The 136,539-nt window shown below is 32.9% G+C and overlaps 1 protein-coding gene and 1 pseudogene across 4 annotated transcripts; both read right to left on the bottom strand.

The window, feature by feature from the left end:
• Nucleotides 1–17,614: 17,614 nt before the first annotated feature.
• LOC145247391 (uncharacterized) lies at nt 17,615–107,951 on the bottom strand. Of its 4 annotated transcripts, XM_080109094.1 has the most exons (3): nt 107,545–107,836; nt 87,996–88,029; nt 17,615–18,832 (listed from the first exon to the last, which is right to left on the bottom strand). In XM_080109094.1, exon 3 carries the CDS (start codon nt 18,794–18,796, stop codon nt 18,407–18,409), a length of 390 nt encoding a protein of 129 aa, XP_079965220.1. In that variant the 5' UTR covers nt 18,797–18,832; nt 87,996–88,029; nt 107,545–107,836; the 3' UTR covers nt 17,615–18,406. The 4 variants fall into 4 exon arrangements, with proteins under 4 accessions (XP_079965220.1, XP_079965219.1, XP_079965221.1 ...); XM_080109093.1 differs by lacking the exon at nt 87,996–88,029 and having other exon boundaries at nt 107,545–107,951; XM_080109095.1 differs by lacking the exons at nt 87,996–88,029; nt 107,545–107,836 and adding an exon at nt 106,482–106,606.
• Nucleotides 50,245–50,362, bottom strand: LOC145247729 (5S ribosomal RNA; annotated as a pseudogene).
• Nucleotides 107,952–136,539: the final 28,588 nt, after the last annotated feature.

Below are 136,539 nucleotides of genomic sequence, written 5' to 3'. Positions count from 1 at the left end.
ATTTCTCAGATTTTAGTACACTAAAAATAAAAAAATAATTCAAATAAATGAATAAAAATAAAAAAAGAAGCCATTTGTTTCTAAAGAACAAATATATTCTGCAATAATTTCATCAACCTTCATAATAACACAAATTGATCTACAATAGTCCTCATACAGGGTTTAATATTCCAGATATACATAAAATGTTCTATCAAGAATGTTTATAACATGTCATTGCTGTTATTGTTTCTTTCTTCTTCACATTGAGAATTTGCCCGGAGATAAATTGATTACTATAAACAATGTAGAATATTTAAAATACTAATTTATTTCATGATAATCACGTGTATGCTCATGCAGTTTATAATTACTACTTTAAACTATTTTAAAAGTTACTTTTTAGTTAAAACACATTAATTTATTGGTAAAATGTTCTTATAGTTTGATTAGACTGTTTTAGGGCATATCAATCCTTTGAGTTATTTAATGTTAAAAACAATATTGGTTGAAAATGATTAACTATTTGAGCAAAAGTAGCCATTTTTTTTTTTAATCAATAAGATGTGGGCAAATTACGGTTTCAAACTTTTGCTCTCAATAGATTGAAGAGGATTTGATGTTAATGTGACCGATTCATTAGTCTCAATTAATTGAAGAGAATTTGATGTTAATGCGACCGCTTCATTAGTCTCAATCGATTGAAGAGAATTTGATGTTAATGTGACCGATTCATTAGTCTCAATCGATTGAAGAGAATTTGATGTTAATGTGACCGATTCATTAGTCTCAATCGATTGAAGAGAATTTGATGTTAATATGACCGATTAATTAGTCTCAATCGATTGAAGAGAATTTGATGTTAATGCGACCGCTTCATTAGTCTCAATCGATTGAAGAGAATTTTATGTTAATGCGACCGATTCATTAGTCTCAATCGATTGAAGAGAATTTGATGTTAATGCGACCGATTCATTAGTCTCAATCGATTGAAGAGAATTTGATGTTAACGTGACCGATTCATTAGTCTCAATCGATTGAAGAGAATTTGATGTTAACGTGACCGATTCATTAGTCTCAATCGATTGAAGAGAATTTGATGTTAATGTGACCGATTCATTAGTCTCAATAGATTGAAGAGAATTTGATGTTAATGTGACCGCTTCATTAGTCTCAATCGATTGAAGAGAATTTGATGTTAATGCGACCGATTCATTAGTCTCAATCGATTGAAGAGAATTTGATGTTAATGTGACCGCTTCATTAGTCTCAATCGATTGAAGAGAATTTGATGTTAATGTGACCGATTCATTAGTCTCAATTAATTGAAGAGAATTTGATGTTAATGTGACCGATTCATTAGTCTCAATCGATTGAAGAGAATTTGATGTTAATGTGACCGATTCATTAGTCTCAATCGATTGAAGAGAATTTGATGTTAATGTGACCGATTCATTAGTCTCAATCGATTGAAGAGAATTTGATGTTAACGTGACCGATTCATTAGTCTCAATCGATTGAAGAGAATTTGATGTTAATGCGACCGATTCATTAGTCTCAATCGATTGAAGAGAATTTGATGTTAACGTGACCGATTCATTAGTCTCAATCGATTGAAGAGAATTTGATGTTAATGTGACCGATTCATTAGTCTCAATCGATTGAAGAGAATTTGATGTTAATGTGACCGATTCATTAGTCTCAATCGATTGAAGAGAATTTGATGTTAACGTGACCGATTCATTAGTCTCAATCGATTGAAGAGAATTTGATGTTAATGCGACCGATTCATTAGTCTCAATCGATTGAAGAGAATTTGATGTTAATGTGACCGCTTCATTAGTCTCAATCGATTGAAGAGAATTTGATGTTAATGTGACCGATTCATTAGTCTCAATAGATTGAAGAGAATTTGATGTTAATGTGACCGCTTCATTAGTCTCAATCGATTGAAGAGAATTTGATGTTAATGTGACCGCTTCATTAGTCTCAATCGATTGAAGAGAATTTGATGTTAATGTGACCGATTCATTAGTCTCAATCGATTGAAGAGAATTTGATGTTAATGTGACCGATTCATTAGTCTCAATCGATTGAAGAGAATTTGATGTTAATGTGACCGATTCATTAGTCTCAATCGATTGAAGAGAATTTGATGTTAACGTGACCGATTCATTAGTCTCAATCGATTGAAGAGAATTTGATGTTAATGCGACCGATTCATTAGTCTCAATCGATTGAAGAGAATTTGATGTTAATGTGACCGCTTCATTAGTCTCAATCGATTGAAGAGAATTTGATGTTAATGTGACCGATTCATTAGTCTCAATCGATTGAAGAGAATTTGATGTTAATGTGACCGCTTCATTAGTCTCAATCGATTGAAGAGAATTTGATGTTAATGCGACCGATTCATTAGTCTCAATCGATTGAAGAGAATTTGATGTTAACGTGACCGATTCATTAGTCTCAATCGATTGAAGAGAATTTGATGTTAACGTGACCGATTCATTAGTCTCAATCGATTGAAGAGAATTTGATGTTAATGTGACCGATTCATTAGTCTCAATCGATTGAAGAGAATTTGATGTTAACGTGACCGATTCATTAGTCTCAATCGATTGAAGAGAATTTGATGTTAACGTGACCGATTCATTAGTCTCAATCGATTGAAGAGAATTTGATGTTAATGCGACCGCTTCATTAGTCTCAATCGATTGAAGAGAATTTGATGTTAATGTGACCGCTTCATTAGTCTCAATCGATTGAAGAGAATTTGATGTTAATGCGACCGATTCATTAGTCTCAATCGATTGAAGAGAATTTGATGTTAATGTGACCGATTCATTAGTCTCAATAGATTGAAGAGAATTTGATGTTAATGTGACCGATTCATTAGTCTCAATAGATTGAAGAGAATTTGATGTTAATGTGACCGATTAATTAGTCTCAATCGATTGAAGAGAATTTGATGTTAATGTGACCGATTCATTAGTCTCAATCGATTGAAGAGAATTTGATGTTAACGTGACCGCTTCATTAGTCTCAATCGATTGAAGAGAATTTGATGCTAATGTGACCGCTTCATTAGTCTCAATCGATTGAAGAGAATTTGATGTTAATGTGACCGCTTCATTAGTCTCAATCGATTGAAGAGAATTTGATGTTAATGTCACCGATTCATTAGTCTCAATCGATTGAAGAGAATTTGATGTTAATGTGACCGCTTCATTAGTCTCAATCGATTGAAGAGAATTTGATGTTAATGTCACCGATTCATTAGTCTCAATCGATTGAAGAGAATTTGATGTTAATGTGACCGCTTCATTAGTCTCAATCGATTGAAGAGAATTTGATGTTAATGTGACCGATTCATTAGTCTCAATCGATTGAAGAGAATTTGATGTTAATGTGACCGCTTCATTAGTCTCAATCGATTGAAGAGAATTTGATGTTAATGTGACCGATTCATTAGTCTCAATCGATTGAAGAGAATTTGATGTTAATGTGACCGCTTCATTAGTCTCAATCGATTGAAGAGAATTTGATGTTAATGTGACCGCTTCATTAGTCTCAATCGATTGAAGAGAATTTGATGTTAATGTGACCGATTCATTAGTCTCAATCGATTGAAGAGAATTTGATGTTAATGTGACCGCTTCATTAGTCTCAATCGATTGAAGAGAATTTGATGTTAATGTGACCGCTTCATTAGTCTCAATCGATTGAAGAGAATTTGATGTTAATGTGACCGATTCATTAGTCTCAATCGATTGAAGAGAATTTGATGTTAATATGACCGATTAATTAGTCTCAATCGATTGAAGAGAATTTGATGTTAATATGACCGATTAATTAGTCTCAATCGATTGAAGAGAATTTGATGTTAATGTCACCGATTCATTAGTCTCAATCGATTGAAGAGAATTTGATGTTAATGTGACCGCTTCATTAGTCTCAATCGATTGAAGAGAATTTGATGTTAATGTGACCGATTCATTAGTCTCAATCGATTGAAGAGAATTTGATGTTAATATGACCGATTAATTAGTCTCAATCGATTGAAGAGAATTTGATGTTAATGTCACCGATTCATTAGTCTCAATCGATTGAAGAGAATTTGATGTTAATGTGACCGCTTCATTAGTCTCAATCGATTGAAGAGAATTTGATGTTAATGTGACCGATTCATTAGTCTCAATCGATTGAAGAGAATTTGATGTTAATATGACCGATTAATTAGTCTCAATCGATTGAAGAGAATTTGATGTTAATGTCACCGATTCATTAGTCTCAATCGATTGAAGAGAATTTGATGTTAATGTGACCGCTTCATTAGTCTCAATCGATTGAAGAGAATTTGATGTTAATGTGACCGATTCATTAGTCTCAATCGATTGAAGAGAATTTGATGTTAATATGACCGATTAATTAGTCTCAATCGATTGAAGAGAATTTGATGTTAATGTCACCGATTCATTAGTCTCAATCGATTGAAGAGAATTTGATGTTAATGTGACCGCTTCATTAGTCTCAATCGATTGAAGAGAATTTGATGTTAATGTGACCGATTCATTAGTCTCAATCGATTGAAGAGAATTTGATGTTAATATGACCGATTAATTAGTCTCAATCGATTGAAGAGAATTTGATGTTAATGTCACCGATTCATTAGTCTCAATCGATTGAAGAGAATTTGATGTTAATGTGACCGCTTCATTAGTCTCAATCGATTGAAGAGAATTTGATGTTAATGTGACCGATTCATTAGTCTCAATCGATTGAAGAGAATTTGATGTTAATGTGACCGCTTCATTAGTCTCAATCGATTGAAGAGAATTTCATGTTAATGTGACCGATTCATTAGTCTCAATCGATTGAAGAGAATTTGATGTTAATGTGACCGCTTCATTAGTCTCAATCGATTGAAGAGAATTTGATGTTAATGTGACCGCTTCATTAGTCTCAATCGATTGAAGAGAATTTGATGTTAATGTGACCGATTCATTAGTCTCAATCGATTGAAGAGAATTTGATGTTAATGTGACCGCTTCATTAGTCTCAATCGATTGAAGAGAATTTGATGTTAATGTGACCGATTCATTAGTCTCAATCGATTGAAGAGAATTTGATGTTAATGTGACCGATTCATTAGTCTCAATCGATTGAAGAGAATTTGATGTTAATGTCACCGATTCATTAGTCTCAATCGATTGAAGAGAATTTGATGTTAATGTGACCGATTCATTAGTCTCAATCGATTGAAGAGAATTTGATGTTAATATGACCGATTAATTAGTCTCAATCGATTGAAGAGAATTTGATGTTAATGTCACCGATTCATTAGTCTCAATCGATTGAAGAGAATTTGATGTTAATGTGACCGATTCATTAGTCTCAATCGATTGAAGAGAATTTGATGTTAATGTCACCGATTCATTAGTCTCAATCGATTGAAGAGAATTTGATGTTAATGTGACCGCTTCATTAGTCTCAATCGATTGAAGAGAATTTGATGTTAATGTGACCGATTCATTAGTCTCAATCGATTGAAGAGAATTTGATGTTAATGTGACCGCTTCATTAGTCTCAATCGATTGAAGAGAATTTGATGCTAATGGGACCGATTCATTAGTCTCAATCGATTGAAGAGAATTTGATGTTAATGTGACCGATTCATTAGTCTCAATCGATTGAAGAGAATTTGATGTTAATGTGACCGCTTCATTAGTCTCAATCGATTTAAGAGAATTTGATGTTAATGCGACCGCTTCATTAGTCTCAATCGATTGAAGAGAATTTGATGTTAATGTGACCGCTTCATTAGTCTCAATCGATTGAAGAGAATTTGATGTTAATGTGACCGATTCATTAGTCTCAATAGATTGAAGAGAATTTGATGTTAATGTGACCGATTAATTAGTCTCAATCGATTGAAGAGAATTTGATGTTAATGTGACCGATTCATTAGTCTCAATCGATTGAAGAGAATTTGATGTTAACGTGACCGATTCATTAGTCTCAATCGATTGAAGAGAATTTGATGTTAATGCGACCGCTTCATTAGTCTCAATCGATTGAAGAGAATTTGATGTTAATGTGACCGCTTCATTAGTCTCAATCGATTGAAGAGAATTTGATGTTAATATGACCGATTAATTAGTCTCAATCGATTGAAGAGAATTTGATGTTAATGTCACCGATTCATTAGTCTCAATCGATTGAAGAGAATTTGATGTTAATGTCACCGATTCATTAGTCTCAATCGATTGAAGAGAATTTGATGTTAATGTGACCGCTTCATTAGTCTCAATCGATTGAAGAGAATTTGATGTTAATGTGACCGATTCATTAGTCTCAATCGATTGAAGAGAATTTGATGTTAATGTGACCGCTTCATTAGTCTCAATCGATTGAAGAGAATTTGATGTTAATGTGACCGCTTCATTAGTCTCAATCGATTGAAGAGAATTTGATGTTAATGTGACCGATTCATTAGTCTCAATCGATTGAAGAGAATTTGATGTTAATGTGACCGCTTCATTAGTCTCAATCGATTGAAGAGAATTTGATGTTAATGTGACCGATTCATTAGTCTCAATCGATTGAAGAGAATTTGATGTTAATGTGACCGATTCATTAGTCTCAATCGATTGAAGAGAATTTGATGTTAATGTGACCGATTCATTAGTCTCAATCGATTGAAGAGAATTTGATGTTAATGTGACCGATTCATTAGTCTCAATCGATTGAAGAGAATTTGATGTTAATATGACCGATTAATTAGTCTCAATCGATTGAAGAGAATTTGATGTTAATGTGACCGATTCATTAGTCTCAATCGATTGAAGAGAATTTGATGTTAATGCGACCGCTTCATTAGTCTCAATCGATTGAAGAGAATTTGATGTTAATGTGACCGATTCATTAGTCTCAATCGATTGAAGAGAATTTGATGTTAATGTGACCGATTAATTAGTCTCAATCGATTGAAGAGAATTTGATGTTAATGTGACCGATTCATTAGTCTCAATCGATTGAAGAGAATTTGATGTTAATGCGACCGCTTCATTAGTCTCAATCGATTGAAGAGAATTTGATGTTAATGTGACCGATTCATTAGTCTCAATCTATTGAAGAGAATTTGATGTTAATGTGACCGATTCATTAGTCTCAATCTATTGAAGAGAATTTGATGTTAATGTGACCGATTCATTAGTCTCAATAGATTGAAGAGAATTTGATGTTAATGCGACCGCTTCATTAGTCTCAATAGATTGAAGAGAATTTGATGTTAATGTGACCGATTCATTAGTCTCAATCTATTGAAGAGAATTTGATGTTAATGTGACCGATTCATTAGTCTCAATCGATTGAAGAGAATTTGATGTTAATGCGACCGCTTCATTAGTCTCAATCGATTGAAGAGAATTTGATGTTAATGTGACCGATTCATTAGTCTCAATCTATTGAAGAGAATTTGATGTTAATGTGACCGATTCATTAGTCTCAATAGATTGAAGAGAATTTGATGTTAATGCGACCGCTTCATTAGTCTCAATAGATTGAAGAGAATTTGATGTTAATGTGACCGATTCATTAGTCTCAATCTATTGAAGAGAATTTGATGTTAATGTGACCGATTCATTAGTCTCAATCGATTGAAGAGAATTTGATGTTAATGCGACCGCTTCATTAGTCTCAATAGATTGAAGAGAATTTGATGTTAATGTGACCGATTCATTAGTCTCAATAGATTGAAGAGAATTTGATGTTAATGTGACCGATTCATTAGTCTCAATCTATTGAAGAGAATTTGATGTTAATGTGACCGATTCATTAGTCTCAATCGATTGAAGAGAATTTGATGTTAATGCGACCGCTTCATTAGTCTCAATAGATTGAAGAGAATTTGATGTTAATGTGACGGATTCATTAGTCTCAATAGATTGAAGAGAATTTGATGTTAATGTGACGGATTCATTAGTCTCAATAGATTGAAGAGAATTTGATGTTAATGTGACCGATTAATTAGTCTCAATAGATTGAAGAGGATTTGATGTTAATGTGACCGATTCATTAGTCTCAATAGATTGAAGAGAATTTGATGTTAATGTGACCGATTCATTAGTCTCAATCGATTGAAGAGAATTTGATGTTAATGTGACGGATTCATTAGTCTCAATAGATTGAAGAGAATTTGATGTTAATGTGACCGATTAATTAGTCTCAATAGATTGAAGAGAATTTGATGTTAATGTGACCGCTTCATTAGTCTCAATCGATTGAAGAGAATTTGATGTTAATGTGACGGATTCATTAGTCTCAATAGATTGAAGAGGATTTGATGTTAATGTGACCGATTCATTAGTCTCAATAGATTGAAGAGGATTTGATGTTAATGTGACCGATTCATTAGTCTCAATAGATTGAAGAGAATTTGATGTTAATGTGACCGATTCATTAGTCTCAATAGATTGAAGAGGATTTGATGTTAATGTGACCGATTCATTAGTCTCAATAGATTGAAGAGAATTTGATGTTAATGTGACCGATTAATTAGTCTCAATAGATTGAAGAGGATTTGATGTTAATGTGACCGATTCATTAGTCTCAATAGATTGAAGAGAATTTGATGTTAATGTGACCGATTCATTAGTCTCAATCGATTGAAGAGAATTTGATGTTAATGTGACCGATTCATTAGTCTCAATCGATTGAAGAGAATTTGATGTTAATGTGACCGATTAATTCGTCTCAATAGATTGAAGAGGATTTGATGTTAATGTGACCGATTCATTAGTCTCAATCGATTGAAGAGGATTTGATGTTAATGTGACCGATTCATTAGTCTCAATAGATTGAAGAGAATTTGATGTTAATGTGACCGATTAATTCGTCTCAATAGATTGAAGAGGATTTGATGTTAATGTGACCGATTAATTCGTCTCAATAGATTGAAGAGAATTTGATGTTAATGTGACCGATTCATTAGTCTCAATCGATTGAAGAGAATTTGATGTTAATGTGACCGATTAATTCGTCTCAATAGATTGAAGAGGATTTGATGTTAATGTGACCGATTCATTAGTCTCAATCGATTGAAGAGGATTTGATGTTAATGTGACCGATTCATTAGTCTCAATAGATTGAAGAGAATTTGATGTTAATGTGACCGATTCATTAGTCTCAATCGATTGAAGAGAATTTGATGTTAATGTGACCGATTCATTAGTCTCAATCGATTGAAGAGAATTTGATGTTAATGTGACCGATTAATTCGTCTCAATAGATTGAAGAGGATTTGATGTTAATGTGACCGATTCATTAGTCTCAATCGATTGAAGAGAATTTGATGTTAATGTGACCGCTTCATTAGTCTCAATCGATTGAAGAGAATTTGATGTTAATGCGACCGCTTCATTAGTCTCAATCGATTGAAGAGAATTTGATGTTAATGTGACCGATTCATTAGTCTCAATCGATTGAAGAGAATTTGATGTTAATGTGACCGATTCATTAGTCTCAATCGATTGAAGAGAATTTGATGTTAATGCGACCGCTTCATTAGTCTCAATCGATTGAAGAGAATTTGATGTTAATGTGACCGATTCATTAGTCTCAATCGATTGAAGAGAATTTGATGTTAATGTGACCGATTCATTAGTCTCAATCGATTGAAGAGAATTTGATGTTAATGCGACCGCTTCATTAGTCTCAATAGATTGAAGAGAATTTGATGTTAATGTGACGGATTCATTAGTCTCAATCGATTGAAGAGAATTTTATGTTAATGTGACCGCTTCATTAGTCTCAATCGATTGAAGAGAATTTTATGTTAATGCGACCGATTCATTAGTCTCAATCGATTGAAGAGAATTTGATGTTAATGTGACCGATTCATTAGTCTCAATAGATTGAAGAGAATTTGATGTTAATGTGACCGATTCATTAGTCTCAATCGATTGAAGAGAATTTGATGTTAATGTGACCGATTCATTAGTCTCAATCGATTGAAGAGAATTTGATGTTAATGTGACCGATTAATTAGTCTCAATAGATTGAAGAGAATTTGATGTTAATGTGACCGATTCATTAGTCTCAATCGATTGAAGAGAATTTGATGTTAATGTGACCGATTAATTAGTCTCAATAGATTGAAGAGAATTTGATGTTAATGTGACCGATTCATTAGTCTCAATCGATTGAAGAGAATTTGATGTTAATGTGACCGATTCATTAGTCTCAATCGATTGAAGAGAATTTGATGTTAATGTGACCGATTCATTAGTCTCAATCGATTGAAGAGAATTTGATGTTAATGCGACCGCTTCATTAGTCTCAATAGATTGAAGAGAATTTGATGTTAATGTGACCGATTCATTAGTCTCAATCGATTGAAGAGAATTTTATGTTAATGCGACCGATTCATTAGTCTCAATCGATTGAAGAGAATTTGATGTTAATGTGACCGATTCATTAGTCTCAATCGATTGAAGAGAATTTGATGTTAATGCGACCGCTTCATTAGTCTCAATCGATTGAAGAGAATTTGATGTTAATGTGACCGATTCATTAGTCTCAATCGATTGAAGAGAATTTGATGTTAATGTGACCGATTCATTAGTCTCAATCGATTGAAGAGAATTTGATGTTAATGCGACCGCTTCATTAGTCTCAATCGATTGAAGAGAATTTGATGTTAATGTGACCGATTCATTAGTCTCAATCGATTGAAGAGAATTTGATGTTAATGTGACCGATTCATTAGTCTCAATCGATTGAAGAGAATTTGATGTTAATGCGACCGCTTCATTAGTCTCAATAGATTGAAGAGAATTTGATGTTAATGTGACGGATTCATTAGTCTCAATCGATTGAAGAGAATTTGATGTTAATGTGACCGATTAATTAGTCTCAATAGATTGAAGAGAATTTTATGTTAATGTGACCGCTTCATTAGTCTCAATAGATTGAAGAGAATTTTATGTTAATGCGACCGATTCATTAGTCTCAATCGATTGAAGAGAATTTGATGTTAATGTGACCGATTCATTAGTCTCAATCGATTGAAGAGAATTTGATGTTAATGCGACCGCTTCATTAGTCTCAATCGATTGAAGAGAATTTGATGTTAATGTGACCGATTCATTAGTCTCAATCGATTGAAGAGAATTTGATGTTAATGTGACCGATTCATTAGTCTCAATCGATTGAAGAGAATTTGATGTTAATGCGACCGCTTCATTAGTCTCAATCGATTGAAGAGAATTTGATGTTAATGTGACCGATTCATTAGTCTCAATCGATTGAAGAGAATTTGATGTTAATGTGACCGATTCATTAGTCTCAATCGATTGAAGAGAATTTGATGTTAATGCGACCGCTTCATTAGTCTCAATAGATTGAAGAGAATTTGATGTTAATGTGACGGATTCATTAGTCTCAATCGATTGAAGAGAATTTGATGTTAATGTGACCGATTAATTAGTCTCAATAGATTGAAGAGGATTTGATGTTAATGTGACCGATTAATTAGTCTCAATAGATTGAAGAGAATTTGATGTTAATGTGACCGATTAATTAGTCTCAATAGATTGAAGAGAATTTGATGTTAATGTGACCGATTAATTAGTCTCAATAGATTGAAGAGAATTTGATGTTAATGTGACCGATTAATTAGTCTCAATAGATTGAAGAGGATTTGCTGTTAATGTGACCGATTCATTAGTCTCAATGGTATCCATTATGTTAATTATGCAAATCCAATTATAACGTGAATTTATCAACAAGCAAACAAATTCTGATAAAAAAATTAACCTTCTTGATTGGTTTGTATTATTTCTATTATTTGAAACGTGATTATGTAAAGTATAATCCTGCTGACACACCGATTCCCACTGGATCACCGAAGTTAAGCAACACTGAACCTATTGAGTAATAAATGGGTGACCATTTAAGACTACCAGGTGCTGTATGTGCTCTCCACTTATCTCGGCATTGTTTCCAATCGTCCTGGACTCCCCCTTGCCACTGAACTCAAACGGTGCCGATTCAGATGTGTGATTGGTGCAACCCTTGCCTCACAGTTACACGCACAACTGCCCCTACATTGGGTATCCTTTGTCTTTCGAGACTGAACGGAGGCATCGATACATCGATTATTTGAACAAGTGTTCTCATCTTGAATGTTATTCTCACAATGTTTCAACTGATGTAACCTTTAACAGGTGCATCTTGTTGAACTTGGGAATTTATACAGAATTTTTAAAGTGAACTTTTTATTTGAATCACAGGGATAAATTATTCTCATTCTGTTAGTCGTGACCAGATAGATGTCTTAAGCAAGTAATATTTATTTTATTCTTAGTATTGACTGCAGTGATGATCTTCAACCTCCAGAAGACTGTCACTTAAAACTGTTAGTGACTTAACACTTGCCATTGTACCATGTTCTTAATTCTATTATAAATTTTGGGAGCTTTAAATCTAATAAAGATTCCTAAGTTTGATAAGATGCATCTGAAGAAGGTCAGAGATTACTTTGAACAAAACGTGAAAATAATAACCAAGATGAGAACAGTAGTCTGAATAATCCAAATGATACAAATTATCAACCCTCATCTAAAAAATTCTGAAACTTTTTGATTAAGTTAAAAATAAGACAAAAACAACAAAATAAAAGAACGAGGCAATGAAAATCAAGAGAAAAAATATTTATTAGCAAAGTTATTTTAAGAGTGAAGGACAGATTTTGGGTCCATTTTTATTTATTTATTTATTTATTTTTTTTTTGTGCTGTGAAAACAAGGGAAGCATTTTTAGACTTTTTTTTTACATTTTCATTATTTTTGTAGAAGCAGACAAATCTGGGCACTTTTGACGGACGATCAAGTTATTATGTCAATGTTACATAGAGAAGGAGATCTATTTTTCATGTGTTTTGCATGTGTCTTGTGTGTGTGTGATCTGTTCATGTTGTCCCGAGATGCATTTTGTAGATACTGTTTTGAAGAAAAAGATTTTCCTTCTTTTTGTTAATGTCAATTATGTAGTAAAAATGAAAAAAATATTAATTGAAATGATAATCAACCAAAAATGATACAAAAAAATTCTATGGTGAAAAAAATTGCACACAAAACAATGCTGAAGTGAAGGAAAAACTGCTTCCCATTTTCATAGAATACAGTTTGGAAAGCTTTTGCGCGAGTTGGAGTTAAAAGTCAGACCAGTTCCAATTAGGAAAAATAAAGATTATTAGCCATCCATTTACAGATAACGATATTTAGAAAATCAGTTTCTTTTTGCTTTATTTATTTATTTTAATTTAATTTTTTAATGATGGTTTTAGGTTTTGATGCTTTTTTTAAAATCACTGTGGCATAAAAAGTGCTTTGATTTTTATGATTGTATTTAATTCCTGATAACATAACGAGTTTCAGCCATGTTTATGTTTTGATGTTTAATGATTTTAATTTCTTGGGTTTCTATAATTTTATAAAATCGAAAATGAATAAAATGGTCATAAAAACAAATTCCAAAAGTTAAAATAAATTATTTAAAAATCATTATAAATTTCAGAAGTTTGTAAATAATTGAATTTTAACAAACAAATGCAAAAAATAAGTTTATGGAGGTCCAAAAATCAAAATAATGAACATTTTTGTGAGGTGTAGTTTAATGCAGAGGCTAACAACATGGTTGACTCACATAATTTTACTTAATACATGATAGTATTAAATAAAACTTTAAATTAAAATAAATTAAAGAAAAAACATGCATAAGCGTATGTTTTGTTTTTTCTGATAGGAATACACTGAAATTCAAAGAGTTCATGAAAAAAAAAATAATGAACTTTTTAAAAAATAAAGTCTTTTTTTCATATCCATGTGATTTTAAAGAAACACTTAGGTCTTTTATATTTACTTTTTTATCCTCATAATTGATAAATTTTTAGTCATGATCCATAATGTAGTATGGTAATTTCATATTTGTCTACTTTTTCTTGGATTCCTACCAAATTCTACTGATCATAAATATTTTTATATTTTCCCTCTGAAATAATGTTAGAAGAAAGATTTTCATAAAATAAATTATAAAAATTTGTTTTTTTCATAAATTTTCATAAATGACATTTTTTAAAAAAATCTATAATTTTCAGCATGTAAACACACACTCGTTAGAATGAAAATGAACCTATGAAGTTAAATAAAAAGGTATAAAAGTTATAGTTTATGTTTATACTAATCTAAAAAGAATCTATTACACTTTTTATTGAAAAAAAAATTAAAACAATTCTTTCTTTTAATTTAAGTAACATTTCTTATCTATTTTTTCATTTGATTAAAAAAATAACATCTCTTATCTTCTAGTTCATTTTTCTCCACAGGAGCCATGACATTTTTTTCAGGGGCCACAAGACCAAATTTAAAAAATGGGGAAAGGGTCACAAAGGGCCACAGAAAATTTAGAATGTACAAAATATAGATATTGGTGTATTTTGCAATTAAATTATTTATTTCAAACTGAAATATTGAATTTATTATTAACTCAAATATTAAATTAAATGAATAACCCATTTTGTTGTCATATTTTTCGCCTGATCATGCAAAAGTTGTTGTTTTGAGTTTAAAATTAAAAAAAAATTTTGTTTTAATTTTTTTATTAATTTAAAACTCTTTTCTTTAACTTGAAGTATGTTTTCACCAACTTGTCTTTCAATTTTTCTTTTCGTTTTGCAATTGTTAATTTTCTGTTATCCATCACATTTGCATTGACCTGATTTTGCTAATAAATCTTTTATTGGATAGATTTGATAAATAAATGAATTTATTCAAATAAAATATTTATCCAAATAATATTATTCTTTGATTTACAATTGGAGTTAGCATTTGGATGCCACAATCTACTTTTCTAGATGTATAATGTTTAGGGATGGGGGGGGGGGAGTGGGTGGATAAGAACTGAAGTTGACATGAAGAAGGCCATAAAGAATTTATATTAAATTAAGGGGGGGGGCACATACAGAATAAGGTTGGGAGACACTGCTCTAATCAAATTAACATTTAATTTGAAAATAGAGGGAAACTAATTTTTATCAAACTTGTTTTTTAATTTCATGAGAAATAAATTATTAAAAGTCTCTTTTATATATATATGCGGTTTTTATAATGGTGTCCAAGATGGCTGCCAAGGCATGATCATTACCTCTTTAATATCTATTGTAAATTATATTATTCAAATTTTTAGTATTATTAGATAAGATTTATAATATATTCACAGTTTATAAGAACTTCATTACTAGAAAGGTAAGATTTTCAAAATTAATTCGAAAGCTTAATTAGGATTATTAAATGAATAAGTAAAAAACATAAGGATTTAACTATCAGTCATCTTCAATGTTATATTGAAAATCATTAAGCATTAAGAAAAATTGCTGAGAAAAATGTTATATTGAAAATCATTAAGCATTAAGAAAAATTGCTGAGAAAAATGTTATATTGAAAATCATTAAGCATTAAGAAAAATTGCTGAGAAAAAATGATGGGCTAATTAATAAATGAGCAGTTAGCATTCATTAATGTTCTTCGGCAGCCATATTGAAAAAAAAACATGCACAGTTGAATGATGATTTTTATATAATTTTTTAAAATCTGAAATTTTTCGATTACATTATTATTTACATTGTTTTTCTTCAGAATATTTGTCCTCTGCGATATTGAAATTTCTGTTTCTATTATGCATCAGCTGATAAGTTCTTCAGTTTCTTTCACTTCTTGTGATGTCCATTCCATATTTATGTTTGTTCATTATTTGTGTACATTGATGTTTCTCTTATTTTTACTTGCTTATTTATTTTTTTTACTATTGGGTCACCACTTATCAAGGCCAAGAGTCACTCAAGGATAAATGTTAATGAGATGGAACGATTGTCAGCCAAATGATGAAGAACACTATCAGAGTATTAAGATTAATCAACAAAATGAACTAAGTTTGGTTACTTATGGGGTGGTTTATCACAAGTATTTTCTGATATTGGATTTGAACATGTCCTTGTTGCAATCTGCAGGGAAGCAGTCTATCGGTAATGTGTTCCACAGACGGGAAGCCATTACAAAGAAAGGGCTTCCCGTCACATACTTGTCATAAACAAGCCTGATAAGTAATCAATCTTTTGTCAATTTCATTTGTGATTTTCAATCCTCCCATAATATTCTTTATCATTCAACTGACAATTCATTCAGTTTGTTAATCTAAGTGGCTTTTGGCCTTGATAAATAGTGACTTATTTGTAAAAAAAAATTTTCTTTTTTTTTTTTAGATACTTAAACTGATGAACTATTTATGCTTAGTATTAAATTAATAAACATTACTGCATAAATAATCCTGTGGAGTGTGACATGATCAGTTGTTGCATTTAGAGTATTTTTTTTTCTGTTATGTTTTTTTTAGTTTTATTCATGTGAAATAAAACATGAATATCTGATACTAACCTTAACACTGTTGTGTTTGAAAGGCTCTTCCTATGCACGAGGTTGTTCCATTATTATTTAACCTAGTATCGATATGAATTCTCAAAGTCAACTGTTAATTTAAAAAAAAATAACACAAATAATAAATCACTTAACTATGTTCATATCACACTGCACATGATTGCTTACGTCAAGCCTTGAGTGATAAAAATACAGAATAGTTAACACTCAATAACTTGCAGACAAAAAAAAACAACATATAATTTATATTAAACTCACCAGCAGGAATTTCTATACCTAACCAGACCAGTTTTAACATTTATAACACTTTTTATTTCATATTTTTTCTTCTGTAAAATCAGTCTTTTTGACAATTGATTTTAATGGCAACCAACAAACGTAGAAAATGCAGCATGTTGTATGTCATAAAAAATAGATTTGTTTGTTTTTTCAATTACAAAATTGTAAAAGAATTTTCTTTAGATACTTCAGTTTGAAAGTTCTATGAAAATATATTTTCAAAGAAAAGATGTAGATGAAAAGAATTTCAACAAATATTACAATCTTGCAATACATGCCTCAAAGACCTGACTATAGTTGACGTATAATTAAGGAAAGGAATTTCAACAAATATAATGAATCATTAAAGTTGATATTTGATAAGACAAACTGTAGATTTTATCAAAGAAAAAATACAAAATAAAATGTGTTATAAACGTTAAAACTTTAATGTCATTCTGATGACTTTGCTATAAATTATGTGTTGCTGTTATTTTGATCTATGAGATATTGTGCATTAACTATTTTGAACTTTTACCAACTTAACATAATTCATTTCAAAAGAAGCATCAAAATTCATCGGAGGTTACATCGGCTGAAACATAGAAACATACAAATCAATGTCAATAGTCCAAAGAAAAACAAAATAAATAAATACTTTTAATATAGTATTTCCATATTTCTTCTATATTTCTTGACTAAATAAATACTTAAAGATTTGACCCCCTCCCCCAGTCATTTGGTTGAAAAGTTCTTGGACTGCTCCTAGATTGTTGATCAGGTGTTAAAATTACATTTTTTAAGTTTTAAGTCAGAAATGATGATAGTGGTGGGAAGACAGGGAAACGTGTGTGTATAGAAAAGCAAGAACGAAATGAAACGCATCAGTTTTATTTGGATATTTATTTTTTAACATTTTTGTCATTTATTTTTCGGCTACGTTTTGGATGATGTGCTCTCCAACCTTCGAAATAATTAACAACATTGAATATGGAAAAAATACAGTGGATAACTGAAGAAGACCAGATGGCATATCGTCCAAAATGTTGTAGAAATATAAATATCAATGAGGACAAAAGTTTAAAAAGAAAAAAAAAACAATGCAAATAATGTTTCAGAAATTTTGAGATGAGGATTGATCATTTGTTATTTGAATTATTCGAACTACTATTCTCATCTTAAGTGTTATTATGTAAGACTTCTACCTGGTCATGGCTGATGGAACAAGAATAAGCTATTCTGAAGGGTTCTGTTTGAAATCCTGTACAAATTCCTGAATTCAACAAGACATACCTAAAGATCATGAAATTCGATCGTCAGAAATGTTGCCAAAATTACATTCAAGATGAGAACAAAATTTCAAATAATCCAAAATGTCAATTATGATGAAACGCCACACCTCAAAAGAATTCAGACAAAAATTTGGGAAGTGTTTTGTTTTTATTGTTATGATGTATGAGTATGTGTGTTTGTGTGTGTGTATGTGTGTTCATTTATAAGCTCATTTTACACAGTCTTGTACATACTGGTCTCCCTGCAGACATCTCTCCATGGTGTTAAGAAGCAAAGAAAGCAATTATCTCGGGAGGGAGGAAGAGGCACTGCAATTCCGGTAATTCCAGCCCGTTTTTGTTTCAGATGAAATCTGTGAACATACGTGCAGTCATTCTTGTCTGTTAGGTTGGCTCCCACGTAATAGGATTTCTATAGCTCGGGGGTGGGGCACTTCGGCATCGACGTCCTGGCCATGTACCAGAACGACTCTTCTTCTCCCGGGCCACCTTGACATGGGTAGGGCTACTTTCAGATACCCATTCTGGATGGATCACAAAGCAATCTCTTCTTGGGGACGAGGGTGTTGTAAAGAGACCTCCATCATAGATGTAATTTGCAGAATCAGGGCGTGGTATTTGTCTTTCAGCTGAGCGTTCAATATAACGCCTGCTAGGACGTCCAGCTCGGCCTAGAGAAGCACTGGAACCAGGAGAGCCATACCAGCCGTAAGTGGTCTGCAAATTGCGTCGGTAATAGGCTGAATCATGAGAGTCAACCTTCTTCTTCTCCATCGAAAAGATTGCAAGTTAATTGGTCATTGATAAGTTCTGCAAATAAACAAAACGAGAAACAAATGGAGAATTAGAAATTGCATCAAATCTGACAGATTGTACACAAACATGACAAAAATAAATAAACGGTTCACAAAAATAATTCATACATGTTGAAATTTATACATATTTTTATCCATGTCCAATAGTTTTCTTTGTGTTTCTATAACCAGCATTCAGAGCTATATAAAGCAGCAGCAGCAGTATGACTATTTGACCTTAAGATTTTACAAACACATTTTATCAGACAAAATACCGACCAAGTATATTTTCATATTCTTTTCCTTATTTCAGTTTGTGAGCAGGGAAGCTGATAGATGATTTTTTAGGCGAGCAAGTATTTTCTGTATGCTCCACCTGACCCAATGTCCTGTCAATTTCATATTGTAGCTGATCACAAGTTGCTTTCTCATCCTACTGATTAAAGGCCAATGCACTTAGAAACCTTGGTCTAACGACATTCAACCTTTTCACCAGAATTGGCTGTCAGATAATACACCCATGCAAATGTACCTATGTTCTCAATCATATGACCAACAGCTATATAAGTCTTTAAAGGTGTGAAATTAGACACAGTTTTTCAGTTTCTTACTAAACATTTCTGATATAACATGTCTACCAGAATGAAATGAACATATATATGGCACCACCTTCATCTTTCCTCTCTGGTTGCATTATTCATTTAAATTCTTTTATGATTCAAAGTTTCCTCTTCTACATATAAAATCAATACAACCAAATATGGTTTTACTTTAAATTGTACCGAAACAATTAAATCTGATTCTTTTTTTTCAAACTTATAGCAGCTGGTATTTTCAAGATAGTCACCTATATGAATATTGTCTCAAATGAATGTTGCTTAATTTGAGTGCTTCTATAAAAACAGTACAAATAAATTTGTCACCCTAAAGAAAACAACACTGCATCTTTATTCTAAAACTTTTATTGAAAAAAATCAATTCAAGTAACTTGATTATGTAGTCGCGCTGACATCTATTCAACGTAACCACCTTCAGCCTCAATCACCACCTCAATATGGGTCCGGAACTGGGAACATACCTTTTCCACAAGCACTGACGGGAGCTTGGTGAATACTTGGCAGATGGTGGCTATTAGGTTGGCTTTGGTGTTGTGGGAGGTCATGTTGGTGATGTTCTTGACATATGACCAAACGAAGGTTCAGATCGGGGAGGAGGAGTGAGCCAGTGAGAGAAGGGTACAAAGTTGTAACACTTCTGAAGCCAGACCTGGGTCTCTTTGGATTTGTGGACTGGCGCCAAGTCCTGCTGCCACACCCAGGGTTTGCCAATGGCCACCTGATTGCAAAAGGGGATCACCACACTGTTCAGCAGTCAACTTCGAAGATGAGATGTGGCAGGATGTGACCCTCACTTGAAAGCACACCAAAGACCATAATTATGGCCGGAAACTTTGTTTTCATCACCTTGGGCATACCCTCAAGTGTTGAACCGTCAGGATGTGCATTTTGAGGGTGCTGGCAATGATCCTGTTGTCATAACTTGGATCAGTAGAGAGCATGAGTTGTACAGCGGTGCATCTCCGATCTCGCTCGTTGAACATTGTGTCACTTTCAGACATGATAGAAAGCTACTGCTGTTCTTGGGATTTGTATACAACTGGCCAACTAGTAGATGGCCTGCAACAAAAAAAGAAAACTGGTTTTCATCAAACGGAAATGGAATCATGTAGTCTTTTTTGGGGCAATAATTTTATCATTCCACCCTGTAATAATTCATTTTTAATTCAAATATCATTATGTATCAATAATTCATTGCTGTAAGAGAATGCATGTCGTGTTCATTCCATGCTTTTATTAACTGTATGTTTTTATGTTTGAACTTCATGCTGTCTGTGATAAGAAATAGTGTGAAGTCTTATTTCTATTTCTAGTATGACGTCAGTGAAGAATTATAATACAGGGAGATAACTTATAACTGACTACGATAATTACTAATTCTAAATATGATTGTCTGATAGGAATGAGTCAAAAACTGGAAGCAATTATTCTTGAAGTTATCTTATGCCTATAATTTGACAAATATCTAAACAGAAAAAAATAAAATAAACAAAATAAAATAAAGATGGAATCCCATAAAGATATGCGAGAAATTGCCATACAAATAGAAATATTCGTAAATCCGGAAGAGAATTATGTAAACAGTCACCAGTGACAGCAGATAGCGAGAAGGGTGCAGGAAGTAACAGTGCGTCGCCTCAAACAGATAACGCATCACATGCTGAGATTCATTGGAAAAAGTAATCATTGTCGCAATCATTTTTCTCTTTTTCCGCATTCATCTCTCTCTCTTTTCTTCTTCTCTTTCTATTTTGATTTCTTCCTTTCTCACGTTGTTTCAATCCATTTCTTTCTCTCCCTATCTATTTCTGTGTGACTCTCTCCATCTTAGTTTTACTCCTTCTCCTTTTAGTTAATCTATCTCTCTTTCTCCCTCTTAAACAGATATCAAGATTACAGCAAGATTGCAACACGATGCACATCTGTAACCTTCTATGAAATAAATTTATTTCTAAATTTAATCAGTTTTTTAACAGCGCACATTTTAATGCAATCTAAACACACTATGATCGGTGTATATATATATGTTGAACCAATAAAATAATCGCAGAGTTCCAGATATGACTAAATGAATCTTAAAATATTCAGTTGATAATGGTGAAAAGTTTTCTATTTTTTTCTTAGTTCGAATCCTATTCATCTAACTTTTCTTTTAAAAATACCTGCCTAGACCAAGTGACATGTAATCTTTTCATAATGGAGGTTTGTAAATCACATTTCTCAAGGCCATTAAGATTTAAGATTTTTTTCCTTTAAACTTTGATGATTCTTGTGCTGATTAATGGTCAAGTTGCGGATATTAATTGCTTTAATCTTAGGAATTTATTTACTTATCTTCCAGCACAATTAAATTTGACAAAAGGTGAATTTAGTGCAAAGTATTAGATGTCAGATGTCTTAAGGCGTTAGAGATTCGGCACTCAAAGATTTAAGAGTTCAAACTTGGAACATTTAATCAATATGATTTAAATTTCATTCAAATAGGATATATTTGATGCTTTGAGGGGAGTTCCACCTTCATAACTCCTTTAAAGTAAAACTTAAAAATTTAGGTCAACTTCCATTGTTTTCTCCAGAAAAATTTACAAATGAATACACTTTTAGAATAAGGTAAAAATAATTTTAACTATATGCACGTACATGAGTAATGTACTTGAACCAACTTTAAACATTTCAGAGCCTCCAGAGCTTCATCTGAATTTTATTTACATGTTAGATATGTCCATATCTGGGCATAGACCACTTTTTCCTGTTTTAAGAGGATATAAATCGACTTTGAAATCTAGTGAGAGGGGTGATATCTTCTCCCTATAACCTCTTACTCAAAGAAGAAACATGGAAAGCCTGTCTCTACTTTATGGTAATTTCTATGAAAGGTACTTGACTGAGCTCTAATCTTTGGTTTCTCATTGTAGGATATTCACAACAAGAACTTGTGTTTCTAACACAAATAAAAAAAGACTTTCCTTTCTTCCTCCATGTTCTGACCATCAAGCATAATTTTCATGGACAGAGTTTCTTTGCAAGGGCTTCCCATTAGGATGGTTTATCATAAGTATTTAAAAGCTTTCCATTGGGACAGTTTATGACGAGTGTTGGGACAGTTTATGACGAGTGAGTAAGAGCTTTCCATTGGGACAGTTTATGACGAGTGTGTAAGAGTTTTCCATTGGGACAGTTTATGACAAGTGTGTAAGAGTTTTCCATTGGGACAGTTTATGATGAGTGTGTAAGAGTTTTCCATTGGGACAGTTTATGATGAGTGTGTAAGAGTTTTCCATTGGGACAGTTTATGACGAGTGTGTAAGAGTTTTCCATTGGGACAGTTTATGACGAGTGTGTAAGAGTTTTCCAATGGGATAGTTTATGACAAGCATGTAAGGAGCTTCCTGTCTGTGAAATGCATTACAATAGGACTGCTTCACACCTGATTACAACTCGGCCATCTTCAAATCCAATGTTAACAAATTCTTGTCATAAATTGCTCCATAAATAATAATCAGTTCACATCATTAATTAATGTTAATACTCCTCTAATGTTCCTCATCTCTTGGCTGGCAACCATTTGTCTCATTAGCCATTTCTATTGAGTGGCTCTTGCTTTAATACTCAATAGAAAAAAAAAGAAGTATAAGAAAAACTAATAAAAAATCGCTTGCAAACAAATGGTAAAGACCAGGTTTGGTTTATTTTTCTTTTTTATAGCATATAATTATATCGAGGTCATTTAATAAAAAAAAATTACCTATTGTATATTATTCATTGAACACAAGATGTTATTTTACATATAGCTGGAGAGGAATGTTCATACCTTTTATTTTTCAGTGTAAATGAATGCAATAACATTTTGATAGTCTGCATTACATTATTTGTGCCTGATCCCTCCTGGCAATAGCAGAATTGGACTTTCATAAAAAATGAAAGAGAGATCAAAACAGGAGTAGGAGAAGGAGGAGGATAAAAATAATGCAGTCATTAAGCTGCATCATTCATGCTACTATCCTCCCTTCCTCTAAGTTGTGCCAAAATCTATAGTCATTCAAGCCAAATATGTGAAAAAGATGGCAGAAACTAGAAAAACAGGCAATTGTTTTCTCTGATGGTTTCTTGAGTCACTGGAGTCAGAGGCAGTCAGTAAAAATGTACTGATCCCAACTCTGATCTCTTAATAAAATTAAAATTGTAAATATGTAACAGAATAATGTTAACATTGTATAATATGGTGGTGGTGGTGAGGGGTCTACCTCAGCTAAGATATAACACCGGGAAGACCGTGGTGTCCACCAGTTACATGTGTAGTTCTAGGTGGTTTGATTCGAACATCCACAGAAGTCCAATGGCATAGTCTGAGCCGCCTCTATGATGACAGGGTTGATATGACGCTGTGGGCCAGATGCTGGATATGGTAGGTCGGCAATCCTCTCTCTTGCTGGCTGTTTGCTGACAAAAGATCACTTCAATATGGTTTTATGCCTCTGTAGTTAATTCACTAGTTAATAAACGATAAATAATCGACTATGACGCAAGTTTTGGTTTTTCTCAGGCCCTATGTACTGTTCATAACTTTATGTGCATATGTATATATATATATATATATTAAAAAGTTTGACTCATATCCAGGTAACCTACATCGAAAATTTCAAGTGTTTAGACCCAAAATTGGCGGAGGAATTTGGTAGAGTCCGAAAAGGTCAACTCTTTCAATTTTGACCTCTTGGCAGCAAAATCCCCCCCAAATGTTTGCTGCATGTCTGAATACCCTTTTTGTAAAATTTCAAATGTTTAGACCAAAAAATTTTTTTTAACTTTAACCCCAATTTTGATCCTTTAACATTTATTGTTTTGGGTTAAAATCAAATTAAAAAGTTTGATTCATTTCCAAGAAACCTACATCTAAAATTTCAAGTGTTTAGACCCAAAATTCGTGGAGGAGTTTGGTAGAGTTTTCAAAGGTCAAATCGTTGAACTGTGACCCCTTGACAACTGATTCAAAAGTTTTGCCCAAATCTGAATACCCCTTATGTCAAATCTCGAGTCTGTAGACTGAAAATTGACAAAGTAGTTTGGTAGGGAAATGTAGACACACAGATAATTTCACTTTTATAGATTTTAGTGATGGGACGATTTCAATATTTTTCCTAGATTCCGATTCTTTATAAATCTCTAAATATTTAACTATATAGTTATATTTTTTTTCTCTGATTATCGTAAAATCACACATGTAAAATTGATTAAAAAGATTTTCCCAAATGTCAAATCTCGAGTCTGTAGACTGAAAATTAACAAAGTAGTTTGGTAGGGAAATGTACACACACAGACAATTTCACTTTTATAGATTAACAAGTCTGAGTACAAAGAAGATAATGATAATTATGTACAGTTCTCAACAGGAAAAAATAAAATAAAAATAATTTTTTTTTGTTCTGTCAGTCTCTTGATAGTCATTCAAGTAGGTCTTCTTTTGTTTCAATTACCGATTCTTTCTTGCTTATCAGCTGGTCAGAGAATGGGTGTTTTTATGCGGGGACGCTGAACAGTAATGTGGGTGACAACGGTGACCAATAAAAAAGAACTCCTAACTCAACTTTGCAACTGATTTTTCTTTGCTCTACAGTCCCCTTAAAATGGAGGTCTTAGTAAAGTCTGGCTAAAATAGGGTTTCCCATCCAACCAATCCTTAATGATTACATCATACTCTGATTCACCCTGATTGGATAATCAGCCACATCACCTATGCATATGAATTAGGTTGTTTTCTATCAGCAATAAATAATTCCATCAACTAGTTTGTAGGTGTGTGTGTTTTGGGGTAAATCGTTGGCCGGGTATCCCGGGTGTTTGTTTAAAAAAAAAAAAACGAAGCCTTGATGCGCAGTTGGAAAATAATAAAGTGTGAAAAAAAAAAACGTGTCACGTTTAACGGCAGGTGCCCGTTTTTTTATACGAAAAAGCTTAATGTGCATGCAGCGATCGAAAATTGTTGAATATTTATCTTTTCAAAGTCGGGCAAATTAAATAGACAGGCGATCCTGGTTAACTTGTAGATATTATCATTTAGACGCGATATAAAAAGTTTTAAGAAGTTGTGAGGCGACTGATCGGTTCTCGGAAAAAAGCCTTTTTTGGACATACACGAAAATGCACACACACACACACACATTTTCGCTTTTATATTTATAGACTATAGATTCCATTAACAAAGCAAATAACTTCTTCGGGTTAAAGTAAGAAGTTAGAATAAACATGTAGAAAGGAACACATTTTATTCTTGTAAATTGGAACTCAAGCTGTTCAAAGATCAGCTGAGAAAACTAAATGTCTCCAGTTTTTATTTTACGATTACCAAAGTAAAAAAAAAAAAAAAGGTAAAATGTAGGGGACATTTTATTTAGATTAATTTGTTCATGTTTTTGTGAACTTGAGTTTTTTTTATTGTTTTTTTATTTTACCTCGGAGCAGGTTCTAAATTCTTGTGAAGAAATTTTTTCAGCATGTGAAGGAGTGTAACACATATGCAAATGGATGCGAAATGACGTCACTGGCAGGGAAAACTAAAAGCTTTAAAAGGGAGGTCACATTAGAGATGCGAAGAACGTTCGAGATCAGGTGCGAAGTGTGAATGACGCTCGAGAAGACAATCATGTGATGGACGTCACAGCAGTAACGAAAGAATGATGAAAAAATGTTATTGTACAACAAAAAAAGAAGTTGGATGAAGTTCTTTTATATTCTTTGTCTGCTTCGCGACTGAAAACTACAACATGTTGGTTCCCAAACAACATTACAAAAGGACTTAAAGATTTTTCATATTGCACAAAATTTGTCTTAACCTTATCAAAATCAGAATTTCTGAAAATATCTATTTTGGTTATCCTAGCAGGTTGTCTTCAAATCCAATCTCAAAAAATACTTGTCAAGCCATTGTCCTAATCAAATTTTGTCCTTTCCTTTTTTTCCAATCCTCTCATAGCATAATTCATCATTCAACTGACAATCCTCATTCATCCTTATACTCGAGTGGCTTGGCCTTGGTAACTCATAAATCATTAGTAAATATATTCAAAAAGTGAAAGTGCCTGAAGCTGCTCTGAAAACTCAGCATTCCAGGTAGCAGAAGCGTATGTAATGCCGAGACTATTTTTAATGCAAGATTTGGATAGCAACTAAAATGGCACTCGTTTTTGGCCACACTAGTTTGGATATAAAATTAATGGATTAAATCTTGAAATAAAATTGCAAAAAAAAAAATCTATTTTCTTAGATGTGTATCCAACTTTTAAAATCTAAACTTGATTCAAGTTATCAAGTTGTGTTAGATTTTTTTATTTTTCCGACATGCATTTTCAGAGTTTCAATTTTTTTTTTTTTTTTTTTGCTTGATATAAAAATTCTATAACTCAGAATAAGAAAGACTGCCAGAGAATACATACTCATTATAGCCGTGATTTTATATATTTTAATTATTCTGGAAGAATTTGGATGCAAATAGAAGCTCGTAGTTATTGATTTCTAAAGTTTTCATAGATAAGAGTGTGTGGAAGAAAGAGAAAAAATGGAGAGAGAGAGAGAGAGAGAGAGAGAGAGAGAGATTGATTTGGTTGAGGTAATAGAAAATGAAGTTTCCAAGAACTAATGAATTAGTAACAATAAAACTGTGGTTATTGGTTAATTAACAAAAACGATGATTTGGCTCATCCACCAGCAAATATAATTATAGTGTGTAAATAAAAAAAAACAAAAAACTCTTATCCAATTAATATCTTATTGGTTTCATAAGAGTTTTCAAATCAAAACACAACCATTTTATGATTTGGGTTGAATATTTAAGTGGAACCATGCTAGGAAGTGGTGAGGCCCAAACTTGGGGGCTTTGGGGAGTGTGGAGTTACCCCATAGTTGCCATTACTCTCTAGTCCAATCTGACCTAGAATAGCTGTGAGGAACTCATCTATAGGTTAAGTAGAATTTGTCTCAGACACAAAACTAAACTGCCTCAGACACCTTTGAGCAAGGTGTTCGTTTTTTACTCCATCAGTTTGAAATTCATCTTTCTCAGCCCTTCATACTTATTCGTACTTACCCTATATCCGAACTCTATCAACTACTCAAATAAAAATAAAAAGCTAAATAACTCGCTACAAATTTTTAATTAATTATTTAATATTAAATATTTAATTCTAAAAAAACATCGTTAACAGACTGAATTTTTAATTTTAACATTGAAATCTTCTATATATATAAAAGCCAAACGTCTGTGTGTATGTATGTTTGTTTGTAACGCTAAAACTTTTGAAAGACGGAACCAGAGTTGACAAATTTGGTATCATATCGAAGCCCCATATCTCGGATGACAAATATCGAAATTTCACGTCAAACGGACCAGTAGAAAGGGGTGAACTTATCGTTTTTCTCCCAGGGGGGCCCCCCAAAAACCTGTCATTTTAATGCTTTTTTATTACGTAATTCTTGAATGATCCAATGTAATTCATACGTAAAAAAAAAAAAACGCTTAGTCATGTCACGTGACGTGACGTCAACGTCCACTAATGGCGAACAATTGTAAATAACAAGTTCTTTCTACGATACTTTTGCAATTTCTCTTCTCCTTCGTTCTATATATTATTAAACTTCATGACAATGTCTCCAACGTAATTAACTGGTTAAAAATAGTATTTATACAAGATTTTTAACGAAAAATGTCAGGAAAAAATGTACAGGAATAAAAAAATTCAGCTTTCAAAATATTCGTCGATAATAAAACCGATCTTTATATTTACGCTAGCCATTTTGTTTTTTACCACGTGACCTCCTACCTCTTAAACTGGAGGGGGGGATCCACTTGAATCCAACAAAACCAGTAAATTTTTTTTTCTATTATATATACATTATTTTCTATAAAATTAAGTGTAGACTTTATAATTAAAACAAAAAATGTTATTCATACGTAAAAAAAAAAACGCTTAGTCATGTCACGTGACGTGACGTCAACATCCACTAATGGCGACCAATTGTAAATAACAACTTTTTTCACAAAACCAACACCGTCTTTCTCTTTTCTCTCTCTCTCTCTCTCTCTCACCCACTTACTCTTCCCTCTCTCTCACCCTCTTTCTCTTGACGTCACACCACTGTTAAACTGTGGGGGGGGGGGGAAGAGGCAGCTTCAAAACCAACAAAAACAGTGCACCCATTCCCAGGCATTATCTCCTATAGATGCACATTTTATTAGAACCGCTTGTGTCCTCTTTCCTAACTCTCTCTCTATCACCATATTTCTCTCTCTCTCTCTCACTCTTTTCTCTCTCTCTCTCACCCTGTTTCTCTTCTCTCTATATTAGCACTTATCAAGGCCAATAGGCAAATCGAGGATAGACTCGACGATGAGAGTTCAAACGTGCACAGTATTACAATTTGGAAAAGAGGATGGAACAACTTTCTCTTCTGCCTCTCTCTAACACTCTTTATCTTCTCTCTCTCTCTCTCACCCTGTTTCTCTTCTCTCTATATTAGCACTTATCAAGGCAAATAGGCAACTCGAGGATCAACTCGACTCACCATATTTCTCTCTCTCTCTCACTCTTCTCTCTCTCTCTCTCTCTAGACCTCTTTCTCTTCTCTTTCTCTCTCTCACCCTCTTTATCTACTCTCTCTCTCACCCTCTTTCCCTTCTATCTATATTAGCACTTATCAAGGCCAATAGGCAACTCGAGATTGAGAGTTCAAACGTGCACAGTAGTGAAATTTGGGAAAGAGGATGGAACAACTTTCTCTTCTGCCTCCCTCTCTCAGACTATTTATCTTCTCTCCCTCTCGCTCTCTCTCTCTCACCCTGTTTCTCTTCTCTCTATATTAGCACTTATCAAGGCCAATAGGCAAATCGAGGATAGACTCGACGATGAGAGTTCAAACGTGCACAGTATTACAATTTGGAAAAGAGGATGGAACAACTTTCTCTTCTGCCTCTCTCTAACACTCTTTATCTTCTCTCTCTCTCTCACCCTGTTTCTCTTCTCTCTATATTAGCACTTATCAAGGCAAATAGGCAACTCGAGGATCAACTCGACTCACCATATTTCTCTCTCTCTCACTCTCTTCTCTCTCTCTCCCTCTCTAGACCTCTTTCTCTTCTCTTTCTCTCTCTAACCCTCTATATCTACTCTCTCTCTCACCCTCTTTCCCTTCTATCTATATTAGCACTTATCAAGGCCAATAGGCAACTCGAGATTGAGAGTTCAAACGTGCACAGTAGTGAAATTTGGGAAAGAGGATGGAACAACTTTCTCTTTTGCCTCTCTCTTACACTATTTATCTTCTCTCTCTCTCTCGCTCTCTCTCTCTCTCACCCTGTTTCTCTTCTCTCTATATTAGCACTTATCAAGGCCAATAGGCAAATCGAGGATAGACTCGACGATGAGAGTTCAAACGTGCACAGTATTACAATTTGGAAAAGAGGATGGAACAACTTTCTCTTCTGCCTCTCTCTAACACTCTTTATCTTCTCTCTCTCTCTCACCCTGTTTCTCTTCTCTCCATATTAGCACTTATCAAGGCAAATAGGCAACTCGAGGATCAACTCGACTCACCATATTTCTCTCTCTCTCACTCTTTTCTCTCTCTCTTTCTAGACCTCTTTCTCTTCTCTTTCTCTCTCTCACCCTCTTTATCTACTTTCTCTCTCTCACCCTCTTTCCCTTCTATCTATATTAGTCTTATCAAGGCCAATAGGCAACTCGAGATTGAGAGTTCAAACGTGCACAGTAGTGAAATTTGGGAAAGAGGATGGAACAACTTTCTCTTCTGCCTCTCTCTCACACTATTTATCTTCTCTCTCTCTCTCGCTCTCTCTCTCTCACCCTGTTTCTCTTCTCTCTATATTAGCACTTATCAAGGCCAATAGGCAAATCGAGGATAGACTCGACGATGAGAGTTCAAACGTGCACAGTATTACAATTTGGAAAAGAGGATGGAACAACTTTCTCTTCTGCCTCTCTCTAACACTCTTTATCTTCTCTCTCTCTCTCTCACCCTGTTTCTCTTCTCTCTATATTAGCACTTATCAAGGCCAATAGGCAACTCGAGGATCAACTCGACTCACCATATTTCTCTCTCTCTCACTCTCTTCTCTCTCTCTCTCTCTAGACCTCTTTCTCTCTCTCACCCTCTTTATCTACTCTCTCTCTCACCCTCTTTCCCTTCTATCTATATTAGCACTTATCAAGGCCAAAAGGCAACGAGGATGAGCGTTCAAACGTGCACAGTAGTGAAATTTGGGAAAGAGGATGGAACAACTTTCTCTTCTGCCTCTCTCTCACGAAAGAGGATGGAACAACTTTCTCTTCTGCCTCTCTCTCACACTCTTTATCTTCTCTCTCTCTCTACCCCTGTTTCTCTTCTCTCTATATTAGCACTTATCAAGGCCAATAGGCAAATCGAGGATAGACTCGACGATGAGAGTTCAAACGTGCACAGTATTACAATTTGGAAAAGAGGATGGAACAACTTTCTCTTCTGCCTCTCTCTAACACTCTTTATCTTCTCTCTCTCTCACCCTGTTTCTCTTCTCTCTATATTAGCACTTATCAAGGCAAATAGGCAACTCGAGGATCAACTCGACTCACCATATTTCTCTCTCTCTCTTCTCTCTCTCTCTCTCTAGACCTCTTTCTCTTCTCTTTCTCTCTCTCACCCTCTTTATCTACTCTCTCTCTCTCACCCTGTTTCCCTTCTATCTATATTAGCACTTATCAAGGCCAATAGGCAACTCGAGATTGAGAGTTCAAACGTGCACAGTAGTGAAATTTGGGAAAGAGGATGGAACAACTTTCTCTTCTGCCTCTCTCTCAGACTATTTATCTTCTCTCTCTCTCTCGCTCTCTCTCACCCTGTTTCTCTTCTCTCTATATTAGCACTTATCAAGGCCAATAGGCAAATCGAGGATAGACTCGACGATGAGAGTTCAAACGTGCACAGTATTACCATTTGGAAAAGAGGATGGAAAACCTTTCTCTTCTGCCTCTCTCTAACACTTTATCTTCTCTCTCTCTCACACCCTGTTTCTCTTCTCGCTATATTAGCACTTATCAAGGCAAATAGGCAACTCGAGGATCAACTCGACTCACCATATTTCTCTCTCTCTCTCTCACTCCCTTCTCTCTCTCTCTCTCTCTCTCTCTAGACCTCTTTCTCTTCTCTTTCTCTCTCTCACCCTCTTTATCTACTCTCTCTCTCTCACCCTCTTTCCCTTCTATCTATATTAGCACTTATCAAGGCCAAAAGGCAACGAGGATGAGAGTTCAAACGTGCACAGTAGTGAAATTTGGGAAAGAGGATGGAACAACTTTCTCTTCTGCCTCTCTCTCACGAAAGAGGATGGAACAATTTTCTCTTCTGCCTCTCTCTCACACTCTTTATCTTCTCTCTCTCTCTCACCCTGTTTCTCTTCTCTCTATATTAGCACTTATCAAGGCCAATAGGCAACTCGAGGATCAACTCGACGATGAGAGTTCAAACGTGCACAGTATTCAAATTTGGGAAAGAGGATGGAACAACTTTCTCTTCGGCCTCTCTCTCACACTCTTTATCTTCTCTCTCTCTCACCCTGTTTCTCTTCTCTATATATTAGCACTTTTCAAGGCACATTAGGCAACTCGAGATTGAGAGTTCAAACGTGCACAGTAGTGAAATTTGGGAAAGAGGATGGAACAACTTTCTCTTCTGCCTCTCTCTTACACTATTTATCTTCTCTCTCTCTCTCGCTCTCTCTCTCTCTCACCCTGTTTCTCTTCTCTCTATATTAGCACTTATCAAGGCCAATAGGCAAATCGAGGATAGACTCGACGATGAGAGTTCAAACGTGCACAGTATTACAATTTGGAAAAGAGGATGGAACAACTTTCTCTTCTGCCTCTCTCTAACACTCTTTATCTTCTCTCTCTCTCACCCTGTTTCTCTTCTCTCTATATTAGCACTTATCAAGGCAAATAGGCAACTCGAGGATCAACTCGACTCACCATATTTCTCTCTCTCTCTTCTCTCTCTCTCTCTCTAGACCTCTTTCTCTTCTCTTTCTCTCTCTCACCCTCTTTATCTACTCTCTCTCTCACCCTGTTTCCCTTCTATCTATATTAGCACTTATCAAGGCCAATAGGCAACTCGAGATTGAGAGTTCAAACGTGCACAGTAGTGAAATTTGGGAAAGAGGATGGAACAACTTTCTCTTCTGCCTCTCTCTCAGACTATTTATCTTCTCTCTCTCTCTCGCTCTCTCTCTCTCTCACCCTGTTTCTCTTCTCTCTATATTAGCACTTATCAAGGCCAATAGGCAAATCGAGGATAGACTCGACGATGAGAGTTCAAACGTGCACAGTATTACCATTTGGAAAAGAGGATGGAAAACCTTTCTCTTCTGCCTCTCTCTAACACTTTATCTTCTCTCTCTCTCACACCCTGTTTCTCTTCTCGCTATATTAGCACTTATCAAGGCAAATAGGCAACTCGAGGATCAACTCGACTCACCATATTTCTCTCTCTCTCTCTCTCACTCCCTTCTCTCTCTCTCTCTCTAGACCTCTTTCTCTTCTCTTTCTCTCTCTCACCCTCTTTATCTACTCTCTCTCTCTCACCCTCTTTCCCTTCTATCTATATTAGCACTTATCAAGGCCAAAAGGCAACGAGGATGAGAGTTCAAACGTGCACAGTAGTGAAATTTGGGAAAGAGGATGGAACAACTTTCTCTTCTGCCTCTCTCTCACGAAAGAGGATGGAACAATTTTCTCTTCTGCCTCTCTCTCACACTCTTTATCTTCTCTCTCTCTCTCACCCTGTTTCTCTTCTCTCTATATTAGCACTTATCAAGGCCAATAGGCAACTCGAGGATCAACTCGACGATGAGAGTTCAAACGTGCACAGTATTCAAATTTGGGAAAGAGGATGGAACAACTTTCTCTACTGCCTCTCTCTCACACTCTTTATCTTCTCTCTCTCTCACCCTGTTTGTCTTCTCTCTATATTAGCACTTATCAAGGCCAACAGGCAACTCGAGGATCAACTCGACGATGAGAGTTCAAACGTGAACAGTAGTCAAATTTGGGAAAGAGGATGGAACAACTTTCTCTTCTGCCTCTCTCTCACACTCTTTATCTTCTCTCTCTCTCTCTTACCCTGAAAGATTCCTCTCCCCTAAGAATAAAACATATGTTCAATATCTGCTTTTGTTTTTACATTGTTGGTACGGTCCCGGGCAACGCCGGGTAGCCCTGCTAGTCTATATATATAAAAGCGAAAATGTGTGTATGTTTGTGTGTATGTATGTATGTTTGTGTGTCTGCTAAAAACTTTCGACAGACACAACAAAAATTCACAAACTTGGTCTCATATGAAAGCCCCACCTTCCGGACGACAAATATCGAAAAATTGGCCCAAAGTGACTATTAGAAGTGCGTCAACTGATCGATTTTCTGCAGAGGGGGCCCCCCAAAAAAGTGACATTTTAATGTTAAACATTACATATATTTAAATCGATTTATAACTGCCCCAAAAAATACGGCCGCCAACTCTTCTACATAAAGTATACACACGGCCTTTTATTTTGGGTCAACTTGTATTTAAAACCCGCTGAGTCATGTCACGTGATTTTTACGTCAGCAACCTCTAATGGCGGTCTGAATTTACAATTTAAAAATGTTGTTATCGGTAAAAAAAAATATAATTAAAGCTAAACTATGAACTTCTACGCTATGGCAATGTTACCAAAGTTATTACCACATTCAAAATAGGTAGATACGATAGTTAAACGAAAAATAAAGCCAAGCCAAACATGTGAAGTAAAAAAAAATTCGCTTACAAAAAATATTAACGATCGAAGTTTTTTTTTTAAATAAAAACAGCCAGACGCCATTTTCCAGTCTTTAGAGTAAGGCAGACGAAGTGAGAGAGAGAGAGAGTGAGAGTGAGAGAGAGAGTGAGAGTGAGAGAGAGAGAGAAAGATGTCTAGACAGAAAACGAAAAAAACGTTAACTTTTTCACCTCGAAATTGACAATTTTCGACAGGGGGGAGGGTCAACAACGCATGCGTCAGATGACGTCATGACGTCGTGACCTGATTTACTTTAAATAGTTGATAAACCAAACAAACTTTAAAGACGTCGCTTTAGCTCAGGTAGTTAAGGCCTTGGTTCATTATCTAAACGTTTTGGGTTCGAATCGTGGTATGAGATGTTTTTTTGTTTTTTTTTTCGATTTTTTTAATTTAAGTATTGAACCCCGTATTATTTAAGCCATTTTTCACGTAACATTCGTTCATTTTTCTTTTTTAATCGTTCGTTTGCCTTACGTTATTTTTTTTTTACCCCCCCCCCTCGCTTAATCAAAACGTTTTCTTTTCTTACTTCGCTTATAACAATGCTTAAATCGTCATCGTCGTAACGCTCGACGACTTTCAAACATCTTTCACTTCTGGCTGGCCGATTTTATTTTCAAACTTCGCCTCAGGGGTTCGGCTTCGATCCTACCCCCCCCCCCCGGCTTCTTTTTTATTTAACACCACACACCTCTACAAACACCCGGGCAACGCCAGGTACCCCTCGCTAGTGAATTAATAAAATAGCAATTTACAAACAATTTACTAGAAAAAATATTTTTAAAATGATGAAATAAAATGATTAACAATTACAAATAAATTTAATGAGAATCGTTTCATTTATTAATTTAAAAAAATTTCATTTGTTGTAGGTTACATTGATATAAACAACATTACCAGTTCATACTAGTTTTAAGAGATTTATAAACTCACCATTTGATAATTTTTTTTTTTTTTTACACAGTGATCACCACTTATCAAGGCCCGGAAGCCATTCAGGAATAAGGGTTATTGCAAGTACATTGCGTTAGTGTGGAGATTTGATGAAGTGTTTACTTAAGGGGTGGTTCATTAGGAATTTGTTAACGTTGGACTTGAAGACATCCAAATTGTAGTCCGGTGGGAAGCAGGCAGACGGAACAGAGTTCCACAGGCGTGCAGTTCTAAGAAGGAAGCTTTGTTCATGGAATCCACATTTTGATTTAGGCACAGATAAAGAGTGGGGGAAATTTTTCACAGTAGATTCAGCTAGATGGGTGTTTTTCGTGAAAGATTGGCGAGGGAGGATGACGAGCACCTGCCATGGAAATAACGATAAAACAAGGATAGGCTCGCAACATCTCTTCTGTGGGAGAGAGGTTGCAGGGTAGAGAAAAGGGCATCCCCCACTAAGCCACAAAGTCTATTTTGTACTCTGTCAAGGCAGGATAGGCTGTTTTTAGCAGCTCCTGCCCAGATATGGCAACAGTATTCCATCCTTGGACGTACTTGGCTTTTATATAGATAGAGAATTGCATCAGTAGTGAGATATCTTCTGGAGCGGTAGTAGGATCCCACCATCTTTCCAGCGACCTTGGCAACAGACTTGATGTACATGTTCCATTTCAGATCAGTCAAACCCAGAAGCTTGTCAAAACACGGGGCCTCACTCAGACGAGAGCCATCCATCACAATTGATGCCAGATGGGGATCAGAGCGTTGATGATGTAAGGATAGGAGTTTGGTTTTAGATGCATTAAAGGTAACCAGCCACGTCTTCCCCCACTGAACTACGCGCTCGAGATCAGAAGAGAGAGAATCAGAGAGAACTTTGTCATTTACAGCCTTTGATGTGTTGCCGTAGATGGTCGTGTCATCAGCATAGATGTCAACGAATGATTTAAGTATGTGTTTAGGGAGGTCATTGATGTAGATCAGGAAGAGAGTTGGGCCCAGGATTGACCCCTGAGGGACTCCAGCATTTATATTGCAGGCCTCCGATTTTTGTCCATCTACCACTACTCTTATGAGCCTATCGGAGAGAAATGATTTAATGATTGAGAAAACATTTCCAGTTATACCGTAGCTGGAAATCTTGTGAAGTAGACCCTTATGCCATACCTTGTCGAAGGCCTTTGATATGTCAAGAGCAATTGCCCTAGAAACGAAGCCTTTGTCAAGAGATTCACTAATCCTGTGGAATATAACCGTCAGCACATCTGCGGTAGATCTTGCAGAGCGGAAACCATATTGACTTATCACCTGAATTCTTAAGTACAGAGCAAACTGATGAGGTCTTCCAGGGAGTCTGAAAGCACTTCTCCTTAAGGCAGCGCTTAAATAGTTTCGTAAGTATGGGAGCGAGTTCTGGTTGAAGCTTTTTTAACACTATAATTGGGATGCCATATATGGTGGTAAACGTAACACACATTAGATGACTGTGTAGAAGTTTTGATTAAATAAGATTTATGTATATTATTGGGATTCTTCAGACTATTGTTCCCATTTTGAGTGCCATTTTCACGTTTTGCCAGTACTCGTGGCGCAGTGGTTAGAGTACTTGGAAAAATAAGTAACATTCTCCTGAAGGTTGAAGATTCAATTTTCAGTGTGGGCAACCAAAAAATACAATTGCTTAGAACCACTATCTAGTCATGGCTGATGGAACGAGAGCATGCTACCTCTGTGAAGGGAAATTCCATCCAAATTTCCGAATTCAACAGAAATATACTCAAGTTCAACACGATACCCTTAAAGAAGGTTGGAGGTTAGATCCATTGAAATGTTTGGAAAATGACATTCAAGATGAGAACTGTAGTCCAAAGAATCCAAATAATATGAATAACTAATCATCATCTCAAAAATTAATAAGATTTGTAATTTTTTTAATCACTTTTTTTGCTCTTCTTTTCAAAACTGCCAGATTTACATTTCTTGCATTATAATAGTCTTCTTAGATTCCTTTATATACACTTTATATGTTCCCATGTGAAAATATTGTCACATAAAAGACTAACATATACTTGTACTGTAAAGAAAATAGTTTTTTGCAACATAACAGAGACATTTCTATGAAAGTATATTAAAATGAAAAAAGAATAGATAGATTTCTATGAGTCGTTCTGTTTATAATTGTTTATTTTTGGAAAAAAAACTTACAGCTATTGAATTATAAGTGGTTTATCATACTTATAGGTAAATGCGCACTGAACAGATATCATAATACTTAAAGTTAAATTCAAATTGGATAGATCTTTTAATTTAAACATGAAAAAAAACAAAAACAATTGCGATGCTGAAAATGTACACAGTAAAACAATGTTTTATTGTCGCGTTGATTATTTATTCGTAATGCAAATAAAAAAATATATTTTCGAGGTTATTTATGTTGGTAGTGTAGAAGAAAATGTATGAATGTTTTTTAAGAAAGGTGTATTAAAAAATCAGAATAAAAAAAAAAATGAAGACGGTGAGTAAATCGCCGTTGTAAAATGCTCTTATGGTTGTCAACGGGTTAAAGTAGATTTATATGTAAGAAAATTGTGTTAAAATAACTTAAACGTAATACAGAAATGAATGATGTAAAAAAATGCGGAAAGTATTAACAATTGTTTATTTGGATAATATAAATGCAAAATAAAATAATTGGAACGCTGAAAATGTACACAGTAAAACAATATGTTTTATCGTCGCGTTGACTATTTGTTTATGTACGCATACGCCACCGGAAGGCATAAACCGGATGTTGGGTTACAACACCCGTTACAAGGTCATTTGAGTTTTATAATTATATTGATTTATTTTTCAATAGATTTGACAATCAGAAGAAAGAAATAATTCAGTTGTTGAAATTATTCGAAGACTAGGGTAATTCCAATCATTATTGGATTAGCTGATAACCAAATAAGAATATGTTGTATATTCCTTTATGTATCTCAGTGAGAGTTTATTTGGATTTCCACATGTGGAATGTGTTTATGTCTTGATTTCATCATCGATGTTGATATCTTCAATAGAATGGACAGATGACTACAAACAATCTAGAATATTTTGAATACTAATTCATGAAAACAATTCAACAAATGGCCGCTTGTTGTGTACATGTCTATAAACTTTCGCTGTTCATTTGCTTTTCCAGGTGGCCATGAATATAGCATAATATGGGCTGTTTCTTTGACCACTCTAAAAAGTGAATCAAGACAGAGTTTCAAAAAACATCTAAACACAGTCTGCATGCAGGTTTTTCTTCTCTAATGTCTCATTTTGAACTTATACATGTATTTCTAACCTCCTAACTGGACTTCTAATGGAATTTTCCACTCTCTGCTTAAGTTTAGCCTTACATGGAAAATACTATTTTTAATATTATTTCAACAAAACCATATATAATCTTGTTACATGAAGAAGGACGTCCTATGTGACTACCTGAAAATTTACATTATTTAAACTACTTAATTGATTTACTATTTCAAAATTCCTTTTCATTATCCTATAATATGATTTGCTCAGCCAATCATGCTGATTCTACAATTGGCCAAAGCAGATAGCCCTAGTAAATAATTGTCAAATAAAAATATGAACATGATTGAAAAAAAAATATTATTTTGATAATTACATTACAGATCAATAAATAAAAGTCAGAAAGATAAAATAAAAAAACTTTGACAAACATTAACCCTTATCCTCGAGTAGCCTCCGGGCCTTGATAAGTGGTGACTTTTTTATACAAAAAAAAAAAAGAAAAGTAAAAAAGAATATTGACAACAGAAGAAAGTCAGTAGTGTTTTTATGGAAGGCGAGAGCATAATGGATAGCTTAGAGAATGAATTTCACGCTCTTTCTTCACTTGTAAGATGGGTAAGCAAAGCCAGTTATAATGTGTTCATAGTTAATTATATATTGTCATTATTACAAGTGAACGAAACAAAGATAAATATGCGCCCCCCCCCCCCTTATGACAATTTGCATAAGGAGGATATAATTGCTACAAAAGTTCGGTGTTATAGTTATATGTTAGTAAAAAGAATATCAAGTTGAACAGTATATTCATGGTTAAACGTCGTACATCAATAACCCAGTGACGAGATAACTTTCTCTCGCCTTTCTCTGGGTCAGTCACTTGTAACTTCCCCTATTCTCTCTCCGAGTTGATAGCTGTATTAATTAGGTGTGGACGAGTTCATTTGTAGGTAGGTATATCTCCTCAACATAAAAGTAGTTAGCAGATAGACATTCACATTTGAAAATATTTAATATAATGTCCTGAATATTTAAAAATTGATTTTTTCTTCATGTTTCTTTTAATCTTCCAATTCTTGTAAGACTGCTGAACAGATTTACATAACAATGTCAAGCAAACAAGCCAAGGAAATCAAAATGAAGAATCAATTTCCTATTCTTACCTTGCACGATTCCTTCAGAAACTATTGAAAATCTAAACAAGGAAATGTTTCCAATATTGGCTAAAATTTCAAAGTAAGTATTTTTTTTTTTATCTATTTAAAACAATGAAAGGCGCTTTTAGAAAGAGAAATACACCTAATTGATTTTCGTTGTGTTGACGTGCTGGAAGTTTGGCATCTTTCCAAACTGTAACAAGCACTCAATTAACATTATTGACGTCTTCCCTTCAAAAATCTTTATAGCAAGAATACCTCACGTTGGGAAATTATACGTTAGAATAATCTTCAACAATTCCTCCTTCTCCTTTATTAACGTGAAACTGAATTCATACTGTCATTTATCAAATGATGTTCCATCAAATCCAACCTAATAAAGAACAAAAATAGTTGTTGATTTTAAAAAAAAACAAATTTAAACACAGAAACCCTCCCATATAATTGTAGCATTACCATAATCTTTTTCACACATTTACGTATACATTCACGAGAGGGCATTTCAGATTTGAATTATCTCCCTTTTCGTGATGGTAGGTGGCGCCCCAATTAACACATAAAAAGGGTCACATAAGAAGTTTCTTGCTCTTTCATCTGATGAACAATGAACACACTCATCAGCATACGTGTACTACACACATACATTTCAAGATATGTAAGATATTTCCATCAATTTATACACACGCACTTTCTTGTATAGATTTTATGGGAAAAAATCTCAATGAAAACCATATTGAATTTTCAAGGAATAAAAGTTTTATGCATATATTATCGTTTCTATGTTGTTTTGTTTCAAATGTTTGTATCAAAACATGAATAAAGGAGAGACATTGATCAAGTGTCGGATAACTTCCTCAGAATTACTTGCTCTTTCACATAATGACTGAATAGTTTCATACAATTTTTTAGGTGCATCCAAGCATCTCTATAAGAGGTTCTGTCTGTCAGTCAGTTGACCTATCACACTTAAATTTAAACTCAGAATAACATGTAGAAAGGAATAAGATTTGACACCAACTCTGACTTCTAGGATTCCCAAAAATCAATCTCCAATTCGTAGAATTTGAAAATACTTTGTTGATGCTTCTGAGATTTTAAAATTCAACTTTAACTTTTAATATTCTTACAAGTCTGACTCCGACTCCTAAAACCTTCGGTTCACTTTGATTCTGTATTTTCTTTGTTCAATATCATATTAGTTTGAAATAGAATATTCATCACTAAATGTGTTGAACAACCTTAGAATAGTAATATTTTTCTGCAGTTAGAAATAAACGCATCTCTTCACCCCCTACTTTGGCAATATAGACTAGTCCACATTTTGTTTTTGTTCTAAGCTATATTAAATGAGTATACACCTTTCATAAAAAAATGATCGAAAAACATAATGCTCCACCAGTGTTCACATCAATATTCATATACAATAATGTCTCAATCAACGAAGTTAATAAAAAGGAAATAAGGAGGAAAGAAAGTGTCTTAAACTGGAAAGTTAAAAAAAAAAAAAAAAAAAAAAAAAAAAAAAACGCATCAATCAGTATAGGAATAAATGAAGAAAAAAAGAAAAAGAAAATTTAATATGGAAATAAAGTAAAGGATTTCTTTCCGAAGTCAGACAAGGTGGGAGTATCGAAGATGTTATTTGCTAGCTTCCTTTTTCTAAAGACTTGAATTGATTTTGTTGGGCAATATTTTATTGACTAGCACACAAACTACCACCCTTTCTTCAATGTAGAGATGCCCAGATATCAGAAAACATTATATTCTATTAGCTTCTTTTATTCGTACAGTGTTCCTTTGAAATTCCTTCCCTGTATCCTGTTTATCTGACTACACCAATATGTTGGAATTTAAATGTAATGTGAACAAATATCTTGCTTCATAACTCCCAACCTAAACTATCCCCATATATCTGGCTATGTCTCAGTAGCAATATGCCTTGTCTAGAGTGAATCAAAGGTTAGAGATAGATTAATGACAGGCATTTTTTTTATTTGTACAATTGAAGTGGGAGGGGGTTGTCTCACTTTCAGGTAGCTTCACATATTGATGATTAACTCATTTTATGTGTGCACAAATAGAGATAATCTTTTTATTCTCCTACTTCGACCTTTGACCTTTTTGTCTTAAGACACCTGAATGAAATCTCTTATGCCCTTGTGGATGTCTTGTCTAGTTTCTTTATTTTAGACATTTGTATATTGTGTTTCATTAAATGTAAATTAAAAAGAAGCGGTCAGAATATCTAATTATAAGGCACACAAGGGGTTGGGGGAGGGGGGCTTATGGACCAAAAGTATATCTTACAAGAAGTCACAACATTCGGGGGGGGGGGGCGAAAGATCTAATAGATGTGGAAAAAATTTTTTCATTCATCACACCGTTACTACCATCCATTGCACCATTTGCACTTCTAGAGAAAGAGAAAGAGAAAGAGAGAGACACACACACACACAAATTGTCATTAAAATATTCATCCTTCTTTACTCACTGGTAATGAAAATGATTAAATAACCCGGACAAAACTTGAACACTGCCTACCAAGATCACAGTTCACACGTGTAACCATTACATCACGTTTTATTTGTACTAATAAGTCATCGCTTATCATGACCAAAATGCCACTCAAGGATAATGATTACTGAGTTTGTCAGATGAATTTGTAATGAATCAGTAATTTATTATTTAAGAAAATAACTCAAGAATTTGTTTACATTAGATTTGAAAATGTCAATGTTGTAGTTAGCTATGAAGTAGCCCCTGGTAAGGTTTTTAACAGACGAGCAGTTCTAAGAAAAAAAATGTTCATTTCCATTCCACTGTAGGTAAACTGAGGAAGAAAAGAAAATTAATTGTTGTAACTAGACAAGTTTTTATTGTGAATATTGTACAATATTGTACAGGAAGAAACTATAGATTGAAGCTCAGTCGAGGTTGTACCATGAAAATAACGATAGAGCAGAGAAAGATTAGTAGCATCTCTTCAGTGAGAAAGAAGTCACAGCGAAGAGAAGAAGACATTGCCCAATAGACTTCGAAGTCGGTTTTGCATTCTTTCACTGCCCTGAAAAATGGGACCACCTGTAAACTGTGGGTGGTGACACATAATACTTTAGGATAGAACCCTGGTGATTGAGCTATTCCTCCACTTCGACTTTTACTTTGGCTAAACATGAGATCAGAAAGACCTGATCCTATGGGTTATTTAATGCCGAATAAAGTTGTCAAATATAATTTTATGGATATGACAATCATTTTATATTCATAGAATACATTGCTCTTTGATGTTTGGGTGTATTAGATTGAATAATACAGTTGGGGATGAATTTATAGACACTAAGACAGCAATCCCATCTAGAGGATACACTGCCAGAAAACGGAGTCACCTGTAAGCCATGATGCCTAAGTGACTGAGTTATTCCTCAATTTTGACACTTTGGCTACACATGACCAGCCAATTGATGAGATCAGGCTCTCCAATTTCCTATCTAGCCGAAGGGTCAAAGTGGAGGAATGGTTCAGTCATCAGGATCTCATCCTAAGGCATCACAGGTCGCCACCCACCGCTTGCAGGCAGTTCCATTTCCCAGTACCCTCGGCATGGGATTGCAGTAAGTGAATTTATGGCTTCGCTGACCCTGACAACCAGACTAGCTGCAAAATCACACCCCTTCACTGTAGAAGCTCTGAGATACCAGAAAATGTCTACTCTAAAAGTCTTTTTCCTTGGATTGATAGTCTTTGAAGTTATCTCATTGCTCCCTCTTACCTAAACCAAACTAGTATGCAAAAATTTAAATGTAATGTGAACTAACATATCTACCCAACTTTCTACACAGGTTGTCTCTTATAAACCTGGCTCCTATCATAGTAGCTCCTTAAACTTCAGTGGCAATGTGCTTTGTTTGCAGTGAACAAAAGTAAATATCTTTTTAATCTCCATAATCTAATTATTATTCTTTTCTCCTTGACAGGATTTGAACACTGCATACCATAATCTGTGTTTGTAACCATTAAACCACTTTAGCTTCCATCTCTAAATATATATTTTCCATAAAACTTATAATGCAGAAAATATGTCTTCTTTTCTTGTTCTGACTAATAGAGAGTAAAGCTTAAATATCAACATAAAAGAACTGGCAATAAATTATCTAAGAATATTTACAACCGATGTTAAAAAAATCTTTTGTGTTCTTCAATAATCAAATTCTATTTAAAATAATAAGAAATCAATGGATTTCCTGCTGTTGAATGACAACAAAGAAATAGGCAGAAGACATTTTCCAGAATAGAACAACACGACACGCTTTACTTGTTTTCATGATAATTTGATCTTCAACTTGAGAACCAAATGAAAAGGATTCATTTATAAATAAAACATGCAGACCATCTTTAAAAGGAATCATATTTAATATACACGCTTACTATAATAGAGGTTATGTTGTATGGTGGGTTGGTTAAGTAACAATACCTGTTTCTAGGTTGATGATCAGGATTTTTTAAATATCTCTATCAGCAGAAATTATTGCTTTTCAAGCATTTAATGAAGTATTTTTATGACTGAACTGAAAATGAACAAAATCTAGAAAAAGAAAACGGAGATAACCGATGCATGGCTTTCCCTTATAGCTGTTTTAATAGACGCATTTACAAATGAAACAAAGAAAAAACATGAAAATGATAATGTATACAAAAAATTCCTCCGACAGGATTCACTTTGAAATTGTGTCCATAAAAATGTGTACAATAAAGTTTGTGTGTGTGTGTACATATTGAGGGAAACATTACTGTGAAATGTGTGTATATAGTACACATATGCTGGTGAGTGTCAGAGATGAGACTGGACGAAAGAGTGAAATTTCTTTGTGTATCTCTTTTTGTATTGCAGATTATTGCGCCCACTATGATCAGAATAAAGAGTAAATTTTTTTGTGCAACCTTATTTATATCATGGATAATAGCACCCTCTACGACGGCAAAAGGGGAGATAATTAGTGAATGTATACCTAAGAAAAGGGTGAATAAATGTTTTACAATGTCATCGTTTTTTTTTTTTTCAAATAATTTGAAGAAACATTTGATTGAATGGATCTTTTGTAATTTATGTTTTGAAATATAAAGCAAATAAATGATAATAATAATGATAATAATAGGAGCACCAATCATCATCATGTTAGGTTTAATATTTGTTTTACATGCTGACATGTGTTAGACATTAGTTGAAAATCTGAAATCGTATAAGAAAAACCTGATGCTGTAAATTCCATTCCAGGTCCCTGCTTCCCCAACAGTACTGACGTGCAGAAGTTCAATTGTAACGTGAACCGACATCTTGCTGCCCAAATCCCTACATAGTACCCCAGTAGTTGTTGCCCCTATTAGTAGCCCCCTACACCAAAGTGGCAATTTGCTTTGTTTGGGGTGAAAATGTAATAAAAAATAAAAGGGCATAACTCTAAGTATAAAAAATCCAACAGCACAGAACAAACCACCATGAAATACTATCTAAACCATCTCACATGCCTACAAGCACCCTTTTTAAAATTTCCTTACATTTTATCATTAGTTACGACAGCCAATAAGTGTACATATTCAACATCTAAAACCTTTCCAATGTTAGTTTTAATGCATAACTGCACACAGAACAAACTTTTCCAATGTAAGAATTTTTCTTCAACACATATTTCTTGGGAAAAAGTTATTTATATAGAATACAAACCATGCTGAAATAACGTTATTATTTGAAATTCGTTTTGTAAGTATTATGTACTTTTACCTAACAATTTAATAAACAAAAGATACTGTAAAAATTGAATTTAACTTGAAAATCTTATCTAAAAAAAAAAAATAGCACAGTCTGTATTCTGCATAAATATCTGATTTTTTTTAATTACATTCTTTTCACTTTTGTTCTTGGCGATCGACCTCATGCCCAGCATCACTATGGATCTATTGGGTTCAGTATTAAATAATCCCAAAAGTATTGATATGCTGTTTTGAACAAACACCTCAAGCAGAACTAAATTATAGATCAAAAGAAATTAGTGTAAAAGCCGTTCCCGATAATTTGAATTCTACCTATAATTAAAAGGATTTTCTGGAATAAGTTTGATTTGTTTTGCAAAGAATTTTATGCAAAATTAAATCGCATAAAAATTAAGTAACCTTCCTTTCCTTGCAGAAAATTTTAATTTATCTATACAAAATTGAAAAATTTAATTTATCTATACAAAATTGAAAAATTTAATTTATCTATACAAAATTGAAAAATTATTTGCATTTAATTAAAATCGTTTTCTAAGATCAACATCACTTGTGTTTAGATAATCATATACAATGAATCATTCCTTAATTTTTTTTTTTAACTCTTTTTCACTCCAAATAAGGTGTACTGCCACTTTGAACATAAGGGGCTACTATTTGGGATCATGTCTTACTGTGGGGAGTTGAGCAGCTATGATGTTTTTTCACAGTACATTTAAAATTTTGCAGGTTACTACATTCAAGGAAGCAGGAAACAGGGAGGGAATTCTAAAACCTAGCATTCTGAGGGAAGAAACTGTTACAGTAGAAGGTTTTCCAACATCTCAACAGTGAAGCAGTGGGATTTTACTACTTGCCAGGTTAGTTGAAGTATGCATGTCGAGGGGGCACAAGTGCTAGGAGTTCATCAGATTACATTCCATTACAGTACTTGTAAAACAAGTAGAGGAATGCAACACTGTGGCGATTGGACAGGGGTTGGGGCTTTATTGATAGTGTAGGAGCTATTAGATTTGAAATTCTTTTTTGGACGCTGTTTAAGTGAGAGACTAGTGATAGATGTACCAGGCCATATATGGTAACAAATTGGGGCTTTGTAAAGATATAGGAAATTTTCTCATGTAATTTTCTAGTATAGTCGAGGGAACAGCTTTAACAATGTTTTCAATGTATTTGTTCCAATTCATGTTGCCCGTGAATGCTAAGTTGAGGAGTTTGAAGGATGGGCTCTCTGGTAGGGTGCTATCATATCCAAAGGTTTTGTATTTTGTCATTAAAGAACCTCCGAAACATGTTGATATTCCACAAAATAGACAAAACAAACAAAACCTTTTATTCTCGACTTTATTTTTTAATCAATTTTTTTTTTTTTTGCCTCAAGTCAATTGGGAAAATGCCGAAATATTTTGTCTCTAGATTTTGCCAACAAAAATCAATTAACATTCAGGCCATATATCAAGAATAAAAAGAATACAGAATATCTTTTCAAGACGATAAAATATCTTTCCATGCTTGTGATGATATGCAGGACATTATGGAGCAAAAACAAAAGGAGCACACTATTTTTATCTAGACAGAGTAGAGCAGCTTCATTTTTTTATTAACTCTGCAACAAAACAGTTCCTTTTGCATACAATTAAATGAGAGAATAGGAGAGAAAAAGTGATAACTAATAGACACCGTTCTGACCATTTTTCATGTTCAAATGATTTTTAAAAATTGAACAGCTCCAGTTTCTTTAAAAAAGAAAAAAATCTCCCCCATTCTTGCTTCATAAGTGTCTTCAATAATCCATAAAAAATATATTATTCAACAGTTCAAATCGAATCTTGGTGAGCATTTCATGTTTTTTATTGGAGAAGTACAATAGTGAGGTGCTAAGACTTTTCCATCAGATTTTTTCTAAAACACGATAACAGTAAAGAAGCCACTTGCCTCCTGCTACTATGCAGTTACCATTGACCAATGGTTCAGTTCATTCGTCAACTGCAAATACTATTTTAATAATATTAACTTTTGCAAGGAAGGTGCCGTTCTCCCACATAATTACCTGGTATTCTCAAATGATCACCCATCTGGTACATTGCTTAACTTCAGTGATCTAATATGTCAATGTGATTATGTCATATGCTGATAACATGGGAGCCATGAAATATGTGTGTGACTTTGTTCAAAAATATTGTTAATAATCTATTTTTTATTTTTTATGGATTATTGAAGACACTTATGAAGCAAGAATAGGGGAGATTTTTTTCTTTTTTAAAGAAACTGGAACTGTTCAATTTTTTAAAATAAAACTGGGAATGAGAGTCTGCTCCAAGTTTAGAATGAAAGAAAAAACAGCTCCAAAATTAATGGAACTCTATAAAGCTCTGATGATTAATTGAACACATGTTCTTCTTTTAGTCGTTTATGTGTAAGAAGTATAAGACAACAGAGAAAGGTGAGAACTCAGATGTAGAGAAACTATATTTAGATGTAAAGGTATCCAGAAGTATTTAGATGTAAAGGTATCCAGAAGTATTTAGATGTAAAGGTATCCAGAAGTATTTAGATGTAAAGGTATCCAGAAGTATTTAGATGTAAAGGTATCAAGAAGTATTTAGATGTAAAGGTATCAAGAAGTATTTAGATGTAAAGGTATCCAGAAGTATTTAGATGTAAAGGTATCAAGAAGTATTTAGATGTAAAGGTATCAAGAAGTATTTAGATGTAAAGGTATCCAGAAGTATTTAGATGTAAAAGTATCCAGAAGTATTTAGATGTAAAAGTATCCAGAAGTATTTAGATGTAAAGGTATCAAGAAGTATTTAGATGTAAAGGTATCCAGAAGTATTTAGATGTAAAGGTATCCAGAAGTATTTAGATGTAAAGGTATCAAGAAGTATTTAGATGTAAAGGTATCAAGAAGTATTTAGATGTAAAGGTATCCAGAAGTATTTAGATGTAAAGGTATCCAGAAGTATTTAGATGTAAAGGTATCCAGAAGTATTTAGATGTAAAGGTATCCAGAAGTATTTAGATGTAAAGGTATCCAGAAGTATTTAGATGTAAAGGTATCAAGAAGTATTTAGATGTAAAGGTATCAAGAAGTATTTAGATGTAAAGGTATCAAGAAGTATTTAGATGTAAAGGTATCCAGAAGTATTTAGATGTAAAGGTATCCAGAAGTATTTAGATGTAAAGGTATCCAGAAGTATTTAGATGTAAAGGTATCAAGAAGTATTTAGATGTAAAGGTATCAAGAAGTATTTAGATGTAAAGGTATCAAGAAGTATTTAGATGTAAAGGTATCCAGAAGTATTTAGATGTAAAAGTATCCAGAAGTATTTAGATGTAAAAGTATCCAGAAGTATTTAGATGTAAAGGTATCAAGAAGTATTTAGATGTAAAGGTATCCAGAAGTATTTAGATGTAAAGGTATCCAGAAGTATTTAGATGTAAAGGTATCAAGAAGTATTTAGATGTAAAGGTATCAAGAAGTATTTAGATGTAAAGGTATCCAGAAGTATTTAGATGTAAAGGTATCCAGAAGTATTTAGATGTAAAGGTATCCAGAAGTATTTAGATGTAAAGGTATCCAGAAGTTGATATTATTGGAGCACAGGGAGGAGCTGGTACCGCTCTGATAACAGAAGTTGGAAACAGATGGAGGACTTTAGGGAAATTCTGCTATTATTAACCAACAAAGCATTACTACTGTTGATAAAAAGAAGAGTCTATCAAACATGTATGCACAGTGTGTTGATATATGAAAGTGAAACCTAGGCAGTGAGAATTGATGGCATGTGTTGCATGGGAAGGAGAAATGATATAAGAATACTACAATGGATGTGTAATATGAATCTTAAAGACAGGCTTAGATCTGATGACCTCAGAGGGAGATTAAATCTGGATAGTATAAAGTGAGTGCAGAAGAGAAGATTTTGTTGGTCGTATTGAAAGAATGAAATTTTTTGGATTAGTAGATGTAAAACAGATGGAGCAGTAGAGGAATGGCCAATAAAAACATGGGTGAAAATGATAAAGATGGGTGTGAGAGACCTGGCCAGAGATAGGTTAGTTTAGAAGTCAACTTCTAAAAGGCAACTTCATCCGGGTTTCTTACTTGCATGTTCTTTTATCTTTATCTTATTACAAAAAGGAAAAGACAATCTATTATTTTGGACTATCCTCATTAATGAAATTATGTTTAAATATGCACAATATATGACTAAGTTAATCTAATTATTGTTTTTTTTTGTATGAAAGAGCAGATGAGAGTTCTTAGGTTAGTAGATGTAGAACAGTTGAGATAGCAGAGGAGGAAGTCGTGCAGATGGTTAGCTTTGATAGGTTCTTCCCAGTTGAGTTTTCATTAATTTTTTACAATGAGTAATTTAGCTTAGTTGTTGCATTTACTTTCCTTTTCCAGATCAGAGGTTGGCAACATTTTTACTTTTGCAGGCCATATCATGTATTAATGAGTTTGGAGTGAGCCACACACACACAATAAAATAAGCGAAATAAGGGAGGAATATTAATTTAAAAAACAACTCAAGAATTTGTTGCATGATCTTTTTATAAATTTTGTAACAGATGTAGATCTTCTATAAAACATCCGAATCCCATTACTGTTTACACATCACATGTTCGTTCATGCCTCCGTTCAGTCTCCAGAGACAATGGACACTCCTGTAAGAGTAACTGCATGTATAACTGTGAGGCAAGGGTTGCGCAATCTCCAACCACACTTCTCCTGAATTGGCACTGCTTGGTTTCAGTGGTAGGGAGAGGCCCAAGACTGACTGGAAACAAGGCTCAGGTAAGTGGAAAGAACATGCAGCACCTAGAATTCCCAAATGGTCACCCATTTTAGTACTGCCTAGGCTCAACATTGCTTAACTTCGATGATTTGATGGGAACCGGTGTGTCAATGTGATTATGCGGTACACACCAGATGCATACGAATATATCACTAGCTTAATTTTATTCATTACGGTCATTCATGATAAATTGAGAATAAATGTAAAGAAATTTCAACATAGGTTGAAAAACACTTTCAGCTTTGAATAAAAATCTTATTATCAATTTATTATCAATTTATTATCAATTATTATCACTATATTATCAATTATCAATTATTATCACTATATTATCAATTATTATCAATATATTATCAATATATTATCAAATTATTATCAATTATTATCAAATTATTATTAATTATTATCAAATTATTATCAATATATTATCAATATATTATCAAATTATTATCAATTATTATCAAATTATTATCAAATTATTATCAAATTATTATCAAATTATTGTCAATTATTATCAATATATTATCAATTATTATCAATTATTATCAAATTATTATCAATTATTATCAAATTATTATCAAATTATTATCAAATTATTGTCAATTATCAATTATTATCAATATATTATCAATTATTATCAATATATTATCAATTATTATCAATTATCATCAAATTATTATCAATTATTATCAATTATTATCAATATATTATCAATTATTATCAAATTATTATCAATTTATTATCAAATTATTATCCAATTATTATCAAATTATTATAAATTATTATAAATTATTATAAATTATTATCAATATATTATCAATTATTATCAAATTATTATCAATTATTATCAACATATTATCAATTATTATCAAATTATTATCAATATATCAATTATTATCAATTATTATCAAATTATTATAAATTATTATCAATTATTATCAATTATCATCAATATATTATCAATATATTATCAATTATTATCAAATTATTATCAATATATTATCAATTATTATCAAATTATTATCAATATATTATCAATTATTATCAAATTATTATCAATTATTATCAATATATTATCAATTATTATCAAATTATTATAAATTATTATCAATTATTATCAATTATTATCAATATATTATCAATTATTATCAAATTATTATCAATATATTATCAATTATTATCAAATTATTATAAATTATTATCAAATTATTATCAATTATTATCAATATATTATCAATTATTATCAAATTATTATCAATATATTATCAATTATTATCAATATATTATCAATTATTATCAAATTATTATCAATTATTATCAATATATTATTAAATATTATCAATATATTTGTAAGCGGTTTAGTTGTTTGTTTTGCAGCATATCAACCTTTTTTTGGTTATTTAATGCAGAGTCCAGTTTTTATGCCTCAAGTTCTTTATATGTCCAATTATTTATTTATGCTGTTTAGTTTGGGGTTTTTTTATGGCATATCAACCCGTTTTAAGTTATTTAATATCAAATCCAGTCATTTTGAAAAAAGTTTTCGAATTCTTTATACCTTCAGATTCATGAAGTTTAGTTGTTTTGTAGAGTAAAATTGTTTTTTTTTTTTTGTTTTTTTAAACTTTGCATAACATGATTAAGGGGAAAGAAAAAGCAATAATATTATTGATACATTTTAGGTCAAAAAGCCAGTATCTCCAGGCAGCCTGATCTGGTAATATCAGAGAACTATAAGAGAAAGAATCAAACAGAAATATGATATAAACAAGTCAGTGACTATCTTTATTTGAAAGTTAAATAAATCACTTGAAAAACAATAATAAAATAAAAATTACAGGGTGAAACGATAAAATTGTCACTCTAAAAAAGATAACATGATTCCATTTCCGTTTGATGAAAATCAGTTTTCTTTTTTTTTTTTTTTTTGTTGACCATCTACTAGTTGGCCAATTGTATACAAATCCCAAGAGTGATAGGAGCTTTCTGAAAGTGACACAATGTTCAAAAAACAAGATCGGAGATGCGCCGCTGTACAACTCATGCTCTCTACCAATCCAATTGATCTCCCACAAAACTAAAGCCAACCATCCGGCGAGTATTTGCTGAGCTCCTGCCAGCATCTGTGGAAAAGGCATGCTCCCAGTTTCAGACCCGTATCGAGGCAGTATTGAGAGTGAAGGCGGCTACATTAAATAAATGTCGGCTCTACTACATAATCAAATTACCTGAATTTATTTTTTCAATAAAAGTTTTAAAATAAAGCTGTAGTGTTGTTTTCTTTAAGGTGACAACTTTATTGCTCCACCATGTATTTAGTTTACAGTTAGTGCAAACCATTTTTTAATCACAAAAATTAATTTTAATCCATGCTATTTTGTTTTCCCGTCTGTCACTGAAAAGAAAACCATATACTAAGATCAACCAAAATTTTTCTCAAATCACATTTTATCCAATGACTATATTAATTTTGTATTCGAGTTTTGTCTAACAAAAATTAAGATTAAAAATCATGAATGGAATAGACAAAATTTAGTTATAAGGATCGTTAAATATTTGTTGACAATTTGAACACAAACCTGTTGTAACCTACAGGGAAGTAGTTCCATGGTAACATGTTCCATAGATGAAAAGTACTTAGAGAAAAACTCTGTTCATTATGAAAATTTGTGTCTGTTGTCAGGCACATAGAGAATGAAAGAAAAATTCTTTGCAGTTGTGGTAATAATAAAAGTTCTTGCTGTGAATGTCTTACAAGAAGGGACCAGAGATTTGAGTTTAGTTAAGCACCTCCCATGGAAATAACGATACAGAGTACAAGAAGGTATAGTAATGTTTCTTCTGTGAAAAAGGAGATTTAGGAAAGAGAAGAGAAAATATATTCACTTATTAGATTGCAAAGTCGATTTTGTACTTTTTCAAGACAAGAAAAAATGCTCAGAGTGGCAACTCCTCAGATCAAATAGCTGTACTCCATCATAGGAAATATCTGATTCTTGTGTATAAGTAGAGCCATTGCATCAGGGTCATATACTTTATGGAATGATAGAATGATCCAACCGTTTTTCAAGCAACGTTAGCAATGGATTGGATATAAATCTTCCATTTTAGGTCTGGAGCAAAAGTTAGTCCTATAAGCTTATCAAAACAAGGAGAACGACATTCAGTTATAGTCAGCTAATGTACTTCCTAATTTCTGGTGTAGCGCTACCGGAAGCAGTGACAAGGCAAGTCAGTTCCTTCGCTTTTTTTCTCTCACGCTTGTGCATGTACTCTTTTTTTTATGAGATAAACATATATTTATTATATAAATTCAAATTAAAAACTTTTATTTTTAAGATTAAAAAAACTTATTTTTATAATTTCATAAACATATATTACTTATAAAATTTCAAATAAAATAAAAACTTTTATTTTTGTTAATTTTGTTATTAAAAGTGCAAATAAAGACTAATTGTGTTATTTTTATCTGTGTAGTTTTTGTAATTTGTATTGTATATTTTTCAATAATGTCTTTTTCTTATATTTTATTTCAATAAATCGCTTCACAATAGAAATACTGAAGAACAATAAAAGTGAAGGAACTGATTTGTCTTGTCACCGCTTCCAGTAGCATTATGCCAGAAATTAGGAAATATATTAGCTGACTATAACCAGACATTCATTTCAATTGAGGTAAAACAAGGATCAGAGCATTGGTAGTGAAAAGAGAGAAGCTTGGTTTTAACGGTATTAAAAGTAACAAATCACTTTTTCTGCATTGAATCAGGTGCTCGAGATCAGAAGAGAAAATCAGCAAGATCTTGATGATCAATGCTCTTTGAAGTGCTGCCATAAGCAGTTGTGTCATCCGTCATTTGTCATAAATGATCTCAAAATAACAATAATATCATTATTTAAGGAAACCATATTTTCAGAGATTTTTAATAAACTTTTGAAAATGTTATATGACGCTAGCAAAAAAATGCACCTCACTCTTTGGTCACATATTTTTTCATTGTAAGTATTGAAGTTGTAGCAGCAGCAGCAGCAGCCGCCAATTGAGACATTTTCTTGTTGACATTTGCCAAGAAGGAGATAACACTTGGAACGATAACCGATGCACTCCTACCCCATCCTCCAAAGTGAGGATGTAATGCCAAGGAGGGTGGTACCACGATCACAGATGCTACACTACTTCCAAAAGGGAGAGGTGTGATTGGAAAGATGGTATCATGACCACAGAATAAATTCTACACTATTTGCTCCCTCCAAAGGAGAAGGTAATCCCTAGGAGGATGGTATTATGACAAATGAACAGATACTTCACTTATAGTGTAGTTATAGTTTCAGACAGACAGCTACTAAATCTCCATTAGTAATGGAAATACAATCATACATTAATAGAAGTGATAATATAGTTTGGGCTGTAGACAGACATGTTCGAAATCTCCATTAGTAATAGATTTTTAAAATAAGCTAGTTCTGAATTGCTACGATAAAAGGAGTTTTATCTTAGTTGGCTTTAAATCAATTGCTTTGAAATATATGGAATGGAATTGAATGTTGATTCAATATTTGATGCAATATCTCTGCACCCCCCAAGGATTCTGGATTTTTCTACCAACGGATCTTTATATCGCCGAAGAGGATGACCATTTTGTATACTCTTCGAAATAACGGTATGGAACATCCAAACATTCTTGATATATCAGATTACTGATTTTTCCCCTGGATCACTACTCCTCTGACCTGGCAGTAATATCCCAGAAAATATTGAACTCATTCTGATAATGGACTGCCCAGGTTGTATGAAATCATTTTTTCTATGACTCTTATTCACCATTCAAATAGCATTTTCAATATATGTGCTGAAAAGCAAAATACTTGTTTATTCATAGCTGAAAATTTTGCTAATTGCATTTCATTTCCTCTGATGATATGAGCCATTATTGAAAATCCATGGATTAAGGAAATAAACATACTTTTTCTCTATATATTCCTTGTTTCAAACAATAAATTCTTAACTTAAATATATGTATATTTTGTTTTACAGAATTTAGCTTTCATCATTAAACTTATATATTGCTCTATTTTTTGAATATTGAGCTTTACCTTTTTGGCTAGGATCATTCTGAAAGTGTTACCTCAATGTAATATCTGACAGGATAATTCACTTGATCTCTAATCTGTGACTTATATACATGTCTCATCACACACAAGTTAGCATAGAGAACTGCTGAACGAAACCATTTTAAGTATTTAGGGGAATTGAGAAAGCAAAATTGTGAAAGAATTATTTGATTTATTCCTTTTTTTCCTTCGTTCCAGCTTATTTGACCCCTTGATATACTGGTCTTTACCTGATTATAATACATCTGCTGATTCTAGTAGCTTCTTTCCAAGAACCGTGGGGTTATGGAACTCTCTTATGCTGACTGTGTTCCTCCTACTTATATTTTTGACCCTTTTAAGACTAAGGTCAATAGGCATCTTCTGTCTTGGTGTCAACTATCTTTTGTTCTTTTTAGTTCCAAATATCAAGTAGCTTCATGCCTTGTTTGGAGAGACTTCCATATTTAAAAAAAAATTCTCTTTCCATTTTTTCATTTGTGCTTTTTATACCGATTTATACTTTTTCCCCCTTTTTTCTTCTATTTATAACTTTTCGTTTTTCTTTCTTTCTTTTTCATTTTTAATTTAATGGATTCAGACATTATTTTATATCAATATGAATATTTGTGTGAACATTGGTGAAGGATGATTTTTTTTTGTTACTTTTTTGACAGGGAGGATGTACATTCGCATTTAATATGTTATGCTATTTTAAAATGGCAAACTGAATACTTTAACATATTTCTTCCTGTGTTTGCATGAGATTACACAAGAAAATGCTAAATTAAAAAAATTCAATAACAAAAAAATGTGTACATTTATTTTTCATTTATTTATTTATTTATTTATTAAAGTATTTTTCATTTATTTGCTTTTATTTATTTTAATATTTCTTCTTTTTTTTTAATCCTTGTTCAATTAATTTCCTAAAAAACGTTTTGTCTTCACATTTTATTATTACGCACTCCCACTAAAAAAACAAATTAAAAAAAAAACGATAGGATGAGAGGGAGCGGCTAAGGGGTAGAGGCTAAAAGTCTTAGTCATCATGTGCAGCAACCATACTTTGCATATTGCTTTAATAGAGACCCAAACGGCTTCATTTTGAAGAGACCAACAGAGTGTGTACACCTTTTCTTTCTCATCCAATGTATAAAATGATTTACTTCAGAGGGCACGGTTTCAGGGATGATCAGCCAACTGAGAGATTGCCTCCAATATGAGAAGGAATTTGGCGGCGCTGTATTGGAAAAGGGATTCGAGTTAGGGTTAGGGCAAGGGAGAGATCCCTCTGACAAATGTGTCATCGGTGCTTCTGGTAAAGTTCTAGTAAACCTAATTGCCATCCAGGCATAAAACGTGTGTATGTGTTGTGAGAATGAAGGCTGAAAGTGAGCATTTAAAAAGGCGTTGGCAGATTGCGGGTGAGACTAAATTAGGTAAAAAAAAAAAAAAAAACAGGATTGGAATTTAGAAAAAAAAATGACAAGACAATATTTCATAAAATGTATGATATGGGATAACTTTTATATCTATATAAATAAAAAAAAATCCTCAAAACCGTCTGTGTTCTGTGAGTCCTTGTTTTGCTAATCACAAATATCAAACAAGACTTCATTTCATAAAGTGCTTTGTTTTTTTGGGTTTTTTGTTGTTGTTGTTGTTGTTGTTTTTTTACAAAGGAGTCACTGCTTATCAAGGCCCAGAGGCCACTCGAGGATAAAGGTTAAAGAGTGTACAGTGGTCAAAAGGACAATATCATAGTAATCGTTAGAAGTGTAAATTTGGTAAATTGGATTACTTAAGGGGAACAGTTCATCAAGAACTTGTTTACATTGGACTTGAAGACGGGCATATTGTAGTCAACTGGAATGCAGGTAAATGGAAGAGAGTTCCACAGGTGTGCAGTTCTTAGAAAGAAGCTTTGTTCGTGTAATCTATGCTTAGGTTTAGGCACATATAAAGAGTGAGGGAAATTATTGATAGTGTTTACAACCAAACAAGTGTTTATCATGAATGTTTGGCAAGGAGGGGGGCGTAGATTGGAGCTCAGACGAGCACTTGCCATGAAAATAATGATAAAACAGAAACAGGTTCGCAACGTCTCTTCTGTGAGAAAGAGGTTGCAGGGAAGAGAAAAGGGCATCCTCCACTAGGTTATGAAGTCGATTCTGAACTCTGTCAAAGCAGGATAAGGTCTCCCTAGCAGCTTCTGCCCAGATGTGACAGCAATACTCCATTCTTGGAAAGTGGCTCTTATATAGGTAGAGAATTGAATCAGCAGGTAGATATTTACTGGATCGATAGAAGGATCCCATCATTTTTCCAACGACCTTGGCAACAGATTTGATGTACATATTCCATTTTAGATCAGGAGTAAAGGTCAAGCCCAAAAGCTTGTCAAAACATGGAGCCTCCCCAAAACGAGAGCCATTCATTTCAATTGATGCCAGATGGGGATCAAAACGTTGATGATGCAAAGATAGAAGCTTGGTTTTAGATGCATTAAAAGTAACCAGCCTATCTAACAAATAAAATTATCATGTGAGATTTTAAAAGTTGCTAAATAGCACTTCATTTGATAGATCAAACTTTGATTCTGACTAGCCTATTTTCATTTGTTTATTGGTACTATAATAATGTACTTTGCTACAGTTTATTTTTAAATTATTATTACCAGTTTTCTTGGTGAGACTACTCTTATCCAGACAACTCGTAATATGGAAACATTTTTTTTAATTATGAGCAAAAACTTAAAATCACCTAAAAGAATAAATTTCACTTGAAAAAGTATGAAAAAAATAATTTCTCTTGCAACTCAAATTTTATTTCTTTTTCTGTACGAGTTAAAAAATATGTAAACAAATAAAAATTAACTAAAATGACTTTATTGCATCCTGGGTAGGTACAGGTGTCAAGAAAGTGTTTAGACAAATATAACAGGTTTTGAATGGATTTTGTTAAAAATCTGCAAACTTATAGGAGTTTTATAAAACTTAAATGGCAATTGTCTCATGTCAAAGAGTTTAAGAAAAATGAAATTATGAATTAGAAAAAGAAAAAAAAAAATAGAAAGTCGTAGTCTTCCAGAAAGGGTTTTACAAGAAATCTAAAATCCTCCACAAAAATTATCTACTCTTCTCCCCTAAAATAAAATATTTATGCTCCAAAAGTATTTATCAGTGAAAAAACAAAGAAAGATGAATATATGTTAGTTTTTGGAATAATCATCTCATGATGGACCTTAGATATGTTGGACCTTTTCATTTTTTTTACTAAGAGGTCACCATTTATCAAATCCAAATATCATCTGAGATTAAAAATTAAGGAAATTGAATGATTAAGAGTATTATGAGAGGATTGAAAATGATGTATGGAATAGACAGATTTTAATTTCTTGTGAGGACGGATTATGGCAGTTATTTGTTGACATTGGATTTAAAGACAATCAAGTTGTAATCTACAGAAAAGCAGTCCCATAGTAATGTGTTCCACAGATTCTTGGAAAGAAACTTTGTTCATGGATATTCCATTTGGTGTTAGCTAAATAAAAGAGAAATGAAAGCTCTTTCAGACTTGTTCTTGCTATGAATGTGAAGATTGGAATTCAGTCGAGTATATCCCATGACAAAGACTCGCAATGTCTCTTCCGTAAGAAAGGTGCTGTAGAAAATAGAAAAGACTGCAAGAGATCCACAAAATACTTCAAAGTAAGAAAAAACTGTTGCAAAATAAATGTCAAAGTAAAGATTCCACAACTAAAGTTGTGGAATTAGAAAAGTTTAATTTGGTTTCGTTAATCTCTCATTAGGATTACTTACAATAATTAATATTTACTCCAACTGATAAACTTCAACTATGTAGACCATAATTGAAAGAGAAAATCTCAGTTAATCAAAGTTCTAAGTATTTCAATGCGAGTTCATGCTGGCTCAAATGTAAAACGTGAAAGATGAAGGCATAAAATAATTAAAATCAATCAGAAACAATGCCACAGTGGAAAACAAAAAACAAATAAAACAAAGACAGTTAAAGTTAGATAGTTAATGTTAATATTTGTTCCCATTAAAGGGTTTTCAAATATAAATTTGGATATTTTGTGGTTAGAGCAGTTTTTATTTGTTAGTTCTTTTAGCCGGTTGAGTAATTATGGTTCATTATTAAGCAACAAAGAATTACCACTATCGGATACGGCAATTAAATCTATCAGGCAGGTGTAATCAGTGTGATGATATATAGAAGTAAACTCTGGCCAGTGAGAGCTGAGGAAATACATTGCATGTAGAGAAATCATATGGGAATGATACAATAGGTGTGTAATGAGTTTAAATAAACTTAGATTTGATTACTCCATAGAAAAATTAAATCTGGACAATACAGGGAGATATGTGCAGAACAGGAGACATTGTTGGTTTGGTCATGATGTGAGTTTGAAGGTTAATAAATGTAGGACAATTGTGACAACAGGGTTAATTGGAAGAGTAAAAACAAGAAAAATATGGGAGAAAGTGATAAGGTTGAATTTGAGAGAAAGAAGGATAAATAAAACTCAACCATAGATCAGTCAGTTTGGAAGTCAATTTCTAAAAGCCATCCAACATATGCCAACAGACGTTAAAATAAATATAATGATAATGGTTCTGTTCAAATTTCCCCAAATTCAACTTCCAAGGCAATTAATTTGTGTTGATTGTTTGACTTCAATCACACAGCCATTATGACAAGTTATAGTTATAATAGCATTTTAAATCTGTAGATGATAATGCGATATTCAAATTAGAGTAAATAAAATTAGAATGTGAATATCTTTCCATTTTACCATTTTGCTTTTACAAACATATTTAAAATAAAAAGTATTCAGCATTCATTTTTTTATTTCCTTTGAATATAGGTCATTGTGAAAAGAAAAACAAAAAGCGTTCACAAAAATAGTGTTTACCATTTCATAATTCCAGGTAACATATTGCTGATCTGCAACACCTGGTAATATCTCTCAACCAGGTGAACAAACAGCGTGTTAGGACAATTATATACTTTATATTGGCAAGAAAATTTGATTGGAAATTTTATGCTGATACGTTTGCATACATTAATATACCAGCAGGAACACCTGGTGCTGCCCAAGAAAAATTGATTTCACACCTGACAGTAAATTATGAAGTTTACTTTTGCATATTTTGTGTTTATTTACATTCACACCATCATTAAAAAAAAAAACTTGTTTAATCGGATAATTTTGGCAGTGGCATGGACCACATTTTAGTTGGCGACTATGCCTCTGCCAAGCTAAGGCTTACCTTCTTGAGCTTTAGGGAGGGGTTAGCGTATTGCTTATCACCTAAGGCGCTTCTACTGAAAATGCAAACGGAGCTTCTCAGACATTTTTTGTAAAATAAAACATGTCTCTTGTGTGATGGCTTTTCAATTCCCACCTTCCGACCTTGTGTTACATCTTCCTGTAGTTAAGGGAAATAAATACTAACTCCAAGTGATAAACTCTAAGAATCTTGGTGTGGATCGCCTTTTTTTTTTCTTTTTTTTTTTTGTCTAAATTGTGGAGATGAGCAGTATCATTATTTGCATAATTTTATTTAGGACAATGGTTTCAGATTTAAGAAACCTTAATGTCAATATACACAAATAAACAATCATCAACATCATATATTTAAAGAGGAGGAAAACATTACTAGACATGAATGAACCATAAATTTGATGACGGCCAAAGAGCACTTCGGCTGAAACATAGCATAAATAGTAAAGTTGATAAGAACAATAATAAAAATAGCAAAACAAAATGTTAATTACTTTATTAATTATGATACTATGATAATACATTATTATACTAAATGTGAGTTAATCAACATTTGTTTTCTCTAATAATTTTTTCCTATATATTTTAATAATAATTTATAATAATAACAACAATAATATTTTAATAATAATAATTTATAATAATAACAAAATAACAACAATAATAATTTATAATAATAACAACAATAATATTTTAATAATAACACAAAATAAAAATGATAACGTATACTTTAGTTTACGGAGTTATCTGGAAAAAAATGTTTAAATCCACACACACACACACACACACACACACACACACACACACACACACACACACACACACATATATATATATTAGTTTTGAAAATATATATGATTAAGTGATGTTTCATCCTGGTGATGATTCACAGTAGATAGGGATTCAATTCACATATAAGTTTAATGTGATCACTCCAAGGTAGTGTTTGAATAAAATGTAATTATTCTAGTTAAATCTGAAAAGTATATTATCAGATGTTTTTGTGTTGTTGCATAAGTAAATGTTATTGATAGAAATATAAGAAAGATTTGGGGGTACTTTGCCACATGAACTTTGTGGTTGGTTTAATAGATTGTTTTATTTTCCCAGTCCTAATAAAAGCACACAAATTATCTATCTCGGATAAAAATGTCTTCGTATATACTCTTAAGAGGTTATTTACATATAGAGTTTGTCTATATACCATGTCAAAAGAGGTGGAGAGTACTGGAAATCTGGGGAGACTTGTTGTCACTCAGACTCCAGGGAACAACACAGACTATTTTCAAAGTGAATTCTTTGATACTGGCCTGTGTGAAAGCTCCTAGTGAGTAAATAATAATAAAACAAAAACATACCATGTGAATCCAAAGCAACTGAAACTGCAAGAAATTCATAAACTGCTTTCCCACCCCACAAAAAAAAAGATATGATGTCACCAGCCTTGCCTAATTCCACATAAAATGATGATACAGAGTCTAGAAAGACCGAGGAGATAAAGCACAAACCAAACCTCCATTAGAAGAGTGCTAATACTGGGCTTTAGAAGACTTATTGCCATCCAACCCCAAGAGAAGACTAATGGTCAGTTGTAAGCAACTGTTGCAATAATGCAATATGATTTGCAATGGTTATCTGGGAAAACTTGTTGTCACTCAGATTCCAGAGAACACCACCGGTTATTGTCAGCGAACAATCAAAGAGACTTATTTATTTGAATGTTCTAAAACCATATTTTCTATCTTAGCACTCTTCTTGCTTTGTTTTCACTTGATAATAACTAATAACGTTTCCAGATAATATTACCTTTTGTCATTTCAATTTTGTATATTACGTTAACATACTTAACACTACTCTCGTTTTGTAGTGTTCTTGCCTCGTGATATTCTTTTCTAAAGTTTAATAATATCACTATGTCTTATTTCCATTTCATATAACCATTCCCACTTGCATAACACAATCATTATCATCTTACCGGGTGATATTGGTAAATACCAGGCCTACTCATAACCCGTTGGGTCACAATCACTACTACTGTTTATGATTGATTATATTCGAAAATTCATAAACTAAGACATATCTGTATTATTTGGATTATATGGACTACTGTTCTTATCTTGGATGTTAGTCTCATAATGTTTCTGCTGATGTAACCTCCGACCTTCTTCAGGTGGATCTTGTTGAACTCAGGAATCTTTCTTTCAAACCCAGGAATCTGTATAGAATTTCAAATGGAACTCTTGGAAGTAGCTTACTTTTCTTCTATCAACTAGTAATTCGTAATTGTATTCTTAGTATCTTATTCTGATGAGTGAACCTCAAACCTCCAAAGACTGACACTTCAAACTGATTATACTTAGCACTTTATCCATTACGCCATGAGTCCTTATGGACAGTCATCAAAATAATCCAAATAATGCAATCCTCATCTCAAAAATTCCGAAACACATAACATATCTGTTGAGACATTCTTGTTGCATGACTATAAATAAGTCTCTTTATTTTTACCTTATCTTTATGGATAAATAAAGAGACTTATTTTTTGCCATCTACTTTACATATGTTTTTGTGGTGTGCAAACACTATCTAAATTAGTTGCCAATGCTTAAAAAAAAAGAAAAAAAAAGAGAGTTACTCTTTCTCTAAATGCCCACAGAGACTTATTAAAGAATGGTTGAATCAGCATGAAGTGAAAACACAAAGAAATACATAGCTAACTCAGTGAGATATGCGAGACTTGTTCAGTTAATCACAAATGATGGCTTATTAGAACAATTAATATATATTTTTTCTTTTTCAAGCATAACTTAATCTGACATTTCTGAATTTTTAGATGAGGATTGGTTATTCATATAATTTGGATTCACCGGATTACTGTTTTCATCTTGAGTGTGATTTTTACGATGTTTTGATCAATGTAACCTCCGACCTTCTTCAGCTGTATCTTGTCTGCAAGGACCCATGGCGTAGTGGTTAGAGTACTTCGAAAAATTAATTGTGAAAGTGATATTCTCTTGAAGGTTGAATGTTCAATTCTCAGTGTAGGCGACCAAAAATACATTTGTGGATTACTTAGGACCTCTATCCAATCATGGCTGACAGAACAAGCGCATGCTACCCCTGTGAAATAAATAAAGGCTTCATTTCGAAATTCTGTTTAAATTCTTAAGTTTGACAAGATATACCTGAAGAAGGTTGGAGGTTACATCGACCAAAACGTTGTGAAAATCACACTCAAGATGAGAACAGAGTAGTCCGATGAATCCAAATAGTACGAATAACTGAATCCGTAAAGTATATTTTAACATGTATTTTGTGTGATAAAAATATGTAAGTAAAAAGGTTCCAACATTCATTGACTCAACTGTAATATAGATTGTTATTTTTATTTATTTCTATGTTATTTATCTGCCGAGTAATCTTGCCCGGTGATACTGTCTTCATAATATTGCTATTGTCATATACTGACAATATGTTAAAGCATTTCAACCACATCAATAACTAGCGTATCAATATATTTACTGTTGCAAATCACATGAGAATAGCAACAATACAAGAAAAGCAAAAATAAAGATTTCTATGATTAATCAAATTATTTTCAAGTTATACTAAAAAGAATAGGAAATTAATTCTGAAAATCCACATCAATATTTTTCCTATTTTTAATAAAATCATCTGTTTGATGATGATGGGGAGAATGGTTGGACCAATTTCAATAAGAAGATCACGCGATTCTGATTATTATTTTCTCTTTATATAATTGGATACTTAATTTTTTTTAAAGGTTTTGTCTTTTAGTTTGGAGAAATTAATTATCTAAATGGATGAATGTACATTTTTGTTTCATTTATTGCTTCTGTATCACCATCCAAATTAGTTGCTGTTATTTAAATCAATTATATGACATATTTAGAAATACATATACATATATATATACATACACACACACACACATATATATATATATATATAGGAAATTTATTACTGTGAGTCCATCTATGAATTCTGATGATGCTAGTTGGATTTTTCCTCTCTTTGAGGATTTTCCTCTAGTTGAAACAATTTGTAAACTCATTCTGGACTCACAGTAATAAATTTCCTATATACTGCTCTGACTACACATTGAGCACTTTAGTCCGGTTTTTTTTACCACTGGTAAATAAATATATATATATATATATATATATAGTACAAATGAACAATTCAAAGACAGTTTTTTAAATGGTTAATTTGCATAATTATTTTTTAAACAGTTTATAATAAATTAATGTTTGGTGTTGGTAATTTGGAATATTATTGCCCTATTTTTACTATACGTATGCAATTGTTTAGTCAATATTAACAGTAATTAAAGTTATTTAAAAAGTGGAGCCGGATGTTTTTATGCTAACTAAAAAAGCATAACTATAAAATTATATTGGGAGATCCCACATCAATTTGTATAATGTGATCACTTATTTTATCTGGTTACCCCTTTTTACCCTTGACAATGATATAATCCTATAGATTGGTTTTAATATAAAAAGGTAATGTTTTTGACTGATACTTTCGGAGATATTCTTAGCCTGATGATGTGATTTTCCCTAGCAGGGTGGTCACTGAAACATATTTGCATATGTGTAGCCACTAGTTTTCATATTCAACATATTCATATTGCTCTGTCTAAACATTGAGCACTCTTTGGTAGACACATTTTGTTTTTGTTTAAATAAATAAACAATACTACCAATAATATATATATATATATATATATATATATATATTATTGGTAGTATTGTTTATTTAGACAAACAAACGCTGGAAACCAGGTTTTAAAAAAAAAAAAACTCACTCAAAATAAATGTACAGACAACCTCTGTTTGCAAATCGTAGATATTATAATCTCGGGAGTATATAAAAAGTTGTAAAAAAATAGTAACCTTCTCAAGAACCCCTGCGAAAAAAGCTGTAAAAACAGATGGCAACTTATTTAAAATCAAATCAGACCCCCAAAAGCTGCAAAGTAACATTTAAATACAAATGTAAAATATTCTGTCTCTGGAATATATATATATATATATATATATATATATATATATATATATATATATATATATATATATATATATATATATATATATTCCAGAGACAGAATATTTCACATTTGTATTTAAATGTTACTTTGCAGCTTTTGGGGGTCTGATTTGATTTTAAATAAGTTGCCATCTGTTTTTACAGCTTTTTTCGCAGGGGTTCTTGAGAAGGTTACTATTTTTTTACAACTTTTTATATACTCCCGAGATTATAATATCTACGATTTGCAAACAGAGGTTGTCTGTACATTTATTTTGAGTGAGTTTTTTTTTTTTTTTAAACCTGGTTTCCAGCGTTTGTTTGTCTTTCTTGTATAAATAAAGTGAAATTGAATCGAAACAAAGTGATTCGGCGACCTTTGTGGCGTGCTCGTCTTGAAAAGACAATCAGCTTTGATCACTGTGGGGAATACCCTTCATATCAGACAATTGCTATTCATTAAGACACTGCTAGAGCTCTCCTCAAGAGGTGGAGCTGGTTTTCCTCAACATTGTGATAAAGCAAATATGGCAGAAAGCTGAACAATTTGTTCAATCTGGGGATGGGACCTCCTATCGGATGCAAAACATTCACCTGCTATCTTATATATTCCAACCAAGAAATCTTTTTATAATTCTGGCCGTCTCTTTAAGTGCAATTGTTTGAATCTCTCTTATGCTTGGTTCACATGGTATATTTGCCAGGTAGTTTTTCTGGCTTGTTTGTCGTTATGTGGGAAACAAGATTATGAATAAGAAAATAGAAGCAGTAAAGTGCATGTAACATCTTTTTTTTAAACTTTCTCTCAGTCACATTACTTTTCGAATACCTCCTCTCCCTATCTCTCTCTCTCTCTCTCCTTCGAATCCATGCATAAACTTTTGAAGCTGCTTCAATATAATAGAGAGCAAGAAATGCAAAGAAAAACTCATCATCAACTGAATTTCAAGGCTTTTTTTTTTTACCATTTTTTTTTAAATTTTTGTGCCCCCTCTCCCCCTTGTATTAATTTGGATCGTTTCTACCATAATCAGTTTGGGGTCATACTGAATCAAAGTATGTAATGATCATAAGTGTCTATTTGGTAGTTTTCAAGTTTTAGTCAGACACAGAAATTTCAGTGGTAACACACTGAATAACACAACAGAAGAATATGACAACCCAGCAACCCTAATTGCCTGAAAGAAGAGAGAGAAGCATACTAAAAGGGAGCTGAAGACAAGACTAGAAGGATGACAACAACATAAAAGAACAGGCAAGTTCATGGAAGAACTGAACCAGAACTACATCGACAAGGAGGCTTCACTACAATGGCTTAAAAGTGACAAATTTCCATTTGATGAAGAACGATTAATTATAGCTGCAAAAGAACAAGGCTTACTCACAAATGGATTTAAGAAAATGGCAACAAAAAACTGACGAATGCAGATTCTGTCACTCAGTTGTTGAAAGCCCAAGCCACCTAATGTCTGGATGCAAGATCCTTCTAACTGATAGTCATTACACTGCCCACCACAACAAAGTGTGTAGATACTTACATTGGAAGATCTGCAGAGATGCAACTTGACAGATCATTGAACATCTCGGAACATGAATCACTACCGATGACATCAAATGGAAAAGTAACAGTGTTCTATGACAAAGAGATACAGGCAGGCAGATACATAAAAGACAAGGCCATCAAGCAAGACATTGTAATATGGAACAAGCCTGAAAGAACTGCACTCATTATCGATGACAGTTCTTTTTCCTTTCAGTTCTATTAAGGCCAAAGTCATTTGACTTTGGCCTTAATAGAACTGAAAGGAAAAAGATAACAAAATATCAGAGCCTAAAAAATGATCTAAAAACAACATGGTCTCTGAAAGAAATAAACATTATACCGGTTGTGGAGCAACTGGCTTAATAAAAAAGAATTTTCAGAAATACTTGGAAGCAATCCCTGGAAGACCAAGCCATAATGAAACACAGATAGCAGCCATAAAGGGAACAGTTACTATTCTTAAAAGAGCCCTTGGATATAAATTTTAATCTTAACGGAATCAAGTGTTATCTCTTAAAACTAACTAAAGTAAAATTTAAAAAAAAGAAGACTTTCTTTGGATGGTTTACCAGCTTCTGAACTGGTTCAAAATACTGAGACACTCGTCAACGCTTCAATAATAAATGCAAAGAGATAAAACACCCAAATATTTTAAAATACTCAAAAATACTAATATGAGATTCAGCTACAATGAAGAAGTGATATCGAAAATGTATTTAAGTGAAAGACAAATCGCTTTGCAAAATAAAAAAAAAAATAAAAAATAATTGAACTTTTAGAGATGTGTTAGAATTAGTGTATCATCCTAGAATGAAAAATTATGTTGAATAAAATCGAACTTTGTCTAAAAGTTGTTTTATTAGTTACAGATCAAACTTATTGAATGTTTTGTTATAAAAGTTGAGGTAGACAATTCTACTGAAAACAATAAGGTTAGACTTTGAAGACAAAGAAACAAACGATAAGCCACATAGTAAGTAAAAGTAGCCATTTAACTTCAAAGGACTATAAAAACGGATATGGCTTTGAGAAAAGGGTAGTCCACTGGGAACTATGCAAGTGTCTGCATTTCAAACATTCAGACAAATAGTAAATTTCCAGGAAAGTAGAAGTACAAACAAACTCCTCCAAGTAAGGAGTTCGAATTGGAAATAATCCACAAGAAGGAAAAAAATCCTAACAGATTGTAGATTTTGCCATCCCAACAGTTCACAAGGTGAATATCAGAGTGTCAGAAAAAAAACAAGCAAATACATGAAACTTGCGAAAGAGCTGAAAAGAATATGGAACATAAAGTTACTGTAATACTGATAATTTTAGGACAACTAAGAACAGTTCCAAAACTTGGAGGAAAAAAATTAGCAGAAATTGGAACCAAAGCAAGAATTAACACTATACAATGCACAACACTGATGAAAACAGCTAAAATATAAAGGAAAATCATTAAGTGTAGAAACCAACTCATATAATCAATGAACGTGGATCAGATACAGTACACGAACTGAAGTAGAAATAGAACCAGAAATATAGAAAGAACATCACAAAAATTCAAGAGAAATGAAACTGTCAGAAATCTGATCTTCCTCCTCCTTCCCAAAATATGATGGCACCAGCCTCGTTTAGTACCACACGAAATTGTCATGAAAGGTCAAGCAAAATGAAGGGACTTAGAAGAGAGAGCATCATTTATATTTCCACTGGAAGTGTGTGTAGATTACTGGTATCTTGAGAAACTTTATTTTTAAATTCCAATAAAAGCTAATGGTTGTTAACAGTGAAATGTCAATGGTAAATGGCTGCTATCCTAAAGAGACAGAGTGCTGAAAATTTGGAGGACTTCATTGTCACTCAGACTTCAGGAAACACTATTTGTTATTCCTAGTGAGCAATCACTGATAATAACTTGTGCCAATAATAATAATCCTAAAAATAAGTACAGTGCTAAAGAAAATGATCTTGAGAGGTCTAGGAGGATGGAAAGACTTAAAAAGAAAAATAGCATCTAGATCTACACTGGAATATATCAGAATCTTAAGGAGGCTTATTGCCATGCAAATTCCAAGGAAAGCTAATTGAGAGGAAATGAGGGGCATTTTAAAACATGATAACTGGAATCATACACAGAGAGGAAACAGATGATTACAAGAGAACACATGAGAACAAGAAAGCTCTTTGAAATTAAGTTATATGTAAAAACCTAATATAAGGAATAATACTTTGGCAATATCCCGAGTAAAATATTCTGGACCCTTCATAAATTGAACAAAAGAAGAACAGGTAAGAGAATCAAATAACCAGAGAACTAATGAGCATACACATTGTACTGCACTTTTAGAATGATACTGACCAACTCTATGTTAAAAGGAAAGAAGAATGAAAGCTGGTAAATATTAAGGATTTTGTGAACAATGCAATAACAGAACAAAAAATACATAATACAAAATACAGAAAGGCTGATTACCACCGCCAAGGCGAATATGATGATGAGCAGTGAAACAAGAAACAAAAAAATTAAGAGTGAAATGATAAGAGAAAATTGATCAAAGCAATGTTACACAAAAATACATAGGCATGGCTATAAAAAGGACACTAGAATAGAGAAATAAAACATGTCTTGACAGCTAAACAAAACAATGCTATTTGAATGAACTTCATAAAAGACAAAATAGGTAAGATCCAGGAAAACAGTAAATGGGAATGTTGAAAATTAGCTCAAAAGGAATACAAAAAAACAGACATGAAGGGGTCGGAAAGGTGGTCTACTGGAAACTGTGCAAACAAATAGTTAAATGGTGCAGGAACAAATCAGAATCAATATTGGAAAATAACAAACATAAAATCCTCTTGAACATGGAAATACAAAAAAAAAAAAAACACATCCAAATAATGAGACAGGACATGCCTGCAGATCACAGATCAAGGAGACAGAAAAACTAAGCAAATACACAGAGCTTGTCAGAGAGCTGAAGAGAACATGGAGCATTAAGGAAAGTATTCTAATATAAATAATTGTAGGAGGAGCATTAGGAAGAATTCTGAAAAACCTAGAAAAAAGATTAGGAGAAATTGAAATCAAAGGGAGAATTATACCATAGCACTGATGAAAATAACCAAAATATTTTTTAAAAGTCAATGAGTACAGAAATCAACCCACATAAGCAGGTGAATCACAAAAAAAAGTTGAAATAGTATAACATTGTATAAACACAACAGACAAAAATACCAAAGTATAAGAAAATCCTATAACCTAAGCTCACCCTCGCCTCAGAAAAAAAAAGGTCATGAGGAATCTAAAAGGCTGGAAAGATTAATAAGGAATAAGACCATTCAAGCCTTCACTGAAATGGCACAAAGTACTGAAATCTTTGAAATTTGCTACTCAAACTCCAAAGATAGCCAACAGCAATGATCAATGAGAAATCAATTATAAACGGCTGTTGCGAGAACACAAAGTGATATGCAAAAGTGATTGAAAGAAGCAAAGAATAATGGAAATCTGAAGATACTTATCAATCAGACTCCAGGGAAAACTTCTAATGATAGTAGTAGTAGTAGTAGTAGTAGTAGTAGTAGTAGTAGTAATGAAAAACATCTTAAGAGCACAACTTAATAAAGTTATCACTTCCTTAATAGATTCTGACTAATAAACTAATGAACAGAAATCGACAAGAGACGAAAATGACTTGCTGTACATTGAGCAAAAGATACCAAAGTAAAACTCAGAAAAAAAGAACATAACATGAGATAGAGATAAGAATACAGAGAGGCATATTTTGATAGGGATTCTCTGTCTCCATCACCTTTTGTCATAGCTATGACGCTATTCAATGACAATAGAAACAATGCATGATACAAAGTAACAAATAAACGATCTCTCTCTCTCTCTCTCTCTATATATATATATATATATATATAGACAATCCTAAGCATGGGCAAAAAACAAAACATACAAAAAAAAGCCCCAAAATCTATAACTACGATATAGGAAAGGAAAAATGTGTACTATTTGAGATGAGGAAGTGAAAAACTAAAAAGAACAAGAGAGAAAACTACCCAATCGATAAATGATGAGGACACTTTGTGAATGTCATAATTAAATATCTGAACATTCTGCACGCAAACATCAAAAAAACTAACAGAGATCTAAGATAAATACCTGATGAAAATAATAACAACCAAGCCTAATTTTCTTTAAGTTTACAAAGTTTAGCCATGTCATTTCATTTCGTAATAAAAGGAATTTTCGTGGGATATGGGGAGGCAAATCTTTATGAAGACCATCACTCTGCAAAAAATCTGACCCCCTCTTCCCCATGACTAACAAACTCTAAGAACATCAATAATATTAATAAAATAATATCAATAACATTAATAAAATGTTTTTGTTTGTAAATAATATTTTCACGTTTGGATTATGAGATCTAGAATGCCTAGAACGGCTCCCGTCATCAGCTCAAGTCTTGACATTTGAAAATATATTTGTAAGTCTAAGAATGCCAATTACGAATATTTAAGATATCATTCCTAGATATCTTTTTATAGATAAAAAGAAGCAAACAAAAATATTTTTTAATCAAAACTTGAAATAAAGAATTAAAATTAAAATTGAAAAAAAAAATGTAATAAAAATATATTTTTGTTTAACAATTATGATGTAGCTGCATAAATACTAAGACGTCTGGAAAATAGCCATCAAAATCTGCGCTAAAGACTCATCTTTGATGCGTTTAATAAATTCTTGGAAAACATTTTATTTCAAAAATACAACAATAAAAAATATTCTATTTTGAAACAATTTTTGCTGTTAAATAATTGGAAATATTTCGTAGCAAAGAATGAGAGGGTATACTCGTTGTCATGGTGATAGATGAGTCAGGGATGCCGGTTGCACCATCCATTCATAGACAGGGACAGACGGGGGCGGGGCAGCAGCAGTAGAGACGAGTACACTTACCGGTATTGGTGGCTTGCTGCTTCAGAGGATGGCCGACGCTGGCTTTATCACGCAACTGGTCACCTGTTGACGCAGACACGCATTCATTATATTTATCCCCCCCCCCCACGCTCTGTCCTTCCCCCTTATATTCATAATCATATATCTTCACATAAATAAAAGCCTTTTAAGTAGAAGTAACATTTTTGTTAAAGGATTTAAGGGTTAATTAATCCATTTAGCTTTTCTTTTTTCTTTAAATAGGTAATTACAGAAAGTATTTAATCTGGTTGAGAAAGATTATATATATATATATATATATATATATATATATATATATATATATATATACACACACACACTCACGCACACACAAATAGGTACTTATTGCATAACAGTTAAAATAATATGTGAAACATTTATTTGTTATACTTATCATCTCTCTCTCTCTCTCTCTCTCTCTCTCTCTCTCTCTCTCTCTCTCTCTCATATATATTATAAATTTATAAATGATAATTATTCTTTATTCATTGTACCTACAGACACTAGTGTTTCATGCTTTCGCAATCATCAGTGTAGGAGGTGACAATTCCTACTGGTCGGGAGATTTGAGCCGAGCCACTTTGGACTCCATTTGCTAAGCCTTTACCTCCAGGCCACTAAATAATTGCTACGGGAATGAAGAAAATTAAGAAGTTATAAACGCAAAATTTGGGTGTGGACAGTGGACAGGCTAGAGTGTACGAACTAGCGAAAGTCGTGAATGTTGCATTAGCGCGAGTTGACTACCTTTTAGTTCTTATTTCAGAGACAGTGACTATCCTTAAATATTCTAAAAGGGGCTTGATAATTATAAATAATAATTATTCTTTATATCTGTAGATATTAGTGTTTAATGCTTACACAATCATCAGTGTCAACGGTGACAATTTCTACAGGACGGGAAATTTAAACCCAGTCACAAAGCCACCTTTAACTTTATATATATATATATATATATATATATATAGAGAGAGAGAGAGAGAGGAGAGAGATTTGGTTTTTAGCCGATAAAAATGGCTGCTAAAGGGTCAAAACTGAAAAATTGTAAGTCGACATAAAATGCTCCTCTTCACCTATACAAAATATACATTTATACGTTAAAGTTGGTTGATTTGTAAAGTTATCCATCTGTCGTTAGTTCAAATGGTAGTGAATAATGCTGGAGAGCTAAATGTTTTGGTTTCAATGGCATCCCAACTATTCTTTTTTTTTTTTTAACTTTTCAAATCACTATTATATATTGGGTACAATATAATAATCAATAAAGAACTGACTTTATCATAATAAATACGAAATATGTATAAATTAAAATATCATATTAAGTGTATTTTACAATCAATCTCCATATATAATATTTTGATTGTAGAAATTCCCCTCTGGACCAAAGTACTGTACATATTTATACTTATTTTTTATTCTTTTATATTAAATAACTTTGTACTTATACGTTTATTATTTGATCATTTTATACTATTTTATACTTTTTTCTCCCATAATTCTTTGTATTTTTATCCCCTTCTACCATTTGTTTTTCCTCTATTTTATTCATTTATATTATTTTATATAATTTTATATCTTATCATTTATTTGTGATTAACTCACATTAAAGGCCTTACTGCTTGTGCGGTAATAAAATTTCTCAAATGCACTTGTGATGTTAGGCTGTGTAAGGTGTAAACTCTTGTCAAATTCACCTGTTCCTTCTTTCATCAGATTTATTTGTATTATCAACATTTATCAAAGACATTCCAATACAAAACCTAAGAAAATTGCCAGGCACATGAAGTATTTTTGTGTGAAATTGCATAAAAATCGACCTAGCTGTTTTCAAGTCTATAGGGAATGAACTCACAGATACACAGTCTCTTTTATATAATAGTAGAATATACATGTATCTTTAATATTTTAATATGCTAAAAGAAATAAACTGTAAGATGAACAACATCTTGAAATTTGGATTATAGACTTTTTGCCATTTATTTGCATATGCTCTGTAGTTATATTTAACATAGATCAAGCTTCATAAATAAAATGATTGGTATGAATAAAGGGTGAAATATAATTGAATAAGCATATTTTTCCCATAAACAAATAAAGAGTATATATATATATATATATTCTCTTTATTTATTTTTACATAATCAGTAATATATTGCTACACAGTCATGAGCATGTTTCGGTCAGCTAATTACCAGTAACTAAGGATCTCTTCAGAAGATACAGCTTATATGAAAGCAAATGTAAGTCACTTAAATAATTTATTTCTTATTGTTGAGCACTCTAAGTTGAAATGTAATGTTGGTTACTTAAGCTCACATAATCATAAAATCACTCTTGCCGTCTTGACATTTATGCTTTATAGACATGTTAATTCAACTGTATTTAACACGGTTAAGGTTGGCCGTGTGGTTTGTTCCTTGCTAATGAAGTTGTGGCCGGGTTCAAATCTCCTGGCCGGTTGTAATCATAACTCCCTGCACTGATGATTCCTGAAAGGATGTAACGCTAGTGTCAGTAGGTATTAAAAGGATTATAGCAATAATATATATATATATATATATATATATATATATATGCAGATACACATATATACTAAGATACGCACACATGCATATACACATAGATACACAGTCATTTGTAGATCACAGATTGTTTCACTGCATCAGCTTTTCAATGTGACTGCCTTGAGCTGAGAATGAAACTAAACCATCGAGTAGGCAGTTTTCAGTTCTATCAATTTAGTCATCAGTCACAAGCCATGAGTAAGGAGAATCTTAATGTTTATATAAACACAGTGAATTGCCAAAGTGGGCTCCATTTGTTTACATTAAGAGCTTTGCATTTTCACTATTGACAGTTGGCGATTTCATTCACCACAGTACTAAAATCAAGATATATATATATATATATATATATATTTTGCGATACATTTTGAATGAATTCAATTATTTAGACGAAAGTGCATTTTTATCTAAATGCGAGTTGGGAATAATTTTACCAATTTGGTACCTCCAAATGGGGAACGGCATATATATTGTTTAAAATATAATTATACACTGACACGTTTCGTTGTCTACGACCCATCAGGGTGGCTGAATCTAGTGAGATTTGAAATCAGGACCCCATGGAAGAAGCCTAAACTTCTACCACTGAGCTATTTTGCACGACTGCTGAATATATCGCGATTTACGTAGATGTTATTTGTTTTTGTTTTGCAATACTTTTGAATGAATTCAATTATTTATACGAAAGTGCATTTCTACCAAAATGTGAATTTGGAATAATTTTCCCTTTTACCATTATCCACTGACGTGTTTCGTCATCTACAACTCATCAGAGTGGCTGAATCTATCAAGAAAACATTGTGTCAGTGGATAATTATATTTTAAACAATATATATGAAACAAAAACAAATTAATAACATCTCGCAATATATTCAGCAGTTGTGCAAGATAGCTCAGTGGTAGAAGTTTAGGTTTCTTTCTATGGAGTCCCGATTTCGAATCTTGATTCAGCCACTCTGATGAGTCCTAGATGACAAAAAATGTGTCAGCGGATAATTATATTTTAAACAATATATATATTTTTTGGCGTCTTAGGTGACCATCAGATAAGACGAGGTGCAAAATTGGAGCAAATTTTAATAAATTTATCATATATCGGTTGTATAAGACGACTGCTTAATCACAAAACCATGTTTGTTTTGCTTTGGCTAGAGATTGCAACACTCGGTATCTTATGAAATATTGGTTTTTAAAGATGATTTTTTATCTTTAAGGGTCGTCTTATATGCTGAAATATATATATATATATATATATATATATATATATATATATATAAGGAACTTTGTTTCCGTATGTATGCCTGTGTGTGTATGAGTTCGTTTCCCATGGACTTGAAAACGGCTGGACCAATTTTTATGAAATTTCACACAAAGGTACATTATATACCTGGCAGTTTTCTTAGATAGGTTTTCTATCAGAATGTCTTCAATAAGTATTGATAATCGATAATCGAAGTAATCCGATGAAAGAAGGAACATGAGATTTTGACTAAGGTTAACATCTTACACAGCCTAACATCACAAGTGTATTTATTTTTTACCACGCAAGCCAAAAGACCGACATATGAAATCAATAGTAGGCTCTTTAATATAGTAGGGGCATGTTTGAAATGAATGTTTTTGTTTAAAGCACAATTGTACCATGATACTTGACCTTTTCATTTTAAACTTTAATTCAAGCTATTATCACTGCACAAGCAGTAAGACCAGGCATATAAACTCAACAGTAGGTTCTTTGATATGACAGGGGCGTGTTCGAAATGAATGTTTCTATTTAGAACATAATTGAAGCATGATACTTGACTTCTGTATTTTAAACTTTAATTCAAGTTATCATATATAAAAATAAATTTATAAAATCAACAGTAGGGTCTCTACAGTGCAATGTAGACTACAATGTATTGTGAACAGGGTGGGGGGACGTATATGAAGCTCCCTCCTGGCGCACTGCGATTGATATCCAATTAGAGCAGGTAATCAACTGATTTCATTGAAAAATGAGCTATTTCATCGATTTCAATGACAATAAAAAGATGGGAGTGAGACACATTCGTTGATCATCATTCAAGTCACCCTGCTAATATATATATATATATATATATATATATATATATATATATATACATATATATATATATACATATATATATATATATATATATATATATATATATATATATGCTTTACTTTAATTCACCCAAAACAAAACACATTGCCACTGAATTGTAGAAGGCTACTTTGCATTTGGAACCATATACATAGGGGCATCTCAAGTGAGGAGTCGTCCAATAATATGTTTGTTCACATTACATTTGAATTATACATGTTGATGCAGGTAGGGAAAAGTGAGCAGGGAGGAAATCCCAAAGACTAGCAGTTTGAGGAAAGAAGCTATTAGTGTAGAAAGTCTTGATTTTTGTGGATCTCAACAGTGACAGGTTGATCAAGGGCATTTATGTTGGGGGGGGGGGGGTACCAGTGCAGCAAGTATATTCAAAGCACATTCTATTGAAGTACACAAAAAAAAAACCCAGAGAGATGCAACATAGAAACAAATAAAGCTCTTTTCAGTAGTTGATACTGTTTATCAACAGTAAGATTACCTTGCTTCATGGCCTGTGAAGATGACGTAACGGATAGAAACTCAGATTGTTGAAAAAGTAATCCAGTTACAATCTCAGCCAGAAGCACTTGTGTATGTAGCCACACTAAAGCATGACATTAATTTTCTGGTCACAACACTTCATGATTTAAGACTTCAAATGTGCTCCCTTAAAACTAAACACATAAAATTTTCCAGGTGCATTTGTTTGTTTGCAACCTTTAAAAGGTTGAACCATAGAATGAGATAAAGAGATTGTTTTATTTGATTCATTTGCTGGGGGCAGCAAAGATTAATGGTGGAAAAATTGTCTCATTCAATTAATTATAATTGCTTAATCCGACTTGAAGATTAAATATCTATCTTATTATTCTGATCAGATAAATATTTTTCACAAAATACATATAATGTCTATAATCCTAGTCATGGACCATTAATGAATCCAATTATCTCAACGCTCAACAACTGCCGAATGTAAAAATTGAAATATGAAACATTTGTTTCTTAGGTTCATGAGGAGCACCATCTAATCTCATAAATTATTACATTTTTTCGTTCATTTTGGAAACGAACCAGGAATCTGAAAATTAAACTTTTGTTAACCAGATGTGTTGTTAATTGAGACTTTTCCTAAGATTTGAAGAATTTTTTAGTTTCATCTTAGAGATTTGAGGATATATTTAACAAAATCATAAACAATTTTTTAAATGTTTTGCACCACATGTGGCTGCCTGGCATGTGTTAAGAAGAAAAATATTGGCACTTTGAAAACATTGTTTCGTTTTTTATTTATATCATAGAAATCAGAAAGCCGAATACTGACGTGTTTTTTTTTGTTCGTTTGTTTCTCCAAAATAATAAATATTTATCGTTTTTAAACTATCAGTAAAACTAAAATATATATCACACACCTCTAAGTTTATTTTTACGTTTTATGCATATATTACATGAGTTTTTACGCTAATCTGAAAAAAAAAAAAATATATATATATATAACTAAATATTTAGAGAATAAGAATCGATAATCGCATTGGAATCGGGAATTTCAAACAGAATCGGTAATTGTATGGGAATCAGGAAAAATATCGGAATCGTCCCATCATTAGTTTTAGAAACAAGGACGAATGAAGTAAGAAAGTTCGGCTGTTGAAAACCTTCAGTGAGGATATCTTTGCTCATCTGTCCTGTAGACATGAGAGACAAGTGGAGTTGATTATTCTTTCGTTGCTTTCATAAAAATCTCTGATTGCTGTCCACAACTCCCAAAGGACTGAAGTAATCCTACAGGGGATGGTTGAAATCAATACGTCCTGAAAGCTGATTCGTCAATGTGTGACTAAATCACCCAACAGACATTGTTCTTCGAGAGAGAAAATTACACACCCACCAAAGTCGAGTGGGTATGGCCACTACTACAAATGACAAGATAGGCATAATTTAGTACATTTCATTAAATACCCCGTCCTTAAAACCGTGCGATGACACAACAATCTCATCTCTGTGCATGTGAATAAATCATTTCTAATTGGACAATGAATAAAACAAAAGGTTAACATGTCACCTGGAATAATTAGAAAATAATTCTAATAAATGTATTATTGTTGTCACACAATAACAATTCGTGCCATGTTAACAGTTAATCTGATGCAACAATAGCATGAAAATGAAAACGTGTTGTGTTTAATTAACCAGGGTAAACCATAAAAAACATCAGATGCATAAAATAGCTCCTTCAAAAGATCCAGTTATAAGGAGATAAGAAAGGAGAACATTAAATGCGAGAAATGTCATCGAATGACGATGACACCAAAGATGAATTAATTTTGTTAATTTATCTGATTTTATTTTTAACTAACAATGGTGATAAGTAAATCGAGTTTATTAGTTTTACTTGGGTAGAAAAATTATCAAACTCTTTACGTTATCTAATTTAAATAGCAGCAATTTTGTGCGTTGCCTTCATTGCCGTTGAGTAAGAGAATGCACTTTTAAAAAGCCACGGTCGAACGGCATCGACGTTCAAAAGATTGTCTCCCTCCCCAGCTTTTATTTTATTTTCATATTTTTCATTTCGAGTAAAAAAAATAAAAATAAAAGTTTTTCATTTGAATTAAAGAAAAATAAAAGTTATGTAATGACTATTATTTCAAAATATCAGACTGCCTGTTGTGTAACTAGTGTATTTAAAAGCGAAAATAAAAAAGAAAACTGAATAAAAAAAAGAATGCGCCGATGCGGAGAAGAAAGAAAGGGGGGAAGGGACAGAAGTAAAAAGAAAAGGAAGGAAAAAGAAAAGCAGGGAGAAAGTAAGAGTGTGAAAGGAAACGCGAAAGAAAGAGGGGGGGAGAAAATCAACTTAATAATTACTCTTTTTACTTTTGAATTCAAAAATGTCTCGCTTTAAGTCAAGTTTATTAACTTATTCAGTAATGTTTACCTTAACGTAACAACTGACGAATTTTTAAGAGGGCAGATGACTTAGGTTGATGAATTGAAAGATAAAAGAAAAGTAAAACTAGGAAATTATTAATCACGTGTTCTTGCGGAATCATTTTGCCAAGTTTCAGAGGAGGGGGAGGAGGAGAGGGGGGAGGCCGTTGTTAAAACAAAAACTGGAAATGAATTAAAATGAATTTAGTTCGACTAGAAAAATATCACCTCAGCTCAGATTTGATGATAATGTTATGATGAAATGACTTAATGAATCAATATTAGTTAATCGTCAAATCAAAGTTGATGTCGAACATGATTGAAAAGAAAGAACAGGTCAGTGCGAGTGCGTATCAGGTAGAAATCAGTTTCTAGTGGTTATTTTTTAGTTGTTAAATTTATTTCAATAAAATTTATTGGTTTCAAGATTATTATTGGTAATATTAATTTAAAATTAAAAAGTGTAAAGAATTAATTTGCGAAGGACGAAAACAGTAATTTCCCGTCTCCAATCGTTTTCCTTTTCTTTTTTTTTTGGGGGGGGGGGTGTAGTGTTCGTGAAAAGTGAAATTCAACAAATAATCGTTATCAGAACTCTCAAAAACCAATAAATAATAATAATAATAATAATAATAATAATAATAATCTTCTCCTTTCTGTTTTTTGTAATATTTACTCAGAAAAGCACTTAAATAAATATGAAAGTAATAATTTTTTTAGAATAAAAATTAAAAAGAAAACAAAAACAATAATAAAAATGAAAATTGGACACACACACAAATATCTTGCATGTTGAATGCTGTAATTTCGGTAATTTTATAGAATAATCACTAATAGATAACTTTTTTTGGTGAAAAAGAATCCGACATTCTTAGAATCGCTTAACCCTACTACTACTAACCCTAAGTCCGGGTTACTAAAAACGCTCCACTAAAGGGTTAAGTGAGTTTGTTTTTCCTTTTTGATTGTTTGTTTTGTTTTTCACATCAAAAAAAAAAAAAAAAAGGAAAGAAAAAAGCCAGACTGGAGTAATTAGTGTAATTTAAAAATAAATTTTAACATCAATGTTCATTATTTGTCTCGTCTCGAAATAAGAATAATAGATTTTAAAAGAAAGCAATTACATTTTAAATGATTTTCCCAATTGTGAAAATAATGAATTAAAAAATTAAGATTCAAGAAAAAATTCAATCAATCAAGTTTTAAAGTGTTTAATAAAAAAAACAAAAATAAAAACGTGTTTTCATTATTTTCATCTTAAAGAATTCAGTTGCTATTACAACAGATTACTACGATCAAGTCTCACAAAATAAATGATTAAAAACTGAAAAATAAATAATAAAAAGAAAACATGTTAACTAGCTAGCTGCTCTGCTGAACTTTTAATTTTGTGTTTCAAGTAAAAAATAAGTTACATAACTTTTACTTTTTAAAACTAAAAAAATTAAATCCTATGAAATTAATAAAAAAAAGCTTGAATTATTTTTTTAAAACTTTCCATCGACAAAGCCTGTTTCGTATATGATAGTTTTTGTTTCTTTACCCAGAGGATTTCAGTACTTTGAATGGAGAATCCAGAGCCAGTCTTGAAAATGGCTGAGGATGTTTGAAAGTTGCGAAAAATACAAGGCCGACAATACTAAGCATGCAAAAAGTTAAGGTATGTTAGAGCTCTAAAAGAATTCCCAAAACTAAAAATAAAATAAAATAAAATAATAAAAAGCTTCCTCATAATAAAAAAGGAAAGAAATAAGGTATTCAAATCTTGAACTGCTTCGGTCATTTCCGGGACTGACTCGGGATTCTCCAATCCATTATTCAAGTAATACTGAAATCCTCTAAATGATTACAAATTCTGTAAATTTGTAATCTAAGATGAATTAGTATTTTAATCAAATCAACGTTAATTTGTTAAAAACAAACAAACGTTGATTATTTGATTAAATATTCGGAACATTTTGAATATATAATCTTAAAAAAGAAGAAGGTAGAATGATTGAATTGTGAAAATATTCCAAAAATGATGCGGAAAATTGCTTCGTTTGATGATGTATCCAATCTTTTAATGCTAGAAACTAACTTAAGTTTTTTGTTTTTGTTTTTTTAATAATTATTATCTTTTACACTTCTGAAATGACAGAAATTGTTTAAATATTTGTTGTTCCTTTTTTTTTTTTTTAATTTTAAACGAGAAAAGAATTGAATAATTGACTACACTTCATTTTTTTTGTCCTCTGCCAATGAAGGAGAAATCTTTCTAGACTGAAGCAATTTAAATTTGTGTCCCAACACAGTGTCCCTTTTTGTAAGGATAGGGTCTGGATTGGATTACCGCCACATAAAAATCGACTTTGCCCTCGTGAGGAGGTAAGTAAATAGGGACTGCGAGTTTGGTTCGTTGTGATCTTTGTTTTCTCTAAAAAATAAAATGGCAAATACCGCACTGACGTTTAAATTGTCACAATTAAATTTTAATTCAGTAATTTTATTTATTAAAAAAATGTAAATGCCATGCGAAGACTGAAGTTAAATAAAAGTGAAATTCAACAAATATTAGCAATGGATGAATGAATGCCCTATTACTTTGCCTCCTCCGAGGACAGAGTTAGACACAAGGCCAGTTTTTAATGTGGGAAATCCAGCTCCCGAAAAAAAGACATCCTTGATTGAGACAAAAATTTAAATTGCGTCCGTCTAGAAGGAGTTCTTTTTCATTAATCGACGACAGAAAAGATGAAGTGTACTGTCACTCAGGTTCACCACTTTGGTCCTAGCCGAAAAGATGAGTGTTAATACGAAAACTTATTTTTATTGCATTTATTATAAAATAAATGGCTGACACCTTAATAATCAAATGAAATGAAAGTTTCAAATTAAAATAAACATGCGTAATTTTTTTTTTTAATTTTCATTTTGAAAATCACGAAAAAGAAAACTTGAAAAACAAACCTGTTAGAATCGTTAAGAAAACCTTAAAATATAACTAGTATAAAAACCAATGCAGCAGCACAAGCAACACGTTTTTATTTATTTATTACTAACAAGATAAAAATTGCTGAAATTTCTTAAAACAACTGAGAAAATATTAAAATCCTTCGGAAAAAAGCTGTCGACATTTTAAACAGATGACGATGTTTGTTAATATAGATCAAGCAAAAAGGATAATCATGAAAAATGAAAGGAAGACATATATTCCAACCTTTATTGGTTTAAATTGTGTTCAATAAATAACCTTTCGCATATCGTCATTAGCCATGACAACTTTTTTTTTAATCTGAAACATTTTTTGATGCTTAACAAAAACGAAAGGTGATTCATGCCATTTGGGCATGTTTACTACTGTCGAGTAGTTTTTCTGCTGTTCATTCATATTTTGAGTCGATCTCGTCATTATCAAAAGTGTTGACGAATATTTCGTGTTTAATCAAAGATTTTGGTTCTGAAAGCAACTATACATGAAGAAATCGAAGAAAATGGAGAGAGGTCATTACAAAAATGGGGGAAAAGATAAACAAACAAAAAAAAAAGAAAGTGGTGAGTGAAATGATAATCATGAGAGAGAAAGTCGAAAAAAAAAACAAAAAAAAACAGTAATTAGAAATTAAAAAAAATAAAAAAATAAACATAAAAACATGAATGGTCTTTAATAGATCCACCACTTACTTGTCTGTTAAAGATGAATTGGAAGATGAGGCTAGCGGGTAAAACGATTTATGTGAAGGACAGATAATATGAGCAGAATCTCTCGATATCCACTGAAAATCTGGTCGCTCACCACTGCCGCTTCTGTCGCTCAGCAGATAGAAAAGAAGAAAGCAGCAGTCACCGCTGCCACCGCAGTTATGATCGCAATGAAGCGAGAAATGACGACGAATGCGACGACGGACACCACGATTTTTGTTGTTGTTGTTGTAATTATTATTATTATTATTATTATTATTTATTTATTTATTTATTTATTGTATTTTATTTTTCTCCACAAACGACTGGAGACCGCTTGTGATTTTAATATTCCTATGAAAGTTTCTCCTTTGGAGGAAGCCGGTTCAACCCTACTAGGGTGAAATGCCATTCCCATTCGGTACAGTTATTATTTATTTCTTTATTTGTCATTAGGAGTTTTCACGCGAGTCATTCTCAGCCCAGTGAGAGTCTGACTAACAAGTTTCCCAATATTCCCAACCCAACACTCAGCTTATTTCAATAAACGGTGTTACAAATAAATTTGCCTTATCACAACAGCCGTTTACCATCGATTTCTCGCTGATAACGACAGTTGGCCATTTTAAGGAATTTGAAAACTTTCCGCACCCTTCCAGTATTTTATGACCCTTCATAACCATTTTATGTGACATAAACTAAGTTTGATGCCACCACGTTTTTTTTTTTTTATTGAGTTGGAGTTTATGGGATTTCTAGTAGTTTCAATTTCCCTTCTATATCATTGGTCGATGCTACCTGATTATGTGAGTTAGTTTCCGCACTCAAGGATTTTTCAACTGCTGTTAACATGTTATATGTTGTTGTATGGTGTTAAATCTTCTCTTGGATTTCAATATCTCTTAGTCGTTTTTCTATGTTTTGCGTAACCATTCCTAGTGCTCCTACAATTAGTGGTATTTTCTTTATGTTTCATATTTTCTTCAACTCTGGCCAACTCTGTCATACTTAGTTTTTCTGCCTCTTCGACATTCACACTGTGAGCTGATGGGATGGTGAAGTCTACAACTTGGTAGATTTTTTTTTCTTTCTTGTTGATTGTTACCACATTCGCTCTCCTTACTTACATGAGTTTCTCCGTTTGTATTTCCTTCTCAGAAAGTTTTATGATTTTTATTTTCCACAACTTGTTCCTATTTATCTGCATGTTCAAGGTACAAACATTTACATAGTTCCCACTGGACTGCCTTCCCAACACAGTCATGTCTGTTTGTTATATCTTTTTTGGTGAGTTTGCTGCGTTCACTTTTGGAGGACAGCTATGAAAAATAAAGGCCTGAGAATGAATGTTATCAACACCAAAATGATGATCAGTAGTTGTAATGTTGGAAAGCTCCCAGAAAGAGGAAAGTTCTCGTCTGCAGAAAAAGAGAGCTGAATACAATTCATTATTTTGTGTGTTACTTTTAAACATTGGATACACAAGAAGTGCATTGGAATTACTGGGAGGCTGAGAGATGATAACCAGTTTGTGTTCAGGAAGTATAAGATGATGGAGATGGATGAGAATTCAGATATGGAGAAAACATATCTGCATGGCGAAGTTGAGGTTGTTCAAAGTTTTGTTACCTTGGTGTTATCATTGGATCATATTGAAGAAATGTATGAGAGTTTTTGGATTATTAAATTCAATTCACAAGCTACAGCTAATAAAAACATGGGATGAAATGATAGAAATGGGGATAAATAAAGACCTGACTAGAAATATCTAAGTTTTTAAGTCAATTCTTAAAAACAGTCCAACACATGCCAGCATGTAAAATGGATATAAACTGAGTATGACGATTGTGATGATTACCATTTTGTCGCTTTGTTCACATCGTCTACGTTTGCTGTTTTTCTGTATTTGTCTCCCTTGGCTTTTATGTAGTTCATTCTGATCAAGTTGTTTTGTGTTAGTCAGTAGTGATTCAGTTTATCTGTTCAAATTTCCTTTCCATATCCATGCCTATGTGTTCTGTGCACTACTTTTTTGGCCAGTCTTATATATTATCTATGTAGCTACTTCTCTCACCATGTTTCTTTCTTTGTCCTTTTGTTTCCTGTTTCACTGCTTTCTCTATGATTTATCTTAGCAGTACATTTGGCAACAGTAATGAGCCTCTCTGTATTTTGACTGATGTATGATTCTAGTCGTTTGCTTGTATCATTCATACAATCTACAATATTTACTTGTCATATTCTCCCATCTTCCCTTTTAACATAGTCAGTATCATCCTTCAGATGCAATGCCTTGTGTATGATCATTAGTTTCCTGATTTTTTGATTCAAGTTTCCTTTGTCAAGTTTATGAAAGATCTGGAGTATCTGCAGAGATACTGCCCAAGTATTTATTCCTTTAATTATGTTTCTGATATATAATTTTGTTTCCACAAGCTTTCTTGTTCTTCTCAGGTATTTTTCAACCATCTTTTTCATCTCCAATGATTTGATGGCGTCTGCTTTCAAACTGTCTAACTTTGTGTGGGTTTCTTTTGTATTATCGAATTTATCGATTTTGTTTAAAGTTGTAACACACAATATAAAACATGTAAATCCAAGCCTATCTGAACAGATCACTATATTTCTGTTGACATGTGCAAATGTATTTTTGGGCAGCTGAAGATCCAACAGGGACAATCTGTTTGAGCTCTCATGTCCATAAGTGGCTAGTCTTTGACAGTGGAACAGTGATTGGTTAACCACCTTGTACAATTTGGTTAAGAACTACCGTTCAGGATGTAGTACTACTAGTACACTCAACTAAAATGGAGTGAACACCTTTGCAACAGCAACAATAATTTCAAATATGATTTTAAAAACTTTAAACTAATAATTAGAAAATAATTTCTGGCTTGCATTAAAGTTTAAAAGCAAACATCAAGTATGGTTCAATTGTGTTTTTAACCCAAAAGAAACTACAATTTTTCTATTATATCAAAGAATTATTTAACGGCAGATGTCAAGTATTATGCTTCATTTGTGTTTGTAAATAAAAGGGAAACATTAATTTTCTCACACATTCTTCTAGTATCAAAGAATCGTCATGAGAATATAGTGTTGTCTTTATTTTAATTCTTAACTTAGGGCTTTATTTCATACTAAATTGAATTATCCTGGCTAGCTGAGTTAGTAAAGCACGAGTCTCCATCTCAACGTTGGGAATTAGATTTTATATGTACAGGTTATAAAGTAGGTTATGGTGAAGGTTAATTGAGGATAGTCCTCGATACAGTCTTAGCCAACTTTTGAGTAGGAAATGACCTTGCATCTGTTGGGCTCTTATTGGAGAATGCCAACGGTGCTGCTCAAGCAATTTTTAAAAGGTCAGAGTTCTCCTCCTTTAAGGGTGCTAGCTTAACTCTCCCAACCTTCCGACATTGCATCATATCTTCGTGCAGTGGAAAGGAAGTAAATCCCTACTTAATTGGATTATAACTTTCTTTCAAGGAAAGTGCAGACTCCTTTTATTTTTTACTTTTTTTTTCCTGGGATACTAAATAGTATACCTGCACTCTAAAATCTGATATTGTCATAATGGTTAAATTTACAATATGCTCACATGCGATATCTAGAGGGAAGATTCTCTCTCTCTCTCTCTCTCTCTCTCTCTCTCTCTCTCTCTCTCTCTCTCTCTCTCTCTCTCAGACTTGCTAGGGCATGTCTTAGTTTACAAAATAAATAAGAAGAATTTAGTGTCCATCTAAAAGATCTGACTCTGAAAAGAATAATTTATCGTATTTACATGTATAACAGCAATAGAGGAGGTGCAATTGGAATGGATTAGAGCTAGAGTGGGAATGAGTGGTAGCTGGAGTGGGCTGTGACATTATGCTGGTTGGAACAATAACGTGATCATCAGGTGTCGGTTATTAGGTACTGAATATTTTGTCCCAAAACTGTTCTGTTGTTGTATCTAGATGAGTCTTGTTGATCTCATGTCAATATTTTCCAAGAAACTGGATTATTCAGTTTAAAGGGTAAAAGGAAGCATTGCATGACATAGCATCTTTTACAATAGGGTGTACAAAAAAAAAAAAAATATATATATATATATATATATATATATATATATTATCAATCACATTACTTAATATTAAATTTTAAATTTTAAATTATCAATCACATTACTTAATATATATATATATATATATATATATATAAGATATGTTCTGTTTGTTTGAAGCCAAGCACTTAATAGAAATCTTGTTTTGGATCTAGACCAATTGATTGGCGCAAGAGTAACAAAAATCTTGCATTCACAATGTAATCTAGTGTGGAAAGAAATTCTCTCCAACCTAACAAATGTCAATATAAGTACTAAAATTGTACAGCAATGCTGATATTGTCTTGCTGCAGTGGGTCAATATTCAAGCAATTAGATCTTGAACACGCTTCCATGTTTTTATTTCGGTCAAACGAATAAATTGTAATCAAAATTAGAGAAAATGTTACCTTCAATAAGGTTATTAAGAAATAAATTGAAACATACCTAATTTATATTCTATCGAGTTTCGTAAAATGTGCTGAAGGTGGGTGAGAGAATGAACAAACACAAAGATTAAGGCATTTTTGATTATAGGCAAATAAAAAATATAAATATAAAATAAATATCTTATAATAATACTCATTTTTATATAGTCATAACTGAATTCTTAATACAAAATATACTTTAAATATAGTTGGGTTTTTTATAACTAATATGTGCTCCCTAGAGTAAATACTTCTACCATACTTCAACATGAATACCATAAAAATATATATTTGAATGTGGAAACAAATTATAAAATATTTAAGAAACTTTTCCATTAGTAGAAATTATTACTGTCTTTTCTAAACATTTATTTATCAAGATCAAAGCTGATTTTTGTGACCCCCCCCCCACCCACCCACAAAAAAAAAATAAATAGGTAATGCCTAAATTTGGAGCATCTTGTTTAATGGCACATTTATCTTTTACTTCAAAACAATTCTCTTTGTATATAAGTTTATGTAAGTATTAAATCCAAATAAATTTATGATAATTTTGTTTCCTCTGTGAAATGCAAATGACCTTATTCATTATTAGCCATACTTTAGCTAATATAGTCTGCAATTGATATCAATTTTAGTTTAAATTTCAAAATAAATAAAAGATAATAATGTATAAGTTACAAAAAGAGGGAATAAAAAAAAGCTAAAAATATAAGGTTGATAACTTATATTTTTATATTTAAATTAAAATAGGAATTATCTCCCCCAACATTTTTAGCTGTTCAGGTCATTATTTAAAATTGTCTCCATTGTAACAAACTATTTTGATGAAATAATTATTTTTAGAAAAAAGCTGGAACAAATTACACTGCTTTAGTGAAAAGAATAGGGGTAAAAAAGAAGAAATCGCTAGTCAGAATCAAGTATCAATTGGTGAAATGCATTTCAACTTAGGTCTAACATAGAAAATCCAACAAGATAAGTGCACATATTAGAAGACTATGATCACAGTTCAACTAAGTTTCCATATGAGAATATGCTTTTATTTAAAAAAAAACTTATGGTATAAGCATGATGTATAAGCATCAGTTCTATTCTTACACAGAGATATTACAATTTAAAACCCGCTACCTCAAATGAGACTTAATTGTGCTGGAAAAAAAGGTTAATGCTGTATCTCACAATGTTACAGAAAGTAAAAAAAAAAAAAAAATGGATCCTCGCCTGAATTTTAATAGGCTTTACTGTGGCCAATGTGACACATTTTATAAAAGCTAGTTGAATAGTTTTTGCATAATCCAACAAACAAGCAAACATTTTAGTCAACATGTATGCCAATTTCATTATGTTAGACGTCTGCCATTGAGGTAATGGCCGCAACCAAAATGGTGAACACAACTGATGTGGATGTTGCCAACCTAGTGATCATTCTCAACATCATAATCAAAGTCATAGTCACAATGAAATGTGATGTACAATGTTGTTTAAAACATGTCAGAATATTTTGTAAACAAACAAATAGATGCAGACTCATATACAGACACTGACGCACACACATATTTGGATTCATGTATACTAGTAAAAACCAATGGAAATTCCATGGTGCTTTCTACATCAATCTACAACAGTAATAATAATATTGATGTATTTTAATAATAATATTCCTTTTGGAATAATAGATGTCTGTCAAGGTCAATTCTATTAAGTAAAAATGAGTCTTCCTACTTCCATAAAAATCATTGTCTTTGATAGCTAAATATTCTCTAAATAAATAAAACGAATATGTATATTTTTTCTTGAAATAAGCAGAGAGCACATAAAGCACCTGATATTCCCAAACGGTCACCCATATAATATTAACTAGGCTGAATGTTACTTAACTTTGGTAATCTGATGGGAACTGGTGGGTCGATGTGATTATGCTGACAATTATGTTTACAATAAGAAGACAAATAATATTTATTGTCTTAAAAAGAATTGAATTGCTAGAATTTTAAATAAAGAAGAGGAGGGGAAATGGACTCATACTTTTCCCAAAAGTATTGGTTGAAGTAACTCAATCGTCCTGAGTCCATTTCCCCTCCTCTTCAGCTGTAGGTGAAATAGCAAGATAAATTGGCTTATGGTAGAGCAACTAGTCTAGAAGGAAAACTCTGATATAACACCTGCAATCGTATAGGTATCTGTCAGTCGGTATACACCATGCATCGGTATAGTCATTTCTTGTCTGGTAGAGAGAGTGGGTTTTGTTCTCTGCAATGCACAATCCAATTAAAATAAATCCATAGAAGTCAATAATTTGGGAGAGGGGTATTGCATTCTTCAATAAGGAATCAGTAGTGCTGAGTTCAGATCTGTTGTGATCATTTATTCACTAATACTGTTGAGAAAGGTATGAACTTGAAATTTTCTCCCAGCAACTGACAAGACAGCAACGTAATTAATCATACAAAACAAATTGGTTATAATACATATTGTTCTTCATATTCAATAATCTCAAAGGATTTGTTAATTTTTCTGTTTTACAGCATATTGTAAAACAGAATAATTAACAAATCTTATTTTACAGTAAATAAAAAGATGTAAAAATATTTTTAAAAAAAATTTATTAGTTAACTTAGACACAGGTGAGGATGACCCCATTGTGGTGCAAACGTTGACAAGACTCGTAGGCCACTATCAGAAAGAAGACAATAAACACCTGACTGATGTATCATCAAAACTATATTTGCAATTGTCATTATAATTAGTATCTATTGATAACGATCCTAGTTGACATGGTCATCTGCCGGTGATTAGGGGAGAGGAGACATATAAGTCATTTGTTCTCACTCCATCTCATACTCTGTCCCCACCCTGGTTTACATGTCTCTGTCAGGTGTACCATCTGACAATTGGATCACTCAATAAGGCATAGTCACTCTCGGTTATACCAGAAATGGCAGTAAGTGCAATGTCTTCAATATTTTCATATCAACGTAAAGCCATCAACAAACAACGTCTCCATCAATCAGTAACTGTAAAAATGTGCAGACTCCACATGGAGATGGCAAATTCATCATCATCATCATCATCATCATCATCATCATCATCAGCAGCAGCAGCAGCAGCATCGTCGTCGTCGTCATCGTCGTTATCATCATCAGCATCATCATCATCGCCATCATCGTCGTTGTTATTGCCATCGTCTTCACATCGTCATTACAATCATCATCATCGTCTGTTTTATATGCTGACATGCGATGGTCAGCTTTTAGAAATTGACTTTCAAATTAATCTAACTCGGGCCAGATATTTATTTTTCCCTCTTTCTCTCAAGTTCTTATTACTTCATTCTTATCATTTCATCCTATGTTTTCTTTTCTTTTTTTTCAATAATTAGCTTTCATCAAGTTTTAAGAAGCTTCTCTACAATTTGACGATACATCCTCGACAATCAGTTCAATATAGTTTGGGACCATTTTTAAGCAAAGTGATCTTGTTTCTGTTGGGCTAAAGTATGATTCTGTGCTGTTCTAGGAGTTCCACCTTTTCATGCTTTAATAAGCTATTAGGTTATTGCTAATTGCCTGAAGTGTCTTTATTAGGAAATGCTAACAGAGCCGCTCAGGCATTTTTTTCTTGGGGGGGGGGGCTAGTATATGCTTCTTCTAATACACTGACTTTTTAATCACTACTCTTTGACCTTGTGTCTAACTTTCTGCAATTCGTGGGAGGTAAGTAAAAGTTGTGCATATGCCCTCCTCCTTGGCTTGGCAAAAGGAAATCGATGCATATTTGAAACGTTTCATAAATGATTCACTTATTCTGAACGTTAAGTTGGTTAGTGATGCCTTATAGATCCCATCCGAGTTTATTTCAAAGTTATAAGAGCTGAAAAGCATCACTGAGAGTTTCAACTGAAGTGAAAACATTCATTAAAACTGAAAAGTAGAAATCGACCATTTTAATTTTTTAATTATTTTTAACAACACACACACACACACACACACACACACACACACACACACACACACACATTTGATTGATTTTTACGTAAACATTTAAGTATCCCTATACAATCATAAGTATTTTTTCAGTCAACTAGGCGATGTTGCTTTTACAAAATTTCATTTTTTAATCTGAGAACTTAACTTTTGTAAAAACAACATCGTCTAATGATATCTCTAGTCAGTTATAACTAGTTGACTGAAACATACTCATGATTGTGTAATGATACGTGAATTTTTATTTTAAAAAAAAAGAGTATATCTTGCTCTACTTTGTGTTGAGCACTCTTGTATAAACCTCGTTAAATTCATTGGATGTTATACCTCTGAATATTCTTAACCCGGAATAATTATATATATATATATATATATATATATATATATATATATATATATATATATATATATAGTCATCCACATACAGTACTGTTTCGTTGTATCACAACTCATCAGTGCAGCTAGACTAGAACCTTTCTCTAGCCAGGAATTGAGTATATTCATAAACTACATTTAAAATTCCAATGAATGGAGTGACTATGATACTTATGAGCTTTAAAGGCGGACGATTAAAAAATATATCTGTCTTACTTAAAAAATGCTAGTTTTATTTTTGGTATCTTTAAACCCCCACCCACTCTTTGCTGATGAGGAGATTTTGTTTTATAAAATCAAATGATAAAATTATTGTCCAAGACTGATTTTCTGTCTCAATAAAAACATCGTTTCCGAAACGATCGTACAATTTATTGATTTTGTTTGTTCTTCCTTGTGAAACCGATTTTTAATTTTAATTATAAATTATCAATCATTTTACTCAATATATATATATATATATATATATATATATATATATATATATATATATATATATGTTTTAAACAGCATATATAAATATGAGTTGTGAGTTGTAAGTTGTCTCTGATGACATCACAAGATATCCCTCTTTACATCTGGGGCAAGTTTTATAGCAGCTGTGTTTGTGTAAATTTTTGCAAAGGACCATTTCTGACTAAAAATGACTTTTAGCTTTTTTTTTTAAACTTGTAGTTATATAAATGCTTTGTTATTGAATCATGTTTTCCTTGATTTTTCATTTACAAAATATTGTTCATGTGTTAAGTTAGCACTTGTTAGCTGGTGACCCCAAATGTTTCATTTATTTCCATTTTAATATACTCCATTTTCTTCCTTAGTTATAAGATAACTTTTATAGACAATTTATATTGTCGGCATGGTTCTTAGCACTTTTCCAAGATGCTATCATCATCAAAAATGATCCAGGGACCATGCCATTATAGGACGTGTTGTCAAACTGATAGCCAGTCTAGTTTGCACAGAGCACGCACACAGACACAATGCACAACACCCTCAAGTTTGAGACATATACGATTATTACCACAGCCACCGATATAGCCATATTATTACCCCTTATTTCCAGCTGTTGCATATTTCAGTCCACAGGTGACGATATCGATTTGCGTTCTTATTTCCTGTCTCTATCTCTTTCCTATCTTCAACATTGACATGGATGGGCGCATAAGGATTCCACTCCTCTGAACTCTCTTACATCTGGGACACCAAGCTGAACGGACAGTTAAAAACACTACTCCTGACTTTCTTGTAAGCATATCTTGTACTCGTTACCCATAATAAATTCCCACAATTTGTAAATTATGCATTTAGTGAATGTTGTTTCTTTGTTTGTTGTTCATCTATAAATGTTACTTTTTTGGCATGATAGACAACATTCAACAACTCCATTACACGATACAGCTGATCTATAAACTGTGACAACTGAAGAGTGCACTAGCATAATGCATACTATCAGTAACCTTAAATGATGATGATGATGATGATGATGATGATGATGATGATGATGATGATGATGATACGTTTCTAAATCCTTGGCATAGAATCAATGATAGATATGGTTACTGTCACTTTCACAACATTGATTCTATACTTACATTTTTCAAACTTAGATCTATAATGTTTTACACCGTTGCAGGCCTTTCTTACACATGAGTTCACTGTCCACTTAAAAAACCTTTAATAATTGTCCCTTGTATTTCATTTCAGCATAAGGCCATCGTAAACGGAAAATGTGAAAAGTATTGATTTCTCTGTTGATTATGAATCTGTCTTTCCAAGAAAGATAAGTTTATGAAACAGCTGTTAGTTCTTACAAAGCAGAAAATTGCACTGATTTGTAGCATCTTTGTGTTGCGTTTTATGACGAGGCTGGAATCTAACTTTTGTAACTCCAGTATCAGAAAACTCATAACGAGAATTAAGGATAGAAAAGATGGTTTACTAAACAAAAGATGCATGGTGAACAAAGTTATTTAGTAATCCGAGGTGGAGCTAGCAAGCTCCATTAAATCTTGTTAGTTTTTTTTCTTTTTATAAGAAAAGCAGACGATTTCATTCTCCTTAATCAGTTTATTAACATATATTTTTATTACCTTCACCACTCTGTAAGGGAAAAACATACATACCAAACTCAATGTTATGGGGGCATAGAATGAGGAGGAAATAAGCCCAAATGACATATACTTTATATTTACATATTGGCAAACATAAAGTAGACTTGCAACACAACATAAAAATGCAATAAAACGACTTATTATTCGCCATTCATCATGGCCTCTATCATGCAGGGTAGGTTTCAAATCTAAGATAGAGTCTCTTTGCATTCAACCATGTAAAATCCTGTCCAACATGGTGAACACCCTTCTTTCTCTTCCAATAATCTGGGTATATCTGTTCGAAAGGGGAATAACCTATTGATGTCCTTTGCAGCTGGTGTCATTTGTCCTTGTTCTCCTACAAGGTACTACTAATAAAACTATTCTCCCTCTGGTTGCACATTTTTCGTAATATATATAAGAAACGAACATATAAAGAAAAGGAGACGATAATGTCTGGAAGAATGGTATCATAACATATACTACTTCCCACAGAAGTGGAGGTAAGGCCTGGGAGGATGATCTCATGACAAAAGAATTACATTACTCCTTCCCACAAAAAAGGAGGAGATAATACATGGGAGAATTGTATTATGACAACAGAATAGATACTATAATATCCCAAATACCACAAAAAAGAGAGAAGATAATCCCTGGGCAGATGGTATTATGACCACAAAGCAGATACTACACTATCTCTCTCCACAAAAAAGAAGAAATAATGCCTGAGAGGATTGTCTCATTGGTGTTACTGTTGGCCAGATGCCATATTGAATATTGAGACAAGGGACATAACTAAATATATAGAAGGAAGCCACAAAGTTCGATAACTCCAACTTTAACATTACTGGTGTCTTCTGGTCACACGTGTAAGTCAAAATTCCAACAAAAACAAAAAACAAAACAAAGAAAACGGCTTATTAACACATGTCTCTTAAAATTTCAGTAGAGGTTCCCATCTTTGTCAAACAGTTTGTGGCCTGTTCCTCTTCTTTGATCCATTCAATTTGGATTTCTTCCTTTACCGTTTCCTTTACTCAAACGTCTTTCATTTATAAGATTTAATGATTTTAAGGTCTCTACCAAAGATGCATTGTTGTTTTGCAAAGTACTTCAGGCAACTTGGGTAGTCTAAAAACGTCTTGAAGCATGGCAGCTATCAATACACTTGCATCAGCAGATTCACTGAATGCAAGAGTCTTGGATGCCAATGGGCTCTTTGTTACTTGGTCAAGTTTTTTAATGACCAGCATATAGGAGCCAGTCTATTCATCTTTACCATAAATAAAGATGATAAATCCACTCTGTAAGGAACCATCCTCCAAGCAATCAGAATAGCAAACTACACTCAAATTTGGAGGATTTCCCAACTGTGGAAAGGATATGGAACCTGTCTTTGATTTAAGCTTTAATAGTGACTTATTGGTTTCAAAATGTAACTTCACTGCAAGATATTTTTCGGTATTACTTATCCTATACACTGATATATCAGGTCGAGTCTAGGTAGATACCCACATCATTTGACCTGTTAGTCTTTTAAATCTGCCTTCACTCAGCTCTTCATTTTTATTTAAGGATCTTCCTTTCTTTAAATTTATTGGAGAAATAGATGATACGTAATTGCTTTGATTTATAATGATCCCATTTTCTGTTTGTCTAACACACAATCCAGAAATTTGAAGGTTCCATTTTCATGCATTCCGACCTTGAATATTATCTTTAATTTTTGAATAATCATTTCCACAAACTATAAAATCATCTACATGCATTGCCAGAATACCCATCAAGTTCTCAGATACATTATGCCAATTCAATCCATAAATACATCTTTTCAGCTTCCACACTTGTGACTCTAGACATGCCTCAGATGGTGGGCTGAGAAATACTTCTCTCTCTAGCATATCACCTTGCAAAAATGTAAAATCAAGGGTCTCCATCTGCCAATTCTTAATGGAGGCTGTTAACATTACAAGATGCATAGCTTCATGGCTGCATGTTAGAATCTATTTTTAGGTTAAGTGAATTTTCTTCATAGACATATGCTACAAGATGAGCCTTCGTTATCTTTTTGTTATCCTTAACTTTCTCTGTTATTATTCATCTCGTTAATATGCATTTTTTACCTATATTAGGAAGACATTCATACACTTCATGAGTTTTCATGTTTTTTATTTCTTTCTCCTTTGCATCAATCACATCTTTTGCTTGTTCTTGTTCAGTTGTGAGGAAAACATGTTCTTCATGATCTCCTTCCCCTTTGTTTGTTTAAAAATTCAGATATAAAACTTTTAAAATTTTCCACGTTTTTTGTTTAACTTGAATTTCTTTTTCATCTTTGTTCATAGTGTTGTCAATACTACATAGCTCAATACAAACTTTCTCATTGCCGATCCATCATAAGTCTGACAAACAGTAATAAACATAGTCCAAACTCAAAGTTTTGAAATCAACTGTATTTTTATTTTTGAGAAAGCCTATACATTCGATGTATAGTCTTTTTAGTTTATTCTAGCAAGGAGAAGTATTTATCTCTCTACAGCACTATATTAAAGTTTTGTGAGTACACCAGACAATTGATGCTCCAAGGTTAAAAGCAATTTAGCAAAGGTTCATTTGCACACGCACATCACTGTGCATTATTTCCAGTTCAGCTTAAAAAATGTAATAATTATATATATATATATATATATATATATATATATATATATATATATATATATATATATTATTCAATCAAGACGATTTCTGCTGAGTCAAGGTACATCCATTAGATTCACAACTATAAAAAAAATAGACTTTTAGCAAAAGTTAAAAATGGGCAAAAGTTATAGTCCATTGACCTAGAATGAATGCTTTATGCAAAATTGATGGTTGAATATGATTAAATTTGTGTTCATTTTTTCATTAAATAACAATCCCTATTAATCTCTAAATGTGAGTCGAACAGAAACAATAACTATTTCACTGTATTTTATCATAATAAAGGTTCATACAAAATTTCAACTAAATTGGACTAGTAGTTTCCGAGAAAACTTATAGAGTAAATGTGGTATTGTGATGACTAATTCTTATTAATCTATAACTGTGCATTGAATAGATACCATAATACTTAGTTTGCTGTACCTTATCATATTAAAGGTCCATACATAATTTCAGCCAGATTAGACCAGTAGTTGCTGAGAAAAAGTGGAACGTACAGACAAACAGACTAAGAGAAATAAAGAAACTAGTGACAGTAGTAATACTTAATAGACATTAGCACTCAGTTGGTAAAAACATTTTTGTGCCATACTAACATTAACACTTGAGAACTTTATCAATAATAAAAGAACTATGATCCTTGTAATTCTCTGATATAAACAGTTATCTTGATTATAGAATTTTCTTGTTCCATAAACTACATGAAAACATTCCTTGTAGACATATGCAACAGTTTCAGACGTTAAAGAAAAATGTAAATGAAACTATGTGGTTTGAGACATAAAAAAAACAAAGAGTTGAATAGTATCTGTGTTTTAAGATCAATATCAGAGAATGCATTAGAAAAGCTGACAGCGAGGGTAGAGGAGAAAAGAAGCAAAAACAAAATGAAAGAAAGGAAGAAAAAAAATCAAATTTTTGCATCAGAATATAAAATTTCATTTAATACATTGTTTCACAAGTTCGGATCAATCACCACAATTTTTGTTTGCAATTAAAAAATATTTCTTCAGTGAAGATCACAATTATCAAAGAAAAAAATCAATGATGTTCATTTTTTTATTTTAATTATTTTATTATTTAAGTGAAAACATGTTTTAATTCATCACCTTTTTATTCTTCAAGATTTATTGATAAGTTTTAGTAATATTCTAGAATAAAAACGTGACCGTATGGATCAGTCATTGAACTCAGGTTAGATTCTTTGAACAGGAAGAAGTGAGTTTGCAAAGCCAGTTAAATATTAAAAAAATAAAAAGACAAAGCCTAAAATTAGTTTCTTTTTGTCCACTATACTCTCAATAGCTACAGGGTTAAATAATATTAATAGTTCTGGCGATATTCCAGTTTGTTTGTAATAGACTATTCCAATCTTTTATTCTTCCATTTCTTTATTACTTTCAACTGTAAATTAACAGAGAGAGAGAGAGAGAGAGAGAGAGAGAGAGAGAGAGAGAGAGAGAGAGAGGGAGAGAGACAGACAGACAGACAGACAGACAGACAGACAGCAATCATCTTTCCTACTATTTCTAAACTCTTATGTCTCATTGGTATATCTCTCTTTCTAACTATCTAAAATATATTAGTTTTCATTTAAATTACCTCCATAGAAAATTAATGAACATAATATTTTAAGAAAAGTTTTGGTAAGTTATCATTTTTTTTTCATTAAATGACGCTAATTAATTTTTGTTCATATCGCCAAGCTATTAAGTATATATGAAAATAGGGCGATAAAATTCCAAATGTAAAACACTATGTTGTATTATCAAATAATAGTGAGCTGTTTTGATGATAATATAAATGAAAAATATTTTGCATTTATTCATTTCTGACACTATCTGATGAGTCTACTAGTGCATGTATATGTGCATGAGTGTGTGCGTTTGTATGTATGTGTATGTGTGTGTGTGTGTGTGTGTGTGTGTGTGTGTGTGTGTGTTTTTGTGTCTGGAAGTGGTACAATGACTATGGGTGTGAATTCTGAACTCGATATAGTACTCGACTTCTGCTTTTTAAGTCATTTTCACTTATAGACTTGGGAAAGGTATGAATCAATACTCCCGCAACTATGAAAAATATTAAATAAGAAAGAAAACACTGAAATGACACCTGCAATCCTGCACAATCATCATTTACTTAGCAGTGAGAGTAGATTGTAAATAATTCACTTCAAATAAATTCATTTGTTGAGGTAGCCTGATGCATCAGACTGTCATATATGAAAATATGAATGGTAGACCATCACTAATTTTCATATTTGTAATTTTTAATAACAGAGTTGACATTCATTTTGAGTGGATCAGGTTCTCCATAATGCACGAATCATTAAAAAAAGAAAATCATGTGTGGAGGTCACTAAAGTGTCATCCTCTGACTACCACATGTATGCGTGTTTCCCACTCTATATTAATGAATAAACTTGTCTATTATTCATAACATGCATGTGATTGTTTGCATGTGGGGTGCTTTCCCCTCCTCTCTTTTTTGTTCGAAGGTTTGGTAGCAAAGGGACTAAATGAATGACAATGGCGAATTCAACAGGTAAAGAATTAAACAACAAAAAGAAAAGACAGCTGTTGTGGCTCAGGACAGGTTACACCACCTCTTCTCACTTACACCCTATGCCCTCCCCCCACCTTTATAGTCTAATTTTTATGTGCTTCTCTTCTTGCATATATCTATTCCTATATACATATATATGCTATATGCATTTTAAAGTAAAGGGATATTCCTTCCTCCTTCTCCTCTTTCTTCTCCCTCCTCTCTTTCTCTCTTATTTGAAATTATTTGTAGACTCTTATAGTTAAACTACTTTGCATTACTTTGGTGTCAAATTTATCTAATGATATATCGCAACATTTAAATATCTGTCCTGAATAATGATCTACAGAGGGAGGAGAGGGCGAAAGAACAATGATTCTGAGCATCCAAATTTTGTATGTGTGTGTAAGGGGGCGGGGGGGGTCAAATTATATTCGCATTATCTCTCTTTTCCATAATATTTCTCCATACTAGGACTTATACTTATGCTTTTGGAGCATACAATCAAGGAGTTTACTTCAGGCATTATCAGAGCATCACCAGACCTATATATGCCACTGGTCCTAATCTTATTGGCACAATTTTTTTTTCGGGATGGGGGGGGGGGGGTGTTTAACATGTATATTTCTAAGCTGGAGTACTGTTATTGACATATTTTGACCTGTTATTTCTTCATGATTGTCATGTTTATGTTTCAGCTTTTGGGTTTTTTGTCCTCCTGTCAGGGTAAAAGGAGAGTATATCTATACAAGGCGATCCATAATAAAATGGCCTATGCTTAATTCAAACAGACTTTTCTAGTCTTTTTCTACTCAATCTTTATTTCCATCGTAGGTACCCGACTGAACTCCAATCTCTGATTGCTCCTTGTAAAACATTCACAAGGCAACTCGTCTCAGAATTGAAAAGAACTTTCCTTTTTTTTTCCCTTTGTGTACCTAGCGTCAGACAGAATTTCCATGAACAGAGTTTCTTTCACAGAACTGCCCATCTGTGGAAAACATTACCACGGGATTGTTTCCTTGATAATTACAACATATTTGTCTTCAAATCTAATGTCAACAAATACTTGTCATAAACTGTCCTTATAAGTAAGCAAATTTTGTTCATTCTATTACTTTCAATCTTGACATCATATTCTACATAATTCAACTGATAATCTATCCATCTCATTAACCCTTACATTCGAGTGGCTTTTCGCCTTGATAAGTGGTGATTTATCAGTAAAAGTAAGACATAAAATTGTGTTTATTGACACACTAATATTGTAAGGAAAGACAGATATAACCCCATCTTCCTCCCCAGATATAAATAAAGTATCAAGAATTTGCATGATCATCTACGCTACAACTAGGTATTGTGCCTTGGCATTAAATATCCTAAAATGGATAAAACCACGTAAACATTCTTGCCAAATTTAATGTTATTTTCATTATCATATTGCTGTCGTTTGAGACTTTATTGTTATATTCGTGTTTTGTCTGTTGTGCTCTTTAGCCTTCTCAGTCGTTACTATTTATATCATTTACACGAACCATAACAAGCTTGCTTTAGTCGTATATTTTTAATAGCATATACTCAAAGGAATATACGGCATAATCACGTTGACACACCAGTTCTCGTTAGATCACCGAAGTTAAGCAACGATGAGCCTGGCTAATACCAGATGAGTGACCATTAAGGAATACTAGGCGCTGTGCATTGGCGGGACAGCACTACTATCAAAGGAAAAAGTTAGGCGACTCCTTCTCTCTGCTAGTCTGTGGGAAGCCCCTGAGCAAAGTCGAGAATCAACTTCAGACCAACCGATCAGGGTTACTTGAGATGATGGAAAGCAGGTGACTGATGTAATATGGAAGCCATCAGGAATAATTCTGTTCATGGTTTCATTTCTCGTTGTACTGGGTAGAAGATTCCTTTGGATACAATGGTTAGAACAATCGCTCAGTATGGGCATTGCTCGGACAGAAAGAAATTGCAACCTACTGTCTGTACAACTGCAAAGAAAACTGTGGCAATACATCAAACAGCATGAATGATGAACAACAATGTACATTCTGTTGCACTTTTAAAAAAAAAATCATTGAAAATTTTATATCTATATCATTAATTGCTAGATGAAAGATAATGTTTTTAAGTTGCAACAAAATGTACATTATATAAAATAAATCTAAGGTAATTTTTTGATTCAATTTAAATTAAATTTTTATACCTTACTTTGTAAAATTTATAAAAGTGCACTTTGAAGATAAATAAATTTCAAATTGAATCTTGTATCTTTATTTTTAAAGCCTATAGTAAAAACATTTTGTTTAACAATTTTCATGCCTTGGATGAAATGCTTTTCTAACTTGTATCTTATCTTTTTAAGATTATATTTTAAAACTATTTCAGTTCGTATTTCTCCTCACACCACAACTCATTTTTGCAACCCCCTCTTTGTATTATTACAAGTCTGAATATTCTCTCTGTTTCAGTTTGTATTTCTCCTCATACCACAACTCATTATTTGCAATCCTCTCTTTGTAATACAGGTCTGAATAATGAGAAAATCTGAAGTTTTTTTAACAAAAACTTTAAAATAACTTTTTTAGATTAAATTTTTTAAAACTTCTTTCAGAATAGAAAATCTTTAAAATTTAATAAGGAACGTATTTCATATAGGTTTCATTAACAAATATTCAGTACATAACGAGAAAAATAGAGATGAAAATTTCAAAAGGATTGTATAACTGGTTATGGTCAATAGTAGTCCTCGCCAGCGAAAGTCTTTGTTATTGTTATTCTATTATTATTATTTAAAACATTTTGTGCCCTGCTCTTTCGTGTGAGGACTAATATATATATATATATATATATATATATATATATATATATATATATATATATTAGTGATGGGGGGATTCCAATATTTTCCCCAATTTTAATACACTTACCGATTCCATAATTTTTTTTTTTTTTGCGTGTGTGCGTATTGATATTCATATTAAAGGCCTTTATTCTATTTATTTAAAAAGAAAATACAACTTTGTTATATATAGGTCGTGGAATTGCATTCATCTGCAAAAGATCTAGCTAATTTGCATATTCTTTTAAACATTCATTTTAATTAATAACCTATTAGTTTTTTTGGGGGAGGGGGTTCTTATGGGATGATCATCTTTAGTTAACTCTTATTCATGCAGATATTCTACATGATTCATACTTGCCTAATATTTACATAGAAAGGTTATAGTAAACACAAAACTCTGTCTATACATCTGGGTATGCGTGTATGTGTATATATGCATGTGTGCATCCATGTGTGTGTCCTTGTGTACGTGGGGGTGACGATGTATATGTGTACGTACCTATGTATATGTGTGTATGTATGAGAGTATATGTGCCCGCTACCTGCTGTCCACATACGTATGTAGGAGCGTGCAGCAGCTGTGTATATGTCGATGTATGTGTTCACAAATATAAGTATCTGTATGTGCGCGTGTGCTTGCATATATGCGTGGGGATGCAAGTATGTCTGAATCAATGTATGCATGTAGGCCCATGTATACGCCTGCATGGGTATATGGGTGTCGATATGCGGGTGTCTGTATGTGTGCGCATCCATGCTTACGTGCACATACTCAATTTAACACCTTAAGGAAAATTTGGGGTCAGCGGGAGCAGCGCGGGTGTATATGCATGCATGTACGCATACGTGCATGTGTTTACATGCCTAGGCGGAGATGTATATGCACAGATGAGCGTTTCTTTAAGTATATGTATGTGTATGTACGCATGTGTGTGCTCGCGCGTACGGCCGCAAGCTAACCCTCTCCAAGCACTTAACAACAAATAAAAATCAAACAGATAAACCGAATCATAGCCGGTTTGATGCCGGTTCATTTTGATTTAATATTTTCCGCTTTTATTTATGTTGGCATAGTCGGTTTTGTTTTGTTCAAAAGTTATATTAGTACCGATTTTTCTTAATCACATATTTTATGATTATATATACATTTTAAACCTCTTTCTTTTTTGCTTTCTCTGACCATCGCCCCCCCCCTCATTCCAAAAGACACATAATTTTTTGTTCCATTCTAATGTGTACCATATATGTTTGTTTCTCATTCTGTATTAATGAATAAACTTGCCTGTGAATCATAGTATGCATGTGATTGTATGCTTGTGGGTTTCACCCCTGCTCCTCCTCCTTTTTGATTGTTGGAAGGTTTGATAGTAAAGGGACTGAACGACAATGACAAATTCAATAGATTAAGAATTAGACAAGACAAACTTATTTCTAGCAATCTTAAGTTATCACTGGTTATTGAATGAACCTTGTAATAAAAAGAAAAAAGTTCAATCACTTCTCTTAATATAATTATTGCCTGATACAATAAATCAGGGTTTCCCAGTGGGAGCTCGGTGAATGAGGCTGAGGGGCTCCGGATCCCTTTCTTAAAAAAGACTAAATACGTTATATGGAAAAATTAAATGGCTGCAGACATTTAATCACTTATCTTTTTTACTGGAAAAAGATATGATACATAACTACAGGTGTAAAAAGTTTCAAGATGGTTCATGAAAAAGAAAATAAAAATAAATTAGCAAAAAATTTTAAATGAATCAAAAACAAAAATAGTTATAAACATTAATAGTGTTAATATTTGAAATTATTGTTTTTCATATTTATTTTAGAAAGTATCTTGTTAGTACTCCGTGAAAAATCTTTGCCCTGCTCAGGGGTTCCATGGTGTCCTAAAGTTAGGAAAACCCTGAAATAAATCATTTTGTTTAACAAGCAATAATAATAAGAGGTTTGGCAACTTGACACAGAATAAAAGGAAATGGTTTCGGTCACACTAACTACCATCAAAAGTATCTGTAAACGATAAACAAATTTCGATTTGGTCACTGTAAAGCTTTTCAATGTATGCTGCTTCATTTCATTAATGCATGGCTTGTATGAAACCGGCTTCACACACTCTTACTTCTTCCTCGGTTTACCATGCTGTCTAGTTCCTAGGATATTCAGACACATTATGGAGTTGATGCAAGAGGTGGTACCTGTACATGGCTAAGGCATAATTTCTTATGAAACGTGATTAATAGGATACTTTCTTCCAGTTTTGAAGTCACACGTCTGTTTATATAAATTGTTATTTTTTTGTTTTCTGTTTATATAAAAGAAATTTATTTTATTATATAAATATCTTTTTTTTTCTTTGTTTTCTGTTTATATTTTCCAGAAAAAATTCCTTACAAAATTTGTTATTGATTTGATAGTAATCTGAAAAGATTTTCTTTTTTAAATAAGAAAACGTGTCCACCCAATTTTTTATTTCATTATTTATCAATTACCTTTTTTTTTTTTTAAATTTAGACAAGTATATAATTTTAAAAAATTTCGAGCCTTAATCCAGGCTCTTTTATTCTCCATATCCCCCCCTCCTCCAAAATGGAAAAATGGGAGTCTGTATTCTTCTAAGGTATTGCACTTTAAAAGTCTGGGAGATATATTACTATAAAATATTACTAAAAAACAACAAATTTAGATCACTTATAAAAAGTTAATGTAGAATTATTATTCATTTCTTGACCACTTTCTGGAAATTGAGTCTATTAATCGGGACTACTCAGTTCTCCCCTTCAAATGAGTAGCCGTCTCTTTTACCTCATTTAGTCCTAAAGTAAGTCCTCATTAACGTTAAGTTCTGGTCAGAAAGTGGGTAGTCATTTTACTTTAAACATATACGAAAGTAATCCCCCATTCTAAAGTTAAATTATGTTTTTGTTTTTTTTTAACTGCCATTTTGTAGATATTTTTAAATTAATCGCCTAAAATATAGAATCACCTTTTTATCGCATGATGAAAAATGCCTAAGTTTACCTCTAAACTTATTTTATCAAACATTTACATTAATTTCTCTAATTTTAGGCATTTTGTGAATTTCCCACATTTTTTAGAAGATACCTCTGTTTTAATACACGAATAGACAAATATATATATACATATATACATATATAATCAACAAAAAATGTTAGCATTTTTGTTATATGATCTTCTGAAACAAAAATATTTGTAAAATAATTTTCAATTAAAAACTTTATAGTATAAATAATAGAAATTGACACACATAATTGTCTTAACAATTTCTTGTTTCGAGAGACTTAGGTTACTTACTGAAAAGGGGCCTGTGTCATGTTGAGGTTATAGTGAAACAATGGTTGCATGTCCAATGGCAAGGAGAAATCAAAGATGACCAGAAACAATGCTAGGATGAGTGGAGAAGGAGTAAGGACTAGTATAATTTTAGAGGTTTCTGTCCTAAGACTAGTTATTCTACCAAGAACTTGCGAATCTAGTTTCCCCTGTAAATATGTTACAGGCAATTAGCATTATTAATGAGAAAACATAGAACTGTATTCTTGAATTATCTTAATGCATAAATGACAGCAATGCGCAGACATTCATAAATTGTTAATATTGAAATGCTAGAAGGTAACGTTTTAGATTATTGATCATCTATAAACATAAAAAATGAACACTTTATGAATATTTTGATATTTGATATTGCAAGCATTAATGCATCTGAAGAGCTGCAAAATCTATAATATAAATGTAATATTTTTGTCTGTTTGTCTCATTGTCTGAGGATGCCATTCCAAACAGTCCTATAAACAGAGCAAACACAAAGTTTATCACACAAAATTTCATTAAGGGTTTTTAATGTTGCAGGATATTTGTTCACACCAGACATTATGAACAAATATCCCACAAAAATAAAGACAACAATTTTTTTTTAAAACAAGTAGGATTACCTGGCATTGCCCCGGAAACATGGATAATAAAAAAAAACTGTGCACAACAAATTTCTTTGAAAAACATGTCTTTCTACCTTTCCTTGAAACTGAACTCTCTTTTAATCTTTTTTCTCTTTCTCTATCGCCCCGATCTCTCTCTCTCTCTCTCTCTCTCTCTCTCTCTCTCTCTCTCTCTCTCTCTCTCTCTCTCTCTCTCTCTCTCTCAAATGATTCACATCATTCACATACAAAACAAAAAATCAAGAAGAAAAGAATATAAGAATAAGAAATAAAGCGGACTGATTTTTTTTTTATCTAGTTTCAGGGTTGCTTTTGAAACAACTACCAATAAGATTGAAATAAAAGAATTTAACACCCATTTTCAGTCTGGTCCCTGCATTAATTTGGTTCTTGGTGACCTCCTAGAGAATGGATAATACAGAATATTTTTTTACCATAACCTGATTGGGGTTATACTAAATCCGATGATGTAAGGTTTGTAAGTGTACATTGTGTAGTTTCTGACGTTTTACCAAGCACACACACACACACACACACACACACACACACACACACACACATACGAAACTGGAACCTTAGGAAAGTTTCCGTCATTTCAGTAATCATAGGAGCTACTGTGTTCATAAACAAGAATTTCAAAAACTACCTGGCAAATATACCTGATGAACCAAGTGCAAGAGAGATACAAACAATTGTGCTTAAAGGAACGGTTATAATCCTTAAAAAGATCTCTTTGTTAGAGTTTCAGAAATAGTAGGTGAATGTCTGGTATCTCGTAGGATGCCCTATCTTTAGCAGAAACAAAATGATAAGAAGATTGGGAAAAATAACACACACACACACACACACACACACACACACACACACACACACACACACACACACACAAAATTACATTTTTCCTTTATATGTAGATTAGAAATTATAGAAATGAAAAAATAAGAATAAAAATGGTAAGATGAGATGCCTTATTCATTCATGGGCAATGTTGGCATATTATAATATAAATATTTAATTCTCTTTTCTTGTTCATTTTTACGGTTAAATTTTAGGCAAATACCTTGTTTCTTGCTTTTGTGGCAGTACAATCAATTGTGTCTTCTCCCACGAAACACTAGAGCCATTTTCTTTTTCTTCTTTTTCTTCGTTTTTTTTTCAGCTTTTAAATCTTTTTTGAGGATTTTTTTTTATAATTTTGTTGTTTTTTTTTTTTTACTTTTGATAAAAATCAAATGAGATGAATCAGTGAAAGTACGTGGCTTGCAAGTTAAGAAAAAGAAAACTTGCAAGTTAAGAACGGACGAAACAACAGATGTTTCTTCCTCTCAGCTTGTGCGAAAATGGCTGAGACCTTTGATGGGATCACGTGGTAGGGAAAGCTTAACTCTTGCGACGGGGATTATCGATAATTACCAATACTGACTGACCAAGTGAGTCAATCTCTGTGGGTGACACAAAGAGACCTCCTCTTGCGGACACACATACACACACACGTGCACCACACATACATACAAATATGCACACACAAGCACAATCGATTCACATATTCACGAGATATGAAAGGAGTGTGCCTGTCTGTGTGTTCGCTGACTGCTTTTAAGCTATAAGACTTGAAATTTTGTAGAAGTGACCATCTACATACGTAAATTGCATAATGAAGTTACATTTATTTTTACACACACACACACACACACACACACACACACACACACACACACACACACACACACACGAGGATCTTTAAGGCAGTAGTGTGCAGAGGTTCAGTGATTCCCAAAACCAACTCCTTAATTGTATGTCTTAAATACTTAAGTATAAGTCCTAGTACTGAGAAATATTATGAGAAAGGGAAATAGTTTGAATATGAATCATTTTTCTGTCAATCTGAAAATTCATTTGTCCATAAGACTCTAACTTTGTTATTACTAGGGCAATGAAAACGGCATATACTTTTCGTTGTTTTTACTCTCGACACAGACACAATTAATCAACTGAGGATCACATCACTCAACATAAAAACATATAAGATACCAATGGATATATGCCTGAGAATTCAAACAAGGAAAAGAATATGCTGTTGTCATAGCCCTAGTTATTATTACTGTATTGGCCATGACGGAACCGTTGTTAGATTTCAAATAAAGACTAATTTTGGTTGATATGATACCTTGACTTCAATGAAAATTTATAACTCCTTTAGAATTAAATATTAGCACTGTTGGTTCGTCAAACATCCATTAAGACTTGAGTTTGAGTTTGTTTACATTATCAATATATATATATATATATATATATATATATATATATATATATATATATATATATATATATATATATATATATATATATATATATATATATATAGTGGAGATGGTAATTAATAAAAACTGAAGAAAGTGCTCAATACTGTTGTAAGCAAATATGCGTTTTATTTTTTATTACCGTATCTTTCTGTTAAGTTACATTATTGTTTCGGTTACACGGCCGTTTTTTTTTTTTTTTTTTGCCGTCTGTAGCGTCCTCAGACTTTTTTCTGTAAAAGTTTGAGGACGCTACAAACGACCAAAAAAACGGCCGTATAGCCGAAACAATAATGTAACTTAACAGAAAGATACGGTAATAAAAAATAAAACGTGTATATATATATATATATATATATATATATATATATATATATATATATATATATATATATATATATATATATATATATATATATATATATATATATAGCATTCTTTTCATAACAATGCGAGCAATTTAATTTTGATTATACAAATAAATTACACACATACCCAGAAAACGGGGCTGTTAAACCTGACACAGTGATATGGGACAGTAATTTATTTGTATAATCAAAATTAAATTGCTCAAATATTTATGAAAAGAATGCTATACATGATTGTTACATATTTGGGACTCTGCGCCAATAAGTAACGATTAAGTTAACTAGTGTGAATTTTGATAAGATTTGATGCATACCACAGAATTGTACCCAGAAACAGATGACGTGAGTTGAGGGGGGGGCATAAGATCAAACTCTGCTCAAAACAGGAGTTGAACGATATGAAGACATAACATGCTGTTACGTTTTCGAGCAAGAGAGAAGAAAGGTTTTCAATTCAGTTTTCCCCAGGAAGCCCTATGACGGTCAGACAATTTAGAAACTGATCAATTAAGCTGAATGTTACCGAGGCATTTGTATGTCTGCTTCTCTCATTTATCAAGTTAGAAAACCAAGTTAATAAGGAAATATTAATTATCAGTCTTTCTATTCATAAGTAAATTCTCTCCGATAAAACATTGAAGAAACTCAGTGAGTGTCTTTCTTGTGTCGGTCTTTCCTGCGTGAAAGTTTTTATTCGTCTAAGTTACACAGGTGGTCAATAATTACGAAAAGAAGGAAGCGATGATGCAGAGAATAAAAAGACCAACACGTATAGACAGCTGTGCATATATATATATATATATATATATATATATATATATATATATATATATATATATATATATATATATATATGCAAATGTTATTCTATTTGATTTATTGATTGCTTGAGTGAAAACATAACGTGCTAAGCAATCTAGTTTACATAATCCATAAGTAAAAAAAAAAACACACTTCTAAAAAGAATTTTTTTAAAGAAATATCTCTTACTTAGAACCGTATGTCATGAAAACTTTTTATATGGGAGTATGTTCCAAACGACATATGGAAGAAATCGATGCTTTCAAATTCATGAGACAAGTAATCAATTTACAGTTATGTTTAAATCTTTATGTTTAAAAAATCCTGTTTTATTTTATTTGTTTTTAATTTTGAGAATTATTGATTAATGCACCAGTAGAGAAACTGAATTCCTTTAAAATCGTTTTAATTTTTCTTTCCTTTTTTCTTTTTTTTTGCTTGAAAAAATCCACTTGACACGTAAAATAGAATTAGTTAAGGTAGTTTGAAACAACAAAAGGATTGGCTTTCTTGTGACACTCTACTCCATACTTGGGCCAGCTGTTGCAGGTAAGCTATATCGACTGCAAAAGTAAATAAAAAAATACAATAGAATTTTTAAATGTTACCAGTAAGGTGACAGATCGAAATATTTATTGTCTATGCTTCTAAATTGATGGGAATTTTAAAACTCTAACTTTATTGTGGAATTATAAAAAGCTTTAGTCAGAAATGAATCAAAGTGGAGTAGTTTTTTTTTGTTTTTTGTTTTTTTGTCAATGCATTCCATTAAAAATGTCAACAATGTATTTGAAAATTGAAAAAGATTCATAAAATAAAAACATTTATGAAGAAAAATCTTAATAAAGATTTTAAAGTTTTGTCAGTGGCAACAGAGTTCTGGCTTGAAGTGAGAATTTATAAATTCATTTAGATTTATTATGCAAATCGTATAAATTTCAATCTTTCTATTGTTATACGAAATTTGAGCTGATTAAAGCTTTCCCTATTTACTATAATAACACAGAATACATGCTAAATATACATCAGTTCTAGGATAGAGTTATATCTATATCTATATTGATGTGTGTGTGTATGTATAAAACCGTTTTAATCCTTCTAATAAGCAGTAATTTGTAATTAACTGAACAAGTCACCCATTTTCTCTTTATTTATGTATTTCGTTTGCCTCCTCTCAATCTAAGCTGATTTAACATCTCTCTAATCTAAGTATTACTTTACTTGTCCGTAGGTTTGGTGTCACAAAAAAAAGCATCATCATCGCAAACATTAATTAATGAGAAACGAATTACCTCCCTTTATAGTTGCTCTTTATCAGTTAAAACTCATTAAAGCCATTTCCTCTCCAAAAATTAAAAAAAAACATGGCTGTCTGTTTACTGTCTGTTAAATTGGCTATTTTATTTTATAATTAAAAAAAGTCATATTGAAAGGAGACTAAATTTTTTATTATAGTTTTTAATTATAGTTTCTTTTTAAAACTTAAAAAAAAAAATGTGCACATGAACTGATATCTGTTCCTTTATAATTTATATAAAAAATATTCAGAAAAAAACAAAAACAAAACAATGTGCTGAATTCTCATTGAAAAAAATCTACATTTTTTAAATCAATTCTTTTTAGCTTAAAAAGGTTTAAAAAAAAATTGTTAAAAAATTGTTTTAAATTCGTTGTTATTTGTTTTATTTTATTTTTATTCATTTTATTTATAATGTGTTTAAAAAAATTTCAACTACCGTGGAATTTCCACGAGTTCTGCTAGTATGCATAAAATACGAACACTAAGCAATAATATATTATTTTAATTATTGGAATTTTTTTAGATGAGTAATTTGTATATTTTTATTTATTTGTTTGCAGGCTATATTATCCTCATTGTTGTTTTTATGATGCTTCGGTCAACTATTCCTCTGGCCTTCGTCAGGTCGCGACGGGATAGGAACAACAACTATAAAAAGATGCGAATAATATTTCACAAATAAATAAATAAAAATATACAAATTACTCATCTCAAAAAATTCCAATAATTAAAATAATATATACTATTTGGTACGGACCCGACAATGGAAGATCAGATAAAAATAAACCCAAAAAACCTGACCAACTATGGAAGGCAATAATTACTGAAGATACTGTTGAAGATTCAGCATTCCTATTTCATCGCGGTTGACGACCTGACGAAGACCAGAGGAATAGTTGGTCGAAACGTCGTGAAAACAACAACTATAAAAAGATATTCTGCAACAGAAATTGAACAAAAACAAAATACGACCACAAAATGTTTACTATCTCTTTCTCCTAAAATAAAATAAAATAAAAAAAGTGTAGTTGGTATCATGGAGGAGGAAAAGATTGGATGAGTGTGAAGAGCACTGGGACTTTGAGGAAGCAGCGAAAATCAGCGGTCATTTCCAGCGAGATATCAAGCTGTTGCAATAATGCAAATTCATTTGCAAAGGTTATCAAAAGAGGTGGAGTTCTTTACACTCAGCTCAATGGTTAGCTACCGACAAAGCTCCACCACATTTCCTGAAGCCAGAGTTGCACCAAAAGAAGGTCATGCTGACTGTTCGGTGGTCTGCAACTCATCCATTACAGTTTCTTGACTGCAAGCAAAAGCCTTACGGTAGAGAAGTACTCTTAACAAAAGGATGAAACTTCGACAACAGCACCCATCATCATCAAATTATTTGTAAAATTTTAACAATACGTATTAGACATCAATTAATAAATATTTCCCAAATTTCAGTTTCTTTGTAACATTTTATAAAGATTTTGGGGGACATAATAAGAATACAATTTCCCATCTGAAAATTTAAATGTTGCATTGAATTTGATCGATAGTCAGTAGATACCAATTAAGCACGATTCTCTGAATTTTAATTTCTTCTTAAATTCTAGGCATTTTTTTAGAATAAAAATCATTTAACGGATTTTTGGAATAGGAATTCTAGGAATAAAGTTTAGTATCATTATATGTTGATTTTAATTTTAATTGTTGATTTTTAATTTTCGTCAGAGTACATAAAAGTTCAAAGAATTAAAGGGAGTTTCAGCTGTCATGATTCCATGTCGTGTTTCTTGGTGTTTTATCTCGATAGCAGTTTCTATATGTCCAGCTGATGCTTGTGGGTTATGCGTCTTAATCTCCTTATTCAAGGGTTTTCTTTAATATTTCAGCCATTTTCATTTTCATTATTGTTGTATGTTGTATTTTCTCAGCCATCCCTCTGATTCTAATCTCTCCCATTCTTTTCAATTTTTTTTCAGTGTTGTTCCCAGCACTCCTACTATTAGTGGTGTTATCTTGACTTTTTTCATCTTCTAGATCCCTTTGAGCTCTCTGATCAGTTCAGTGTATTTTCTCTGCTTCTCTGTCTTCTTGATCTTCACTCTGTGGTCTGCTGGAACGGAAGTGTGGTAGTGGTGCAAAATTGGGAAAATGAATTGTCTCGAGGAAGAAACGAACGACGGGTTAAATTGAATTAAACGAACAGGAATTTCTTTCGTGAAAGAAACAAATGAAAGAAAAGGGTACCACACATGTTTAGTTTGACGTGCGTCTCTCGCTGTTAGCTGGTGAAGAGGAAGGTCTAAAGTTTGGCGTGCGTCTCTTGTTGTTAGCTGGTGAGAGGGAATGTGTTGTCGTAGAAATGAGAATGAGTGTGTGTATGTTTCGTTCAACCGCATCCATTTCATCTTAAATAAAGGGGTCACCATTTCATGTAGATAGAATGGATGTTTTAAGTATAACAAGTGTTCATGTCCGCGCGGGTGTAACCATCGTTCGTTGTGGGACTGGTGTTGTAGAAAGAAAAAGGAAATGTGTGTTCATCTCAAGTTCGGGTCACTATCGTTTGTTCGCGAATGGGAAAAGAAGTGAGTAATGTAATGGAACGAGAAATGTCTGTCCATCGTGTAGACAAAGAAGAGGATAGAGAGTTGATGTCAGTTAGCAGTCAGCTACGCGAAGGTGTTCTCAGTGACCAGTAGTAGATAGAGAGAGAAAGAGTGTAAAGGTGTATATACGGTCTGTTAGCTTTTTGCCCCACATAGTAGCAAGTGGTGTGAGGTACGCGCGGTCGGTCCATAGACTGACCAGCTCGAAAGCTGGGCCTAAAAGAAAGAAACCGCTTATTGCTCTTTGTTGTATACTTGTTTCCGGTGGTCTTTTGCGCATGTGTGGATTTCCATTGAAAGGAAGTGACGTCGTCCATCTGTGTGCGTACGTGTGCGCGTGTGTGAGTACATGTGTGTACGTTAGCGTGTGTGTATATACACGTGAATGTGAGTGTATGTACGCGAACGTGAATATATGTACGTGTGTGGACGTGGGCGCGTATGTTTGTGTATGCGTATCTATGCGATAAGTAATATAGCTTGAAATGTGAATGTGTGTTTTGTGTGAGACTAGAAAAGGCTCGCGCAGAAGTCTACAATCTGGCAGGATTTTTCCTTCTTGCTAGCTATTATGACATCCGGTCTTACTTGAATGGGTTTATCCATTTTTTTATTATTATTATTATTATTATTATTATTATTATTATTATTATTATTATTATTATTATTATTATTTATTTATTTATTTATTTTTTAATTCATTTATCTCAATAAAGCCACAATTAAGTAAAAATTATTTCTGACTTCAAATCATGTCTGAGTTTATCAAAAACGTATAAATAAAATAAAACCTTATTTCTTAAGCCTGAAAAAAAAAAGAACAACAAAAATGTTGTCTTCAAAAGAAAAACAATAACTATGAGAGATTTGATGGGTATCATTCTATTGTGAGCGCATCATCTGATTAACTCAATTGACTCATTGGACTCTTTATAACAAATAAAAAAGGGGCAATTAGAGTTCAACTCTTTGTAATGGACTTGCTGTAAAATTGTTAGCATTAATAATTTAGTAGTCAGACATTTTTCTTTGTGTTGAGTGATTTTGATCACTTTATTCTCTGAATTAATTCACATAAAGAAGTGAGAGGGAAAAAAAGGCAGTAAAAATGTAACAGGATAATGTTAGAACTGTTTCTGCTTCTTTAATGATAATATTGACTGTCAAATTTTCACCATTTTTAAGATTAATAAATATTAGATAAAAAAAAAAAGTGACGTTTTAATTAACTTGTTTGAATATGGAAAAAGTAAATTTGTAAAACCAGTTATATATAAAAATATAAATACAAAATCTAAAACTAGTGTCTTTCTGCTCACTATATCTTCCTCTCCCTCGTCTCTCTCTCTCTCTCTCTCTCTCTCTCTCTCTCTCTCTCTTTCTCTTTCACTCTCTGGCTACATACTAAATAGTATTACTACTTGTGATAATTATTAAATCATGTCTCTCTGATAGGTTCATAAGAGTAATGGTTGATGGGCAGAAATCAGAAGCTCTCAGTATTAATGCTGGAGTTCCTCAGGGGTCCATCCTGGGCCCAACTCTCTTCCTGATCTACATTAATGATCTTCCAAATCACATCCTTACATCATTCGTAAACATTTATGCTGATGACACTACTATCTATGGTAGCACATCTAAGACCGTAAACGACCAAGTTCTCTCTGATTCTCTCTCCTCTGATCTTGAGCAAATAGTACAATGGGGAAAGAGGTGGCTTGTTACTTTTAATGCATCTAAAACCAAGCTTTTATCTTTACATCATCAACGTTCTGATCCTCATCTGGCATCAATTGAAATGAATGGCTCTTATCTTGGGGAGGCCTCATGTTTTGACAGGCTTCTGGGCTTGACCTTTACTCCTGATCTGAAATGGAATGCATACATTAAATCTGTTGCCAAGGCCTCTGGAAAAATGGTGGGATCCTTCTATAGATCCAGTAGATATCTCACTGCTGATGCAATTCTCTATCTATATAAGAGCCAGGTACATCCAAGGATGGAGTATTGTTGCACATCTGGGCAGGAGTTGCTAGAAAGGACTTATCATGCCTTGATAGAGTTCAAAATAGACTTCGTAGCCTTGTTGGGGGTGTCCTTTTCTCTTCCCTGCAACCTGTTTCTCATAGAAGAGATGTTGCGAGTTTGTCTCTGCTTTATCGTTATTTTCATGGCAAGTGCTCGGCTGAGCTCCAATCTCTGGTCCCCCCTCACCAGACTTTCACATGAAACAACCGTCTAGCAGAAAACACTATCACTAATTTCCCCCACTCTTTATCTGTGCCTAAACATAGATTCCATGAACAAAGCTTCTTTCTTAGAACTGCACGTCTGTGGAATTATCTTCCGTTTTCCTGCTTTCCAGCTGACTATGATATGGTTGTCTTCAAGTCTAACGTAAACAAGTTTTTGATGAACCGTTCCATATAAGTTAACAAATTTACCGAATTTCCATTACTAATGATTACTATATTGTCCAATTTCTACTGTACACTCTTTAACCCTTATCCTCGAGTGACCTCTTGGCCTTGATAATGTGGTGATGCCTATGTAAAAAAAAAAATTTTTTTCTAAATATTCACTCTTTTTCCAATCTCTTTATTTTTTCCATTCTTTATTACTTTTGACTATTAATGAGAAGAAACAGAGAGACAAAAAGAGACAGAGCATATAGAATAAAAGCTGGGGATGGTTAAATAACATGCAGTGAGAGAGAGGATGAAAATGATAGATAAAAATTTAGTAAGAGATAGGTCAGTTAGTGAGTAATTACAAATTTCGACTTATTAGAACATTTAGATGGAAACTTTGTCAGACATAACTCAATCCCAAAACTGAAGAATATTTTAACATGTATTTTGTATGATTAAAATTTATAGGAAAAAAATTCTTATAGAAATAAACGTTAACTCAGCTTCAGCATAATAATAGATGGAAACAGTGGGTGTGGGTGTGGGCGATCAGTAAACATCAATTTCACTTGAAAGTGTCAACGTCGGTTCTGTTCACTCTCCCTAAAAGATGAGAATGCTACAGATGGCAGACAAGAAACTAATCGCCTTTCTGAAAGGAGATGGTAATGCTTGAGAAAAAGGCCTTCTATTACCTTTGAAAGTTGTGGTGAAGTCGAAGTAGCACAAAAGTGCTGTGTTTCTTTGTATCCTTACAGTAACCCTAAGTCCAGGTGGTAAATGTAATTAAACTTTAGAAGATTATTTTAAAAATACATAAGCGAAAGATTAATTCTTGTCTAGATTTCATTATCCTTCTCAAGAACAGTCCATTCTACTAGAGGTGGAGTTACAGGTTGTAGAAATCATTTAATATAACATTCTCCCCTACTCATGCGTAGAGGATAAAAGTCATCCCAACAACATTCTGCAGGTCTTTCGAAAGCATTTTGATTGTTCAAGGCCTTCACCTAACATGGAGTCATCTAAGTTCAACAACGCGCTAAAGTTATCCTGATTGATGGGCTCCTGCATAGAGAATCTAGCCTTGAAGTGTGCACGTTTTTTTCTGATGCTGAATGTCCAAAGAGTAAGTGTCAGTCTCAGATGTATGATGAAGTTTTTGTGATATCGGCTCATCTTCAAAATGAGATATAGAATAGGGTTTGTAAGGATAGTCAGAAAAGTATCTGAACTGGATGTATGCAGGGTTTGATCACTTAGTTTAACTGGGCTGATTCTTTAAACTTGATATTCGCAATTCTCCATTATAGTAACCTCTTCAGAAGTATTACCTGGCAAGACAAGATCTCTTAAGGAGACTGTTGACTGTCTTCCTTCAGCAGTTTTAATCTGTTCGTATTAGAATTCACCTCAATTAGTTTTATTTCACTGACTAAAGGGTTTACTATGACGACCATGATATTTCAGTAAAACGATTCCAGGTTGAACAAGCCATGAGGGGAGGGAAGTACATGTCAAACTTTGTTGTTGGAACAAAAATCCCTAGCGTTTGTAGATGTACACAGTAGGGTTCTGATTGAGTTCAGAGCCTTAGGGATAGCACTTTCCCATTTTGAAATCAGAATATCTTGGTTTGCCACTGCCAATTGTACTGTCTCCCATATTGTTCTGTTGTATCTCTTGCACAGCCCATTACCTTGGGGGTTGTAAGGGGAGATTCGGCTTACTGCCATTCTCTGTTCATGCAAAATTTTCTTGAAGTCTTCTATTAAATGAATCTCAAACGTCTGTGCGTTTGTGTGTGTTTATATGATCGCTAAAACATTCTCTCATCTGCATTATATATGATGCAGATGAGAAAAATCAATGCAGTATTGTTAGAAAGAGCGATACCTTCTTTCATTTTAAATAGCTAAATTTGCGATGTTATAGCATCTGTATTCTTGTGGGTCAATTGATAAAAGCGTTCGATTACTGACTTCAGTTATGCGAACCCAGCACGCATCATTTTGTTTTTGTTTACAAAATTTTGCTTTCAGTTTAGCTTCTGGCATAAAGTCTGACATAAAGGTAAGTCTGTGATCCATATAAATATATGCATGTACTCCAAAAATTGTGAAAATGAAGCAGAGACTTGCAGTGGCTGTTACATCAGGGCAGGGGATAACAAAGGAAAACCTTGAATACTCATCTATTATTCTCAGTGCATGCTTTGAAGATCAGTTAAGTTTATTGATAGCTCACACACCCTTGAAAGTGCGTTGACTACATTCTTTTCCAGGGTAATAGGAGACGTTGAAGGAATAGAAAATAAGTTCTACCCACCATCTTGCAATTTTCTCATTTTATTTTATTCATGAATTTTGGGTTAAACATGAATGAGACCGATTTTGGGGCAGTGATAAGTTGGAATTGTCAACAAATCAGATAATGTCTCCACTTTCATAAGGCTTCAACTAAAGCATTCGCCTCTTTTTCTACCGCAGTATGCCTCTGTTCAGACTTTGACAGTTTCCTAGAAAAGAAAGCTATGAGCCGACCTTGTCTTAATGAGGCAGCTATCACCAAATCAGATGCATCGGGGTTGACTACTAAGGGAACTGAAGGATTAATGGCAGAAATGACAGAATTAGCAACAGTGTTTTTAGATTATGAAATGCTGTAATGGCTGAACTAGACAATGAAAAGTGCTTACCTAACATGGGGAGTTTGCCTTAATTAGTTTTACTTTGAAAACCAAGAGACACACAAAAAAAGATACAACTCATTGAGAATAATTAGGGTTCATCATAATGCAGTCATATTTCCAGGAATTGGTAATTCCATTAGAGGTTTCAGTCACTCTGGGTGTGGTCCCATAGCACCATTTCTGACTAAGTACCCTAGTAACTTGATGCTTTTCAAATTATAGAAACACATTTCCTCACGCAGTCAGGCCACATTTCTTTACAGTGGCCATGAATCGTTTGAGGTTGTAGTTATGAACTTCCTTGTTACAGCAGCAAATAGTGACATTGTTTATGTATGCCACAGTATTCTTCAATTTTTCATTAGAGATCATTTTGTCTATTACCCTTTGAAAACTTGCAACCCTATTTGGAACCTCGTAAGAGATCTTATGGAATTAGTATAAACAACCACAGTCTTCGAATGCTGTGTAAGATTTTTTCCTCTGGCTTGATGTGTATCTGATGGTATGCATTTCTATGATCCAATATGATACTTGATAGCAGAAACCATTTCGTCAATATGGAGCAGGAAGTAGATATATCGAGCTGCATTGATGGTTTGGGAATAATCAACAATCGTCCTTTTTTTTATGGTTTTCATTAGTTGTTATTAGCACCTGGGCTCTCCATAATAATTTTCTGAGTTTTATAATCTCTTCTGTAAGAAGTCTCTTCACTTCCACTTGCTTTTCTTTGGATGAATAGCATCTAGATTTTACTGCTATGGGTTTACAGTCATGGTTTAGATTCGGGAAGAGAGATGGATACTAGACTTTTGCAGTTGTTAGTTCAGTAGTAACCCTAAGTCCAGGTGGAACGATCAAGGTTTGATTAAACTTAAAAAAAAGTTTAATTCAACATTAATTCAAAATATATAAGTGAAAGATTAATTCTTGCTTAGTTTTATAATCCTTCTCAGGAACAGTCAATTGTACTTGAGGTGAAGTTGCAGGTTTTGTACTCTTCATTTCTTTGCATTAAATTTCATACAACAGTTCTCAAATCTTATGATTCATGTAAAAAAATTGTCAACTAATTATTTCCCTCTTCAAGTATTGATTTTTATGAGATTGGCAGAAAATAGTAGAATTTGCACTTTTGATTACCTGCAAAAAAAAGGGGGGGGGAGAAATGAAAGAAGTAAGAGTAAAAGAAAAAGAGAGAAAAGAAAGAACGCAATAGAAGCTTCACAGGTAAACCACATAATGCAATAGAAAATCTAAGACTAGGGACAGTGGACCAAATAAAATAAAGAAGGAAAATTCTGCCCAGAGCAGTATTTGTCAAAACAGCTGTTCATAATCCTTGGGAAACAGCAGCGGCACCTTTCTTTCCTATTTTCACCAAAGAGACTTTACGTGAATAGACATCCTAATAGTTAACGCTTTGGTGATTCAAGTGTAGATGATAAAACAATTGTCTGCTCAGCTTCTCTTTTTTCTGCTAAGAAATAAAATTGAATACGGAAAATCTTTTCAATCAATCAACTTTTTGCTTGCTTGTTTTAAACCTTTACGGGAAACTATTAAGGTCTATATAAACCCTAAAATTTCCATCTCTTACCAGAGAGAGAATTTACTTATAAATAAAACTACATAAAAACCTCTCTCTCTCTCTCTCTCTCTCTATATATATATATATATATATATATATATATATATATATATATATATATATATATATATATATATATATATATATAAAAATAAATGTAACTCTTGGTTCGTTTGTAATTAATAGTCTAAATAACTAAATAAATGATTGCTTCGACATTTTGGTATAATATGTTTACTGTACCCATGCGTGTTTCTATATATCTCTTTTTAATTATAACATTATACTTAATTTTTCTATAATAAATAGGTGGTTTTCTTTGTACCGATAGGCCATTTTTTTATTTATGGACAATTATTTATCACCGCTTGCGTCACGTGACCAGTGTTTCCAATTTAGCGGTTTTCCTGCTAGATCTGGAGATTTTGTTGGCCATCTAGCGGGGGAATTCTAGAAAATCTGGAGATATTTTGCACCTACACACCCGCAATTTTAGATTGAAAAATAAAGAAAAGTGCTTGAAAATACTTTAAAACATAAAATAAACTCATTCATGTAAGTAAAAAAAGTAGCATTTATTGCCTTTGGTAACAATTATTTATTGATTATTTATTTTGTTTTTTACCTTTTTTTTAGGCTAACCATTCTTAAATCTCGCTATAAAATCGATTTTTCCAAGTACATTTTAGGGGGGGGGTCATTCCAACCTTCGTAGTTTTGTTTAAAATACGATCTAAGCAACCCTCCTTAGTCAAAAATTCTAAAAAGCAAGAAACAACAGCAAAAAAAAAGAAAAAACTTATACCAAACACAGTAGAATTTAATTATCTACCAACCTAAATACTTTTAACATGCTAAAACAAAGTTTTTTGTTTTTTTTTATTTTTCTAATTTCCAAATATGTTGTTCAAAGTGAATTTTACACACCGAATAAAAAAAAAAATAATAAACAAATGTCCGCTTATCGCTTAAGGAGTGAGGAGGCTTAAATGACTAGGTGTATTCAGAATTTTTGTATGAATTTTTGATACCCCTAACACGAAACTGCAAATAAAATATAAAAAAAACTCGTAATTTCTCTTTTAAAAGTGGGTTGTTTATTTTCTTTATAGATTATACTTCCAAAATAAAGTATTAAAGTTGTATAAAAAGTAATAGAAATATTATTTTTTTTATTTTTTAAAAAACAGTAATGAAATTAATTGAATTTTACAAGCTCAGTATTTTCAATTTTTAAATTTTAAAAATCTATCAAAATTTTTCTATTCATTCAATTTTTACGATATTTTCAGAGTCAATGTGAAATTTTATGCTCTTTCCAATAAACTGAATATAATATTTTAGACAAACGTTTTTTTTTAATTTAAGCCCTCCCCCCCTCCATGTTCAAATGTCTATTAAAAAGTAAATAATTAATTTATTCACCAAAGTTTTATGTATCACAAACTGAAGATTAAAGATCAATAAATAATATATTCAAATTTAAAGCAAAAAAAAAGTAGTGTTTTTTAGAAATTTACCTGTAAAGTCCGAAGTTTAAAACCTTTTTTTTTTTTTTAAACACGTTGTTTTTTTTTTTTTTGTCTTTTTTGGGTTTTTTTTAAATGAAACCTTGGTTCTTGCTCCTTTAATTGAAAAAAAATTAGGGTTTGAATTATATTTTTCCAGTAGTTATAAGCTTGGAAAGACAGGGGGCCGAATTAATTCACGCCTCCCATTTTGAAATGTCTATTAAAAAGTAAATAATTCATTTACTCACCAAAGTGTTATATATCACAAATTGAAGATAAAAGATCAATAAATAATATATTCAAATTTAAAACAAAAAAAAGTAGTGTTTTTTTTTAGAAATTTACCTGTAAAGTCCGAAGTTTAAAACCTTTTTTTTTTTAAACCACGTTTTTTTTTGTTTTTTTTTTTGTTTTTTTTTTAAATGAAACCTTGGTCCTTGCTCCTTTAATTGAAAAAAGAATTAGGACTTGAATTACATTTTTCGAGTAGTTATAATCTTGGAAAACGGGGTGGAATTATTCAATATTTTTCACGAAATTTCTGACACACCTAACAAATGACTTATCTACCACTAACCCTAAGTTCGAGTTGTACTCCCAAATTTAGAGTTAGTGATAGTCATAGATTTTTTATACAATTATTGACTTTGTTGAATTCCGTCTTATGAAACAGATTTTTAATTTTTAATTTGAATTTGAATTTTAAATTATCAATCACATTACTAAATAATTAAGTAGCTCTAGGATATTTGCCTATCGAACTTATTATATATCTGTATGGCAACGAGCACTGTTCTTTTCTTGTATTTTAATTAAATTAGTAATTTTACTATCACATTAAAATACAATCTGCTCTTTAGACTACTGTTCTAACCCCCTTTAAATATGTATATATATATATATATATATATATATATATATATATATATATATATATATATATATATATAAAATGAAAATTACAATTGAATTTACCAAAATGATCCAAGATGGTAAAATTAAAGTAAATTATAAATATTAAAGAATTAATATTTATAAAATTATCTCAGCCAGATATAAAAGCTCGATAAAACCAAATAGGTAATAGAGCTTATAATATGAGCAAACAGTTAATAAAATATGTTAAAAAACACTTTGAAATGAGTTAAAAACATATTTAATCTGAAAAGGAAACACTAGATAAATGGATAGTCCTTAATCTGCGGAGTTTCGAAGAAATACTTTCCTTCTCATCAGAGGGTAGGAATTAGCAAAATGCGGGATCGGATTTTGCATGCAGAAGTATTTGATGAAACAACAAGTAAGTCAAAGATCTTACTTGAAAACAAAAAAAGTGAAGCAGAGGGAATATGGTAAGAAAACTTCGAAACTCCGCAGATTAAGGACTATCCATTTATCTAGTGTTTCCTTTTCAGATTAAATATGTTTTTAACTCATTTCAAAGTGTTTTTAACATATTTTATTAACTGTTTGCTCATATATATATATATATATATATATATATATATATATATATATATATATAGGATTGATATGTAGTTTGCTTGAAGCATTGTGTGGGATAAATCTCTACTACATATATATATATATATATATATATATATATATAGTTAGTAATTTATAAAATATATATGGCGATTAAGCTACACTGAATATTCGGCGTTTCATCCACTCTAGGATTCATCAAGCTTATGCGCGAATTCTGTGTTTGTTTCTCGTTTTTATATGGTCCTCTTCTGTTGAAGATTTTAGTTAGCCAATCAGCTTTCTAGTGTCCACCGCGCCCCTTCCTATCAGCCAATGGGCATGCATTTTATCGAACAAAGGATCTGTTTTAGAACTAGGTTAGTGGTTTAAGGCAGACCTTTTCCTTTTTTTTTTATATATATATAAATATACATATGTGTACATACATATATGCACATATATATATATATATATATATATATATATATATATACATACATATATGTGCGATCGTTTATATATATTCATATTTATTTAATTTATTTATTTGTTTATTTTCTATTGTTTTTGTTAGTTTTAAAGCTATTTTGTATCGCTATCCTAGAGTAAGTTTTATTTTGTGAACACAGTTATTTGCTATTTCTCTTCTACAGTTTAATAGATTTTGGGGTTCTTTAAAGTACAGGATAGCAAATTTTTCATGAAGGCATAATTTACATGGGTCATCTAAATACCTACATGTGGTAGCTTGTCTTATTATTTTCCATTCGACTACCGGCAAATGTCCGCTTTCTTTGAGTTCCCAGTATTTATTTACTAGTGTTGTTTTTATATGGTGTTTTTTATTGTTGAATGTACTTTTGTGGTCATAGTATCGGGGTTTTTATATATATATATATATATATATATATATATATACATACAGATGCAGAGTTTTCTTGGGAATACAGAAATTATATCTTTCATTGAAACATCTTCTTTACTACTACTACTACTACTACTTCTACTACTACTACTACTACTATTATTACTATAGCAGGAATGGTAGCAAGTATGAACGATGACCCTCCACCCAGTGTATCACAAGTACCATTAATAAGATAAGAAAAAGGAAAAACGTTATTTTGCACCAACCTAATACATAATCTATTAACATTATAAATAACACCGTAAGGCAGGGCAAATACTGTAACCAGGGGCCGGAAAAAGTTTGTATTCCACATCGTTCTATGAAAAAAACCGTATCCTAGGGTCACCGTATGCCGAGATTCTACTGCATATAGATATTTCAGTGTGCTAGAACGTTTTCATCTTAAATTCTATGCAATTATGTAGAAACTATGCATAAAAAATTCAATGTAAAATGAAACTAATCATCTAATGAGAAACCATAAAAAATGGATTATTAATTAATTAACTTTTTTTTTAAATATGCAAATTAGTTTACTTTCATGTAGTTACTCGCAGTTCATTAGTTGTTGTGATGGGAGGGGAAGGGCTATAAAATACAAACATGTGATTGGTTGAACAGGATTATGCAATAGAAATATTATAGGTTGAAATAATGAGTCCACTAATTCAAATAGTTGGTAAGCTGCAAAGTTAAGAGTAAGTGGTCATGTGAACGTGGCTCTTCTCCATGGCAACCTGGAAAAGGGAAAGAACCAAGTTCTTGGAATTTTTTATTGATTGTTGAAGTAATACGATTAAGATTTATATCCAAACTTGCTTAGTGATAAGTAATTTAGCGGATCACTGGACATGCACATTTTTCATACATTTTCACATTTGGCATACAGATATTATTCTTTCCTGTCAAGGATCCAATGTAAAGAGATGTGCTCATTTCTTTGAGAACCAGCATATCTTGGCTTATTTACATTTATATAATACATGCCTGTTAAACCAACTTGTCTTACTGCTAAAGCTTAGGTTAGTATGAATAACAAGACAACACAAGAGCAGGTTCAGCTTACAAAGGATGCATCATAATAATGTCGAACCTGCTTTATGCAAGGATAAGTAACTTTACTTGGCTAATCTAAAGGGATGGTAACTCTTGTCATAACATCTCTCTTTCATTAGAAGTATTGCTCAAGCAGAGTTCACTAATGAAAGTTTACAGGCATAACTTTTCTCTAGGTTATATTTGAGGGGAAGTCTTACGACATGACCTGATCTAGTGATTGCTCCAGTTGATGTATTATCACTAGGCTCAGTTTCGTTTATAACTTTGTGGGCTACTCCAAATAGAGTGTTAATGTTAGTATGTGTGCTGTGTATTGGGTGTTTAAGCAGTATGCATGTTTGAATTATAGATATGTCAAGGGTCAGTGTGATGTGAGGATGTTTTATGAAGAAATGTTTATGTCTTAGTAGCATTGTTGAGATCTTCCTGGAGATGCCTGCAGTTCCTGCAAAGGACCTGTGCTGTTCCAGTTTCAACAATGTAGGAGCGTGGTTCAGTGCAGGCTTGTCTGACAACTTTTGGAGATCACTTTCTTGTATCCTGATCTTGTACTTGCACCGATTGTCCTGTACTCAGGATTGTTCTGTACACTCCTGTACTGCAACAACTTTTTATGGAGTAGGCGATCCTGAATTTCCTCTTTTCAGGCATTGTTGTTGATGCATTTTGTGGGAAGATTGCTAACCAGCTTCTGCTTGAATAGTATTTCTTCCAGAGATGAGATGACATGATCCATCAGAGTAGATTGGAGACACAGTAGACTCATCTTTATGTCTCAGCTGCTTATTATAGCGTCTTCATAGATGCCTTGATGGCCTGTATGTACCATTCTGTTATGCCATTTTATTGGGTAAATCTTTTTGGAACTCCTTGCTCAGCAAAGATATGCTTGGTCAGATTGATGACTTCCTTGCTGGAAAATTCCCTTAGTTTTTGGAAGGAAGGGTATTTCAAATAATAATCCACAATGAGGAGGTAATTGTGCCTGTTCAGATTAAAGATATCAGTAGTCATGATTTTCCATGGCCGTACTGTTATCTAAGCAGCATGAGGGATTCAGCAGTTTGGGATTTCTGGTGTTTTTCACATATAGTGCATTGCTGTATTGTCTTTTCAATCATGCTATTTATGCCATTGCAAAAAATACAAAATTTGGCCCTGAGCATGCACTTGTCAAAGCTTTGATGACCATAATTGTTGTAGCCCTAGAAAAGGGTCATAAAGAAAAACACGAATAACAGGTTTAGGTAGAAAGAATTGTCGGTATTTACCGACTGCTGAGTTAGTTTGTAGTCTCACATTAGCTTGTGATATTTTCCCTCGAGAGTATTAACATTGTGATTTATATAATGGTTAGCAGAGTCCATTATGAATGAATTGGTAAGTCTTTCATAACACCCTACCCCAAGCCATACTCCATAAGTACCTTTTTCTTTTTGGATCGCTGGTTAAAGAATCTGTGAATTTTCTTTTTCTTCCCAATCGGTGGCATTCTGGGGTTGCTTTGGGTGGTTTGATGTCGAAATTGTCAACTATCATCTCAATAACCTTTTCTTCTTCGTAAGGTGCATAGTTTGAATCATTCAACAGATGCTTTCTGATTTGCTTAAGGTGTCTTTTATGCGTGAATTTATGACCTTTAATGATGTAAACCATATTTCTGATTCTTTTTCTATTGTGTTTAATTCCCAAAAAGACGTGTTGTCTTTGTATGTTTTGCAGAAAACTTTTTCTCCTGGACCATAGCATTTTTTTAGGTACAATAGACGTCCTTAATTTTGTTTACTTTGGTAAAAGTTTTTCAAATATGGGTCTTATTTTTTGTTGGGACATACCCTCTTCTAGGGATAATACTGATGGTATGTTAGGATTAGGTGTGATCGTATAGACCTGTGGAAAGTGTTGTAGTGCCATTTCTGTAGGAGTGCCACATGCTTTTTTTACATCTAAGAATTTCTGGTCATTTTGTGTAGCTGTCCACCAAAATTAGGTAATACCAATTCTCCAGTGGTCCTGCAAATTCTATACGAATTCTAGATCAAGGCTGGTCTGCTTTTGGGTCATGGTTTAAAAGTGATTGTGGTGCCTTTGCCATCTGTTGATCAAGTTTTTGGTGTCTTTGTTCATTATCAGCCAGTATACATAACTAAGCATGAGGCTCTTCATTCTGTTTATTCCTGGGTGACCCATGTGGAAGTCTTTCATTATCCTTTTTGTAATGATTTTGGTATGACGACCCTCTTGCTGTATAGTAGGATGTCATCACATATACAAAAACTGTATTCGCTGATCTTTATTTGTGAGTTTATGTTTTGTAGCACTAATAAATTCATCTTTCGTGCTTCACTAATTTCATGTAGTGTGACTAAAGGTTTCTGAAAGTATTGCATATCATGGCTTTTATTTTACTATCGACATGTAAGGAAGCAATTACTGAGTCCTCAGAAAAATCTGTCTGTCTCAGGACCAACCTTGAAAGTCCGTCCATATGTCTGATTGGCTTGGAGGAGAGGTACACTAACTTGAAATTCTTATTCAGCAGAATAGTGTCCCACCTCAGCAGTATGTTTACTCTGTATATGGTTAGCCCTTTCTTTCGACCAAAAGATGGTCAGTAGAGGTTTATGGTCGGATTGCAGTATAAAGAATCGTCTGTGCAAATATTTTCTAACTGTGAAGATAATAGCAACAGCTTCCTGATTTGTGAATAGTGCTTTTCTACTGAGAGTAGAGCTCATGACGCATATGCAATCATTTTTTTTTACTTCCATCTGGCATTTTATATAAGATACATGCTTTTTTTCTGTATGAGCGCGCATCACTAGTAACTATGATATCTAGTTTTGAGTCATAATGTATGAGGAATAGATTTGATGTCAGGTTTTTTTTATTTTATCGAATGCTACCTGGCATTCAAGAGTCCATTTTCACACTCTGTCCTTTTTAGTAGCTCATTCAATGGGGCCTCTATGTTATACATATTGGGAATGAATGTCTGGTAATAGTTTGTGAACCAAAACAAACTTTGTAGTTCTGTAATCCAGTGGTGTAGCTAAGCAGGGCCCTGGGTGGCAACAAATTTTTTTAACTAGGCTAAGGTGCGAAAAATAGTCTGAAAACAGTGGTGGAGACACAGGGTTTTACAGGTGAGCATATGACCCCCCCCCCCCCCCCCGAAATAATTTATGACCCTTCAGTCCAGCCATGTCAAAAATTTTCTAATAAATTGTCAGGAAATTTGTGAGTAGGAAAAATAGCAATGTTTTCAGCTTTCATAAGTTTAAGTTGCTACAATCTTGCTGACAAGAAACATTGTTGTCACATTTTATCGCATGATATGGTGTTTTAACTCAGCATCATTAATAACAACAAAGCGAAATACGAAGTTAAATGTGCAACAGTTTCAGTCTTGCCTGTGTATCAATTTGCTGAGATACAATTTTCTTTTGAGTGAGCAATGTACATTTGAATCTTGAAATGCAACAAAAATGTTACCGTGTCTGTATTTTGCAAAGATTTCGGCTCAGGTTGGTGGATTTCTCATCTTAAATAAATACATGATGACAAGCAGTGTTTTTGTTCCATATTGATTGACGAGTAAAAATTCAACATGTACTTTAACGTTTAATCAGGACACACTGTTCACATCATTAAACAACAAAGGTTAAATATAAGTGATACTGTGTTGAAAACACTTCTGAATTTGAAATTGTCTGAATTTATTATCTGAAGTGCAGTTTCATTTGTCATTTTTAGCATTTATTATTTTCCTATTTTAGCTTCCAGTTTCGATCTTTCTAAAAATCACTTCTGAATGATTTTGGTTATCCGAAGTGTTCAGTCTATAGCTGTAAATCTGAATGTCAGAATGCAGTTTGGTTTGATGTTAGTAACTGAACATATTTTGCTCAGAGATATTCAATATCTGGAACAGTACTGCAGTAATTTGTAGTTATATAATTAATTTTATAATTTTCCTGAAATTTTGTGACTGAAACGCATACATATATTGCTTAATATACAGCATATTTATTTATTTTCTAATGTAAAATGTTTTCTTAGCTGTAAATACATAGTTTCTTGGTTACACGATCAGGTATGGGTAATATTTTTGTTCATGACGCTACGACAGAGGGATGACACATAAAAATAGATATCATAAAACATGAAGTTTGTCAGAAAATTTAAAAACACCCCACTCCCGCTTCCTGTATAAAAGTGCATGGCTGTCTGAAGGTAGAATTTATCCATCATATATTATTATGCAATCATATGGTGGCAAGAGAGGGATTTAGTCTGAAGAAAAATCTAGTTTTCTAAAGACTGGAGTAGGGTTGTAAAGAAACATGTCTTTTATTGAAAAGTAGCCCAATAATTAATCCTTTAAAAAATTATCATTTGTTTAACATTGAATAAAAATTAAAATTTCGATAAAGGAAAAATTCAAACATGTTTTTCTATTTTCATTTAGGACCCAATGGTGAGTAAATTCTCAATTTATGAATTCTGTTTAAATGTATATCATTTCTTTGACCTGTCGCATTATCATTTCGAATTCATATTTTTTCAGTTGTAACTGACTTTTAATTTATTTTTATAATTGGAAACTCGATAACAATGAAATGTCAAAAATGCCCAAACGGCTATCAACAATGCCAAGCCAAAAAGGTAAAAACTGCAGTGCTAAATGCTATGAAAGGGACTTTGTTGAAGTGAACACAAAACTAGAAACTGTTATCTTAAAAAAATGAATGCATGGAAGTACGAAGGACAAACGAAGAAGTTTAGTTTAAACTTTTATTCAGGTCAATGCGATTGTAGCAGGTACTGTTGGTATTGTCAGGATGTGCCGGTAATGGTGGAGGTGGTGACAAAGATGTTGATCAGCTGCTTCGAGTAAGGATAGCGGTTGGTCGGCAGGCTCTTGGGAATCGGTGGCAAAGAGGGTGTAATCTGGACAGTGCTGCAGGTGCCATCTGGGTGAAGTCGATGACAGCTGGCTCCTGGTGATGCTGTGGCTAAGGCTGCTGCTGATGTTGTTTTAGGTGAAGTTGACGACAGCTGACTGCTTCTGATGCTGTGGCTTGGGCTGCTGCTGGGATGACAGTGTTGGCGGACAACCTCACTGTTCAATGATCTAGCCTATTCAGTCAAAGCTGTATTTATACTTGGCCTGCTGACATAGTTGAAGAAATATTTATTCCGAGCGTTGATATGCCGTGTTCATTTTACAGTTGTGTCAGTTTCCACGTCTTAATGTACAGCAGGAAGACATCTGTTTGGGGAGCTCACTTGTCCATATCAGATTTATGCTGATAAACTCATGGATATATTCAATTAAGAATTATGTTTTCATAGTGTTCCATGGGTTAATTATTTGTGTCAATGTACATGCAGGAGGGTCGTCAGCTGTGATGTTCATATTTCAAACTTGATTCTTTTTCCATTGAACGGTTCCCTCTAGTGGTTTTCTTGCTGGGATGACTTGCGAATTATGCTTTTGATGTAGACACAGAAAAAAAACAGGCTTTGACGCTCTTGTGTACATTTGGTATGTCCGTTTACTTTGTGTCGATGAACAGGGTTCATCTCAGTGCTACCATTGCTGTCACTATCACTGCTCTTGCTGATTTTATGTTTTGTTCATGTAAATCTGAAGGGATATGTGAACAAAACTATTGATACTGAAGGCGCATCACGTGAACAACAATTCAAAAAACATTCTTCAAATTTAAATGATAGTGAGGAACCAAGAAACAGCAACAACAAGCAAACTGACATTGAAGAACAATATGATGCAGCAATTGCAGCTCGATTTGAAGAAGAGTTTGAAACTTTGGCTGCCAACAGCACTAGTAATTTGTCAATATTGACCAATGTGTCCTTGTGGTTAATTCCTGCGCCTCATAGTGTCAAAACTGATATCATCAAAAGGGTCAGCGAAACATTTTAGATTAAGAGGGACTTTTCAAGTCAAAAAGCCAGATGCAAGGGCTAAAGGTGAATTTTGGCAACTCCCTGCAGCTTAATTTCATTATTCACTGTCAAATGTTGACAGAGTGTTGAAACTTGTCGATGGCGTACTCACTGCATAATGGAAAATTGTACTGCTTTTGTTGCTGGTTGTTTGCTGAAGATGACAAAGCTACTGCAACATCTACTTTCATGACTCGTTTCAAAGCCTGGTAGAAGCTAAACCCGAAAATTGCTGAACACGAACAACAAAAATATCATTTTTTGTGCTTGAAGAAGTGTAAAAAAACTGGTTTGTTGAATTGTTATATCACATCGAGTTGGATTGTTATATCACATCGAGTTGGATTCCAGAGGAAAGACAGTGAATGATACTTTGCTGATATTTTTTGCCGTTCAGTTAGACCATATTATTTGTGTCAAAGACAAAGAAATATGATTGTCTGTTGCCAAGTTCACTGCTGTGTATGATAAGCTGTTTGAAGAAGAACTTTGTTAAGAAATTCGATGTTTAAGGTAACACCTCTGCTGTTTCTTAGTTTATTTTTCTAAGACACACATTAAAATTTATAAATTCACTTGTGCAGGAATTACAGCATTCACCCAACCACTTGGGTCAAAAAGCGTGCATATGTACCGTAATGCCTTTCTATATAATAGGCTTCCTTAACTACCACAGAGAAAAGTTGGTAGTGACAGCAGAAGTAAAAAATTTTTTAACTTTGACTCCAATTTTGACGTCTTAACATTTATTGTTTTGTGCTCAAATCAAATTAAAATGTTTGACCCATGTCCAAGTAACCTACATCTAAAATTCCAAGTGTTTAGGCCCAAAATTGGCGGAGGAATTTGTTAGAGCCTGCAAAGGTCAACTCTTTCAACTCTAACCTCTTGGCAGCGAAATTTTCATCCCAAAAACTGATTAAAAAGCTTGTTGCATGTCTGAATACCATTTATGTGAAATTTTAAATGTTTAGATCCAAAATAGCTTAATAGATCGCAAAGGTCAAATCTTTTGAACTTTGACCCCTTGGCAGCCAAATTTTCGGCCAAAAACCGATTAAAAAGCTTGCCCTATGTCTGAATACATTTTATGTAAAATTTCAAATGTTTAGACCAAAAATTGACTGAACAATTTCGTAAAGACCACAGAAGTCAATTTTTTAAAAACTTGGACCCCAATTATGACCCCTTAGCATTTATTTTTTCGGGCTCAAATCAAATTATAAAGTTAGATCCATGTTCAAGTAACTTATATCTAAAATTTCAAGTGTTTAAACCCAAAATTGGCAGAGGAGTTTGGTAAAGTTCTCAAAGGTCAAATCGTTGAACTTTTACCCCTTAACAGCAAATTTCTGGCCGAAACCCAATCCAAAAGATTTTCCCAAATCTCCATACCTGTATGTCAAATTTTAAATTTGTAGACCGAAAATTGACAGACTTATTTGGTAGGGAAATGTACACAGACAGACAGACATTTTCACTTTTATAGATACATAGATTATTTGTAGTGTATTTCTTTTTAGTTATTTATTTCGGAGGATTTATGCAAGTCCCCAACTATTGGTAAACTCTGATGTTTGCCAACAATTGTTGACTTGACTGTGAACACTACCCCCCAAAAAATAAACAACCAGAAAAGAATATGGAATCACAACCTTTGGAAGCACCCCTAGCCACAATATCGTTGAACATCCCACCTTTCAATTCAACTAACATTAAGTCCTAGTTTTTTCAAATCCAAGCATTATTCAAGGCAAAACAAATCACCTCCCAGAGAACATGATATTGTTACTTGGTAGAAAAACTGCCAATGGTCGTCGTCGAGGAAATAACAAATTTGCTAGAAAATGTTACAGAGGACAACCTGTATTAACGCCTCAAGGAAGCGATTTTAAAATGGACCGGGGTCTCTAATGAAACAATGTTGCACAACCTTTTCACTTGGGTTGAATTAGGAGACTGTACTCCATCATAACTACTACAGCACATGCGAACCTTGCTGGATGACAACAAAATGTCCAAGAACATTATACAAAGCTTATCGCTGGACAAATTACCCACTACCACTAGACAAATCCTCGCACCCATGACGGAGGAGGCGAAAACTGAAAAACTAATAACAGAGTTGGTATATTTAAGAGCATATCTGAGAAAATTGATCACATCCTGTGTGCTCATCCTATGGCTAATATTCACGTCTGTGGAGACTTCAATGTTCACGATGTGGAATGGTTAGCCCACTCAAACTGTTGCATTGAGTTTCATTTTAAAGAGAGTCTTAGAGTCTTATTAGAGAGTTTGTCTTGAGAGAGATGCTTAGAAAGAGTCTTATTATATAGCTTGTTGTATCTTAGAGACTGTTTAAGAGGAATGTTGAAAGACTCTAAGAGAGAGATTTTTGTTGTAAGACTTAAAGAGATTGTTCATGTTAGGAGAGATTCTTATATATTAAATGTTCATTCTTTAGATGTGTAGATTGGAAGAGAAGGAGAAGCTCTTTGAGTGATGACATAGTGTTCAGACAGTTCGGACATTGTGTAGACATGATGTAGATTCTCATTGTGGATATGAGAAGTCGTGATGTGTATGAAAAGACATTTTATAACACAAATATAAATATATAATACAATTTCACTTTACCTTTTCGTAAGAATCATAAGACAAGACGAGCTTTACAAAACACATGATGGTTTATTTCGTCACGACCGGCCGTTTCCATCACCAAGAATTCAAAGTCTCACAATTTAGTTTCAACATGACGTCTCGCTCCCTAGACGACTGACTCCCTCTGAGTTTCTTCACTGACTGTCTTCTTCTAACTCAAGTTTTTCTCTATCCCTAGAACTTTCTATTTTCCGTGACGTCATACACATGCTAAAACATGTGCCTTCTTTCACGTGTTCTGGACATACGTGTCCAAAACTTTTCCTATACTCACAAAAGGAATTTTAACCTATATTCAATATGTTAAAAACATTATCTTATAAGCTGCATTCTTTCAATTTAAAATTTCATAACAAACTTGATAGTTCACATTCTTTCCTTGAAATATTTATCTATATTCTAAACAAATGTTTGTTTTACATTTTTAAATTCTCACACGTAATCTATTTCTAAACCTAAATTACGAGGTTCGAATTCCGTCTGTTGCTATTTCATTTTCATTTTAACTAAATTCTCTATTTTTATACTTACATGAAAAGGGGACAGCCCTTATCATGTAACAAAACAAGACAGATGATAAGGGAAGGTTCTGTCATGATTTTTCCATTGCTTATGACCTAACTCAGATTGTTCACGAACCCACCCGTGTACCTGACACTGATGATCAATATGCAAGTCTCCTAGACCTTTTTTTCACAACTTGCCCTGAGCTATGTTCATCTTCCGTTGTGTCTCCACTGAGATCTTCAGACCACTCTCCGTTAAAATAAAAACAATGTAAGAAGTCCTCCAATATACCTCTCCATTATACAATATATTGATACTCTATAGCTGACTGGGATAGCTTTCGTATATTTATATCAAATCTACTCCTTCGATCCATGTTTAAAAAGAATGTGTCCTCCATAGTGTCAGACCTGATTGAATGAGACCGATTCATACCCTCGAAAAAATTTTAACAAAAACCTAACAGCCAACTGTGGTTCTCTCCAGAATATGCTGCTGGCATTGAGCACAGAAATCACTTTTTTCATTGCTTCCAATGTAATAGATGTACTGAGACTAAAGCCGCTTTCACGATTACCAGCAACCACTGTAAAAGAGTAATAAAAAATGCAAGAGAGCTATATGTTCAGTCCATCATGTCAAAAGTAGCTGAACAGTGGCTTGGTTCCCACCAATTTTGGCAAATAACAAACTGTCCTGAATGGACCTGAAGTAATCTCGTCAGCATCGGACAAAGCCAAACTCTTTACCAAAAACTTTGCAGCTAATTCTACCCTATGCGATCAGGGCCGCCAACTCCCTATATTTCCTCCTGTGTCTGAAAACATGCTATGCGACATACAAATATCTGTGCATGATGTTGCTAAGCTAATCGAAAACCTTGATTCCAGTAAAGCAACTGGCCCTGATGGCATTCCAATTATAGTGTTCAAAAAGCTTCAACCAGAACTAGCTCCTATACTTACTATTAAAGCGTTTCTTAAGGAGAATTGCTTCCCAACATCCTAGAAAATCTCATTGGTATGCCCTGTATTTAAGAATTCAGGTGGTCAGTCATCTCCCTCCAAATACAGACCAATCAGTCTCCTGTGTGTTATGAGTAAGTTGCTAGAATCTGTGTTAAATAAAGAAGTAGTCAACCACCTCAGCAAAAATAACCTCCTCAGTGACATGCAATATGGTTTCCGTTCTGCTAGATCTACAGCTGATGTGTTAACAATTATATCTCATAGGATTAGCGAATCTCTCGATGGAGGCTTCCTTTCAAAGGTAATTTCCCTTGATATATCAAAGGCTTTTGATAGGGTGTGGCATAAAGGTCTACTCCACAAAATCTCCAGCTACGGTATAGCTGGAAATGTCTTCTCAATTATTAAATCATTTCTCTCTGATAGGTTCATAAGAGTAATGATTGATGGGCAAAAATCTGAAGCTCACAGCATTAATGCTGGAGTTCCTCAGGGATCCATTCTAGGCCCAACTCTCTTTCTGATTTACATCAATGATCTCCCAAATCACATTCTAAGATCATTTGTAGACATTTATGCTGACAACACTACCATCTATGGCAATACTTCAAAGACCATAAACGACCAAGTTCTCTCTGATTCTCTCTCCTGTGATCTTGAACAGGTGGTACAATGAGGAAATAGGTGGCTGGTTTATTTTAATGCATCTAAAATCAAACTTCTATTTTTCCATCATCAACGATCTGATCCCCGTCTGGAATCAATTGAAAGGAATGGCTCTCATCTTAAGGAGGTTCCATGTTTTGACAAACTTCTGGGCTTGACCTTTACTCCTGATCTGAGATGGAACATGTACGTCAAATCCATTGCCAGGGCTGCTGGGAAAATGGTGGGATCATTCTACCGTTCCAGTAAATATCTTACTGC

This window comes from Euprymna scolopes, chromosome 25 (genome assembly GCF_053919585.1).
Source record: "Euprymna scolopes isolate OS-2025 chromosome 25, ASM5391958v1, whole genome shotgun sequence".
NCBI classification, from domain to species: domain Eukaryota; kingdom Metazoa; phylum Mollusca; class Cephalopoda; order Sepiida; family Sepiolidae; genus Euprymna; species Euprymna scolopes.
The sequence above is the reverse complement of the archived record's forward strand: the minus strand, read 5'-3'. Positions and strand labels throughout refer to the sequence as shown.

Coding starts and splice junctions, on each gene's coding strand:
- LOC145247391 (XM_080109093.1), bottom strand. CDS start 18,796: ATGGAGAAGAAGAAGGTTGACTCTCATGATTCAGCCTATTACCGACGC.